The 125,998-nt window shown below is 52.3% G+C and overlaps 7 protein-coding genes across 25 annotated transcripts; 6 read left to right on the forward strand and 1 right to left on the reverse strand.

Moving 5' to 3' along the window:
• Nucleotides 1-2,631: 2,631 nt before the first annotated feature.
• RHEBL1 (RHEB like 1) lies at nt 2,632-6,074 on the forward strand. Of its 2 annotated transcripts, none has more exons than XM_019419228.2 (8): nt 2,632-2,889; nt 3,536-3,607; nt 3,957-4,024; nt 4,300-4,382; nt 4,472-4,528; nt 4,721-4,768; nt 5,328-5,409; nt 5,570-6,074. In XM_019419228.2, the coding sequence occupies exons 1-8, from the start codon at nt 2,838-2,840 to the stop codon at nt 5,657-5,659; spliced, it is 552 nt and encodes a 183-aa protein (XP_019274773.1). In that variant the 5' UTR covers nt 2,632-2,837; the 3' UTR covers nt 5,660-6,074. The 2 variants fall into 2 exon arrangements, with proteins under 2 accessions (XP_019274773.1, XP_019274774.1); XM_019419229.2 differs by lacking the exon at nt 2,632-2,889 and adding an exon at nt 2,948-3,083 and having other exon boundaries at nt 3,455-3,607.
• A 3,044-nt stretch (nt 6,075-9,118) lies between these two features.
• Nucleotides 9,119-49,482, forward strand: KMT2D (lysine methyltransferase 2D). 11 transcript variants are annotated; one of them, XM_053895573.1, is made up of 56 exons: nt 9,119-10,314; nt 14,806-14,891; nt 15,382-15,508; nt 15,683-15,906; nt 16,032-16,141; nt 16,313-16,475; nt 16,777-16,942; nt 17,042-17,156; nt 17,296-17,453; nt 17,663-17,808; nt 17,947-19,593; nt 19,683-20,791; nt 21,271-21,384; nt 21,735-21,845; nt 22,483-22,587; nt 23,350-23,531; nt 23,710-23,874; nt 23,967-24,076; nt 24,180-24,227; nt 24,875-25,096; nt 25,329-25,448; nt 25,534-25,647; nt 25,868-25,998; nt 26,082-26,229; nt 26,430-26,495; nt 26,673-26,783; nt 26,989-27,126; nt 27,232-27,316; nt 27,550-27,791; nt 27,890-27,963; nt 28,170-28,220; nt 28,344-30,155; nt 30,260-30,442; nt 30,523-30,659; nt 30,875-32,772; nt 34,390-34,513; nt 34,661-34,745; nt 34,836-34,917; nt 35,023-35,255; nt 35,356-38,238; nt 38,373-38,513; nt 38,637-38,804; nt 38,961-39,120; nt 39,754-39,829; nt 40,006-40,181; nt 40,279-40,409; nt 41,078-41,210; nt 41,286-41,413; nt 41,564-42,704; nt 43,556-43,692; nt 43,785-43,915; nt 44,378-44,425; nt 45,580-45,865; nt 46,106-46,179; nt 46,304-46,412; nt 46,571-49,482. In XM_053895573.1, the coding sequence occupies exons 2-56, from the start codon at nt 14,843-14,845 to the stop codon at nt 46,661-46,663; spliced, it is 16,920 nt and encodes a 5,639-aa protein (XP_053751548.1). In that variant the 5' UTR covers nt 9,119-10,314; nt 14,806-14,842; the 3' UTR covers nt 46,664-49,482. The 11 variants fall into 11 exon arrangements, with proteins under 11 accessions (XP_053751548.1, XP_053751558.1, XP_053751553.1 ...); XM_053895583.1 differs by having other exon boundaries at nt 28,437-30,155; XM_053895578.1 differs by having other exon boundaries at nt 27,571-27,791.
• A 143-nt stretch (nt 49,483-49,625) lies between these two features.
• Nucleotides 49,626-62,486, forward strand: PRKAG1 (protein kinase AMP-activated non-catalytic subunit gamma 1). Of its 4 annotated transcripts, none has more exons than XM_019419224.2 (12): nt 49,626-49,747; nt 53,653-53,701; nt 59,356-59,508; nt 59,709-59,790; nt 59,889-59,947; nt 60,108-60,153; nt 60,256-60,310; nt 60,620-60,746; nt 60,852-61,017; nt 61,172-61,209; nt 61,477-61,623; nt 61,763-62,486. In XM_019419224.2, exons 1-12 carry the CDS (start codon nt 49,650-49,652, stop codon nt 61,865-61,867), a joined length of 1,125 nt encoding a protein of 374 aa, XP_019274769.1. In that variant the 5' UTR covers nt 49,626-49,649; the 3' UTR covers nt 61,868-62,486. The 4 variants fall into 4 exon arrangements, 3 of the variants coding, with proteins under 3 accessions (XP_019274769.1, XP_019274771.1, XP_019274770.1); XM_019419225.1 differs by having other exon boundaries at nt 49,637-49,747; nt 59,399-59,508; XM_019419226.2 differs by lacking the exon at nt 59,356-59,508 and having other exon boundaries at nt 49,627-49,747.
• A 2,924-nt stretch (nt 62,487-65,410) lies between these two features.
• On the forward strand, nt 65,411-69,612 carry DDN (dendrin). Its single transcript, XM_019419223.2, has 2 exons — nt 65,411-65,644; nt 66,056-69,612. The coding sequence occupies exons 1-2, from the start codon at nt 65,436-65,438 to the stop codon at nt 67,965-67,967; spliced, it is 2,121 nt and encodes a 706-aa protein (XP_019274768.2). The 5' UTR covers nt 65,411-65,435; the 3' UTR covers nt 67,968-69,612.
• A 9,798-nt stretch (nt 69,613-79,410) lies between these two features.
• On the reverse strand, nt 79,411-83,732 carry WNT1 (Wnt family member 1). 2 transcript variants are annotated; one of them, XR_002072420.2, is made up of 5 exons: nt 83,264-83,732; nt 82,284-82,537; nt 81,356-81,621; nt 80,127-80,872; nt 79,411-79,985 (listed from the first exon to the last, which is right to left on the reverse strand). XR_002072420.2 is itself a non-coding variant. In XM_019419222.2 (4 exons), exons 1-4 carry the CDS (start codon nt 83,365-83,367, stop codon nt 80,384-80,386), a joined length of 1,113 nt encoding a protein of 370 aa, XP_019274767.1. In that variant the 5' UTR covers nt 83,368-83,732; the 3' UTR covers nt 79,411-80,383. The 2 variants fall into 2 exon arrangements, 1 of the variants encoding a protein (XP_019274767.1); XM_019419222.2 differs by having other exon boundaries at nt 79,411-80,872.
• A 4,690-nt stretch (nt 83,733-88,422) lies between these two features.
• On the forward strand, nt 88,423-97,137 carry WNT10B (Wnt family member 10B). 2 transcript variants are annotated; one of them, XM_019419220.2, is made up of 6 exons: nt 88,423-91,258; nt 91,593-91,732; nt 92,630-92,749; nt 92,880-93,142; nt 94,901-95,274; nt 95,930-97,137. In XM_019419220.2, exons 3-6 carry the CDS (start codon nt 92,676-92,678, stop codon nt 96,386-96,388), a joined length of 1,170 nt encoding a protein of 389 aa, XP_019274765.1. In that variant the 5' UTR covers nt 88,423-91,258; nt 91,593-91,732; nt 92,630-92,675; the 3' UTR covers nt 96,389-97,137. The 2 variants fall into 2 exon arrangements, with proteins under 2 accessions (XP_019274765.1, XP_019274764.1); XM_019419219.2 differs by lacking the exon at nt 88,423-91,258 and having other exon boundaries at nt 91,409-91,732.
• A 4,173-nt stretch (nt 97,138-101,310) lies between these two features.
• ARF3 (ADP ribosylation factor 3) lies at nt 101,311-120,089 on the forward strand. Of its 3 annotated transcripts, XM_053895924.1 has the most exons (6): nt 101,311-101,522; nt 102,724-102,766; nt 115,045-115,285; nt 116,096-116,206; nt 116,448-116,572; nt 117,128-120,089. In XM_053895924.1, the coding sequence occupies exons 3-6, from the start codon at nt 115,138-115,140 to the stop codon at nt 117,287-117,289; spliced, it is 546 nt and encodes a 181-aa protein (XP_053751899.1). In that variant the 5' UTR covers nt 101,311-101,522; nt 102,724-102,766; nt 115,045-115,137; the 3' UTR covers nt 117,290-120,089. The 3 variants fall into 3 exon arrangements, with proteins under 3 accessions (XP_053751899.1, XP_019274763.1, XP_019274762.1); XM_019419218.2 differs by lacking the exon at nt 102,724-102,766; XM_019419217.2 differs by lacking the exons at nt 101,311-101,522; nt 102,724-102,766 and adding an exon at nt 110,676-110,765.
• The last annotated feature ends 5,909 nt before the right edge of the window (nt 120,090-125,998 follow it).

The raw sequence follows: 125,998 nt of genomic DNA on the forward strand, positions 1-125,998 counted from the left end.
ATTTATCTTTATGCCCATATTGTGCAACACTTTGTGAGAGTGTCTGGTACAAAGTAGGAGATGAATCAATTTTTGTAAGTTTATTTATTTTTGAGAGAGAGAGAGAGAGATACAGAGCTCTAGCAGGGGAGGGGCAGAGAGAAAGGGAGACACAGAATCCCAAGCAGGCTCCAGGCCCCTAGCTGTCAGCACAGAGCCCAATGCAGGCTCAAACCCATGAACCTTGAGATCATGACCTGAGCCGAAGTCGGGAGCTTAACTGAATGAGCCACCGGGGCGCATCAGAGATGAATAAATTTTTGTTGACTTTCACTGAATCCAGATCTTTGTTCTACCCTGCAGTGCTTAAGACCCAATTTGGAATCTCCACCAACCTCACTCAGGCCAAATAATCCAACATAAAGTTGCTGGTCTGCAAGGAACTCCCGTTACCCAGCTGAAAAGGTATTTGGGTCCCTTTCTGAGGCCAGATTAACTAGCTCTTTGAAACAACTTTTGTAGATCTGAACTCTTTAAAGCATTAGATAGTTCCACAGTTATACAAAGCCAGTCCTCCAGTACAATTTGGCTGCTAAATACCAATTCGTCAGGACTTTCCAGAAGAAATAACTTCTGTGTGCTATCTATATGGCTCAGTCTCAGTTTGCACATCTGTAAGATAAGGGTGATAACAGCTACCCATCATTCAAGTCTCAGGTACAAATGTCTTTGAAATCTTCAGGATTTCTAGGATATCATATAAAAGGAGTACCACACCCCATTACTGTCTAGTCCATTAATATCTTGGGCTCCCCCCACCGCTACAGATCTTATTTTTTTATTTTAGCTTATTTATGGTTTCCTCTTAGATTGTTGGTTTTCCCCCAAAAGAATACTTGCTCCTTATGAGCAAAGACCTTGTGTGTGTTGTTTGCTGCTGTATGCCCAGCACCTAGATAGGACATGATGATTGTTTGATAAATATGGTTGATAAATGGATAAGTAATACCAATGACCGACTTTAGGGCTGTTGTGGATATTAAATGAGATAACAAAGAAATGCATCTGGCACAAAGTAGAACTCTCTATAAATCTAGCCATTTTCTTTCTTTCCCTCTCCCTCACCTCCTATGGCTAGCCCTTTAGCAAGTCAGGTTGACCTCAGCCTCAAAATGTAGTGTGAATTCTCTACTTCATTCACCTCTACCACTCTAGTCAAGCCACCTTCACCTCTCACCTGGACTACAAGTAACAGTCTCCTAGCTGATCTCCCTGCTTCCCCTTCTGCTTCTGTCCCCCTCATTCTTCACAACCAGAGGTATACTTTTTTTTTTTAAACCAAGGAAATATTTTAGAAACACTATTCAGATCATGGCGTGCCCCAGCTTAAACATGATCAACTGCCTTCTGGGTGCTTAGAATTAGACCAAACTTCTTCTTTTCAAAAAAATTTTTAATGTTTATTTACTTTTGAGAGAGAGAGAGAGAGAGCAGAGGAGGGACAGAGAGAGAGGGAGACACAGAATCTGAAGCAGGTTCCAGGTTCCAAGCTGTCAGCAGAGAGCCTGACACGAGGCTTGAACCCACAAACGGCGAGATCATGATCTGAGCAAAAGTGGGGGCCTAACCAATTGAGCCATCCAGGCGCCCTTAGACTAAATTTCTTTACATAGCCTGGCCCCTGCCATTCTCTTGGATTTTGTCTGTTTTGGGCTGACTCACTTTCTCTCTCTCTCTCTCTCCCCTCTTCTTCTCCTGGAATTTAACAAATTTATTTTCATCGTAACACCTGTAGCACTGATGGATTCTTCTGTCAGAATTTTGTTCTAGCTAGCTCTTTATTGTCTTTCAGATCTCAGTTTAAATGGGGCTTCGTTTGAGAGGAAGTTTTACTATCTAATGTGGTCATTTCTTATTATGCTGCCTTTTATAGCACTTAATACTATCTAATATTTCCTTGTTTATATGTTTGTTTCTTCCACTAGGTTTTAAGCTTTATGCGCACAAAGACCTTGTCTGTCATGTTCACTGCTCTATCCCCAAAGCTAGAACAATGTCTGAAACATACAGTAAGTGCTGGATAAATATTTGAATAAATGAATGTGATGATTATGTTGATAACAACAAAACTTCAGATGACCTAGCCACAAATTCAATAACTTTTTCAAGAATAAGAGTTGCATTTCCGAAGATACTGATAGACTATGGAAATTGACAATAAAAGATCTGAGGCTTAAGTCTGGGGGGAAGAAGAGATAATGTATTGGAACTTGGGCCTTTTTTTTCCCTATCCAAGGATCTCAGAGACCTTGCAAAACGGAGGCCTAGAATCTTTTGACCAGAAATTCCAGCCAAGCCATAACGGGTATCTTCCATCCACGATTCCTGATTCTTCTTGATTCTTCGCAGCCAATTGTGTCGGGTTGCAAATGCGCAAACACCTCTAGGACCCCGGCTTCCTTTCTGTTTCTTTATGAATGAACCGGCTTTAGTCTGCGCAGGCGCAGCTCCTGGTTCTCCGGCTCCACGTGAGGCCCACCCTTCCCTCCTGCTGGCGGCCCCGCCCTTATCCTTTCCAATGAACCAATGGCGAGAGGCCTGGGGGGCGGAGCCCGGAGCGGCGCGGCACTGTAGATCCCCCGGCGCCCGGCTCCCTCGCGTTAGTCTTGCTGTGTTGTGATCACGTGGCCAGCTCCGGGCGCGGCGCTTGTTTTGGTTTTCCTCTAGCTTGCCCCTGGCAGCTTCAGGGTGAGCGACTTTCCTGTGCCGGTTGCTGCGCCTACCTTACACTCTGATCTCCCTTTCTTAGGGCTCTTTCAGCCCGCAGTTCTGCAAGCCCCTTGGGGCCGGCTACTGCCATGCCGTTAGTTCGCTACAGGAAGGTGGTCATTCTCGGGTACCGCTCTGTAGGTGAGTCTCCGCCTTGGGGAGAGCACCGACGCACCGCGGCTTTGTGGCCAGAGGAGGCGCGCTGTCGCGGGAACGCGACCCAGACAGGAATGGTGGCATCGATAGAACGGGGTTGTAGGGCGAGGATTGAAAGGATGGAGGAGGAAAGGCTGGGGTGGTGATAGTGTGTGGAGGGTTGCAGGAAGCAGGAGAACGTAAGGGTTAATGTGGGCTTGGTTGCCAGAACACCAGACTGGTCCCCAGTGTTACCCTGGGGACGGGGGGGGTGGGGGAGGGTGGGGGGGTGGGAGGGGGGGAGGATGGGGTCAGGATTTGATGGATGGGGGCGCGGTCTGTGTGGGGCAAGTCGCAGGTGTCCGGGCGCGAGGCGACTTGATCCTAGGGGAATCCCGGATCTTTCCAGGGGTGGGGTGGGGAAAGTCTGCAGGAAAGGCTTCCTGCGGCGCTACTGAATGCATCCGGTGGCCAGGGTGCAGAGACCCAAGGCGAAGAGGGTGAGGGTAGGCTAAGGAAAAACATTGCATGGCACCCACAGGCTAGGGTGCTAATTTGGGGTCCTCTTTAGCCCTGGGCCACAGCCCCCGAAAGGGCAGAGGATGTAAATGTGGATGGATGATTTGGATACAACTACCACTGCTTCCCACAGGGAAGACATCTTTGGCACATCAGTTTGTGGAAGGCGAGTTCCTGGAAGGCTACGATCCTACAGTGGAGAATAGTGAGTAGATGTCTCCCCTAGGGGTGGGGCAGGGAGGTCTTTGTTGCCCCATCCAATTCCGTAATTAGGGAGTTTCCTGGTGCCAAGGGGCTGATTTGATTAGACCTTAAATCTAATCTTTTCTCTAGTAATCCTGTTCTATGAGTGGAGCTAGAGAGTGGATTTTGCAAGATACTGCGTCCAGGATGGTGTAGATGTAGACAATGAGAACCTTAACATTGTCCCTCTAGCTGCCTGGAGAGCTCCCTAGACCCGGTCCATCTATATCACCCCTAGGGTTAAGAATGTATGGGGGCACACATTGCTAGCCCTACAAGCACCTCACAGTCAAGTTTTCTTTTCTTTTCAGCTTACAGCAAGATAGTGACTCTTGGCAAAGATGAGTTTCACCTACACCTGGTGGACACAGCAGGGCAGGTACCAGTTTGGGGTAGGGTATCTAAACATGGCAGTTCAGTTGTGGGAGATGAAGTCTGGTTGCCTCTGTGGCTCATCTGTAAAGTAGTATTAAAAGAAAAGCATTTTAGCAGAGGGTAGTGTGCAGTGCACAATGGAGCTACTCTGTAAATTCTTGTTGAATAGAAATGACTGGAATATTGAGTGCCCTAGGGAGGGTCCCCAGGATGCAACCCACAAACCTTTGCCAGCTGAGTGTTATGTATCTAGGTACTGATGTTTCTGTTTCTTGTCAGGATGAGTACAGCATTCTGCCCTATTCATTCATCATTGGGGTCCATGGTTATGTGCTTGTGTATTCTGTCACCTCTCTGCATAGGTAAGTGACCACGGTTATGAGTGGGGAACTTGGGAGGATCTGAGGGCTGTCTCAGAATAAGTTTATAGCTCCATTTCTTGTGTTTAAAGCTTCCAAGTCATTGAGAGTCTGTACCAAAAGCTACATGAAGGTCACGGGAAAACTCGGTGAGTGGCTCTGGGAGATAGAGATATAGTATGGACTTAAGGGGATGGAAGAGAGCAGGGGGTCCAAGTTAGGGAGGAGGCCAGGACAGATCCTGTCTCATCTGATGGGGAGTTGTCCAGCCTTGATGTGAAGGAGGTTGGGGTCCATGCAGAGTACGAGGGGATCCTATAGTAACTGGTATTTCTTCACAGGCTGCCAGTGGTGCTAGTGGGGAACAAGGCAGATCTCTCTCCAGACAGGTACGAAGATCTCTATACCTCAAGGCAGAGGAAAGTGAGATAGACTAGGAATCAGTCAAGGCTCTAGTCCTGGTTCTGCCACTGACCTTAACAGTCATTTCACCTCTTTTTTTTCTAACTTGAAGGTTAACACAGGATAACCCTTCTTTGTTTTTTAAATTTTAAAAATGTTTATTTATTTTTGCAAGGGGCGGGGGGAAAGGAGGAGCAGAGAGAGCAGATGACACAGAATCCGAAGCAAGCTCCAGGCTCTGAGCTACCAACACGGGGCTTGAACTCATGAACTATGAGATCATGACCTGAGCTGAAGTCGTATGCTCAACCGACTGAGCCACCCAGGTGCCCCTACAAGATAACCCTTCTATTGCAAAAGCTGTAATTTCATATTTCAAGCCTCCATCCTAGGCTTCTTTGTTTTCCTTGATTTTCTCCTTCCTCAAGCCTCCTCCCAAACCTTGGAAGTGGGATGGGTAAGAGGAAGTCTAGATTCTATAAAGATTTTGCAGAGAACATGGGGACATTGCTGTCCTCCTTCTTCACATCACAAATCTGTTTCTAGGGAAGTCCAGGCAGTTGAAGGGAAGAAGCTGGCAGAGTCCTGGGGTGCGACATTTATGGAGTCATCTGCTCGAGAGAATCAGGTGCTTGGCCTGAATATTAGGAAGGTGGTCGGGTAGCAGTGTTTTTCTTATGGCACTTCTTGGATATGGGGATGGTGGGGGAGTGGGGTATACACCTCAGAGCTGGGTCATATTGGTGGCAGTAACTAACTTTGTTGCTCTGATTCTCTGTCCCTTGCAGCTGACTCGAGGCATCTTCACCAAAGTCATCCAGGAAATTGCCCGGGTAGAGAATTCCTATGGGCAAGAGCGCCGCTGCCGTCTCATGTGAGCCCTCAGGCATTGGGTAGCTGCCTTGATTCTGCCCCTGGCACTTGCCAGGCTCCAGCGGGTGTAGGCCCTTAGGACTTCACGGGTATGGTTGCCAGCTGTGTTCCCAGTCCTCTGGTCACACAGTGTGGTACCCTCATGTTTGCACACTTTTCCCAGGCTCCAGTGGCCTGGTTGTCAATGTTTACAACGGGGCAAGGATGTCTCATGGGCACTGGCCTCTCGTCTTCTGTTTTTGCTAAATGAGTTGTTACAACCTGCAGGGTTGGGATATGAGTCCTAAGCATTCTTTATTCAGGACCCAGTCTTCTGTGCAGGTTTTGGGTGTTGGCTGTGTGAAGGGAGCTGGGGACTCCTGAAGTGGAGCTGACTCCCTAGGGTAACAATGTATATATGCAAATAAACTGAGAAATCTTTTCGTCTTGGCTTCTCTGTATGTGGGGAGAGCTCACAGCCAGTATCTCCTTTTCCAAGGAATGATGACTATGGCCTTTGGTGGGGAATAAGGGCTAACTCTTCCCTCCTATCTCATTGCTATTCCTTACTCCTCACTCATTCAGGAGGACCATTACCCTAAGACTTATTGCCTATTTTTTCCCACCTTCTTTTCTCCTAGGTTCTCCTGTACAGGTACCAGTTGGCTGCCACTCCCATCCAAGTTTATAGGCTCTCAAGATCCCCTTAACTACAGAAACACCACCCTCTAGTGGCCAGCTGCCACATGCTGACCTAGCTTCCCTCCTGGGGGAAGCTGGCACTCAGCATTTGATGGCACTCAGAGAGAGGATAGGGTTTGGGGAGGAAGGAAACCCCTCATCCTAGTGATGTAATAATTAAGAAGGAGGGTAGAGGCAGGGACGGAGTAAAGTGTTGGTGAAGATTTTGGCCTTCCAGAAGAGTCGAGTGAAGTAAGAAATAACGCTCCTGGTGTATATCAATCCTTCCATTCCCCATGTCCCCAGAGCCTTTCATTAAGTGGATGTTCTCTGGTCTTTTCATTACCTTTGGTGACCTTTTCACACCCTTCACACCTTTGGAATCATGTCACTTTTTTTAGGTGTCAAAAGGTATTGCTTTCTACTCTTTCTTATTGACCGGCCATCTCAGTAGGAGGATGGACATTTTAGCTAGGAAGGATCAGTCTTATCTGCCTCTAGTTTTCCTGCTCACCCCCCATCCCCACCAGACCTAGGGTCTAACTGGCATAATACTTCTGCCAAGGATTTACAAAGGTTACTGGAATAGTACCATTAACAGGGAGAACACAGACTACTCTTGCCAACTGAGGGACTCTGAGGTACCCTGTCAATGCACTTAGTTGGGAACGATGGGCAAAATCTTAGCTGTGACCTTGCTAGTGCTTGAGTCTAGGCTAGTTGGGCTTACAGCTGGGGTGACTGTTTGTCATACTGGTTTTTAAAAGTTCTGCCAGCTGCTTTTGCATCTCTAATCCAGAATCTAAAATATAAAGGCTGCTGGAAGGAGCATTCTCCAAAGGACAAGCTCAGTGGTTAAGGATTCTCTTTAGGGTGGTCACCACTCTCTTTCCTTATATTAAAATTAGGTCCTTTTATATACCTGACCTGGAATATTCAATATAGGTTATCTATTGCCCTGTTGCCATTGCCATGAGGTCTGGGGTAGACTTATAAATGTTCGAAGTTTTCTAAAAGTGTATCAAGCAATCTTAAAGTCCTGACAAAAATAATGAATAGTAGTCAATAGCTAGGTTAGAATACTTTTCCACTTAGCCGTGTGACCTTGCACAGTCACTTAACCTCTCTGAGCCTCAATTTCTCATTTATGAAGTGTAGTTAAATCTGCATAGAGTTGAGGTGAGTTAAGTTGTGGTGATATTTCAAATGCTTAGAACAGTTTCTCTTACATAATAAATTCTTGAGAAAGGTGGCTCTTGTGTTATTGGAGGTCTTTTTGGTGAAGGTCAGCCTCTCTGGCTCTGGATGTAGAGAGTAGGGAGGGACCTTTCATTTTCCAACTTCTGTCTCTTGGTTAATTTATTCACTATAGCTGGGACAAGTGTGGAGTTGCTGCTGGCTTTTTTTTTTTTTTTTTCTGAAATAGACCCGAATGGTCAGTGCAGGGTACAAGGTACCAGTGTGTGGCTAACACAGGGCATGCCTAGTTCTAATCCTTCCTATGAACCTGGCTAGTAGAGATTTAAAGGTTTTCTGCTCTGTTAATATGGAAGCCACAAGTCACATATGGCTATTTAAGTTTAATTTAGTATTAAAGTTAAACATAAAGTTCCTCAGTTGCACCACCTACATTTCAAAGTGCTCAATAGCTACATGTGGCTGAGTCGAATTAGTGTAGCTGTAACGCATTTCCATCACTGCAGAAAGTTCTATTGGATGGCATTATAAATAAACCCTTTTCCACAAAACCAGCCCTGCACCTGATTTACCTCTTTCTTCGCATCCTCCTTAAAAATAGTTGTGTTTTTTTTTTTTTATTATCTAGATATATACAATCCTAGGAAAAACATGGCCATTGGCTTGAATCATGGATGTCACTAGATGTAATTCGTTGGGAAATTTTACCTATTTTATTTAGCCTCAATCTCATCATCATAGAAACATAATTCTACGTAGCTCATAAGGAGGGTGAGGAATAACTAAGAATATATAAAGTATCTAGCACATAGTTAGTGTGTCTCTTTCTGTTCATCCCGTGGTTACAGCTAATGCAGAAAAGCCTTTCCAATCCTTTCTCACCCAGACTTACGGGGGTGTGTGGGGGAATGCCTGCAAGTAGTGTTTTGGGATCTTGTCTAGAGTAACAGCACTCCGGCCAGGTAGCAGAAAGGCTCCAAGGTACATCCCCTCTGTTTCCTAAAAAAGGGGACACAGGCCCTGAGGGTCCGGGGAGAAAGACTAGGGGTGGGGGTGGGAGCACCCGGGGAAAGGAAGGAAACTCCACATTTGTTTTGATGGGGGAGGTGTGTGTGGTGATTGTGGTAGCACTGAGTCTTCTTTGCTCACGGAGGGGTTTGAGAGCCACAAGGAACGACTAGGCACTCGTACCGCTTTCCTTAGGGCCCCCGAACGTGGCAAGAACCCACCCTTTGCAGCGCCAGGCGCCGTGCCTCACTTTCTCCATTTGCGGACTCCAGTTCCCAGGATGCAGAGCAGCGGCCAATCTCCTGGCTCTTCTTCCATCCCCCTCCCGGGAAAGATTGCCCCTGGCCAAGGCAAGGGGGCTGGTGGAGCTTCTGGGACTGAAAACTGCAAGGGAACGGAACTAGAAAGTGGCCGCAGTCCTAGTTTCACGAGCCGGTCAGTGAAGGAGGCAGGTCCAGGGCCGGGGCGCAGAGGAGGGGGGCTTCATTCCCACGTGTCTGCACAGCGGCCGGCCCGGCGCAGTCGGGGTTAACCCGAGGCGGAGGGATCCCACAGCGTGTGCGTAGAACTGCAGAGTCACAGCCTTTCCTCCGAGAGGGCCGTATCCCTCCGCCGCTCCGCTCCAACACAAAATAGGGCCGCGTCTTCTCCTTTCTCCGCTTCTCGAGTGGGGTTCCCCAGGCAAAAGAGCCCCCCGGATCTTGCGCCGGAGGCTTCCTGAATCTCTACGACCGCTGCCGAGATCTCGGGCCAGGAAATAGCCCCTTCGCAGGAACCACCCTACCGGCCGAACAGGAGGCGGAGGGGGGGGAGGCGGAGCGGCGCCGCGCTGCACTACTTTCCTCTCCGGTTGCAAATGGCTGCCTCGTTCCCCACTTTCCGCTCAGTTTCCTGACCCCCCGGTGCCGGGAGCCGGGGTTGGGCCATGCACCTCTAGGCCCCCCGCGATCACAGCCAGCCGGGGGTCGAGGGGGTGCCGCCGATCAGAGCCGGCCAGGCCGGGGGCGGGGCAGCTCCCGAGGCCAGAGGGGAAGGGAGGCGAGCGCAGGGCCTGGAGCGGCCGGAGGGGAGCGGGCAGAGGGCTCGCACCGCCCGCCCCTTCCTCTTCCTCGCCCACCTACCCTCCTCCCTTCCCCGGGGGGGAGCAGAAGGTGGGGGGCTCGAAGCCTCAGAGGGTGAGCGCTCGGGGTCGAGGAGCCCGGCGCTGGGTGTGTGTCAGGTTCAGCCCCGCGGCCCCGCCGGCTCCGCGTCGCCGTAGCTTGCGCGGCCCCGGGGCGCCGGCCCGGGCGGGGAGAGGGGCTCGGCGCTCCAGCGAGGGTCTCACGTTCCATCCGGGCCCGGCGCGGGGCGGCGCGGCATTCCTTCCGGGCTGCTGGGGAGGCGCCTCGACGTTCCATCTGGAGAGCCTCGACGTTCCGCCCGAGCCCGGCGCGGGCGGCCGGGGCGCTGGCCCGGCCCTAGGACTGAGAGGCCGCCCGGCGACGCGGATGCGGAGCCTGCTCGCCCAAGATCAAAGCCACCGGTGCTCTCTTTGTGTCCGCTCGGGATTCGCCGCCCTGGGGCTGTCCATGGAAACCTAAACTGCTGGAACCCGAGGCAGAGAACCCTTCTTTGGCTTCTTGCGTTTTTTTGGGGGAGGAGGGTGGCCACTCCGACCTGGATTTACCGTTCTTGGCCCCCCTAAGCCCCCCCGTGCGGGGGGCGGCTGTGATCGCTCTGGCGGTTGGAGGTCGGGGAGCGGCCCGGGCTCTGGCCATGTTCTCGGATGAGGATTTCTGGATCGCCCTGTGAAGAGGTGAGTGAAGTCTGCCCGGCCAGGGCCCAGAAAGGGTTGGACTGGGGGCATAGCCAGATGGACTATCTTGGCCGGAGCTGGCCTTTAGGTTGGAGAAAGGGGTGCCAGAGCTGAGGAGGGTTCCTTTGGCAGTGTCTGTCAAGGCAACCTGAGCCAGTCGCCGGGGCAGAACCGAGGCCTGGTGTCTTGGGGTGTGCCTCTTTAAAGACTGGGGGTTCAGGGAACCACGGGAGTTTGGGAACCTGGCCAGATCGCCTTTCTGCCTGTTTATTTTTGTGTTGGGGGGAGCTCTGCTAAACTAGGACCCAGGCCCTGATGCCAGCACCAATCCCAGTTGGCTGCTTCTCCCTCAGGGTTCCTTGTGGGCCTTGGGAACAGAACAACTTTGGGAGGGAGGATAGAGTGCCACTGCCAGGTCAGACTTACTGCCAGGTTGGACTTTAAGGTTGTTCTTGCCCATCCGGGCACCCAGAGCAGTCTCTGGGAGACTCCAGGAACCCTAGATATTTCACCAGGCCTTATTTCACTGTGCAAAGGGAGAGTGTGTGGAAATTAACTAGTGTGATGAAGGGGGTGGCTGGGGCAAGGAGGAGGCGGGGCTGGGGGCAGCTCTGGCCTTGCTGTTCAACTTTAAACTGCCCCTGCCTGACAAAGTGACCCCAGCAAGGCCTAGTGCTGTCTTAGCCTGCTTTGCCTCCCCTCCTCTGGGGATGGACATAATCTCTAGGGGATTATAGAGTAGGCCGTTGAGATTTGCTCCCTGCGAATGTGGGCTGCAAAAAAATGGCTTTTGTCTCCCGCTTTCTCTGGGCCTAGTGTGGAGAGCTGGTTGCCCATAAGTCCTGGCCAATCCCATAGGCCCCTCCCCAGACCTCTCCAAACCCTTTTCAATTAGGGAATGTTAACTGGTCCTCACATCCTGTCCTAAGCCTACAGAATAGGGTGGCCTGTCCCTCTTTGGAGGAGAAATGACCTGATCAAGAGCTGTTTCAGCCAAAGCTTGTGTTTCCAACCCTGGCAGGAGGTGTTGGGGAGAAGGGGTGTGTATGTGAGTGCATGAAGGTGCAGCATGAGCCTCATGCCTCTGAGCCCTGGGCTGGGACAGCCCCTCTCACAGCTGTCATGCTGCCCAGCAGGGATTTGGCTGGTGTGTTTTGCTCCCTCACTCCACCCTCTCCAACATACATAGGTTAGATCTCTTCCAGTCTGATCTTGGAGAAAATAGGGGTTTTGCCCTTGAAAGATTTCTGGGTGGTAACCCTGAGGTGAGAGGTGCTACAGGGGTGGTAGAGTGAGGCTAGCTGTCACCCATGCTCTCTGCCACTGCTGCCTCTGAAGGGTCCCTCCTGTTGTCTGTCCCCAAAGAGCTTCCTTAGGAGGGACCTCTCCTTGTTAGCTGTGGCTGACCCCAGGATGACCCAGAGACCGTCCGGAGGGTCGACGGGCCCAGTGTTGCCATTTGGATTCTTCCTGGAGGGCTGGCCCAAAATGGGGGTGGGGAGAGGTGTGGTTTGATTCTCAGGCTGGGAACCAGGAAGTCCTGAGTCCTACAGAAGAGCTGTTCACTCAAGGGCCTACTTCAGCCTTTCACCTCTCCAAGCTTCCATTTCCCCTTTGGCTGGGAAAATAGAGTTAACACTATTGGTCTGGGATGGTGTCAGGGAGGAGAGTGGGTTGAGATGAATCCCTGTCTTCTTCTTTGCTGTTTTGCGCCTCTTAGGCCTGGGGCTAAGGGAAGCCAGCACAATTTTACCTCCTAGATCTGTACTTCTTTGGGATCTCTCGTTCCCCAGAGGAAGCCTGGCTAGGTATTAACCCAATTTAGATCCAGGGAAAAACCCTTGGTGTATATGTATGTGTGTGTGTGATTTCTGGCTGTGAATGATGGGATGGGGGAACCTGTGGTCTTTATTTGTTTAGCTGTGTTCAGGGGCCTGGCAACTGGGACTTGGCATTGGGGCACAGGTGCTAGATTGCAGGGGGAGAGAAATGGAGCCCCAGCTTCTTGGAGGTGCCCCTAGATTGTTTTTGGCACAGCTTGGAGGATACTCTACCGTGTGCTACTTGGTCTATCTTCCATGTCCCCATGAATGAGGCTGTGGCTTTGGAAGATGTTGATACTCTGTCTTCCAAGGCTGACGAAGGTGGTTTCTGTATCTCCCCAAGCAGTGCCAGCCTTACCAGCTTGAGAGGGCTGCGCTCGGGGGAGGGCAGAGGAATTTGTCCCTCTGGCCTTGTGTGAAGCAGTCCTCCTCCCACCCGCTGTATTATCACTGTTGCTTTTTATTTCTTACTGTTTGTGACTCCTTTGGCCTCAACTTTTGAGAGCAGACCTGGTAGAGGATCTTTGCGGGTATGTAGTGGTAAGGAACACATTTAGGAAACTTTGAAGTCTTTGGGTGTGGTCGGGCCTTGAACGACTGCTTGGGAAGAGGGGGCTGGCTGGTACCCTGACCTCCAACCCCTACTTCCCAACAGTGGCTTCTAAGAGCCCCTTGAAGTTCCAGACCAGCTTTTCTGTGGGCCGGCCAGATGACCACCCGACTTTCCTTTCAGGTGTGGTTGTGTGGCAGGTTTGGGAAAGAGATGACCAGGGAATGGAGGTAACAGGTATCAGGTGATACTTCACTTTCCCAATCTGGTAGATTCTGAGAGTATGAAGGGAAAAAAGTAAAACAAAATTTCTTTTCCGGTGATATGTCACAGAAGGTGCATTGCTAGTCTCTGAAAATGGACTGTGAGCTCAGGGGAAGAGAACTGATATTGTGGTTCTTAGGTAATTGATTCATCAGTCCTAGGCACTTTTGAGGGTTCCCCCATCTAATTTGCCCCAGTCACACAATCCCAGTGGCTGACCACTGGGGTAGTTGATTTGGGAAGAGAGGCTTATCCTTACTAAGGTTGGTGTGGTCCCTCTGGTTAAATAAGAGTGGAAAAGGTGGGAGAGAGAAATTTCTCAAACTTTTATTTAGAGTTCTGTTTTAGGGATTCCCTCCTCCCATGCCCCCAGCTTCCTTAAGAACATACTTTCTTTTCTCTGCTTAAGCCCCTATCCCTCCCATTTAGAGCTGCTGGCACCTATCTCTTTCTCCCTTTTTCTTTTTTTAATTTTTTTTAATGTTTATTTATTTTTGAGAGAGAGAGAGAGTGTGTGAGTGAGAGTGTGGGGGAGGGGCAGAGAGAGCCAGGGACACAGAATCCAAAGCAGGCTCCAGGCCCCGAGCTGTCAGCACAGAGCCTAACACAGGGCTCAAACCCACAAACCATGAGATCATGACCTGAGCTGAAGTTGGACGCTTAACCGACTGAGCCATCCAGGCGCCCCTCTCCCTTTTTCTATAAGATGACTTTCTTCTTCCTCACCTCTACAACTTTGCTTTTCTCTTTTCTGTACTCTGCTTAGTTCTCTCTGAGGTTTAGGAAAATATGTTCAACGGGTGGGTCTCAACCTTCTTAGGTGTAACTTTAGATTGTTTCATTTGGCTCTGGTATAGTCAGGCGTATCTTAGAAGAGGGGACCGTTACCCCCCCACCCCCATAGTGTGTGTGGAAACCCTGCTTTACCAAAGAGGAAGGAAGCTACTCTGCTATGCTGTGTCCTCCCGGGTTTAGAACTCCTCTAAGTGGCAGTGTGCTTCCTGAGACTACAACTCCCAGCATGCCTAGCTTCAAGCCTAGCTACACATGCTCAGTAACTCTTAAGGCCCACTTCTGTTAACTACTAGGGACCTCTGAGGAGGAAGGGCAGTTAGTGTTGCTAAGGGCAACGACCTGAGGCCTTCAGGCTGGGTGAGATCCTGAGCTCAGTCACAGCAGGGGAGGGGAGATGGGAGGGGGCCTGAGCTGGATTTGGATGGGCTGTGGGTAGAAATTGGGGAGTTTCTTCTTTTGTGTTTGGGATCTCCTGTTTGAAACTGGTGGAAGTGGAGGAGATCCATCCATAGCTAGGCTTTAGTCCTAGTAATGTATTCTATACCCTGTAAGACCCCAGACTCTGTCTCTGGGAGAGGGATTTTGACTGGATTCAGACTTCTTGGGTTATGGCTACCCCTGGGTTGGCACTGATGTACCTCTGGGATGGTAGCTGACTTGAGATCTGAAGGAAAAGGCCAGGGAATAGGGCACAGCAGAAACCAAGAACTCAGACATGAAGCAAAGGGCAGTACTAGATACAGCTTGGATGCGCTTCTAGTTGGATGCTCCTGCCCTGGGAACTCTGACACAGGAGGTAGGAAGCAGGAAAAGGGAGAGGACCTCCTGAGAATCCAGAGCGGGAGAATAGGGTATGTGTTTATCTGGGGAGGAAGTAGGCAGTGGGTAAGGGTTAGGGAGAAAGTTTTTCCTTGTCATTAGAACAGGAGTTTGTAGGTATGGCTTTGCCCTGCTTTCTGTAAAGTAGTTACCAATAGCTGCCTTCCTCCTAGGATGCTAGGGAAAGTGTTTAGTGGGGAGACTTACTAGACATGTAGATCTTTCTTTCTGCTCTGACAGGTCTCCCCGAGAGGGCCCTGCCCAGTCGGAGAGAGGGATGGACAGCCAGAAGCCGCCTGGTGAGGATAAAGATTCAGAACCGGCAGGTGAGTAGGGCAAATTCTGGGTTTGCTGGCAGCTTTCTACCCTTCCCAGGCAACCTTAGATTTCTGGCGCTGGCACAAAGACAGGAGGTAAGTCTGTCTAATAGGTAATTGAAGGACTTTGTTCTTTGGAGCAAAAGTCAAATTGCCATCACTGTAATTCACCAAGGGTTTTGGTTAATCTCATGGGTCTGATCAGTGGGCTAGTATTTTTACTTATTTATTTATTTTTTTAATTTAAGTTAGTTAACATACATTGTAGTATCGGTTCCAGGAGTAGAAATTAGCGATTCATTATTTACATATGACACCCAGTGCTCATCCCAACAACCGCCCTCTTTAATGCCCATCACCCATTTAGCCCATCCCTGTCCCCCCAGCTCTCCTCCATCAACCCCTAGTTTGTTCTGTGCATTTAAGAGTCTCTTATGGTTTGCCTAGACTAGTACTATATAGAAGATGATGGCTGATGCTTGCTTCTCTGTTCATTCAGCTGATGGACCTGCAGCCTCTGAGGAGTCAGGCACCACTGAGCCAGACCTTCCCAACCCACATGTGGGGGAGGTCTCTGTGCCCAGTTCTGGAGGTCCTAGGCTTCAGGAGCCTCCCCAGGACTGCAGGTAACTTGGGGAAATGAGGATGTAAAGCCACACAAAGATTTGATTTGAGAGTCTAGACTTTCAAGGAGGAAGATTTAGGAAGATGAGTGTTTGGGAATCATAGGCATGCCAAATCATGTTAGGGGTGCCTTTGGGCAGCGGTCCGGCATGGTACTAACGCTTGTGTGTCCACAGTGGGGGTCCGGTGCGGCGTTGTGCTCTCTGTAACTGCGGGGAGCCCAGTCTACATGGGCAGCGGGAGCTACGGCGCTTTGAGTTGCCATTTGACTGGCCCCAGTGCCCAGTGGCGTCCCCTGGGGGGAATCCAGGGCCCAACGAGGCAGCGCTGCCCTGTGAGGACCTGTCACAGATTGGTTTCCCTGAGGGCCTGACACCTGCCCACCTAGGAGAACCTGGCGGTAAGTGAGGACAGGTGGGGTAGCTGACTTGGGCAGGAAAAGGGGGTAGGGACTGGGTGGTCCTGAGCCAGTCATTACCTTTCTGCTAACTCTTTCCTTTCTGTTTATCCTTTTCCATTATAAAGGGTCCTGCTGGGCTCACCATTGGTGTGCTGCGTGGTCGGCAGGCGTATGGGGGCAGGAGGGCCCAGAACTATGTGGTGTGGACAAGGCCATCTTCTCAGGGATCTCACAGGTGGGGCTGGGGCCAAGGGATTGCATAGGCACAGGGTAGAGCGAGCAGGGCTGGTGGGCTTCTGAGAGGCTAGAATGAGAAGGGCAGTGGTTAGACAGAGGCAGAGCCAGTGCCTGCCCTATTGCTTTGGGGAGAGCGGCTGGCACTGACACTTTGTCTTCACCCTGGCAGCGCTGTTCCCACTGCACCAGGCGCGGTGCCTCCATCCCTTGCCGCTCACCCGGATGTCCACGGCTTTACCACTTCCCCTGTGCGACTGCCAGCGGTTCCTTCTTATCCATGAAAACACTGCAGCTGCTATGCCCGGAGCACAGTGAGGGGGCTGCACATCTGGGTAAGAAGTCCTGCCCTCTGGACACAGGGCAAATAAGGGGCCAAGTGTGCCTGGGGTTTTTGTGTGAACTTATGCCCCACTAAAATAGATGTGAACTTTGTGAGCACAGGGACTTTTCCTTGTTTACCACGGTGTCTGCAGCGCCTAGAAGAGTGTCTCCCGTATATTGGGCAAATACCCAGTAACTATTTGTTGTTTGTTCGTTCTGTGTCTGTGGAATGCCTGTTACGTAGAGAGCACTGTGCTGAGTCCTGCAAGGAATCCATAGCTGACCCATCTTCTTTGTCTCTTCCCACGCTAGAGGAGGCTCGTTGTGCAGTATGTGAGGGACCAGGGGAATTGTGTGACCTGTTCTTCTGTACCAGCTGTGGGCATCACTATCACGGGGCCTGCCTGGACACTGCTCTGACTGCCCGCAAACGTGCTGGCTGGCAGTGCCCTGAATGCAAAGTGTGCCAAGCCTGCAGGTAAGAATAGGAGGGCAAGAGAGAAGCCTTAGGTGAAGCACAGGTTAGGGTTGAAAATGAGGGCAGGAAGGATCTGTTATGTGCCCTATGTGCCTGCAGGAAACCTGGGAATGACTCTAAGATGTTGGTCTGTGAGACGTGTGACAAAGGATACCACACCTTCTGCCTAAAACCACCAATGGAGGAACTGCCTGCTCACTCTTGGAAGTGCAAGGTGATTATCCCTCTGATTCTGCCTTACTCTCCCTAATTCTACCACCTATCACATCTCATTTCCCCATTGTGATGAGTCCTGTGCTCTCCTCCAGTCTGCTCTCTGACCAGTGCCTGTTTTGCCTGCTTACTTCCTCTAGGCATGCCGGGTATGCCGGGCCTGTGGGGCAGGCTCAGCAGAGCTGAATCCCAACTCTGAGTGGTTTGAGAATTACTCGCTCTGTCACCGCTGTCACAAAGCCCAAGGAGGACAGCCTGTCAGTTCTGTGGCTGAGCAGCATCCCCCTGTCTGTAGCAGGTAAGTAACATGGACTGAAGGAGATTGGGAAGTTACGCAGTTTGGAGGTATTGAGACTGGCAGGGGCCGTGTTAAAGCAAGTCGACTTTAAGAGGGGAGCCCCAAGGTGGGCGGTACGATCCGTAGCATTCGTGCCTCACCTCAGCACGCTGTCTAGGAGCTGATAGCTGATGAGAGCCCTGGTGCCTGCTCCCCTGTACCCTCTGCAGGTTCTCACCCCCAGAGCCTGGTGATACCCCCACTGATGAGCCCGAAGCTCTGTACGTTGCATGCCAAGGGCAGCCAAAGGGTGGGCACGTGACCTCTATGCAACCCAAGGAACCGGGGCCCCTGCAATGTGAAGCCAAACCACTAGGTGAGTAGGGTTTGAGGGTTCCTGAAAATAATTCCTGTCTGTTCTGTGACAAGGGACAGTTTCTGCTTTGCCTTAAACCCTGTACTTTTGATGGAGTAGAGCTGGGCTAGGTGGGAGCATAGTGTGTTATGTCTGCAGGGAGAGCAGGGGCCCAACTTGAGCCCCAGTTGGAGGCCCCCCTAAATGAGGAGATGCCACTGCTGCCCCCACCTGAGGAGTCGCCCCTGTCCCCACCACCTGAGGAATCGCCCACATCCCCGCCGCCTGAGGCATCGCGCCTGTCCCCACCACCTGAGGAATCACCCCTCTCTCCACCGCCTGAGGAGTCTCCTCTGTCTCCTCCACCTGAGTCATCACCCTTTTCTCCACTGGAGGAGTCACCGTTCTCTCCACCAGAGGAGTCCCCCCCATCTCCCCCACTCGAGACACCCCTGTCTCCACCGCCTGAAGCATCACCCCTGTCCCCACCATTTGAAGAGTCTCCCCTGTCCCCCCCACCTGAGGAGTTGCCTACTTCCCCACCTCCTGAAGCATCTCGCCTGTCTCCACCACCTGAGGAGTCACCTATGTCCCCTCCACCTGAAGAATCACCCATGTCTCCACCACCTGAGGCATCTCGTCTGTTCCCACCATTTGAAGAATCACCCCTATCCCCTCCACCAGAGGAGTCTCCTCTCTCCCCACCACCAGAGGCATCACGTCTGTCCCCACCACCTGAGGACTCGCCCATGTCCCCACCACCTGAAGACTCGCCTATGTCCCCCCCGCCTGAGGTATCATGCCTGTCCCCCCTGCCTGAGGTGTCACGCCTGTCCCCACCGCCTGAGGAATCTCCCCTGTCCCCACCACCCGAGGAGTCTCCCACGTCTCCTCCACCTGAGGCTTCACGCCTATTCCCACCGCCTGAGGACTCACCCGCTTCCCCACCACCCGAAGACTCACCTGCTTCTCCGCCCCCGGAGGAGCTGCTCATGACCCTACCGCTAGAGGAGTCATCCTTGTTGCCACTGCCTGAGGAGCCACGACTCTGCCCCCGACCTGAGGAGCTGTGCCTGTCCCCTCGGCCTGAGGAGCCGCGCCTGTCCCCTCGGCCTGAGGAGCTGCGCCTGTCCCCTCGGCCTGAGGAGCCCTGTCTGTCCCCCCGGCCTGAGGAGCCGCGCCTGTCCCCCGCACTTGAGGAACCGCGCCTGTCCCCTGCGCCTGAGAAGCTGCATTTATCCCCTCCGCTTGAGGAGCCACATCTGTCCCCCCGGCCTGAGAAGCCATGCCTGTCCCCTGCCCCTGAGGAGCTGTGTCTGTCTTCCCGGCCTGAGGAGCCCTGTCTGTCCCCCCGGCCTGAGGAGCCACGCCTGTCCCCCCGGCCTGAGGAGCCACGCCTGTCCCCCCAGCCTGAGGAGCCATGCCTGTCCCCCCTGCCTGAGGAGCCGCAGCTGTCCCCCGTGCCTGAGGAGCTACGCCTGTCCCCCGGGCCTGAGGAGCCGCGCCTGTCCCCCCAGCCTGAGGAGCCGCCCCTGTCCCCCCGGCCTGAGGAGTTGCGCTTGTCCCCCCAGCCTGAGGAACCGCGCCTGTCCCCTCGACCTGAAGAGCCCCCTGAGGAGCCAGGCCTATGCCCTGCACCTGAGGAATTGCCCTTGTTCCTCCCACCTGGGGAGCCACCTTTATCCCCCTTGCTTGGAGAGCCGGCCCTGTCTGAGCCTGGGGAACCACCTCTGTCCCCTCTACCTGAGGAGTTGCCGTTGTCCCCATCCGGGGAGCCATCCTTGTCACCTCAGCTGATGCCACCAGGTAAGGGGATGTTAGTCCCCCTTTGTCTGGGACAGTCTTAATTCTTTATGGTGCATCTAATCTAAGAGCCTCCCTTTTTCTATTTCCAGATCCTCTTCCTCCTCCACTCTCACCTATTATTACAGCTGTGGCCCCGCCGGCCCTGTCTCCTTTGGGGGAGTTAGAATACCCCTTTGGTGCCAAAGGGGACAGTGATCCTGAGTCGCCATTGGCTGCCCCCATCCTAGAGACACCCATCAGCCCTCCACCAGAAGCTAACTGCACTGACCCTGAGCCTGTACCTCCTATGATCCTTCCCCCATCTCCAGGCTCCCCAATGGGACCAGCTTCTCCCATCCTGATGGAACCCCTTCCCCCTCAGTGTTCTCCACTCCTGCAGCATTCCCTGCCTCCCCAAAACTCCCCTCCTTCCCAGTGCTCTCCTCCTGCTCTGCCACTGTCCATTCCCTCCCCACTGAGTCCCATGGAGAAGGCAGTGGAGGTCTCAGATGAGGCTGAGCCACATGAGATGGAGACTGAGAAAGTCCCAGAACCTGAGTGCCCAGCCTTGGAACCCAGCCCTACTAGTCCTCTCCCCTCCCCCATGGGTAACCTTTCCTGCCCTGCACCTAGTCCTGCCCCAGCTCTGGATGACTTCTCCGGTCTGGGGGAAGATACAGCCCCTCTGGATGGGACTGACACTCCTGGTTCACAGCCAGAGGCTGGACAGACCCCTGGCAGTTTGGCTAGTGAACTTAAGGGTTCCCCTGTGCTCCTGGACCCCGAGGAGCTGGCCCCTGTGACCCCTATGGAGGTCTATGGCCCAGAATGCAAGCAGGCAGGGCAGAGTTCACCCTGTGAAGAGCAAGAGGAGCCACGTGCACCAGTGGCCCCTACCCCACCCACTCTCATCAAATCCGACATCGTTAATGAGATCTCCAATCTGAGCCAGGGTGATGCCAGTGCCAGTTTTCCTGGCTCCGAGCCCCTGCTAGGCTCTCCCGACCCCGAAGGGGGCGGCTCCTTGTCCATGGAGCTGGGGGTATCTACAGACGTTAGTCCAGCCCGAGATGAGGGCTCCCTGCGACTCTGTACTGACTCGCTGCCAGAGACTGACGACTCGCTACTGTGTGATGCTGGGACAGCTATTGGCGGAGGCAAAGCTGAGGGGGACAAGGGGAGGCGGCGTAGCTCCCCAGCTCGTTCCCGCATCAAACAGGTGAGAGGCCATCCAGCCACTGGTTGTGGTCAATGTGATGTCAGTGTCAGATGTGTGATCCTATGCCACGGATAGCTTTCTACCTGGTTTACTGAATCCTAGACTCTTCAGGGATCCTTTGTTGATCTTCTTTGTTAAGGGAAATACTGATACATAGAGAGGGAAGTGAAGTGCCCGGGTTCGTAGTTACCCAGTAGGAGAATGAGGACTAGAAAGTCAGGTCTCTCTAGCCAGTGTTTTTCTCATTGTGCCGTGTTGGTCACTTTCTCCTTGGGATGGGGGCATGGTTTGAGCTGGAGCTATCTACCTGTCACGGAGAGCTTGGCTTTTCCCCTGCCCTGAGTAGGACTCCTGGGCCTTATCACCTGTCATGCTCTGTCCGTTCATCCTTCCCTTCCCCCCTGAGCCTGTAGACCCAGTACACTACAGGATTACAAACTCCTTACTTGCTGTTGTAATCGTCCTCTTCCCTCACTTAGGGTCGCAGCAGTAGTTTCCCAGGAAGACGCCGGCCACGTGGAGGAGCACATGGAGGACGCGGGAGAGGACGGGCCCGGCTAAAATCAACTACTTCTTCCATTGAGACTCTGGTAGTAAGGAGAGGCTTCCCATTTCCCAAACATGCTTCAGCTGGCCCTTTCAAGATTAAACACCCTTTAAATCCTGCCAGTCCCCTGCACGCCCACCTACCTGCTTGCTAGCCTAGGGCCTGTCCAGCTATGTCTGTGCTTCTGTCCACCTGGCCCCCAGGCTTCTCTGAAATCTCTGCTGTTGGGCTGAGGCCAAGTTTGGGAGCTGGGGTGTTCTTCTGCTTCTTAGTCCTGGCTCCTGGCCTTCATCTTAGCCAGGGGTTCACGCCTCCTTCCCCCCAGCACCAAAGAGGAAAGCGGCTTAGTGGGGGCAGATTTAGCTGCCTCACTTGCCACAACTCTCTGCCTGTAAGGTTGCTGATATCGATAGCTCTCCCAGCAAAGAGGAAGAAGACGACGATGACGACACCATGCAAAATACTGTGGTTCTCTTCTCCAACACAGACAAGTTTGTCCTAATGCAGGTACTGTACTTGCCTGTGGTATAGTTCCATCCTCAGCACTGAGACCTGGCAGACCCGATGTTGGCTGGGCATATTTTGGTGGGAGGGTAAATGGGGAAGACCAAACTGAGGACCTGCTTCTGGGGATACCCAGCTAATGTGAAAACACAGTGAATCAGGATCATGTTGTTTGTTTGTTTGTCCATCCATCAAATTTCTCTTTAGTGTCTCCTCTGGGCTGGGCAGTGAGCTAGGAGCAAGGGGTATAGCCGTAAAAAAGGCAAAAATGATCTCTGCCCTATTGAAGCTTATAGCCTGGGGAATTTAATGTATGTTCCCACCTGAATCATCTCAAAGCTGATAGAATTTTGTCAGATATGTTACTCTCTCATCCTGACTAGTCTTTATCCTTCTTACCTTCCTTTCACTTCTCCTTCCTTTTACCCATGTCAGGATGTACCAATTCAGATTCCCTGGTCAGATGAGCAAGGCATGATAGGAAGGAACAGGCCCGTGATAGCTAAGTGTCCTGACAATGGGGGGTGGGTTTTTGGTTCCTTGACTCCCCCCTTTCAGATTAGTGTTGTAGTTGGTTGCTGGGACTGAATGGGATTGAAGAGGCCAGGTTGGACATTCGGGTTTCTCTGTGTTTCTCTAGGACATGTGCGTGGTATGTGGCAGCTTTGGACGGGGAGCAGAGGGCCACCTCCTTGCCTGTTCCCAGTGTTCTCAGTGCTATCACCCTTATTGTGTCAACAGCAAGGTGAGTTCAAGGCCCAAGAGGCCTGGACTGGGAAATGGGGTCAGTTATTTCTTACATTAGGCCCCCATTCTAGTCACACTATTTAAAAAATTTTAATTTGAGTATAATTGATATTGTTTGCTTAAAATGGCCATTGGTCATGGAAGTTACTTGTCAGTCACTAGTGGTTACAAACTCATCTTGGGGCAAAGTACTTTGGAAATCATGGTGGTCTTTATTAAGTTTCTTTGTCGTAGATCATGATTGGTATAATTTAATCCATCGTCTGAGTTGTGAAAACTTTACATGGTCTGGAGATAAAATATAAAACCAAAATCATAAGCACAAGTCTGCAAAGAGAAAGCAGTGTTTTTGACCCAAGTGTGGTCACTTGTTTTGGGGTTTTCATTAATGCTGATTTAGAACTCACTGCTGACATTCACTAATTTGTAGCGATAGCAGATTCTAAACGTTCAAGAAATGTTGGGGGAGGTACAACCTAATTCTACCCACAGTCTTTTGGGGACTTGGCTAGCAAAAGATTGTAATGAGGTAGTGGCTGGGTGAGGCCATTCTCTGATCAGCAGAGATCCCTGGGACCCTAAGTTTAGAGTCACTACTTTTGGGGATGGAGGTGCTCTGCGTAGCCTTCCTGTGTTCAGATGGAGGTCTGGCCTGAGCACTGAGGTCCTCCAGCCCTACCCACGTAAGTCCCACCCTCCCCTAAGAAGTCTTCCCTCTCCTGTACGTCACACCCTGAAGAATTGCCATCTTCTGCCCCAGATCACCAAGGTGATGCTGCTAAAGGGCTGGCGTTGTGTGGAGTGCATCGTGTGTGAGGTGTGCGGCCAGGCCTCGGACCCCTCACGCCTCCTGCTCTGTGATGACTGTGACATTAGCTACCACACATACTGCCTGGACCCGCCACTGCTCACCGTGCCCAAGGGTGGCTGGAAGTGCAAATGGTAGGGAGACCTGGGATCTTGAGCGGCCTGGGCAGGAGATGTTGGAGGGATGTGATGTTGCTGACGTGACAGAGGCTGGGTTTAGAAGGCTGGGCTGGGTGCTTGCTTCTCAATGAAGACGTCTCTGGATACCTTGGGGAGGCTAGGTACTGAGGGTCTGTCTTTCTGCCCCCACCAGGTGTGTGTCTTGTATGCAGTGTGGGGCTGCCTCCCCTGGCTTCCACTGTGAATGGCAGAATAGTTACACACACTGCGGGCCCTGCGCTAGCCTGGTGACCTGCCCTATCTGTCATGCCCCATATGTGGAAGAGGACCTCCTAATCCAGTGCCGCCACTGTGAACGGTGAGGGTGTCCTCCCCTTATATGGGTCTCCTCTTCCCTGTTCTTAGCCTTGCACTGTCTGGGTTTATTTCTTCCTGTTTCCCTTCTTCCAGGTGGATGCATGCTGGCTGCGAGAGCCTCTTCACAGAGGATGACGTGGAACAGGCGGCCGACGAGGGCTTTGACTGTGTCTCCTGCCAGCCTTATGTGGTAAAGCCTGCTGGTGAGTACCAGGTGCTGGGGAGAGGGGAGCAGGGGTCAGGGCAGGGCTGTCTTACTTTGGGACAGGGCCTCAAGCTGCCTTGGTTTGCCCATCTCTTCCATAGCGCCTGTTGCTCCTCCAGAGTTGGTGCCTATGAAGGTGAAAGAGCCAGGTGAGTCACAGAAATCCCGAATGCCAAGTCTGGAAGAGACCTTAGACGCTGTCTAGTCCAGCTCCAACCCAACTTCATCTCCTCATTTTCAAAGGAGGAAACTAAGATCCTCAGAGGTTGAGTGGCCTGCTCAAGGTCACCCCCAGTAGGTTAGTGATAAAGTTATAACGAGAACCAAGGCCTCCATTTTCCCAGGCAGAGTTCATTCCACTAGGCAATGTGGCCTTTGCAGAATCTCATCTCCAGAGAGCACAGAACAAAGATTTTTCTTCTCAGTGAAGGGGGCCTCAGTGAAGGGGCCTCTCCTCCTCCATCATGATGTGGGCACTGTACGCTGGCATTGGCAAGTAGGGGCCTTCTTAGGCCTGGGTAGCTAGAGAATTCTTTGAGTGAACTAGTGTGAGTCCTGAGCAAAGTCAGGCTTCTGTAGTAGTGGTCTCTGTGAACCCCTCTGGGTCACTGATGGAGAACTCAGGCCTCAGCTAGCACCTACTCGTGGCCTGTCCCCTCCAGCCCTCCCTCCCCAGCGTTCACCTCGGTCCATCTTTTGCTGCTTTTGTCCCAGCTGGGGACTTAGGCTGAAACTTGGAGTTCTGGTTTCTCTGGGGCCTCCATCCAGGGGCTACGTGCTCTTCTCCTTTGTGCAGAGCCTCAATACTTTCGCTTTGAGGGTGTGTGGCTGACAGAAACTGGCATGGCCGTGCTGCGTAACCTGACCATGTCACCCCTGCACAAGCGGCGCCAGCGGCGAGGACGGCTTGGCCTCCCAGGGGAGGCAGGGCTAGAGGGTTCTGAGCCCTCAGATGCCCTTGGCCCTGATGACAAGAAGGATGGGGACCTGGATGCTGACGAGCTGCTCAAGGGTGAAGGTCAGGCTGGGGAATCTCAGGGAGTGCCCAAGTAGTGGGAGCACTCCCGTGAGAGTGGGGCGTTGGGTGGGGCAGCAGTGCCACTCCCAGTCCCCCTCAAACCACGGTTGGGCTTGTCCAGATGGCTCTGTGGCAAAGCACTGGGCTCTCTGTTCTCGGATAGCAGGATGACGAGCTTAAAAGGGCGCGTGCTTCTGATCTTCCTCCCTCTCTCGCTTGTCTCCGTACACAGGTGGCGTGGAGCACATGGAATGCGAAATGAAACTGGAGGGGCCTATCAGTCCTGATGTAGAGCCTGGCAGAGAGGAGACCGAGGAAAGCAAGAAACGCAAACGCAAACCCTATCGGCCTGGTGAGGCCCTGGAATGGGGAGGTGGGTGGTGAGGGACAGTTCACCAGGTCCCTGGCAGCTTCTGTCTCACTCTCCCTCTCCCTAGGCATTGGTGGTTTCATGGTGCGACAGCGGAAATCCCACACACGTGTGAAAAAGGGGCCTGCTGCACAGGCGGAGGTGTTGAGTGGGGATGGGCAGCCCGACGAGGGTGAGACGGGTGAGGGCTCCAGTGGGGCCTGGGAGAAGGTGGGGATTCCAGGACCTATGGGGCACTGCCAGGGAGGCCTGGGAGGTGAGGGCTCACTCATAGGGCCATGAGGGTGGTGGGCCCAGTTGGTGCTGGGGAGAGAGTGGGCAGAAAGTATCCCTTGAGTGAGTTGGGAGCAGCACGCCCAGTGTCCCCTGAGAGGGGCTGACCCCTCCCCTTCTGTCCCCAGTGATGCCTGCAGACCTACCTGCAGAGGGCCCCGTGGACCAGAGCTTAGCTGATGGGGATGAGAAGAAGAAGCAGCAGCGGCGTGGGCGCAAGAAGAGCAAACTGGAAGACATGTTTCCTGCTTATCTGCAGGTGGGTCTTTGGCTCTCTGCAGGGTGACGGTGCGTCTGCCCTGCGGAGCATGAAGAGGCCTATTTCTCTTACTCCTCCTGCAGGAAGCCTTCTTTGGGAAGGAGCTGCTGGACCTGAGCCGGAAGGCCCTTTTTGCCGTTGGGGTGGGCCGGCCCAGTTTTGGACTAGGAGCCCCAAAAGCCAAGGGGGATAGTGGCTCAGATAGGAAGGAGCTCCCCACGTCACAGAAAGGTCAGTTATGTGGGGGTGAGGTGGTCTGAAAGGATCCAACTTCCCCTCTGTGCTTAGAGGCTGGTGAAGGGATTTGGTGGGGGACAGGCTGGCCTCCCACAATTGAGGGTGGGCCAAGGCCCTGGCCTGTGGAGCTGGGGGCCCATTCTGGGCATCAAGTGTAGGGCATCTCTGACTAGAGTGGGGACTGTTGCTCATAGGAGATGATGCTCCAGATGTTGCAGATGAAGAATCCCGTGGCCTGGAGGGCAAAGCAGATACACCAGGTGAGGGCTGCTGAGAGGACTGTGTCTTCTCTTAGTTTTGCTTCTGTCAACATGTTTTGCCCCTGAGCACCATCTGGTTGGCGGCTGGAAACTGTTTCGTGCCCTCTGGGGTCCAGGGTGGCTAGTGTGGTGCCTCTGCACTGTCCTTGGTTGACGGGTTTCTCTTGGCAATTGCAGGACCTGAGGATGGAGGCATAAAGGCATCCCCAGTGCCCAGTGACCCCGAGAAGCCTGGCACTCCGGGTGAAGGGATGCTTAGCTCTGACTTAGATAGGATTCCCACTGAAGGTGAGGCTGTGGCCCACCCTTGTCGTGTGTAAGGGTCCTCTGTGGGAGAAGGAGAAGGTCCTACCTGTGGGACTGCCATCTGTACAGCTAGCTTCTTTGGTGGGGAGTCCTGGGCACCTTCCCTGGCCATGGCCATTTGTGGCCCTGCAGTGTCCCGTCAAATCCCCAGTCTTCCTTAGCGGCATCCTTCATCAATCCCCCACAGAACTGCCCAAGATGGAATCTAAAGACCTGCAGCAGCTCTTCAAGGATGTTCTGGGTTCTGAACGAGAGCAGCACCTGGGTTGTGGAACCCCTGGCTCGGACGGCAGCCGTACACCGCTGCAGAGGCCCTTTCTTCAAGGTGATACGGATGGCAGTGGCATCAAGCCTGGGTGTCCAGATTTGACCAAGCTCACCCCCAGAATGGGCCTCTTGCTCTCGTTCTCTGATCCTGTGCCTCTTGTAGGTGGACTCCCTTTGGGCAATCTCCCCTCCAGCAGCCCAATGGACTCCTACCCGGGCCTCTGCCAGTCCCCATTCCTGGATTCTAGGTTGGTATCTATGCTTAACCTCTGTGGACAGTCCCTGCTGTCCCTTCCACTGGGGCCACGCCAAGGGAGGGGACCTTGGACTCCGGGGTGCTGCTGTAGAAACACTTGTCTCTGCTCCTTTGTTAGTGGCCCTCCTTATGGGGGCAGGGCAGTGGCCTGGGAACTCTAGGCAGTTTGTCTGGGGTGGGGCTTGGCTTCCTTGCCCTCCGTGACTCTCTGCCCCTGCGCCCCAGGGAGCGCGGGGGCTTCTTTAGCCCGGAACCCGGTGAGCCAGACAGCCCCTGGACAGGCTCAGGGGGCACCACGCCCTCCACCCCCACCACCCCCACCACGGAGGGAGAGGGCGACGGGCTCTCCTATAACCAGCGGAGCCTTCAGCGTTGGGAGAAGGATGAGGAGTTGGGCCAGCTCTCTACCATCTCACCTGTGCTCTATGCCAACATTAACTTTCCCAATCTCAAGCAAGATTACCCAGGTACCCATGGAACGGAGGCAAGGGAAACAACCTGGGAATGTGGTGGGCACAGGGGTCACCTGCCAAGTTTCCTCTAACAAAATACCTCTGCTCTCCAGACTGGTCTAGCCGTTGCAAACAAATCATGAAACTCTGGAGAAAAGTTCCAGCTACTGACAAAGCCCCCTACCTGGTGAGCCGGAAGAGAGCCTAGGTCAGGGTGGGAACTGGGGCTCGAGGGTGTTTTTGGGAAATTCACCTCAGTTCTTTCCATTACCCACTCCCAAAGCAACTGGGCCAGAAGGGATCAGCTTCTGGGTAGGGAGTGAGTGACGTGAGGGATGGGGGCTGGGCATGAAACTGAGCCCTAGGCCTAAGGCTGTGTCCTGTATCCCTCAGCAAAAGGCCAAAGATAACCGGGCAGCTCACCGCATCAACAAGGTGCAAAAGGTGAGTGGGGGCCAGGCTGGTTCGCGCCATCCAGATCCTATAGCTGGGGGCCTCTCGAGGGTGTGGGGGACATAGGGCTTGCCACAGCAGCCTGACTGCTCTGTGCCTGGTCTCCCCCTATAGCAGGCTGAGAGCCAGATCAACAAGCAGACCAAGGTGGGCGACATGGCCCGTAAGACTGACCGACCGGCCCTACATCTTCGCATTCCCCCCCAGCCAGGGGCACTGGGCAGTCCGCCCCCCGCTGCTGCCCCCACCATTTTCATTGGCAGCCCCACTACCCCCGCCGGCTTGTCTACCTCTGCGGACGGGTTCCTGAAGCCGCCGGCGGGCACAGTGCCCGGCCCCGACTCGCCCGGTGAGCTCTTCCTCAAGCTCCCACCCCAGGTGCCCGCCCAAGTGCCTTCGCAGGACCCCTTTGGACTGGCCCCCGCCTACGCTCTGGAGCCCCGCTTCCCTACAGCACCACCTACTTATCCTCCCTATCCTAGTCCAACTGGGGCCCCTGCGCAGCCCCTGACGCTGGGCGCCTCATCCCGTCCTGGGACTGGCCAGCCAGGGGAATTCCACACTACCCCACCCGGCACCCCCCGGCACCAGCCCTCCACACCCGATCCCTTTCTCAAACCCCGCTGCCCCTCACTGGACAACCTGGCTGTGCCTGAGAGCCCAGGGATAGGGGGAGGCAAGGCTGCCGAGCCCCTGCTGTCACCCCCGCCTTTTGGGGAGTCTCGGAAGGCCCTAGAGGTGAAGAAGGAAGAGCTTGGGGCATCCTCTCCTAGCTATGGGCCCCCAAACCTAGGCTTTGTTGACTCACCTTCCTCAGGCCCCCACCTGGGCAACCTGGAGTTAAAGGCACCTGATGTCTTTAAAGCCCCCCTGACCCCTCGGGCATCTCAGGTAGAGCCCCAGAGCCCGGGCTTGGGCCTAAGGCCCCAGGAGCCACCCCCTGCCCAGGCTTTGGCCCCTTCTTCTCCCAGCCACTCGGACATCTTTCGCCCTGGCCCCTATCCTGACCCCTATGCCCAGCCCCCGTTGACCCCTCGGCCCCAACCCCCACCCCCTGAAAGCTGCTGTGCCCTGCCTCCTCGCTCATTGCCCTCAGACCCTTTCTCCCGAGTACCTGCCAGTCCCCAGTCCCAGTCCAGCTCGCAGTCCCCATTAACACCCCGTCCTTTGTCTGCCGAGGCTTTTTGTCCATCCCCTGTTACCCCTCGCTTCCAGTCCCCTGACCCTTATTCCCGTCCACCCTCACGTCCTCAGTCCCGTGACCCATTTGCCCCCTTGCATAAGCCACCCCGACCCCAGCTCCCTGAAGTTGCCTTCAAGGCTGGGCCTCTAGCCCACACTCCACTGGGGGCTGGGGGCTTCCCAGCAGCCCTGCCCTCGGGACCAGCAGGTGAGCTCCATGCTAAGGTCCCAAGTGGGCAGCCCCCCAATTTTGCCCGGTCCCCTGGGACGGGTGCATTTGTGGGCACCCCCTCTCCCATGCGTTTCACTTTCCCTCAGGCGGTAGGGGAGCCTTCCCTAAAGCCCCCTGTCCCTCAGCCTGGTCTCCCTCCACCCCATGGGATCAACAGCCATTTTGGGCCTGGCCCTACTTTGGGCAAGCCTCAAAGCACAAACTACGCAGTAGCCACAGGGAACTTCCACCCATCAGGCAGCCCCCTGGGATCCAGCAGTGGGTCCACAGGAGAGGGCTTTGGGCTGTCCCCGCTACGCCCCCCATCAGTCCTACCACCACCTGCACCGGATGGATCCCTCCCCTACCTGTCGCATGGAGCCTCGCAGCGGGCAGGCATCACCTCTCCAGTCGATAAGCGAGAAGACCCAGGGGCTGGATTGGGTAGCTCTTTGGCGGCACCTGAACTTCCAGGTACCCAGGACCCAGGCATGTCCAGCCTCAGCCAGACAGAACTGGAGAAGCAGCGGCAGGTGAGTGGACATCCTGGAGTGAACCCCCATATCTTTGCTTTTCTTGTGCCAGCTCTGTGATTGGAGTAGAATGGACTTACCCCACTTCTCTGTTCTCTGCACAGCGCCAGCGACTACGGGAGCTCCTGATTCGGCAGCAGATCCAGCGCAACACCCTGCGGCAAGAGAAGGAAACAGCTGCGGCAGCTGCAGGAGCAGTGGGGCCCCCGGGCAGCTGGGGTGCCGAGCCCAGCAGCCCTGCCTTTGAGCAGCTGAATCGAGGCCAGACTCCCTTTGCTGGGACCCAGGTAGATAGAGTGGTGGCAAGGGGTGGCGGGTCCAGGATACTGAAGGTAACCCCTCCTTCATCCACCTCCATCTCTCCCAGGACAAGAGTAGCCTTGTGGGGCTGCCCCCAAGCAAATTGGGTGGCCCCATCATGGGGCCAGGGGCTTTCCCCAGCGATGACCGACTCTCCCGGCCACCTCCACCAGCCACCCCTTCTTCTATGGATGTGAGCAGCCGGTAAGCTCCAAAGCAAAGGGTAAAGCAAGGGAGGAGATCTCACCACTGTTGTGTGTTGCCCCAGGTTTTCCTGTGTCTGACCCTTGTCTAGTATCACTTACTCTTCTTCCTCATTCCCTCTTACTGTGTCAACTCCATCCTTCCTTAATGCCCTAAGCCCATGTTCTAGCACTTGATCCTGATTTCATCTTACTGACTACCGCATATTCTTCCAGGCAACTGGTGGGAGGCTCCCAAGCCTTCTATCAGCGAGCACCCTATCCTGGGTCCCTGCCCTTACAGCAGCAGCAGCAGCAGCAACAACTGTGGCAGCAGCAGCAGCAACAACAGCAGGCAACAGCAACCTCCATGCGCCTTGCCATGTCTACTCGCTTTCCATCAACTCCTGGGCCTGAACTTGGCCGCCAAACCCTAGCTTCCCCCTTGGCAGGAATTCCCGCCCGCCTCCCTGGCCCTGGAGAGCCAGTGCCTGGTCCAGCTGGTCCTGCCCAGTTCATTGAGTTGCGGCACAATGTACAGAAAGGACTAGGACCTGGGGGGGCTCCGTTTCCTGGGCAGGGCCCCCCTCAGAGACCCCGTTTTTACCCAGTAAGTGAGGACTCCCACCGAATGGCTCCTGAAGGGCTTCGAGGCCTGGCAGTATCAGGCCTTCCCCCACAGAAACCCGCAGCACCTCCGGCCCCTGAATTGAACAGTAGTCTCCATCCAGTGCCCCACACCAAAGGTCCCTCCCTGCCCACTGGCTTGGAGCTGGTCAGCCGGCCCACCTCAAGCACTGAGCTTGGCCGCCCTCCTCCTCTGGCCCTGGAAGCTGGGAAGTTACCCTGTGAGGATCCTGAGCTGGATGATGACTTTGATGCCCACAAGGCCCTAGAGGATGATGAGGAGCTTGCTCACCTGGGCCTGGGTGTGGATGTGGCCAAGGGAGATGATGAGCTGGGCACCTTGGAAAACCTGGAGACCAATGACCCTCACCTGGATGACCTGCTCAATGGGGATGAGTTTGATCTGCTGGCCTATACTGACCCTGAGCTGGATACTGGGGACAAGAAGGACATCTTCAATGAGCACCTGAGGCTGGTAGAGTCGGCCAATGAAAAGGCTGAGCGGGAGGCCCTGCTGCGGGGGGTGGAGCCAGGACCCATGGGCCCTGATGAGCGCCCTCTGCCTGCTGCTGATGTCTCTGAGGCCCGTCTGGCATCGGTGCTCCCTGAGGTGAAGCCCAAGGTAGAGGAAGGTGGGCGCCACCCTTCCCCTTGCCAGTTCGCCATTACCACCCCCAAGGTAGAGCCAGCACCTGCCACCACTTCCCTAGGTCTGGGGCTGAAACCAGGACAGAGTGTGATGGGCACCCGGGACACCCGGATGGGCACAGGACCCTTTTCCGGCAGTGGGCACACAACTGAGAAGGGCCCCTTTGGGGCCACAGGAGGACCACCAGCTCACCTGCTGACACCCAGCCCGCTGAGTGGCCCAGGAGGGTCCTCCCTGCTGGAAAAGTTTGAGCTGGAGAGTGGGGCCCTGACCTTGCCCGGTGGACATGCAGCATCAGGGGATGAGCTGGACAAGATGGAGAGCTCGCTGGTAGCCAGTGAGTTACCCTTGCTCATCGAAGACCTGTTGGAGCATGAGAAGAAGGAGCTGCAGAAGAAGCAGCAGCTTTCAGCACAGCTGCAGCCTGCCCAGCAACAGCAGCAACAACAACAGCAGCAGCAGCAGCAGCAGCAGCATTCCCTGCTGGCCACACCAGGCCCTGCCCAGGCCATGTCTTTGACACATGAAGGCTCTTCTCCCAGTTTGGCTGGGCCCCAACAGCAGCTTGCCCTAGGACTTGGGGGTTCCCGACAGCCAGGCTTGGCCCAACCACTGATGCCCACCCAGCCACCAGCACATGCCCTCCAGCAGCGCCTGGCCCCATCCATGGCCATGGTGTCCAGTCAAGGACATATGCTAAGTGGGCAGCACGGGGGGCAGGCAGGCTTGGTGCCCCAGCAGAGCCCACAGCCAGTGCTGGCACAGAAGCCCATGGGTACCATGCCACCTTCCATGTGTATGAAACCTCAGCAGCTGGCCATGCAGCAGCAGCTGGCTAACAGCTTCTTCCCTGATACAGGTAACTTGAGCCAGGGGCACTGGCTTAGTTACTCAGGGGTGATCACTGCTACCACCAAATGGACACTGGAGCTAGAGACCTAAGATAATCCCCAGCTGAGGGAGGTGGGACACAAAGAGCATGGGCTAAACACCATACTAGCAGTGCAGGCAGAAGCATTGTAGCTTTTGCCAACAGAGGAATGGTGCCTGGCATAGAGCAGGCAGTTAGATACTTGAACAAATGGAATGAATGCATGAAGCCTGGTTGGCAAGGGCTTTGTAGCTGTGCGAGACCAGAAGATCGGGAGCTGGAGAGAAGTAGTGCAGGAAACAGCAGTCCAGGCGGGCACAGGCCCTTGAGTGGGAAATGTTGTGGGGGGAAGCAGGTGAGTGCGTTTGGAGACCATATTGAGGTGGCTAGGCCAGAGTGGACTCCATGTGGAGGAAGGTAAGTGGGTACTACCCTAATTTTGGAGACGTGAGAAGGGGGGCCAGATTGAGGAAGATCTCAAATTCAATACTGTTTATTGGGATAACATTTGTTAAGCCGTGTGCCAAGGACTTTACCATCGTCGTCTAATTGAATCACAACAAACTCATTAAATAGGTACTGCCAGGGTCTTCAGTTAGGGAAGTAGGCATGGAGGGCGAGTAACTTGCCAAGATCATACGGCTAACAGCTAGAGTTTGAATCCTGCTCCTCTGGTCCTCTTGACTATTTTGTGGCCTTAAAATAGGAGGAAAGGGAGTTTGGGTAGTCCTTTAAAAAATTTTTTTTTTTAATTCTCTTTATTTTTGAGAGGCAGAGAGAGACAGAGCACGTGTGGGGGAGGGGCAGAGAGAGAGGGAGGGAGACACAGAATCCAAAGCAGGCTCCAGGCTCTGAGCTGTCAACACAGAGCCCGATGTGGGGCCTAAGCTCACGAACCGTGAGATCATAACCCGAGCCGAAGTCGGACGCTCAACTGACTGAGCCACCCAGGCACCCCAGGTTAGTCCTTTAAAAAGTGGAGAGTGAAGTTGTGAGAGCAGTGGAGAAATATAAAATGTGCAGGATTTTAGGAAGATGTAAGTTTTGGGTGGTTGCTTATTTCTCCTTTTTAACCCAGCATCCTGAATAGGCAAGAAATGGGCTGTAGGTGATGCATGTGGTGCCCAGAGCAGCACTGGCATCTCGGACTTTGGCACAGTGCCCACATCTAGGGTTCTTGGGCTGCACTAGTTGCCCTAAGAGTACTTCTGTTGAAGAATGCTTTCTAGGTCATAAGGTGTACTCACAGTCTTTGTTACATTTGATCCTCATGGTAGTTCTGTGAGGTCAGCAGAGTAGGGAATCACAAGATCTGTCAAATAGAGGAGGAAACTAAGGCTCAGAGAAGTCAAATGACGTTGATACATTAGCTCAGCAAATGTTTACTGAGTACCCTTTGGCACTGTGTGAGTAAAAACAGGGCCACTATCTTGTGAATAATAAAGCTGAGTCAGCCAGGCTCCCTGGCTCCTAGTCTTTCTAACACTTTCTTGCCATGCCATTGTTCTACTTGGTTTGGTGGAGGTCAAGGTGTTGGAAGGAACGGCAGATGCAGAGTGGAGTATTGAATCCAATGTCCAGCTGACTTGGCTCTCCCCTCTCCAGATCTGGACAAATTTGCAGCAGAAGATATCATTGATCCCATTGCAAAGGCCAAGATGGTGGCTTTGAAAGGCATCAAGAAAGTGATGGCTCAGGGCAGCATTGGAGTGGCACCTGGTATGAACAGGTAAGACGTGGGAGGTGGGGGTGGTTGGCTCTTTCCTTTCCCAGTCTTTTCCCTTTCCTTCCTGGTCCCCTTCCCTACTTGTCCCACCTCTTTGCCTTTCAACTTTCCCCATCACCTGTGCATCCCCTTTGCTTTGGTGGACTCCAGGCAGCAAGTATCTCTGCTAGCCCAGAGGCTCTCAGGGGGGCCCGGCAGTGATCTGCAGAACCACGTGGCAGCTGGGAGTGGCCAGGTAAGTGATCAGTTGGGAGTAGGCACTTGTGTCCTATACAATCAGGCCACCCTTTTTAGGGCCTAGTATGGAACAATGACCCTTTAGCAGTCTCTCTCATCACAGGAGCGGAGTGCTGGTGACCCTTCCCAGCCTCGTCCCAATCCACCCACCTTTGCCCAGGGAGTGATCAGTGAGTAGGGGGATGGGGAGGAGTGTGCAAGGGAGTGGGGTGTGTGGAAGAAGAGGGATTGGGATCACCCTTTTGCAGATCCTGACACCCTGTTTCCTTTCCCAGATGAGGCTGACCAGCGGCAGTATGAGGAATGGCTGTTTCATACCCAGCAGCTCCTACAGATGCAGCTGAAGGTGCTAGAGGAGCAGATCGGTGTGCATCGCAAGTCCCGGAAGGCTCTGTGTGCCAAACAGCGCACTGCCAAGAAGGCTGGCCGTGAGTTCCCAGAAGCTGATGCTGAGAAGCTCAAGCTGGTTACAGAGCAGCAGAGCAAGATCCAGAAACAGCTGGATCAGGTAGGGAAAGCAGACTTCAGGCTAGAAACCAGGAGCCCGGGGAACAGGGATGGCTCCGGTGGGCAGGCCCCAGGCTCACCTCCCAACCCTCCTGTGTTAGGTCCGGAAGCAGCAGAAGGAGCACACCAACCTCATGGCAGAATATCGGAATAAGCAGCAGCAACAGCAGCAACAGCAGCAACAGCAACACTCAGCTGTGCTGGCCCTCAGCCCTTCCCAGAGTCCCCGGCTACTCACCAAGCTCCCCGGTCAGCTGATCCCTGGCCATGGGCTGCAGCCACCACAGGGGCCTCCGGGTGGGCAAGCTGCAGGTCTTCGCCTGCCCCCAGGGGGCATGGCTCTCCCTGGACAGCCTGGTGGCCCTTTCCTCAACACCTCCCTGGCCCAGCAGCAGCAACAGCAACATTCTGGTGGGACTGGGGCCTTGGCTGGCCCCTCAGGGGGCTTTTTCCCTGGCAACCTTGCTCTTAGAGGCCTAGGACCTGATTCGAGACTTTTACAGGAGAGGCAGCTACAGCTCCAGCAGCAACGCATGCAACTAGCCCAGAAATTGCAGCAGCAGCAGCAGCAACAGCAGCAGCACCTCCTAGGACAGGTGGCAATCCAGCAGCAACAGCAGCAGAGCTTGGGGGTACAGGCAAACCAGGCTCTGGGTCCCAAGCCCCCGGGGCTTCTGCCTCCCAGTAGCCATCAAGGCCTCTTGGTCCAGCAGCTGTCCCCGCAACCACCCCAGGGGCCCCAGGGCATGCTGGGCCCTGCCCAGGTGGCAGTGTTACAGCAGCAGCAGCAGCAGCACCCTGGAGCTTTGGGGCCCCAGGGTCCTCACAGACAGGTACTTCTTACCCAGTCCCGGGTGCTGAGTTCCCCCCAGCTGGCACAGCAGGGTCAGGGCCTTATGGGACACCGGCTGGTCACAGCCCAGCAGCAGCAGCAGCAGCAACAGCACCAACAGCAGGGATCCATGGCAGGCCTTTCCCATCTTCAGCAGGGCCTGATGCCACACAGCGGGCAGCCCAAACTGAGTGCTCAGCCCATGGCTTCCTTACAGCAGCAGCAGCTTCAGCAGCAGCAGCTACAGCAGCAACAACAGCAGCAGCAGCAGCTACAGCAGCAACAACAGCAGCAGCAACAGCAGCTACAGCAGCAGCAGCAGCAGCTACAACAGCAGCAGCTGCAGCAGCAGCAACAACTACAACAACAGCAACTACAGCAGCAGCAGCTACAGCAGCAGCAGCAACAGCAACAACAATTGCAGCAGCAGCAGCAGCAGCAGCAGCAGCAGCAGCAGCAGCAGCAACAGCAACAGCAGCAGATGGGCCTCTTGAACCAGAGTCGAACTTTATTGTCTCCCCAGCAGCAGCAGCAGCAGCAGCAGCAGCAGCAGCAGCAGCAGCAACAGCAGCAGCAGCAGCAACAGCAGCAGCAGCAGGTGACCCTTGGCCCTGGCATACCAGCCAAGCCTGTGCAACACTTTTCTAACCCCGGAACCCTGGGCCCAACTGTCCTCTTGACGGGCAAGGAACAAAGCATTGTAGAGACAGCTCTTCCTCCAGAGGCCACTGAGGGGCCCTCCACACATCAGGGAGGGCCGTTAGCAATAGGGACTATACCTGAGTCAGTGGCGACCGAACCTGGGGAGGTAAAGCCTTCGCTCTCCGGGGACTCACAGCTCCTGCTTGTCCAGCCCCAGGCCCAGCCTCAGCCCAACCCTGTGCAGCTGCAGCCACCTCTGAGGGTCCCAGGGCAACAGCAGCAGCAAGTTAACTTGCTCCACACAGGAGGTGTGGGAAGCCATGGGCAAGCAGGCAGCGGATCATCTTCTGAGGCCTCATCTATGCCCCACCTGCTGGCCCAATCCTCTGTTCCTTTAGGGGAGCAGCCTGGGACCATGACCCAGAACCTTCTGGGTTCCCAACAGCCCCTTGGACTAGAGCGGCCAGTGCAGAATAATGCAGGGCCACAGCCTGCCAAATCAGGACCTGTCCCCCAGGCTGGGCAGGGCCTGCCCGGGGCTGGCGTCATGCCTACGGTGGGTCAGCTTCGAGCACAGCTCCAAGGAGTCCTGGCCAAAAACCCCCAGCTGCGGCACTTGAGTCCACAGCAGCAGCAGCAGCTACAGGCGCTCCTCATGCAGCGGCAGCTGCAGCAGAGTCAGTCAGTGCGCCATGCCCCACCCTACCAGGAGCCTGGGGCCCAGCCCTCTCCCCTCCAGGGCCTCCTAGGCCGCCAGCCTCAACTTGGGGGCTTCCCTGGATCCCAGACTGGCCCCCTCCAGGAGCTAGGGGCAGGGCTTCGACCTCAGGGCCCACCCCGGCTCCCCACCCCACAAGGAGCCTTATCCACAGGACCAGTCGTTGGCCCTGTCCATCCCACACCTCCACCATCCAGCCCCCAAGAGCCAAAGAGACCTTCCTCACAGCCCCCAGGAGCCAGCCCCCTGGTCCCATCCCAGCTCCCCTCTGAGGCCCAGCTCGCCCCCACCCAGCCAGGGACTCCAAAACCCCAGGGCCCATCCTTGGAGCTGCCTCCTGGGAGGGTCTCACCTGCTGCTGCCCAGCTTGCAGATACCTTCTTTGGCAAGGGGCTGGGACCTTGGGACCCCCCAGACAACCTAGTGGAAGCCCAGAAGCCAGAGCAGAGCATTCATCTGGAGCAGGTGAATGGGCAGGCAGTGCCTGAGCCACCCCATCTCAGCATCAAGCAGGAGCCTCGGGAAGAGCCATGTGCCCTGGGAGCCCAGGCGGTGAAGAGGGAGGCCAACGGGGAGCCAATAGGGGCACCAGGTACCAGCAACCACCTCCTGCTGGCAGGCCCCCGCTCAGAGGCCGGGCATCTGCTCTTGCAGAAGCTTCTACGGGCAAAGAATGTGCAACTCAGCACTGGGCGGGGGCCCGAGGGGCTGCGAGCTGAGATCAACGGGCACATTGACAGCAAGCTGGCTGGGCTGGAGCAGAAACTACAGGGTACCCCCAGCAACAAGGAGGTGAGTACTTTAGATGGATTGGAGCAGATAGAATTGGGGCTGCAACCTAGGGCAGCGTGAGCATGTCTGGTTCAAACAGGAGGCGAGGGCTCTGAGGAAGACAGCAGCCTTCACTGTGGGTTTATCTGGCTTAGGATACAGCAGCAAGGAAGCCTTTGACACCAAAGCCCAAGCGGGTACAGAAGGCAAGCGACAGGTTGGTGAGCTCCCGAAAGAAGCTGCGGAAGGAGGACGGGGTCAGGGCCAGCGAGGCCTTGCTGAAACAGCTGAAACAGGTGACCCCCAGGAGCCAGCCCCATGGTCCCATCCCAGGATAGGGGGCACTCTGGCCCCCAGCTGTGCAGTGGCAGAGATGTACACACTGTGGGTTTCCAACCTTGTCATCTTGCCCCTCTTAGGAGCTGTCCCTGCTGCCCCTAACGGAGCCTACCATCACCGCCAATTTTAGCCTCTTTGCTCCCTTCGGCAGTGGCTGCCCGGTCAATGGGCAATGCCAGCTGAGGGGGGCCTTTGGAAGTGGGGCGCTGTCCACGGGCCCTGACTACTATTCCCAGCTGCTTACCAAGGTCAGAAAAACGGCAATACCTCTTGGGGATGACGAGGTTCTTGGGGAGGTGGAGGTGGGAATGGAAGATGAGGAAATTGCTGATGTCGTGTGGGGCCAGGAGATTACATCAGTCTCCCTATGCCATCTTGCACACAACACCCCACCCCACCCCCAGAATAACCTGAGTAACCCGCCGACACCACCCTCGTCGCTGCCCCCCACCCCACCCCCATCGGTGCAGCAGAAGATGGTGAATGGCGTCACTCCATCTGAAGAGCTGGGGGAGCACCCCAAGGATGCTGCCTCTGCCCGGGATACTGAAGGGACACTGAGGGGTAAGTCAGGAGCAGAGTGGGCCTCTCCTTCTCTGGTAGGATTTAGTGCCGGGGGTCCAAGTTGGTTAGTGTCCCCTCTCATACAGTTTGAGAGGAATGGTTGCATGTTGCCCCGTGCGCACATATGACAGGATACCTGAGGTTAGGAAGGGCCTCTTCAGGGCTGATGAGTTGGAAGCAGGGAGTCCAGAGAACAGGCAACAGAGGAGGTAGATGGCAGGGAAAGAGGTAATGAGGCTTTTGTTGGTGAGGAACAATCCTGCTTGAGTGGTTATAGAACTACAGTGAAATCTGGATTTGAATTCAGGTTCCTGTATTAATTTAGTTGTGTCAGCACAGCTAAGTAACACGGTTGATTTGTGTGGGCCCCAATTTCCTCACTATAAAGAGGTGTGATATTATTCCTCTGCTGGAGTTGTTAAAAGATGATAAACAAAGCCCAGGGCCTGACATAGAGGAAAGGCTCAATAAATACAGCTCATCTGCCCCAGATTTGTAGGTCGGTGGGTAGGTAGACAGCAGTTCGTAATAGCTAAGCTAGATCTTGTACTAGTTAGGCCTGAAATATGGGGGAGAAAGCCGTGTCAGCTCTGGTCACCAGCCTGACTTTTCTTCTCCCTTTCTACTCTTCAGATACTTCAGAGGTGAAGAGTCTAGACCTGCTGGCTGCCTTGCCTACACCCCCTCACAATCAGACTGAGGATGTCAGGTGGGGGCAGCCAGAAATGGGGATGAGGAATGGGAATATGGGACCGGGGCAGGTTGTTTCATCTTTCCTTTGGCCAATGGCAGATTTCAAATCCGGCTATGACATCGACTAATTTCTAGATTTGGGAGGGGGAGTCTGCAGGGCAGTACCAGCAAATGCCTACTTTTGGCCCACAGGATGGAGAGTGATGAGGACAGCGATTCTCCTGACAGCATTGTGCCGGCTTCGTCCCCCGAGAGCATCCTGGGGGAGGAGGCCCCTCGTTTCCCTCAGCTCGGCTCAGGCCGGTGGGAGCAGGATGACCGGGCTCTCTCCCCTGTCATCCCCATCATTCCTCGGGCCAGTATCCCAGGTAGAGGCTGCTCTGGGCGTGGGCCAGGCAGGGCTGGGTTGTCCGAGCTGGGGGGAGAGAGGCAGCTAGAGCTTACACAGGTCCCTCTCTCATTCAGTCTTCCCAGATACCAAACCTTATGGGGCCCTGGACCTGGAGGCCCCTGGAAAGCTGCCTGCCACAACTTGGGAAAAGGGCAAAGGAAGTGAGGTGTCAGTCATGCTGACGGTCTCTGCTGCTGCAGCCAAGGTGTGTCCTGGGGGTACCTTGGAGACCAAGGGGATCCTGGTCAGAAGGCAGTCCATGGAGCTTGTGTGGATAAGTTCAGTCACTCAGAACTATGTACTAGGACCTGCTGTGTGTGAGTGCCTGGGCCGGAGGCTTCAGGATTAGGGTAAATAAAGCATGAGAGGTCCCTGCCCTCAGGGGGGCTCCCTGTCCAGTGGTAGACCCAAGTCAACAAACGAGGAGAGTTGCACATGACGCGACAAATGCTGTAAGACAGCATGTCTTCAGTCACATTTGGTAGAACTCTTGTTATTTTATTGTTAATGTTGGCGGGGTTTTGTGGTCAAAGAAAATTGGAAATCCAGGTTGAAACCACAAAACAAGTTTCTTTACTACAAGGTTCCTCAGATCCTTTAATTTGCTAATGTGTATCGTGAGTCTCCAGGTCGTGGATATAGCTTGTGTCATTCCTAAACTCTGTTGGCACTGGTCCCTTTTGGTGGAGCGCCCATTCATGTCCGTAGCAGTCTTGGAAAGGTGCTCTGAAGGAAGCGTGTGAGAAGGGCAGGACTGACTGGCTGCTTGGGGAGTGGGCTTCTGGGTGTTGAAGGGTGTCCCCGTCAAACCGGTGGCAGGGCTCACTCCGCACTGCCGACACAGCCCTCCCATCCCCTTCCCTGCCCTGGTAGAACCTGAATGGTGTGATGGTGGCGGTGGCAGAGCTGCTGAGCATGAAGATCCCCAACTCCTATGAGGTGCTGTTCCCAGAGAGCCCTGCCCGGGCAGGCATTGAGCCTAAGAAGGGGGAAGCCGAGGGCCCTGGTGAGTGTGGCAGGAAAACTTGGGACCTGCGGGGAATGCTTCTGGCGGGAGGTTCTGACCCCTTCCTTCCTGCAGGAGGGAAAGAAAAGGGTCTGGGAGGCAAGAGCCCAGAAGCTGGCCCTGATTGGCTGAAACAGTTTGATGCAGTGTTGCCTGGCTATACCCTCAAGAGCCAGCTAGACATCTTGAGCCTCCTGAAACAGGTGGGTCTGGAGGAGAAAGGGAGGTGGGTGTCTGGCTAGGGCAAAGAAGGCAGAGGGCTTTGGGGAGAGTGCCATCCGGTTGAGAGGAGGGAGGGGGCTAGTTAAGTGAGGCGCTGGCACTAATGCTACCGGGCACGTGCCCTCCCATAGGAGAGCCCCGCCCCAGAGCCACCCACCCAACACAGCTACACCTACAACGTCTCCAACCTGGACGTGCGACAGCTCTCAGCCCCGCCTCCTGAGGAACCCTCCCCGCCCCCATCCCCCTTGGCACCCTCTCCTGCCAGCCCCCCTGCTGAACCCCTGGCTGAACTCCCGGCTGAACCCTCAGCTGAGCCACCTGTCCCCTCGCCTCTGCCACTGGCCTCATCCCCTGAATCAGCCCGACCCAAGCCCCGAGCCCGGCCCCCTGAAGAAGGTGAAGATTCCCGGCCCCCTCGCCTCAAGAAGTGGAAGGGGGTGCGTTGGAAGCGGCTGCGGCTACTGCTGACCATTCAGAAGGCTGGTGGACGGCAGGAGGACGAGCGGGAAGTGGCAGAGTTTATGGAACAGCTCGGCACAGCCCTGCGACCCGACAAGGTGCCTCGCGACATGCGGCGCTGCTGCTTCTGTCACGAGGAGGGTGATGGGGCCACTGATGGACCTGCCCGCCTGCTGAACCTGGACCTGGACCTGTGGGTACACCTCAACTGCGCTCTGTGGTCCACGGAGGTATATGAGACCCAGGGCGGGGCACTGATGAACGTGGAGGTTGCCCTGCACCGAGGACTGCTCACCAAGTGCTCCCTGTGCCAGCGCACCGGTGCCACCAGCAGCTGCAATCGAATGCGTTGTCCCAACGTCTACCATTTTGCCTGTGCCATCCGCGCCAAGTGCATGTTCTTCAAGGACAAGACCATGCTGTGTCCAATGCATAAGATCAAGGGACCCTGTGAGCAGGAGCTGAGCTCTTTTGCTGTCTTCCGGCGGGTCTACATTGAGCGGGATGAGGTGAAGCAAATCGCCAGCATCATCCAGCGGGGAGAGCGGCTGCACATGTTCCGTGTAGGGGGCCTTGTGTTCCATGCCATTGGACAGCTGCTCCCTCACCAAATGGCCGACTTCCACAGTGCCACTGCCCTTTATCCTGTGGGCTATGAGGCCACACGCATCTACTGGAGCCTCCGCACCAACAACCGCCGCTGCTGCTACCGCTGCTCCATCGGCGAGAACAACGGAAGGCCCGAGTTCATAATCAAAGTCATCGAGCAGGGCCTGGAGGACCTGGTCTTCACCGACGCCTCCCCCCAGGGTGAGCACTGGGCCCTTGAAATGGTAATACGGAAATGGGAGAGATCCTCAGGGTCTTTGTGAGTGACCTTCCTCCCCTGACCTCGGGCAGGTAGAGGTCTTCTAGAGATCCCCAGAGAAAGTGTTTTAGCCTCTCTTGGTCACCTTAATTGCTCTTGTAATTGAAGATGTTTTGCTAGTCTACTTCGTGTATTCTAGGTTCTTTTCCTACCCGCAGTGGAACTAAAGAATATTCTGATTCTGAGACCGCATCATCTAGCTCACCCACCCTGTTCTTAACCACGTGTTCCTTATGGTTGCTTCGGCCTGGTCAAAATTCTGTTGATCTTAGTTTTAGCGTTAATGGTAAAAATAAGTGAGCATGTACCATGTGGCGCAAACTAATGTAAGTGACTGATACAGGTGATTTTGTTTATGCCAACCCTATGATGTAAGTACTTCCATTTTGCCTAGTTTATACATAAAGAAACAGAGCCTTAGAGAAATTTGAGTATTTGGCTTAAGGGCCTAAAGCCTGTGCTGGAACTTGAACCCAAGTCTTCCCAAGTCCAGAGCATGCCTATTGTTCTGGCTCTCGGTTAGTCAGTGTTCCCTGTGCTGGGGCTTCTGGGCCTTGGGTCCATGTTTGTGTGTCATAGGGCTCTGTGATGCCCCTCCAGGGTAGGAAGCCTTCTGGCTTGTTGAGGGAGAGTGGGACTGGGAGGCCAGTGGAGGGTCCTGAAGAACCACACAGCCTCGTGACAGGGAGGTGTGCAGGCCGCAGGAAATGACCATAGCTCCAGATGGAGGTTAGGGCTGAGGTCAGTGAGCAGAAATCGCCTCTGAGGGCTGCTCTCTTTCTTTACCTCTTAGCTGTGTGGAATCGCATCATTGAGCCTGTGGCTGCCATGAGAAAAGAGGCCGACATGCTGCGGCTCTTCCCTGAGTACCTGAAAGGCGAGGAGCTCTTTGGGCTGACGGTGCACGCCGTGCTGCGCATAGCTGAATCAGTAAGGAGGGGCTGGGGGCCAGGTGGGCACCGGGGACTCTGGTCCTGCCCCCAAAATGCTCAGGCTAAGGCAAGCACGGCCTGTGCCCACAGCTGCCTGGAGTGGAGAGCTGTCAAAACTATTTATTCCGCTATGGACGCCACCCCCTGATGGAGCTGCCACTCATGATCAATCCCACTGGTTGTGCCCGATCGGAGCCTAAAATCCTCACACACTACAAACGGTGAGCTTGTGTGTGGGGGGGCCGTGGGATGTGGGAGTGGGTGGTTGGTAGGAACCCTCCGGCCAATTAGGAGGGTTTGGGGGTTCACTCTAGGCCTCCTGATTAGAGGGTATGCAGGTATTACTTAGGGTATCCCTTTCCTCTTCCTCCACCCTGCTCAGGTATCCTAGGTTGGCCTGGGGTCTGGGATAGTCTTATCTTGGGCACCCCGGGAATGGCTATTGGGGAGGTTCTGGGTAGACGGTGGTGAAATTTTATGACATGTGTAAGGGGGCCAGTCACCTCCTTCCTCTTATTTTGCTTCTAGGGGGCCTGTGATTCTCCCAAACCTGAGACACCCTATAAGTGCTAGGGTCACCTTCCCTTCCCCAGGCTGAGTTGGTGTCAAAAATAATTAGAAATATAATGGAAAAATACTAAAACCTTACGTTTGTATAGCACTTTATACTTTTTTTTTCAAAGCGTTTTCACATCCATTATCTCATTTGATCCTCACAACAACCTTATGAGGTAGGTAGGGCAGGTGGTATGACCCCCATTTTACAGCTGAGAAAACTGAGGCCCAGAAAAGTTAAGTGACTAGACAAAGGTCACGCAGCTGGGACCAGAACCTTACCTCTTGACTTGCGGTTCACTGCTCTTTCTGTGTGCCACGGTAGCCTGACTTTGGTCCCTGGGTAGAGGGGAGGCAGAATTCACGTAACAGGGTTTTCTTGGAGGCCTTTTGTTGCTCCTTGGGCTGTTGTAGAGCATCAGGCTCTACTACCCCAGTCATCCCTAGTCCTCGATGCAACAGTGGTTTTCAAACTTTGTGTGTTTCAGAAAGTCCTGGAACACATAAACCGAGTAAGCCGAACTTGGCCCTCTTCGTGCATAACTCCCCCTTCCCCAAATTGGATTCATCCAGAAGCATTCTCTTTTCATCTAGGTTGTGTATTGGAATTCCAATGACATTTTGTTAAAGAAAAAAGAAAAACAGATTGCTGCTAAATAGAAAAGAATCAAAAACGTTTGAAAACCACTGCTCTGGGATGGGCAAGATTTTGGCTGGTGCCCTAGGGTGGTGAAGAGGCATCCTGCCAGGCAGCAGTCATTCCCCTGCACTGAGCCATCTGCACAGAGCCCAACCTTATGTCAGAGAAGGGGACAGTCTGAAGAAAGGAAAGGATACCACTTTTTGGCTGTGAATTCAGAGCCACTTTTAATTCAAATCCAGCCCGATGTGGTAGACACGGCCCCCATTTTCAGGGCTTCCAGTATGTTCAGGAGGTAGAACTCGGATGTTTGAGCAAATCATGAGCTTAAATTCCAGGCCTCAGCTGCTTGGGGAAGACCTCCCAGAGGAGCATGGCCTTGTGTAATGTTTGGCAAGAGGGGGGTTTAAGGTGGGGAGATGGGAGAGCGGGCTCAGTGTAGGGGAATTGGTGCCCCCCTCTCCCTCCACACCCCACCCCCCATCCTGGGCTCTCTGTCCCACTCAGGGTGTCGGAAGGGTTCCCATAACTAGTGGCTACCTCACCAAAGCCAAGACCCACATGCCTCCGCTCCATTCCCAAGACGGCACATGCCCCTAACTGGCATCTTGTGCATCCCGGGGAGGAGGCGGGTGGTGTGTGTTTGGTCTGAGGGAGAGCTGTCTTGTCATGGCCTGTGTCACCTCCCAGGCCTCACACCCTGAACAGCACCAGCATGTCCAAGGCGTATCAGAGCACCTTCACAGGCGAGACCAACACCCCATACAGCAAGCAGTTTGTGCACTCCAAGTCATCACAGTACCGGCGTCTGCGCACTGAGTGGAAGAACAATGTGTATCTGGCTCGCTCCCGTATCCAGGGCCTGGGGCTCTATGCCGCCAAGGACCTAGAAAAGCACACGATGGTCATTGAGTATATTGGCACCATCATTCGCAACGAGGTGGCCAACCGGCGGGAGAAAATCTACGAGGAGCAGGTATGGACTGGCAGAGGGGCCATCTTGGTATATGGTCTGCACTCAGCGGAGGAGCAAGGGGCAGAATCGGGGTCAGGGGAGCAGGTGGAGAGCCGCGGGAGGAGGAGGTAAGTGATGGGAGAAAAGCAGAGTAAGAAATGAAGATAAGCCCACTGCCCGCGTCTGCTACCTGATCTCACCACCAGCACCGCTACCATTCTCTGATAACTCTCCTCACTTGTACAACTTCTTCCTTTCCAGAATCGAGGCATCTACATGTTCCGAATAAACAACGAACATGTGATTGATGCTACGTTGACCGGAGGTCCTGCCAGGTGAGAGAGGAATGAGGAAGGAGGGATTTAGGGGTCCCTGGGTGACACTCAGGGTGGGCCAACAAGGAACCAAAGCCATCCCAACTCAGTTGCCTGGCATCCCCGACTCTGGCCCGCTGCTTAGGTACATTAACCATTCCTGTGCCCCTAACTGTGTGGCGGAAGTTGTGACGTTTGACAAGGAGGATAAAATCATCATCATCTCCAGCCGGCGAATCCCCAAAGGAGAGGAGGTGAGAGGAAGTGTCGTGTGTGAGTGACAAAGCAGCTCCCTCTTCTCTGCCATTCCCCAGAGCCAAGCTCCAAGGCCACTGCCCTCAGATCAGATCTCTGCCCTCCCCTACTCCCTCTGGGGGGGCTGGAATTGATTTCTACCCTCTTCTCTTTCCAGCTGACCTATGACTATCAGTTTGACTTTGAGGACGATCAGCACAAGATCCCCTGCCACTGTGGAGCCTGGAATTGTCGAAAATGGATGAACTAAGAAGCTTAGAGGCTACCAGGCAGGGGAGTCCCCCCACCCCCAACCTCTTCCCTGAAAGGGATGAGGGGGAAGAGAGGTAGCAGCCAGAGCCAGGACCCAGGGCTGGGGCTGCCGGCTGACCGGAGCCCCTGGAGCAGGAGGCTGGGGCAGAGGGCCCTAGGCCAAGCCCACCCTGGGCACCAGGGGCAACCCTCTTCCCCGCCACCGGCCCCCAGGCTGGCATCTCTGCCCCCAGCTCCAGGAGGGGCCAGACAGAAGCAGCCATTGGGCATCTCAGGTTTGAGGGGGATATGGGCCGGGAACTACCCAGAAGCAACTGGGAGGCAGCAGGGAGGGGGGAGGAGGATGTGTGGCCGGGCCTCACAGCCCTGCTGCTCCCACCGACCTCTCCGGCCCAACTCAAGGCTGCAAAGAGACTTGACTAAGCTTGACAATCCCAAAGGCCGGGTCCCACACCTGGCCCTGCCTGCCGGGTCCTGCCCCCACCCTCACTCCCATCCCCTTCCCTCTCAATCTGTCTCTGTCTCCCTCTTCTCCTCTGTGTTTCTGTCTCTCTATGGGTTGTGTTTCCTTGTTTTCCACTCTGACAAATGCAACATGAACGGGAAAGAGGCGCCCAGCTGCCCAGGAGGGCGAGCCAGGCAAGCCGGGCAAGGAGACCCCGCACCCACACCTACCTCATTTAAGTGTTGGATTTTTTGCTGTTTTGAAATGTGAGACCCTCTCCAAGCCCCCTACTGCCCCGATCCTCTCTTCCACCTCACTGCCCTCTTCTGAGTGGGTGGAAGGGGGGTAGGAAGAGGAAGAAAAACAACAACAAAAAATCCATCTTTGTTTTTAATTATGGGCATGGGATGGTGGTTGAGGCTAATGATGATGAAGATTGGGGATAACTGGCCCCGAGTTGCTCTAGGACTTCCTTCTCCATCTAGACATGGGGGCAGGAGGGGGTGCTAAACCTAGGACCAGGATATCTCCCTCCTGTTTTCCCAACCCCATCATGAGCCCATTTGCCCTCCAGCCCCTGGATGGGGTGGGTGGGTGGTAGGGTGAGGGCTATCCCTGAGTGGCATGCCCATACCCAGTGAGGCAGGGTGTGGCCCGGAGCTCCCACTTTCCCTCAGTCACCAAACTGCTGCTGGTCTGGTGGGAAGGGGTGGTGATGTGGGGGTGGGGAGCTTAGTGTCAGCGCGGGGAGGGTGGGGGGTATTTATCTATTTATACATGGGATTGTACATAGTCTTGTGGGGAATGGGGGAGCCGGCTGGAGGTGAGAACCCTCCCCTCTCCCCCCACCCCCGGGGAGAGCAAATGTAAAACTACTAATTTTTGTGCTTTATATATTCTATATAAATATATCTATTTTCTTTTTACAAAACCAGTTTATAAATGGTAGGGGGGCGTGGGGCGGACACATGGAGCTCCCCTTGTGGGGGGGCCCCCTCCATAACCCAACCTACCGCCCTTTTCCTCACCCCCTCCTTCCCACCCCCTGGCTGTGACTGCTGTAAGGTGGGGGTATAGAGGCTGGGCAATTCTCACCCCCTTTGTATAGTTGGACTATGTTATAACGCACAAAAGAGAGCTGGCCCCAGGGGGAGCCAGAGGGTGATGGGTTCCCTGCCTCCCTTTCCTTCCCCTTTCTGCCCAAGCTTGTGCTGCAGTTGAACCTCTTCCTGGGGGGTAGGGGTAGGTTGGGGGTGGGTGAGGCCCCAGACCCGTCTCTAGTAGGGAGCGCGTGGGGATGAAGATGAAGCTTATATGCAGTTCTCTCCTAGGGGCTGTGGGCAAAGGACATTTTGTAATTAATATTTTCAAAAATCAAATGTCTGGAGTGTAGGGGTGGGCTTGGTGGCGGTGGATGGGCAGGCCTGCTGGAGGGGGAGCACGGTCGCTGTTGTGATTTTAGGTTTGTTTTGTTTTGTTTTTGAATTTGGGGGGTTGCGGATTGATGGGGGTAGGGAGAATTTTTTTTTTTAAGCTGCTTCCTCAACTGTTTCAAGCTGCAAATGTTTAAGAGAATAACATCCCCCCACCCCCACAGAAACCACTGTAATTAAATCAGACAGTGGGGAGACTGGGCTGCTGCCCCCAAAGCCATTGGATATTCCTTTTCCAAGAGCAAAAGGTCTAGGCTACAGGGAGGGGGAGATTGACTCCTGTGAGTCAGGCTCTGGTTGGGGCTTGGGCCCTGGGATTGGGAAAAGGGGATGGGGCAGACTTTGTAAGCATATGCTAGGTATCCGATAGTCCTGTAGAATTTAGTGAAGAAACCTTATACAGTTTTTAATTTTTATATAAACTAACTCAGACCCAAGCTACAAGGTTGGAATTTTGGTTGTTGGTTTTTTGTTTTTTTTTTTTTTTAAAGTATCCCGCCTGTATAATTGCATCTGAATTCCCTTCCCGCCCGCCCCCCCCCCCCACCCCCGTGTTTGTATTTTGGGTTGGTTTACACTTGCACATATTCAATTTTCAGTTTTTCCCTTTTACAGTCTTCTCCCCTCACCTCCAGGACCCTCCCCCTTTTTAAAAAATAAATCGCTGACAAGTGTGAATCCCGTGAAGACTTTATTTTGTGTTGTGTGTATCCTGTACAGCAAGGTTGGTCCTTCGTAACAACGGATGAAATGATTCCCTTTTTTAAAGCGCCCTCTCTCCCTCCACCCCCAGCGCCCTGTCCTTGGCATGTTTTGTATCAGCGATCATTCTGAACTGTACATAATTTATGTTGCAAGAGGCAAAGGGCAAGTTTTGGATTTTGCTTCTTCCAAGTTTGTTTTTAAACGACAAATAAAAAAAGAACATTTTAAATACAAGCGGCTCGGTCCAGTCACCCTCGCCGTCGGCGGATCCGTGAGGTCCGAGAGGACCCGGGGGAGGGCGGTTACTCAGGCCAGGCCACGCCGGAAGAGTGAACTCCCCGCCTTCCGCCCTTGGCTTGCGTCTGTCTGACGTAGGCGGAAGTGGTGTAGCGGTACCGGACATGGGGCGGGACCTGTCCGCCCTCCACCCCTCCCGCCCGGCTCCCAGAGAGCTTCCTAAAGCGAGCGAGCCCAGTCTGCGCCTCTTGAAATGGAGACGGTGAGGAGCACGGGAGGGCGGCGGGGGGCGCTGTGGAGCCTGAGACCCCCCGTTAGGGGACAGGGAGGCCTGGGCAGGGACCGGCGCTGCTGCCCAGTAAACGAGAAGCCGGTGCCTGTCCTATCCCATGACTCTGCCCCTCCGCTCCTTCGCTGGGCGCATCTCCTAGAACTGGGCCGCGCGGTGCATACTTTCCGTCCGCGGTGGTCTCAGCCCAAGCTGGCAGTGTTTGCTCTCCGCTAGGAACCCGCGCACACCCTAGCGATTTGGGGCCGCCTCTTCTCATAGCACCTCAAACCTTCAGAGGTTTGCCAGAGAGCAGGGTTGTGACCCGGCTTTCCTGGGTGAGGCGGGGGAGGGGGGGCTTCCAAGGGACTGCCACTTGCAGGTAGCACCTGGCCCTCAGTTGTCTGAGTGTGAGCCTTGCCGCAAAGACCTCTGCTTCGAGGTGTCCAGCGAACTCACACTGCCTTAGTAAGACTGAAAAGTGGGCTTTCTCTGAAGGAGGGAATCTTTTTAGTGTTAGAGGCCGCCCTGTCCCCGGACAAGTTTAGGTTATGCCCTGCTCTGCGACTGTAAGCAGGCGGCATGGATCATTCTTGGCTAGCAGGCATTGCCCAATTGTGGCAGGCCCCTGTCATCCTCCCAGAGATGCTGCAGGTAGCCCGCTGCATGTTTGGACCCACCCTCACTCTCCGGAGCCGCCTTCTAGCATCTGGAACCATGTATTCTCTGTCAAGCAGAGTAACCCTTCATGTCTTCGTTTTTATCATGTTACTGGCAGGTTCATCTTTCTCTGGGTCAGTCCCATGCCCATAGTAATTCCTTTACCACACCCTTTCTCTGCCTGCAGAGAGGTCATGGCCCTCGAGTTATAAATGAGAAAACAGACGGAAGTGTGGTAAAGTTGATTTGCAGTTGGTCACCCAGGCAAGGGAATTAGCTCTTACAGATTAAGAGGATTTTGCACAAGAATAAAGAGTTTGGGGCGCCTGGCTGGCTCAGGCAGCAGAGCATGCAACTCTTGATCTCAGGGCTGTGAGTTCTAGCCCCAGGTTGGGCAGTAGAGTTTACTTAAAAAAAAATAATAATAATAAAATAAATAAATAAATAAATAAAATAAAAGGTCTGATTCCATTAAATTGAAAACAACATATCAATTTTTATTTTACTTACTCATAAATGTGTTATAGTTTACAAAACATTTTTATATAGATTTTCTAATTTGGCCCTCACATTTTATGTCCTGATTAGGTTCTTGGGATAGAAATTGTTTTAAAAAGAAAAGAAAACCCTTGCTTTGAAAATCCTCAGCCTGCCTAGAGTGGGGGTGAGGGCAAGCCAATGACAGTTGTTACTGAATGTAGACTGTAATAAATGCTATCATCAACATGCAAACAAAGGACTGTGGAAGCATGGGGAGGGAGAAATTATTGTAAACCTAAGAGAGGGCTTTGCAGGTTGAGAGAACAGTGTGAGCACGGGCATAGAAATCGGGGTATGTAAAGATTAATTGGGGGTGAGCCAGTGGCATGATGTTGCTGGAGGTTTGGATTTTGCTTGCACTGGGAGAAAAAATTGGAAAAGTAGGCCGAGGTCAGGTTGAAGGTATTGCATGCCACACTACGTTTGAACTTTGTTTTGTAATAAGGGGAGCCATGAAGATCTATAAGCAAGGCAGTAAGTGTGCTTTAGGAATGTTCTCAACAGCTTCTGCAAATGGATGGAGCTACTTCAGAAAGTATTGAGCTCCTGGTTGCTGGAGATAAGAGTCCCTTACAAACCTGAGATGCTTAGTGAGAGAACTTGGAGACAGCATGAAAGATGAAAAGGAGATAGATTTAGGGCAGGGAGACCAATTGAGAGAATGCTGCAGAAGTGAGAGGTAAAAGCTATAGTTAAAACTGTAAAAGTGGAAAGGATAGAAAGGGACTTGAGGCATTTCTTACATATCAGCTTAGCTGATAGATGTTAAGGACAAGTTTAGGTCATGCCCTGCCCTGCGATCCTAAGCAGACATGTTGGCGTGGCCCATTCTAGGAGGAATCAAAACTACAATTCTAGGCACCTACGAGAGCAATGCAAAAAACAAAGATGGGAACCACAGTAAGAATAACAGGGTGGAAGGACAGATACTGTTTTGTATTGAAGCATTTGAGGAGTCTGTGTGACATCTGTGGTTGTCCAGCAGACAATTAGAAATGTGGATCAGGAGTTCAGAAGAAACTGTGAGTCCATGTGTCAGATCTAGCCTGCATCTGTATAATAATATTTTGTATTCATGTATTACAGTGGTACTTTCTCAGGTCTCCTGTGTTATTAAAAGCAGAGAAGAGTGGACATAATTATCCTCCTCTGTGGATAAATAGGCAGAAAGATAAAGTCATATTCAGTTGTGGTTGACTGTTGTGTAGGTTTCTGTATCTCTAGCTGTACATCTGTTTTCTCCCTCTGTAACTTAATCATAGGTCTCTCTGTTCATATCGGTGTGCATCATTATCGTTATTAATTTGAGAGTTAAAAAACAAAGCAATTGAGATTTATATGCAAAACCCCATGCTAGATGTTATGGGTGATACAGAGAAATACAAAATAGTTCTAGGCTTCCAGGAATTTAAAACCTGTTTGGATAGATAATGAACCAACAAAACAAAACACTGTAGCACAGTGCAGTATGTAAGTATTATATAATGGGTACAATAATTTCTACAGAAGCAACTGTTTCTGTGTCTTTGTATAGATCTTTGTGAGACTGTGTTATACTATGTGTGTATCTTTACTGCTGAACAGCCCTCTCTCCCACTTATAAGTGATGAGGCTGTTGTTCCGATAGCCTTGCCAAAATGCCAGGCCAAGCTGATAGTCGTATGCAGCCCAGAGAGAAGAGAAGGAGATTATTCCCCTCCCCCTCTGCCCCCACCCTGGCCCATTAGGGGAGGGACGTTTAGGGCTGTCCTGCCAACTTGACCCTGTTTACCAGCCAACTTACCAGGCTCAAGCCGAGGCTTTTAATTTCATGTTACTACAGCAGCTATATAGGTGAAGTATGACTTTAAGTTAGTTTGGGTATATTACCCAGAACAAATGGAGCCAAACTTGTTCATTCCAGTAGATTGAAATTATCATGACCCCTCCTGCGTTCCTAGATAACAATGAAATTTCCAAATGTTCCCACTTGAGGGAGCACAGACATGGTTCTGAAGGTTTCTCTGTATTCAAAGACTGTCAGGGGCAAAGAAACTTAAAAAACCAGCATCCTCTGGGCTGTAGCAGCCTTTGACTCACAAGGGTGTTGAGGAGTCAGGTCTTCAGTTTCAGAGCATTGACAGTCCTCATCTACCCCTCAGTCATTTAAGCTTTACCTCTCTGTGACAGTCAACTGCCGGGATCCTCCCCAGATGTGGTCCTCTCTTAGGGTAAAGGGGTATGTCTGTGATTCTAGTGTCTACATTTAGGCTTAGTATTGAGGGGAAAGCAGTATTGTCTCTCTGGCTTCCGTGTTTTTATAAAGTACATCTGTGAGAACCTTGTGGGACTGGCCTTAAGCACAGATTTTCTAGTCTTGGCCTTTAAGATCTAATATTTCATTAGGCAGTGTAGTATATAAGGACATAGGCTTTGGAACCACACAGATATGTGTTCAAATTCCTGTTCTACCTCTGACCAGCCACGTGACCTTGGGTAGGCTGCTTAATATTTCTTGAACCTCACTTTCCTAATGTGTGAAAATAAGGCTAATAGGAGTATTTACCTCAGGGTGGTTCTGATGATTAAATGAGATAATATTTCTAGAGGGCCTTATGGTGCTTTAAATGAAGTCATTAGTTCACCAGCCCTTCCCAATGTTAGGCTAAAATGGATGGAATCAAGGATAGGCTGAATCTTTGTTTCTTTTGTCTCTCCAGGTTGCTTCTTCAGATTGCTCCCCAGCTCTGGAAAATGAGCATTCTCAAGGTAAGTTTACTAAAGAAAGGAGACCGGCTATGAAAGCAATAGCTGAACCATACCTTGTCTTCAGCAATGTTTTCAAATCTTCTCAGGATGCCCCCTGGGAAAAATCAAAACTGGGCCAGATAATGTGCCAAACCATACAAATCAGGAATAGTAATTTGGCAGGAGCACCCAGGAGTAAATCTTGGGCAGGGTGGGGATGACTAAGATTTTCAATTATCAAACCACTTAAAGGAAATTTTTGAGGAAAAACTTCCATAGGCAACTCTGGGCTGCCTAACCATGAATCAAGGTCCCTAGTACTTTTGAATTAGCCCAGAAACAATGCCACTAGGCTTTTATCATCCAGTGAGCTCACTAAAGCCACTGAGTGTACACAAGAAATTATAGAAAGGCCTTGAAAGCCCTTAAAACTAATCTAGAAATCGAGACACTAAACCATAAAATCCAGGGCACAGGAGAAGGCAATTCCAGCACCTTCCCGAATAACTGGTGAGAAGGAAATGGTTAACCGTAGACCATCTAGAAAGAAGCAGAACTTATAGGCACCCCCCTTAAAGGATTTTGCCCAGGAACACTCCTGGGGCTTCCCAGGACATATTTATGGTATCAGGAGTACATACTTTCTCAGAGAATTGAAATACGGGGTGAGGTCTTAGGACAGATTATTAAGGGTCTCGTGAGTTCTCCACAAGACTTTTTAAATGTTCTGTTTTCATTTTGTTGGTATCCAGAAAAGTTAATATGGTCATATTTGAATTATCTGGATGATATTCTTCATAACTGAGACTGCCACATGATAGCAGTGCCTATTTTATGTATCCGAGTACATTTGCAGTAGCACCAAGGCAAGGGTCAAAAACTCAAACTGTCTGCATGAACCAGGCAGTGCTGGAGGCTGCATATTCCTGACAACCTGTAGATCTCGTCACATGTAAAAGGAGGCAGCAACAATCCAGGTCTTGTCAGTTTTGTCACTGTTTAGGAATTCAAGCCTGGTTTGGTCAGATCTGATTTTGAAAGAAATTGAGAATTTGGATCTTTATGTTAAGCTCCAGATTTTTAAAATTGGGGAACTGATTTAAATTACTTTTAAACTACTGAGACAGCCAAATCAAATATGCTTGTAATTCTGTAGCCTAAAATGATATTATTTAACTATCAATGAAGTATGCCTTAAACTGACATCAAAAGACATGTTCTTGGGAACTCCTTTCGCCCATCCGCCTCAGGCAAGGCAGGGGAGTCCCAGGATGCGGGACACTTGGAATACTGGAGTCCCACAGGGGCCAGCAGCACAGGCTACAGTTTTCCCCTACACGACCTTGAAAAAAAAGACATGTTCTTGGGAGTCTGTGAGTTGTCAAATTTGAAAAACAACAGTGGGCTTCCAGTTACAGATGATGGATTGAATACACACATCTACTCTTGTTCTTCTACAAAGAGCGACTAAAACCACCATAAAAATTTTTTTTTCAAAAGGTACAAACCCGGCAGAATAGGGAGAATAAAAGAAGAGACAATAGTAATTGGGAGCTGGAAAACAGAGACAAGAGTGGTAAATGATTTAGCAGACCCGAGAAAACTGAATTATAAACTAGCAATGGGGAAAGGCAAGACGCATTGAAGATCTAAGAAGCAGGCAGAATCTGAGACTCCCTGCTCCACTGAGTGCAGCTAGGAAGCTGCCCCTCCCAACTTTGGCAAAGACTGAAGGTCTGGAGAGGGGCTCAGGCCTAGTTGAGGGCTGAAGTACTATAGCAAATGCAGGAGCACGAAGTGAACTACTCTGGATGCTGAAATTCCAGTCCTTTTTCCAATCCAGTTTCCAGAATGCTGACAGAAAAGACTTCATACTCCCAAGCGTGGAACTGAATAAATAATCCTTCTCTCCAGAATCCCCTTGAAGAGAAAGCCCTAAAAATACGGACTGTTCCCCATCTAAACAGCTCACAGTTAACAAGACTCACGTGTACACTTGAGCTTCCAATCAGCTTTAAAGACTGCACTCTTAGAATATGGTTTGAATGCTCCTTTAAACCAAGGATTACCAGACATCTAAAGAAAGCCTCTAACATTAAAAAAGAAAAGAGATCCAAACTGCATCCCCCTCAAAAGAAACAAATAGGAGGGGCGCCTGGGAGGCTCATTCGGTTAAGCATCTGACTTCGGCCCAGGTCATGATCTCACGGTTCAGTTCGTGGATTTGTGCCCCGGATCGGGCTCTGTGCTGACAGCTCAGAGCCTGGAGCCTGTTTTGGCTTCTGTGTCTCCCTCTCTCTCTCTCTCTCTTTGCCCCTCCCCTGCTAGCACTCTGTCTGTCTCTCTCTCTCAACAATAAACAAACATTAAAAAAAAAAAAACAAAAAACTGTTTAAAAGAAAAATGATCCAAACTGCCCCTGCAAAAGAAATAAATAGGAGGGGCACCTGGGTGGCTCAGTTGCTTAAGCACCCAACTTTGGCTCAGGTCATGATCTCGCAGTCTGTGAGTTTGAGCCCCGTGTCTGGCTCTGTGCTAACAGCTCAGCTGTGTCTCCCTCTTTCACTGTCTCTCCCCCACTCATGCCATTTCTCTCTCTCTCTCTCTCTCTCTCTCTCTCTCTCTCTCTCTCTCTCTCTCCCTCTCTCAAAAATAAATAAACATTAAAAAAAATTTTTTTAAAGAAACAGGAAAAACAACAGAAGGAAAAATTCAATGCATAGAGAAGAAAACTTTAGAAATTAACATTAATTTCAGATAAAGAACATTTCCACTATGCAACAAGTACAGGAAACCATTTTTTAAAGGAAGTTTCAGAAAACAAAGAGGGGCTCTAGGATATTAAAAGTATAATAGCGAAAGTTCAAAACTAAGTAGAAGGTTTGGGAAATTAGGTTGAGGCAGTTTCCCAAAAAGTAGAATTAAATATCAGAGAAGTGGGGTGTCTGGCTGGCTCAGTCCAGACAGCATGTGATTCGTGATCTCGAGGTTGTGAGTTTGAGTCCCATGTTGGGTGTAGAGATTACTTAAAAATAAAATCTTAAACAAAAACCCACAAAAATCAAAGAAGTGGGGGAAAAAAAAAACACACCCAAAACAAAGAAGCATAAAATAGGAGAGAAGATATTTTAACAACAGCAACAATTCACCAAACAAAAAACCAAAACAAATAAAAACAACCTTAAAGGGTCAGTCAAGGAACTCTTATAATCTACATAATAGCAGTTACATGGGGTGCCTGGGTGGCTCAGTGAGTGGAGCATCCCACTTCGGCTCAGTTCATGATCTCACATTCATGAGTTCCAGCCCCGCATCCAGCTCTCTGCTGTCATCACAAAGCCCGCTTTGGATCCTCTGTCCCTCCCTTGCTTGCGGGCCCACACTCTTTCTCTCTCAAAAATAAACAAACATTTTAAAATAAATAAATAATAGGAATTACAGAAAGAGAAAAAGGACATTACAGAGGGAAGGACACGATCAAGGAAATAATTCAAGAACATTTCCTGGAACTGAAGGACATTAGTTTTCATACTGAAAAGACTCATTGAGTATTCAGCACAGTGGATGAAACTGACCCACCTAAAGCAGAATCATCATGAGATTTCAAAACACTGGAAACAAAGAGAAGATCCTGAGTCTTCAGAGGGGAAAAAAACAAGTTACATAAAAAGAATCAATTGCCTTAGACTCTCAACACACCAGAAGCTAGACAGCAATGGGGCAGTGCCTTCAGCATGCTGCAGGAAAATAAATTCAAACCTAGAATTCTATATCTAGCCAAATTATACATCAAAGATGAAGGTAAAATAAAGAAAATAAAGATATCTGCAGGCTGCAAGGTCTCAAAAAATTTACCTCCTATGCACCCTTTCTCGGGAAGCTACAGGAAGATGTGCACTCCCAAAACAAGGGAGTAATTAAAAAAAAAAAAAAGATGAAATCATAGGATACAGGACACAGGAGTGCCAATACAGGAGAGACGTGAAAGGGGGCCCCTGGATGGTGATGAAAGAAGATCTCAGGATGACAGCTGTGCACAGCAGCAAACCAGCCCAGATTTGGGCAGGTCAGAATAGACTGGGCTCTGGATAGACTTCTTTGGGTTGTTTAAATTGATAGACTAGTGCTTCTGAACCTCTTGAAAAGGAGATTTAAACAATTGGTGAAGAGTTTGGGGTTGAATTAGTTATAAATACTTCAATTAGTTATTAAAAACAAAAAGACGACAATTACTAACTCCAGGGAAAACAAGGTTGCAAAAGAAAAAAAATAAATGAAGGGGTGCCTGGCTGGCTTGGTCAGTGGAGCATACGACTCTTGATTTCAGGATTGTGAGTTCAAGCCCCACATTGGGTGTAGAAATTACTTTAAACAAATAAAATCTTTAGAAAAAAGGGGGAAAAGAAAAAAAAAAGTCAAGAGTTTACAATTGGGCTTAGCTCTGAATAATAATATTTAGTCAAAATTATTTAAATACTAATGTAACCAACATTATAGTTTAACTTCTGGAAGAATGGGGAGATGGGAGGTTCATGTTTGTGTTGGGGTCTTAGTATGAAGGAGAACTAAAAATTCTCATATTCCTTGGATGATAATAGATAATGCCCAAAAGTGGAAAAATCAGAAAAGAGCAATATAAGCTTGTTACTTCATACACATAGAAATAAGTGCCAAAATAATCAGCTAAAAGAGGTCTCATCTCTGGGGAGGGCTAGTACAGGGCAGTAGGTGCCAGGGACTAGTTTTTCTCAACAAAATTTGTAGAACTATTTGATTCTTTAAACTGTGTATCTATATGACTGGTTAAAAATTAAAAACAAACAACTGGCATAGGATTTAAGATCATGAACTTTGGCATCAGGTAGGTCTGTGTTTAAGTCTTTCTTGTCACTTACTAATGGTGTGACCTTGAACAGTTTATTTAACTGCTTCCTACCTGTTTTCTCATCTGAAAAATGAGGACAGTATTTGCTTTCCAGATTTACTGTAAATCTGTGAGGATTAAATGATGTCATATTTTTAAAGTACACATAGCATAGTACATAGCACATTCAGGTTATTATTTTGTGGGTTGCTTCTCCAGTTTAAAGCAAGCAATTAAAATCCGAGGAATAGACAAGTAAACACATCCAGGGTCTCCGATTGGCCTAGAGTAGGTGAGATGATTTCTGATTCACAGGGTCATCCCAAGATGGACTCTCGGGGTGTTTTGGGCCAGGTTAATTGAGCACTGGGCTCCAACTGAATGTTGATCTAAAATGGCCCAACTTGGACCAGGACTTTCTCATCTGTAGGTCTTAGAAGAATTTTAAGAAGCTTACTTGAATTTTAAGAAGCTTAATTACATCTTCACTGAGAAAAGAGAACAAGTGAAAATGCGCTTAAACATATGAAAGGGAAAATTTGAATTAAAGATGAGAAAAAAACTTTTAGACTAAACAGGTTAATGATAGATATTATAGACTTTCTGTTTTAGTCAGCCATCTTTTGCATAAGGAGCCAATAAATATAGCCCTACCTGGAGTCGGGGGTTGAATGAAATGGTTTCTAACAGGTTTATCCAGGTTTTGTGGGAATAGGAACAAAATAGATAGACAAGGGGGCCTTATAAAAAAAATCATCCTCTAAATATTTGAACAACTACACTTTTATTTTCTGCCTCTTTTGATTGTGAGTTGATGCATGGAAGGAAGCTTCTAACTATCCCACCCTATGCAGAGACCCCAGAATCCAACAATAGTGTGTATACTTCCTTCATGAAGTCTCATCGCTGCTATGACCTGATTCCCACAAGCTCCAAATTGGTTGTATTTGATACTTCCCTGCAGGTGGGTGAAATCCTCTTCTCCCATCCCCCTTCCTAGGAGCCTCTGGTTCAAAAACTTTCATCCTGTCTCATCCCAAGGGTAATATCCCTGTCCTTATATGGGTTTAGTCTCATGTTTTCCCCAGCATACCCAACCCCTTTCTTTTGAAGTCCTGCACCCTGTGAATTTTCCTTTGTGATTATTACTCTTTTTGACTACAGGTGAAGAAAGCTTTCTTTGCTTTGGTGACTAATGGTGTACGGGCTGCCCCTTTGTGGGATAGTAAGAAGCAAAGTTTTGTGGGTAAGCAAAAGTTTCTGGAACACAGTATTATTGGCATCTTGTGCTGGGCAGGGAGAGAAGCTTTGAACAGTGCTGAGGGATCTTGTCTTGGCTTCTAGGCATGCTGACCATCACCGATTTCATCAATATCCTGCATCGCTACTATAAATCAGCCTTGGTAAGGAACCTTAGCGCAATGACCAAAACCACTTTCCCTACCCAGAGTCCCCCATTCTCAGTTCCTTTCTCCCAAGGAAACTCCCAAGGGAGTTCCTAACTCCCAAGGGGTTAATGCAGCAGAGAGATCAAGTCTCAAGTTCTGTTGCTTCTGCTTCCAGGTACAGATCTATGAGCTGGAAGAACACAAGATAGAAACTTGGAGAGGTATGTAGAGAATTGGGGGTTGTAAAAAGAAAATGGGATGGAGAGTTTAGTGGGAAGTGGTTTTCCATACTGGTATTTTGTGAACCTCCCTTTTCCCTTCAGAGGTGTACCTACAGGACTCCTTCAAACCACTTGTCTGCATTTCTCCTAATGCCAGGTGAGTTCCAGCTACCCATTTGTCCAGAAAGGGAAGAGCCTTGCCACCAGCATAGCTAAAGCTTTAGATACCCAGAGATCTAGAGGCAGAAGAGAGAAAAGATGCTCCTCACAAACACACATACACAAATGCACGCACGCACACACACACACACACACACACACTCACACACTCTTTAGGTCTGGTTTGAACACTGCTCTCCTCTCCCAGTCACCAGTTTTCCCTCTTTGTAAATATGTTCTTAAAAGCTGTTTACCCACCTTGGGCTCAGCACTGTGGGATTTATCATTATTCCCCACCTTCCCACAGCTTGTTTGATGCTGTCTCTTCATTAATTCGAAACAAGATCCACAGGCTGCCAGTTATTGACCCAGAATCAGGCAACACCTTGTACATCCTTACCCACAAGCGTATCCTCAAGTTCCTCAAACTGTTTGTAAGTGTCCTCAGCCTGGTTTTTACTCCTTATATACAAGGTTGGAGGGGTATCCAGGGGTGGTTTGGGGAGCCTTCAAGATCAAGCTGATGGTTCTCTCCTCAGATCACTGAGTTCCCCAAGCCAGAGTTCATGTCTAAGTCTCTGGAAGAGCTACAGATTGGCACCTATGCTAACATTGCTATGGTCCGCACCACCACCCCTGTCTACGTGGCTCTGGGCATCTTTGTACAACACCGAGTTTCAGCACTGCCAGTAGTAGATGAGAAAGGTGAGAGATTTCACAGAAGAAGAGGGAGGGCTCCAGGGAAGCCAGGGTGGTTCTGGGAAAATCTGTCTGTCAGCTCAGCCCGGAGGGTGATGCTATAGGCAGGGGGAGCCTTGGATGCCAGATCCTCCTTGCTGAGCTGCCTCTGTCCCCCTAGGGCGTGTGGTGGACATCTACTCCAAGTTTGATGTTATCGTGAGTGATTGTGGAGGGGCTGGGAGGTAGGGAAAGGGGTGGGGTATTGAATGTGGAGAGGGAGTAGAAGAGAGTCTCTTCTGGGACCTAAGGGTTTTAGAAGCTTCCAAACTTTTGAATCCTATTTGAAAAGGAATTGAATGAGTTGGGTGTGGCTTGTGGGCATGGCTGACAACTACCCTAAATCCCTCTGGTGTAGGTGGGTGGGGTCAGGGGTTGGGGGCTGGCTCCCTTGCTTCCTGCAAGCACCTTCCTCTCTCTCCCCAGAATCTGGCAGCAGAAAAGACCTACAACAACTTAGATGTGTCTGTGACGAAAGCCCTCCAACATCGATCACATTACTTTGAGGGTGTCCTCAAGTGTTACCTGCATGAGACTCTGGAGACCATCATCAACAGGCTGGTGGAAGCAGAGGTAGGGAGGCCAGTGACCCAGAAGGAGCTGGGGGAAGCAGCTTTGAGTGTGGGGTTTGTCAAGGAGAGTCGGGGTTGAAGGGCTCATCCTAACTGAGGCCGTCACTAAAATCCCTTTTCTCCTGTGTTGCTTCACGCAGGTTCACCGACTTGTAGTGGTAGATGAGAATGATGTGGTCAAGGGGATTGTATCACTGTCTGACATCCTGCAGGCCCTGGTGCTCACAGGAGGAGAGAAGCCCTGAGCTGGGGAACGGGTCAGGCAGCACCAGGGGACATACCCCACTCACTGCCTGCCCACAGTTCTAGGAACCACAGATGAAACCTTAAGAGAATTGTAACTCTGTTCTCTGCTTGGGAGCCCCCTACCTGGGACTCCCTGGGAGCTGGGGAAGGTGTGGGGGGAGGAAGGAGAATGGATTTTTAGCTGTCCTTATCCTCACACATACAGCCTAGCCCATCTTAGCCCCTGCCTTCTTCGACATATCCCCCTTACTGGGTGAATGATGGGCTGTGTGCCCCTCAAGCAAATTCTGATCTCTAAGAGATCCCCAGACCTCACCCAGCCTTTGCCTCTACCTTTGCCCCTGACTCCACCCTGAGATAATAGCACAACAAACCCCTTCTAAAGGTATTTTTATTTATCCTGTTAAATGCTGTATGGAGGAGGCTGAGTCCATTCAGTGACATTTCTTCCCATAATGGCAGTGGGGAGGATTGTGGGGAGGAGGGCCTTTGGGTTCCTGTGCTGTGTGCATATGAAGGGAGGTGGGGGTTAGGAAGAGGAGGAGGGCAGAGTGATTAGCTGAGGTTATTGCTTTTCATGGCAAACGTAATTAAAATGACAGGAACCTCTTCATGGTATTGCAGTGTTTTTGATTCTTGTAGTTGATAGACACTATGCTCAAACATCCTACTTCATATGGCTTCTTTAACTCATTATTGACAACAACAGAATAATGGCACATGTATACACACACACACACACACACACACATAGACACACACACAGATAATTGTGTCAGGCACCATTCTCTGTTCCTTACATATATTAATTCATTTAATCCTCAGAACAATGGTAGGCATGATTCCAGTTTTACAGATTGTTCAAAAAAACTGAGGCACAGAAGACTAAGAACCAGCTCAAGGCCACACATCTAATAAAATGTAGAGCTAGGATTTGAACCCAACAGTCTGGCCCCAGAGCTCCTGCTCTTTACTACTGTGCTAGACTTACTACCTTTCCGAGCCTATTCCCGGAAATCCTTGTTACCTCACTTTCCCCTCTGCCTGAACCATAGCTGGACCCCAGGAAAATCTCATAATAGTATTTTGTCTCCAGAGAGTAGAGAGACTGAGGTCTCCTTTAGGCAGTCATCAACTTTTCTCAGGGAAGGTTGTACTCTGTGTTTGAATTTTGCTGAGCTGGCACTGTCTTTGAACCCACAAAATGCCTTGCCATTCCGCCAACGTGCGAATGAGCTGGAGGGTGAGGGTTGTGGGGAGCAGGCTCTTTACCTGTGCTGAAACCGTGTGGGCCAAAATAGTCAACACCAAATACCATAAGGACTGCTAGACTGTTGGGCATGAGCCAGATTTTGGGTGCCATCTCACCACTGACTTGGAGGTTTGATACCGTTTCCTGCTCAAGACCAGAAGCAATCTTGGAGTAATTCCTTGCCCTATGCACACTGTACCTAAGACCTCTGATGAACCCTGACATACCATATTGGTTCCTCCAAAGTAGGTTTCCTGATGGCACATGTGCAAGAGTTTCAAGGCATCTGTCAGGGCCCCCATCTTGGCTCTGGAGAAAGTCCCTGCTTTTGCATTCTCTTCTTCACAGCTTACAGCACATTCCCAGACTTGGGGGAGGGAGGCTTCCAAGTTATTAGAATTAGGGTATGTTTATGTGGGGGGGTGGTGAGTGCATGATGGAAAGGACAGATGTCTCCTTATGTCACATTCCATCATGGAGAGTTTGTCTAGGGAGGAGGCAAGGGCTTTAAAAAGCCTTAGGACTCGTGGGACCTAGGTGAAAGGAAGCACTGTGGAGCAAAGAGCCACCAGTATGCAGAGCTGGTAGGTGTGTGAAGGGTCTGGGGAGGGGGGAGGGGCCTCCAATGGTTGGAATAGGGGCTGTTTGGGTTATTTTAAAGGTCCATACTGGGGAGCAGGGGGCCTGGGTTTGATTGTTCTGGTTCTCAGTGAGTCCATCTCTGCCCCACAACACCCTTCTGGCTCCATCTTCGTAAAAGGAAGGGTCTGCACCCAAAGGGCTGCATGATCTTTTGCCTCTCCCATTCTCCCCTAAAACCCAACCAATCAGTCTCAGAATCTGAGAATGGAATAGAAGGAAAGATAAGGGACAAAATTGAGGAGCCTCATAGCTTATTCTTACTTAGTCCTCTTAGAAGAGGCAAATTATCCCTTCTTCCTCAGCAACCATTGCCATACACACTCTTCTCCCACCTCCCTGCACCCGTCTCCTCCACTGGAGCTGCTGCCATGGTTGCCAGGCATGGTTGCTAAGTCTCTGCATGGAAGGGTTGGCGTGGGCTGTGCTGCCACTAACATTACCATGGTGAATCAGGGGACACCTGGTATAGGCTTGGGGGGAGGGATCATGTAGATGTAAGCAACACCTTCTGCCCCTGGGACAGAATGATCCTAAAAGGTGACCATCTTAAGCACCACTTCAGGCGGGGGGGGGGGGGGGGGGGGGGGGGGGGGGGAGTGAGCCAGGGATTGTGGCAGTGGTGAGGGGGAGCTCTACCCGGGGAAGTGGGGGCCACTTTTATCATTTCAGTTGCTAGGGGGTTGGTTTTGCCAAGAGAGCACAGTATTCCTCCTCCATCCCTTCTGAAAGGGTGCAAATGCATAACCACCGTGGTCTGTCCTCCATAAGGCTCAGCAGAGCTGTGTGGGCACAGAACAGTATGACCCCCAAGTCCTGGCTCCTGGATTGGGGGAGAGAGCCTGCTGCGGGGAGAGGGCTCCATAGGTCCCCAAGGACAAACATGTGGAACAGGAGTGTGGGACAGTTAGGATGGCCAAGACAGACTCCTGTGTGCAGCTGTACAAGCAGCCTTGGGCTGCAACACTGAGAGGGTAAGGAGTTAAGGGTGTGGAGGTTACCCTTTCTGGGCTTGGGGGAGGCAGCTCTCCCCCAGAGTCACATAAAAGCTGTGTGAAAACCACCGCCTCCTCCCTCCACCGCATGGAAGCTGGTTACTCATCTCTCTGCACCCGAACAGCCACTGCCGCTAAAAATAGACCCCCTGCACCCCAACCCCATGGAAACCAGCGGAGAGTGGCAGGCAAAGACCTTGACTTCCATTCCCATCACCTCCCTGTCCGGGAAACTGAAAACCGAGGCAGGAAGTCAGAGGCAGAACCCTGGTGGTCAGGCATCCCGACAAGAAGAAGAGGGAAGGATTAAAACGACAGGAAGCTTGAAGAAATGGGGGTGGGGGAGGGGCACCGTCAGCTTGGCAAGAATTAGAAGTCCCCTGCCCACTCACGCAGGTCCCATCAGGCTTGGGGGACATGAGCAATGGGAAGGGGCGCCCAATCCCGGGCCCCAGGGGGCGGCCGTGCACATGGGGGAGGTAACAGCGCTGTGCCGTCCGCGCCGCGCCGTGTCACATGCGCGCGCGCACACACACACAGACAGGCACACACGTGTGCCCGGGTATATATAGTCCCCAGTCTCTGGCCCCGTTCGCTCTGCAGTGGGCGCCGGCTCCTCGGGCTGGGAGGGGGCTCTCGGGGCGGGTGGGAGGGTGGGGGGCCGGGGTGGGGTGGGGCAGGATGCTGGATGGCCAGCTATTCTCCGAGGGGCCCGACAGCCCCCGGGAGCCCCAGGATGAGGAGTCTGGCAGCTGCCTCTGGGTGCAGAAATCCAAGCTGCTGGTGATCGAAGTGAAGACAATTTCCTGTCATTATAGTCGCCGCGCCCCTCCTCGACAGCCCATGGACTTCCAAGCCAGCCACTGGGCCCGTGGGCCCCAGAGCCGCACGTGAGTGAAGGAGGGGTGACGGGAAGAGAGTGGTGGGGCGGGGAGTGGGGTCCGGACCTCCCCGCAGGCACCAGCCAGTGCTGCTGGTCCCCCTTCTCTTTCCCACACCTCCCCCCACCCCATCCCGAGGGCTGGGGCCTGACTCGTCCCGCATTGTTTTGGGGGGCAGGAGTGGGTGTGAGGAAGGGCAAGAGGTGAGATGGGGCAGACGCTGTTAAAGTGTGCATGGAGAGATGGTGAGGAGTCCGGCTTCGACTTCAGCCCTAACGTATACGCACGTGCACACGCACACACACTCACACACACCCCTCCACACACCTGCCCCAAATGGTCTCCAGTGCTCCCAGCTCCCTGGATTTCGGCCCCCTTCCCCCACAAACTGCTCACCTGGGTTCCTGCTCATTGTCCCAGGTGTGGGCCGCGCTCGGGATCCCCTGAACCGCCGCCCCGCCGTCCCTGGGCCTCCAGGGTGCTGCAGGAGGCGACCAACTGGCGGGCGGGGCCCCCGGCCGAGGCCCGAGCCCGGGAGCAAGAGAAAAGGAAAGCGGCATCGCAAGAGCGGGAGGCCAAGGAGACCGAGCGAAAAAGGCGCAAGGCTGGTGGGGCCCGAAGGAGCCCCCTCGGTCGGCCCCGCCCGGAACCTCGGAACGCCCCTCGGGTGGCCCAGCCTGTAGGGCCCTCAGCTCCTTCACGACCCGAGCGCCTGGGGCTGGCGGGGCGACCGCCCCGTCCATCCGCGCAGCCTCAGAGCGACCCAGGGGCGGCGTGGGCGGGGCCCTGGGGAGGTAGGCGGTCAGGGCCCCCCAGCTACGAGGCACACCTGCTGCTAAGGGGCGCAGCCGGGACGGCCCTGCGACGACGCTGGGACCGCCCGCCACCCTACGTGGCTCCACCTTCTTACGAAGGCCCCCACAGGACCTTGGGGTCTAAGCGAGGCCCCGAGCCCTCCCAGGCGCCCGCCTCAGCAGCCTGTGCTCCGACTCCGGCCAGGACAGAGGGAGGGTTCACAAAGAAGAGGCTGGATCCTCGGATCTATCGGGACGTCCTCGGGGCTTGGGGTCTCCGACAGGGACGGGGTCTCCTGGGGGGATCCCCAGGCTGTGGAACAGCCAGGCCAAGGCTGGAGTCCGGCAAAGGGGCCGTGGAGAAAAGCCTGGGGCTGGCTAGTGCCGGCCCGAATAGTGGTAGTGACAGCCATCCCCAAGCCAAAGCTGCTGGGAGCCCAAGCTCGGAGACAGCTCCTGCGGGGTTGGCCGCTGCGACTCCCAGCCCACCGCGTCCCGCTCCCAGGTCCAGGCCCCGTCTCAAGGTCCCCGGGGAAGGGAAAGAAAGTAGGGAACAGAGCTGGCTCCCCAAATGCTGGATTCCCTCCCTTAAAAGGCAGCCACCGCGACATAGCCAGACCCTCCCCAGACCCTGGGCTCCAGGAGGCACTGGATGGAGAGAGTCCCTGGGTCATAGAGAGGGGGCAGGACCTGAGACCTTGGAGGGTTGGAAAGGGGCCCGCCGCGCCCACACCCTGCCCCGCAGCTCCCGCGGCCCTGCTCGGGGAGAAGGCGTCTTTGTCATTGACGCCACGTGCGTGGTGATACGCTCCCAGTACGTTCCAACCCCTCGAACCCAGCATGTACAGCTTCTGCCCAATGGGGTGCCGCGCGTCGGGGGGGATGCCCCTAACCAACCGAAGCCTAACAAGGAAGAGGTCGAGGGAGTCGCGGCCTTTCCCTCCCCATGCCAAAAACTGCTGTTGAGCAGTCGCTTTTCACACCAGCTCGGTGGGGGGCGAGGGTTCGAAGCTGAGGGCGGGAAGCCCCCGGACTCCTCCTTGGAGGAGCGCGCCTCCCGCATCTTGGGGCTCCCGGTTGGCGAAGTAAACCTGCAGGACGCCCCCACACAGCCAGGTAGCCCAGAGCGCTCAGTCTTAGGCCCACCGGCTTCGGGAGGCGCGGGCAGTGCCGAGGGCTCGGAGGAAGTGGCGGCTGTCCCGCGGCGCGCGGGCCGGGGCTGGGCGCGGACCCCAGGGCCCTACGCCGGGGCCCTGCGGGAAGCCGTGTCCCGCATCCGGCGTCACACTGCCCCGGACTCGGACTCAGACGAAGCTGCGGAGCTCAGCGTCCACAGCGGCTCTTCTGATGGAAGCGACACCGAAGCCTCGGGCGCCTCCTGGCGAAATGAGCGGCCCCGGCCCGGGGAAGGCGGGAAGACGGCAGAGCTGAGCGACAGTATCCGAGAGATTCTAGATGTCATCAACCGAACCGAGGAGGCCTTCTTCGGAGAAAGGGACACTAAGGGGATGCCACAGGGAAATAGGGAGCAGGAGTGAGAGGCCCTTTCTTGTATTTGTGTTCCCCAACCTTTCCATCTTTGGGCCCACTGGTCCTCTTTCTTCCTCACAGACTTCCTTGTACCCCTTACCCATAGCCGTTCCCACACTTGAAATAGCAGCCGCCCGATTGAAAGGAAAGGGAGCATGTGGCAATTCATGGTTTCTTTTTTTTCTTTTCTTTGTCCTTTCCTTTCTTACTTTCCTTTCCCTTCCTTTCCTTTCCGGGAGAGGCGAGGATGAGCAGTTGACTTTAATCCCTGCTCCATTCAGGGCACTGGGGTAAAATCTTCACCAAGGGCAGATGAACTAGTTGTGGAGCTGAGCAGAGAGACCTAGCCAGGACCAGGAGGGAGGGCAGGGATGGTATAGTCATAGGAGGGCAACTTAGGGTGGAGTCTCTGGGCTGGAGGGAGAAAGTGATGGAAGAGGCTTCTGAGTGCGGTGACCAGGTGACATAGAGGCCTTTGGCAGAAGAGGAAGGGACCCAGAAGCAGCCAGCAAAACAGGAAGAGGGCTTACTTTGGTGTCACAAGGCCCCAAACGAGGTTCCAATCCCAACTCTGACACTGACTGCTGGGTGACCTAAGGCAAGTCACTTCCCTTCTCCAGGCCTACTAATATGTAAAATGAGGGAGTCCTAACATCATCTCTGATGTTTTGGATCCTTGGGGGAGGATTTGTATCTTACCCTCTCCTCCACCGGCTGAGAAAGAGAATTAGGAATAAATGTACAGAGTCTGAGTGTCCCTGGGTGGCTTCATTTTCACCTGCACTCGTTCACAACTCAAGAGATTGTCCAAGGTTTGCAGAAGATCTGAGTGAGTGGCTGAGGGCTTCTATCCCAGTATCTTAGGTTTAGGTGAGGGCTCCCCAAAGCAGAGCAGGAGTGTGGCCTTGTCGCTGTCCCTGGCCTGCAGTGGTCTGAGCTGGGGAGGGAAGGCAGCCAGTGAATCAGCTTGGGACCTCTTTAGGCCTTCCCCTTTTCCTCCTCTCCAGTGTTCCTTAGTGATGCTATGAATTGTTACCACAATTTCACACCCGGGTGGTATCACTCATCTGAAAGAACCCTGAAAATTTCTTGCATCTCTGCCTCTTCCAGAAACCTTGGCCAGGGAAGGAAGAGGGAGGCTGGTCCCCAAAAGCCTGTAGGTGTGGGGTGTGATACTCGCTGTAGCCACTATGGGGCGCGCGCAGGTCGCGGATTTCCCCAGTAGCTAATTCCCGAGTCCCCCGCCCCGTACCCAGGCACTGCTAGTTAACCAGTTGATTCCCAGTTACTGCGCGCCGGTCCCCCGCCTTCCAGCCGTGTGAGGTCGGGGGCAGTCCTCTGGCCTTCTAGACTTCTGGAGCGCGCGGAGCCCCTCTTTGTACTCACCCACGCCAAGTGGCTTGGGACCCAGACACTGAAGTCTTTTTTCTCTACCATCTTGGAGAGCTCTGTCTCTATTTACTAGCCATGCGAATTTGGCCAAATCACTTCACCTCCCTGAGCCTCAGTTTCCTCATCTGTCAAATGGGGGTTTATAAACACCTACCTCGCAGGGTTGTTGTGAGGATTTTATGCGATAATGTATGTAAAGCGCCTTGCACAGTGCCTGGCACACAGTAGGCGCTCAATAAATCTAAGCTTCCCTTTGTCCAATCTTGGCATGTTCTTCCTTTCACCGACCTACTCCCTCCCTCCGTTGTCCTTCCCCCAGGGTTCCAGTTTCTTCCCACTTGGTGGGGGGCTGGGGGGACTCCTTTCTTTGATGGAAACTCCCGGCTCAACCCTGTCTCCCCTAGCCCGGACTCTTCCTTCCTTGCCCCCCACCCCACCCCCGCTGGCTCTTCCCACTGCCCCGGCGCACTCCCCCCACCCCCCATTCCGGGCAAGGGCTGAGTCAGCCTGGGTAAATTTAGCCGCCGACTCGGCGGGGCGCGGGGGCTTCGCCCAGACTCAGTCGCAGAGTCCTGGCCCGCCCGCCTCTGCCCCCATCCCTGCCGAGTCCACCAGCTCGAACTCTGCGTTCAGAGCCCCAGCCCCATTCTCAAACCACTTCTGATTTGGGTCTCCCGTTATCTCCATGTCACTCCCTACCCTCACCAGACAGACTAGGCAGGGCAGTTTGGGAGGTCGCGCTGGACCACAGCCTGTGGCAAGCTGACTTTGGTTCAGTGAAGGGGGGAGTGTCTCCTTGGGCTTCTGAACCTGAAGGGAGAGCATTGATCGGAATCACCCTGGAGAGCTCATCCCAGAACCTGCCCGAGACCCATAAAGTCAGGTTTCAAGTTAGCTCTTGCTGGGGAGGAGGTAAAGGAAGTGAGGTTCACCTCACTTTGGGCAGAGATCAGTTTCCTAAGGTCAGTCTACCTTCTACCTACAAGTCAATTCTAACTATTGAGCACTTACTGAGCACCTGAGAGGAACCGGGCGCTGGCTGGGTTGGGCTCCAGGAAAGGGAGGAGTAAGTAAGGCCTGCCTTACTGCCTTCACAATGGGGTGAAGATGAAAACACACAAATAACGATAGTAGTGAGCAGGGAGTGGTAAGTACTACAAGGAGTCAAACCAGGGAGATTGTATGGATTTTACGAGCTCAGGAAAGGCTCCCCGAAGGAGGAGACATCTGAAATAGCATCTGGGGAAAGGGGTTCCAAGCAGAGCAAAAATGGGAGCACGGATATGGGGAAACAGTATGTGTAGGAAATTACCAAATGGTCTGCTTAGACTGGAGTGGAGGGAACATTCGGAGCACTTGCGGAAGATAAAGGCAGGAGTGGAAACTGAGGGCACGCTGGGGTGAGGCTGGCCCACTAGGGAGAATGGGCCTTGGGCCTCTGGGCTTGAGAAGAGAATGGCCTTCAGGCCAGGAGGAAGACCGAGGAAGGCCAGGGCAGTGGTGAGAGCATCTGCCTGGAGTTTGCTACAGCCCAGGGGCTCCAGGCTCTTGGGCTAGTAGAAGAGGTGAGCCGTGCAGGATAGTGGGAGGTAGACTCCGCCATGCTGCGAAAGCCTCTTCGGGGCTGAACACCCAGGAGGCCAGGCTCTCAGAGCTCACCCACACTACTACCGTTACCAGAGAAATGGTGTAGTGTAGTGTTTAGCGCATGGACTCGGGGGCCTGGCAGCATGGCTTTAGATCTTGCCCCTACCTCACACCAGCTGTGTGACCTTGGGCAATTACTCAACCTCCCTGCGTCTTGGGGTCCTCAGTTATAAGATGGGGTTATTAATAGTGCCTTTCTCATAGGCCTGCGGGGAGGATTAAACGATTCAATATGTAAAAGCACTTAGAACCATGCCCGGCACATAGGAAGTAATACCTAAGCGTTAAGCTCTGATTATGATTTATCTCTAGAGCTATTTCATTAGTATTTGGGGGTTTAGGAACAGGAGGATGGGGAAGTAGAGATAGGGCAAGAGGTGGGACAGGCAGCAGAGGCCAGGTCAAGAGGAGCGGGGAGGTCTGGGATGGAGAAAGTCCCTTGAATGGGTGAATGGTGTACATGGAACCTCTGGGTAGTTAGAGCCGTGATGCAACCCACACCCCTTCCCCAGGACTTCCTCCATCTTTGCCTAAGGGTGGAGTCAGCGCCAGCTGCTAAAGATCTGGGGAGAAAGGGATAGAGAGGAGGAGAGGAGTGACTGCAGGTCTGGGGGCCAGCCCTTGGTGAGCCATATCTCAGACTGGCCCTGCGTGGCACTGTGGGTGGGAGGCTGGAGGCTCCCTGCTGCGAAAATGACTTCTAAATCTGGCTGCGTCTGCCAGCTGGTCAGCCTTGAGACGGAGGCCACAACCACCCCCAACCTTGGGACAGCCTCACAGGTCAGGTGTAGGGACAGCAGACGCAGGAGGGCGTGGTCAGGTTGGGGCAGCAGGACACTACCCTCCCAACAGCCAGGTTCTTCCCGGGAAGCCCTTTTCTGTTGTCCCAAACGGGGCCCAGTTAATATGGCCTTAAAGGCCCAGCGGGCCCCTTCCCCTTTCAGACTCTCGCGGGAGCCCTGGAACTTCCCTAGATCAGTCACAAATGGATAACAAAGAACCAGGCCGTAATTATGGGACTTTAGAGGATTCAGGGTCAGGAGTGTGCGTCTGGGGTATGAGGAAGAGAGAACCAGGAGAGTTCTGGCTGGACCTGAGTCTATAGGGAGTGTGCAAAGTGTGCCTGTGGGGAAAGGTGAGCATTCACTCATTCATTTGTTCACTCATTCATTAAACATGTGTGCCAGGCCCTAGGGACACACAAGAGACTCAGACCTGGTTCCTGTTTAAAGGGAGCTTCCGGTCTAGGGTGAGATCTCTATCTCTGTGTGAGATAGGGCGAGGGATGTGGGAGAGGAAACCCACAAAGGCATTACAGTGTAGACTGTATACATAATATATGTTAATGAAGGCCTTCTTGAGGATCCAGGCAAGCATGAAGGAAGGAGAAGGTCCCTGACTATGACTTCTGGGAGTGGGAATATACCTAAGGACTCTGAGAGATGGGTTACTGAGAGTGAATTTGTTAGTGAAGGCAGACTCAGTCTGCCTACTGTCCTCTCCCCTGCATGTCTTGGCATGGGGTGGGGCTTCCTCCCTTGGAGCCCCGGATACTACATAGCTTTTTATGGGTACTTTTTTTTAAATTAATTTATTTATTTTGAGAGAGAGAGAACAAGAAGGGGAGGGGCAGAGGGAAGGAAAGACAGAATCCCAAGCAGGCTCTGCACCATCAGTGCAGAGCCCGATGCGGGGCTCGAACCCACAAACCATGAGATCATGAACTAAGCCAGGGTCAGGAGTCGGAGGCTTAACTGACTGTGCCACCCAGGTGCCCCTTTATGACTCCTTTTATTTTATTATTACTTTTAAAATGTTTGTTCATTTTTGACAGAAAGAGCACGAGCAGGGGAGGGGCGGAGAGAGAGGGGAACAGAGGAGCCGAGGCGAGCTCGAGCTCGAGCTCCATGCTGACAGCAGTGAGCCTGATATGACTCGAACTCACCAAACGTCAGATTGCGACCTGAGCCGAAATCAGACGCTTAACTGACTGAGCCACCCAGGTGCCCCTTTTTGTGTCCTTTTAAAGAATAGCTGCTTCCTGCATCCATCTATCCATCATGCATGCATGTATCCATCTATACATCTCACCTGTCCATTTATCCAGCCAGCTGCCAATCCCTCTGTCATCCATTCACCCATTTATCCATCTGTTCGTTCATCCATTCACTCATCCATTCATCCATCCATCTCTTCTCTTAATGAGGACATATGATATGCCTAGCTCAGTGCTACAAGGAATGCCAAGCACAGAGCCCACAGTCCTCGGGAAGGTGGAAGCCTAGTAGGAGGACAGGAAACACGCAGATAACCATCCATGGGACAGCCAGTACCTGCTGTTCATGAAAGCCCTACCCAGAAGCTGCTTCAGGAGGCAAGGCCACTTTGCCAAGGGGTATGAGAAGGGCTGAAGGTAGGGAGGGACACCTGAGATGGGTTTCAACAGGGGGAGATGGGGAAGAGGTGCTTTCCAGGGCATGAGCAAAGGTAGAGAGGTGGGAAAGCCCAAAGCTTTCACGGGGAACAGAGTCAGTGGGGAATTCAGAGGAGCAAGGACCTTGGAATGATGTGTGTGAGCCAAATCATGAAGTGTCTCTGGAAAGCAAGGATAAAACGTTTGAGCTTTAGCGAGAGGGATTGAGGAAGAGGGGAGGGGCAGAGAGGTTTTGAGCTGCGAATGTCCCTCCTCAACACCTATAGCATTGTTTTCTCTGCTGCTTGATCACGGCCTTCGTTGGTCTTGTTATGTTGTGGAATCTCCTGCTGGACCATAAGCTACTTAAGGGTAGTGCCTTTGACTTAGCTCTGTATCCACTACAAGCTGGGCCTGGAGCAGGCTCCCAGCAAATGCTGTCAGCGGGTAGGAAGAAATGATAAAACTGTGTAACAGGAACACTGGCACAGCAATTCAGGGTCAGATAAATGGGAGGAGAGGGGGCTGCTGCCTGGTGTCCTTCCAGCCCCCACTCCAGCATAGGGATAAACCCCCGCTTTCTTTGCTGGTCTCTCCAGGAGCTCTTCCAAGAGGCACCACAAGGTGGCGCTGTTCTGACTGTAGTTCTGTGTTCAGCCGAGGTCCTTAAAATGTTTGCAGTTGGAGGAGTGCCCATCCAAGAACTGTCCCTGGATGGTCTAGACATTTCCTTCCAGCAAGTGCTGAGACAGAATGAAAAGGCTAAGTGCAGCTATGGAAAAGCAGAGCCAACAGACCCCCAACCCCACTGCAAGTACCAGCCTCATGTATCCATTCATTCATGTGACAGTACCTACTATGTGTCAGGTACAATGTTAGGCTCTTGGAAAAACAGCAGTGAACGATCATAGTCCCTGCCTTCAAGAGCTTGACATCTAGTCTTAACCAAAAACCAAATCTTTTTTTTTTTTTTGCTATCGTTCTCTTTCTTTTACACACACACACACACACACACACACACACACACACACGCACACACACACACACACTTGCCAAGCCAATCCCCTTGACCTGGGAAGCCATCTCCATGAGAAGTCTACTCTTTGGCACTGTTCATCCCTCCAAATCCGAGTTTCTCCCTATGGTTGCTGCATGGCCACATGAGTGTGACCCTTAGATGCTGCCTCCTTGGATAACTCCTCTTGCCCTCTCAGAGCTCCCTGACCAGCCCTTTCCTAGTCTTTCTCCCAACCTCCCCCATCACATCCACAGCCACACTGTCAGCTTTAGAAGCTCTAGGGACCTCCTGAGAGTACGTCTGCTATGGATTAGGGCCTCCTAATATTCTAGACCTCTGGAGGTTATAGGAACATGACCACTCATGTGGATCCACAGAAGGACCCTATGAGATCCTGTGTCACCAGCCCAGAGGTAAGGAGCTGGAGTGTCCAGAAAACCAAAGAGCTCAGAAACATGCCCCTCTGTGGCCTGGGGGCTCTGCCAGCCAAACCTGTCCCTAGACAGGCTGCCTTCTTTTTCTCATCTACTTTGGCAGGGTGGTAGGGGGGGGCAGGCCTCTCCCTAGCTGTGACTCCATGGTGGTGGCTGTGGGAGACACTGGTTGAGAGGTGAAGCATTGTGGGACATTGTCCACTTTCCCAACATGCTCCAGGGCCCAACTTAGCCCTTGGCGGGTTTGGGAGAAGAGAGGAGGGAGGGTTGGTGCTGAGAGTGGGAGCCAGGCCCATCGAGGTCCCGGGAGTGAATGCCGCATTGTTGGCCAGGCCAGAGTCACAGATAATTACCTCAATTAGTGACAATGGGAGAGTAATAAATACAGGCTTAGTGTCTCCTACCCCACCAGGGCTCCGAAGATTAATCCAGGCTGACGGGCGGGCCCTGAAAGGCGTGATGGACAATTCATTAAACTCCCCAAATGCCGCACAACCTGGGCGTGAAGGCTGAGTTAGCCCCCTGGGGGCTGCGCCTTTGTCCTGATTGTGTGTCTCCGCCGCAGCAGAGCCGGGCAGCCCCCAGAGAGCGGGGAGGTGAGTGGGGCTCCCCCAGCCGGGCCAGGCGGCGGGAGGATTAGGCCTTGGTCCGGCCCTGGTTGCCCTGGCACACCAGCCCGGCCGGGCTGGAATGTCCGTGGGGGGGAGCAGGCCGAGCGGAGGGGCGGGGCCGACAAGGTGGGGTAAGGGGGGCACACAAAACCGGGGGCAGGAGGAGTTAATTAGACGCCAGCCGAGGAGGGCGAGGGGCCACAATAGGGCCGAGGGGCCGCCAGGGACGGCCCCTTCACTTCCGAGGATTAATAGGGAGGAGGGAGAGGGGAGGGGTTCGGCCCTGGGGGAGGAGAACTGGAAGCTTCCCAGGGTGGCACTGCCCCCTTTTGCCCAGCTTGGCACCTACTTGGCAAGTGACTGGGAGGCAGGAGGCTCTGGCAGCCTGGGCAGGTGGCCCCCAGCATCCCACAAAGTGGCTCTTTCTCCTGGCATGGCGCCTGCATTGGGAGATGATTGAGCAGGAGGAGAAAAAGGACCCTTCATTTATCTGGGGAGTAATGGAAGCAGGAATGTTTAGGGGCCCTGCTCTCAACACCCTCCACCTCCACCAACCTACTCTGAGGCAGAACCAGGAAGGAGCCTGAAGCTTTACCCTTTCTGATGAGGCTGCCGGGTTAAAGCCAAGAAGTCCGTAGAGGGACTAGTGCTGGTGTGAACACACGGGAGCCGGGCCACTGTGTGTGCGTGCACATACACGTGCAGACACTTGTGCTCACAGGTATTTTGATGCCCGGGCCTGGTGCTCAGCAGGCTGTCAGTCAACGCCTGTTGAATGAATGAATGAACTCTGGTTTTGCTGAGGGTAAATGAGTGTGAGAAAGAGGAATGATGCCGGGCTGCACCGTGACACAGGGTGGCCTTGGGCCCTTTCCTTCTGAGGTCCTCAGTGTGGCCCGGGAAGGATGGAACCCCACCTCTGAGCAGACGAGCAAATGCCCAGGAAAAATGAAGTGGTGGGGGTTCCTTCCCTTTGAAAAGGGCAAAAAAAAAAAAAAAAGTGCAGTAGCCTCTTGGAAGCCCCACTTCCTCCTGTGCCCCAGGAACAGCCCTGGCTCCTCCCTAGGAGCCACCCCACCCTATCCCCTCCCAGGGAATGACAAGGGAGCGAGTTGGCGGCAGTTCCCTGGGCATATTTATAACCTGCTGCTCGCTCACCAGCGTCTGCTTTTAGCCCAGACGGGGGAGGGGGCAGGGGGGTGGTCTGTCTCATGCTGGGCGCCCCGGCTGGGTGTGGAAAGAGTGAGTAAGGGTGAGTGGTGGGCAGCTCTGTATGGATATTCCTGCTCACACCACAGCCAAACAGCTTATTTTCTCCTCATTTTGTTATTTTTCTCCCTCTAGCCTGGAGAGGAGGACTGAGCCAGCCTGAGGTGGGGAGGGGGGGTGCTAGACCCTGGGGTATTTGCAGCCCCACTGACAGGGTTTTTCCAGGGTGCGTGTGGCAGGGTGTGTGTGGTGCCGGCTTGCTGACCCCCTGGGGACTGCGCTGGCCTGCCGTCTCACTCCTCTCAGCTTTTCCGCTCCCCCCCCCCCAGGGTATTTCAGGACTAGTGCCTCCCTCACCCGCTGAGGCCAACCATGTGTCCGGGGTCCCTGGCAGCCTCAGATCCCCCTGGGTGTGTGGCACCTGGCACCTGAAGATCAGAAGTGGGTGGAAGGGTAGCCTGGGTGGATAGGGCAGAGCTGGGGCATCAGGCCCATTCCTGACAACACTTGCCTATGGTGATACCTTTCCAGGCACAGCCCTTCGTGAGAATGGCACAGGTGATCATAACATGAAAAAGAATTAGCTTCTATGTAATGCTTTGCAGAGATCCCACACCCCTTTTGCTTGCCCCTCGCCCCCCCCCCACACACATACACACCTTTTTTCTTGGTGCATGGCCCCTTGAGGGCCCAGCCTCATTCTGCACTTCCTTACCCACTTTGAAGTCCCCGCCCCTGGAAGCGAGGGCTCCCATGCAGAGGACTGATTCTGGGAGTCTTTCATCAAACCTCATGGGTGTGCAGAGGGCTTTACACTTCGCTGAGCCTTCACTGCACTCCCTTCTTCGTCTGACAATACCAGTCAATGTGTTTGATTCCCTCGCACCCTATAAACTTCTTCAAGTAGGCACGAGGGCTCACGCATCCCTGTATCCCCAGCCTTTGGCACACGCCTGGCACAGAAGAGGCGTCAGCAAGTGTTCAAGTGACCAGAGTTTTCACGTACATGACCCTCATCTGAACCTCACCACCTTCTTGAAGGAGAGGACTAACCACTGGCAACCATCCCTGTTCAATCGACAAGGTAACTGAGGCTGAGAAAACAACAGATTTGTTGAAAGTCTAATTAGGGCCAGAACAGGATTCGTTGCTTCCCTTTACCCTTCTTCAGCCCTTGTGTGTCAGTTCAGCTCAGAGGCCCCAGCTTCTAGGCCTGAAAGCTGATACCCATTCCAGCTCTTGGAGTTAGGAATCAGGTGAGAATGCTTGGGGACAGCTGCCAACCCTTCAGCTCCCCAAACGCTGCCTCTCCCCAACTCTGGGCATCATCCAGTAGGGGCCCAAGCCCCCTCTCCTGCCTCTGGCATCCCATTCACTTCTTGCTTTGGGAGCTGGGGGATCTAATAATTCATTGGATTATAGACTGGACATTCTCTGCAGGGGGTTCTTTACTGGAAACCCAAGGCTTATGAGAGGTGCCTTCTACCCCGGATCAATAAGGTTTCTACTCCTCCCCCTCTGCTGCCCATGAGAGCTAAGCTGGTGCTGGCTTGGCAGATGGAGAAAAAGGGAAAGGGATGTCATTGCAGGGTTGAGCAGCTCCTGGCTCCACTCCCCTACCCCCACACATACCCCAAAGGCCAACAGGGGTCAGAGTTCACACATCCAGGGAGAGGTGGGAGGCAGCTACCACAGCAAAAGAATCCTAGGGAGAGGGGGAAATTCTCCAGCCATCTGGGATCAGTTGCTGCCCTTGGGGGGTGGGGTGCTTCATAGCTCCCCTGCCCTTTAGGTCCTCCCCTGGGGGGAAGTCTTAGGATTAGGGACAAGCGTTAGAGCTTAGGAAGGGGTTAGTGTTGTCTGAAGTTAGGGTTAAGGCTAAGGTTAGACCTAGATCTAGGGACGGGCAGAGGATTAGGGTTAGAGATAGGTTCAGGGCGTGGGCAGGATTAGTACTCCTGCCGACTCTGGTGAATGTGCACATGGAGGTATGAGCGTTATTAGTAACAGTGCTCTTTCAGGCTCTTTATGGGAATGACTAACTTAATGGTGTGGTTATGGACCACACTTGGGTTTCCTTCTGGTCACATTGGTTTAAGCCCTAGCCTCTAGTTGGATTCTAGCCCTTCAGCTCCCTCCTTCTCCCCCACTGTCGTCTCTGAGCTTTTGGGTCCAGTGCTAGAACCCATCACCTGTCACCTGGATCCTCCTGAGCCCCAGGTTGGGAGCTGGGGTCCTAATAAGGACGTGATAAGGTCCTAATAAACCGTGACCACAGCTGAAGCCAATAGGCTTCAGGGGCCGAAAGCTCTACAGCAGCACCCTTTCTGCTTGGCTTTCTCTTCTTTGGTTTCTTTTCAGAACAGGGTCATGGCTTCACTCAGGTGTAGCTATTTTCACAATTCCAGAAAGGAAAGGCAGGCTTAGAGTTTGTTTGCCTGTTTGTTTAATCCCCGTTCATCAAGGGAAGAAACTGAGGCAGTTATGGACTTGCCCAGTATCACACAGCCGGTTGGTGTTCAAATAGGAAGAAGAATCTTGCAGGGTGTCCTGGCTCCTGGCCAGGTTCTTCTGACGACCTAGCTCCCCAGGGGCCTCATTAAGGTCATGCAAGGGTTAGAATCTCAGGGTCTTCTTGCAGGGCGGGGAAACCAGTCCCCCGACAATGTAGCCTATTTAAGAGAGACAAGCAATGGTGTGTTCTGGGTTCAAGGAGAAGCCACCAAGTCACTGATAAAAATAGAAATTTTATTCTGCGGAGGAAGATACTACATCGGTGGGGGTGGGGAGCCACTAATAGCTACAATGGAAGGAAATGCTGATTCCGGTAGGCAACGGCATCTTTGAGAAATTGGGGAGAGGAAGAGAGGGATCAGAAGAGGCTGGAGAGCAGAAGGAGAGGAGAAGGGAGAGGGATTGGGGTGGGGTGGAAGTGGTCTCTGCAAGCCAGGCCGGAACCCAGCACAATAAATAGTTTTATTTACAACAACCAAACTCGTGGCTTTGTATCCACGATTCAGTGCAAATTATTTACACACTGATGAGGAGGCAGGACAGGAAGGGGTAGGAGGTGGGTGAGGGAGGCATGGCTCACAGCTGTTCAATGGCTCCATGACAGAGGCTGGGAGAATGGGGGTATTTCTGCTGGGTCCCCCAACCTCCTTTTCCACATCACCACAGCTGCCCTTTCACCCTAGAACCTCCCGGTTCCGTTGTAGGTGGGGAGGAGAAAGGCCCTGCTGTCCAGGTGTGTGTTCAGCGTCTGCACCCTTGGCAGGAGAATGGGAAGGGCGTGAGAAGATCTGGAGAAAAAACGGAGGATAAAGGGGAGGGAGAGAGGCGGGGGGGGGGGGGGGGGGGGGGAGTCACTGGCGCGGTGGAGGAAGCAGAGCCACATGGTCAGAAGCTGACTCCCACGGGGAAGGGAACAATCCTTCTCTCACCTCCTGGCCAAGCAGGGGGCAGTGCAACAAGGGGTCTCCCGGGAGAGGGAGGGAGGTAGGTCCGGGGCAGGTCCATCAGGATGGCAAGAGGGTTCATGCCGGCCCAGGCAAGTGGTTTCAGGAGTCCCCCGGTAGGAGGAGGTGGGAGAAATGATCGCATACGCATGAATCGCGGGGGTTGTGGCTGGAGGGACTGGGTGGGCACGTATCCGGGTGGGCTAGAGGGGAACGCTCCTGGGGCGAGTCCGCGAAGCGTCTCACAGACACTCGTGCAGTACGCGCGTGTGCGTGCAGTTGCGGCAGCTGACGTGGCAGCACCAGTGGAAGGTGCAGTTGCAGCGCTCGGTGACGCGCTGTGTGCGCGTACGGTGGCCCCGGCCACAGCAGAGCAGCTCGCAGCCGTCCAGCGCGGGCGAGGAGCTGTTGCAGGCGCGCCCGGCCGTGCCCGCCGTTCCCAGGCGTCCGCTGTACGTGCAGAAATTGGGCGATTTCTCGAAGTAGACGAGGTCGTGGGGGGAGGGCGGCTTGTGCGCCGGGTCCTCGGGCTCCAGGCGCAGCAGTTCCGCCCTCGAGGCGCGGTTGCTGCCGCGGTTGCCATAGAGGACGCGCGAGGCGCCATCGAATCGGTCGCGCAGCACGTCGCCCACGGCGCGCAGCGTGGGCAGCCGCATCCAGCACGTGCGCACCGTGCACGAGCCCGACATCCCGTGGCACTTGCACTCCTGGCGCATCTCAGAGAACACAGTCTGGGGGGAAGGAGGAAGAAAGGGTGTCCCGGGGCACTGTCAGGGCCAGAGCCACCACCGTCCCAGATACCGCCCCCTCCCGGACCCTGCCAGGACCTCAGCAAAGGCCCAGGCTTAGCCCTCGTGCCGAGATTTGAACCCCAGGCCCAACTGCTCCACGCGGGATAGTGGTCTCGGCCTCCAAGCCTCGTTTTTTGAATCTGTACAACGGAGGGCTGCAGGCAATACATTCCACGGGTTCCATGACTTCTAATGTCTTCAGTTCTACCTGCCCTCAGCCACTATCTCTTCCATTCTCTGCCTTCCTTCCACATCTCCTGCATCCTCTGCATCCTCGGGACGTCCTCTCCTGATTCCCTACTCTGACGCCTGGCCTTATCACCGATCGTCACTCCCCAAGTTCGAGGTTAGCCCCTGCTCAGGGACTCGGAGATCCCTGCCACGCCACTCCGCTTCCGTGCGGAGCCCCTCAAGCCCGCTCACCGTGCGGCCAGCCTCGTTGTTGTGAAGGTTCATGAGGAAGCGCAGGTCCCGCCCCTTCTCCCCGGAGTCCACAAACTCCCTGCCGAAGAGGCGGCCGAAGTCGATGTTGTCGCTGCAGCCCCCCCAGTGCCAATCGGGGCCCCCAGGGCCGCGCCGCCGATAGTCGCACGTGCAAGACTCGATGGAGCCCTCTGAGCAGGAGCGCGCCACCGAATGGGTAACCCCGGCGGAGGTGATAGCGAAAATAAACGCCGTTTCCCGACAGCCTGTGAGAGAAGGGAGCGGGGATCAGCGAGGGGGTACGCGGGGTGCTGCCAGCCTCCTTGGTGGAGGGCTTGGGACCTTTGACTCCGCCCTTAGAGTCCCGAGAGCCGGCGGCCGGCTGGGTTGGGAAGCTGATCTCCTAGAGAAAGCACGTGCGTGGGCACGCAACCCTGTCCACGCTTGTAATCACGCGTTCCTGAGTCTCAGGGCGCATTTGGCTCCTCAGTGGGAGTGGGGCAGGTCCAGAGGGAAAAACTGAAAAGAGGGGAGGGGAAGAACTCTGCACTTGCCAAGACCTCTCCGCGCCCCAAACTTTCGGCCCCTGTCGGCGATGCAAGCCTTGCTGGGCTGGAGGCAAGACACACTCGCGGAGATCAGCTTCCCAGGCGCCTTTGAGAGGGGCCGGGGAGACGGTGGCGAGCCGGCGTCCACGACTCAGAACTCGCTTTTGCTGGGGCAGTGGCGCAGAAAAGTTAAGCTTCGCGCCGGAGGTGCACGGCTTGCAAACGCCTGGTAGAGCTGGCGCTGGGCACGAAGCTCTTGACGGGTTGATCCTGGAACCCTGCAGGCGCCTGGGACATCTTCCCTGCACTCGCCCGCCCCTGCCCTGCGGGTGACCCTGCGTTCCCCTGGTCCCGGAAGTGTCGCTTTCCTGGGTACCCACCTCGGTTGACGATCTTGCCGAAGAGGTGGGGCCCCGTAGCCGTGGGGCAGTTCCAGCGGCGGTTGCGGAACTGCCACTTGCACTCTCGCACAGCGCTCTGCAGCCCCCCGCTCACGCTGTGCAGGATCCCCGGGTTCTGGCGGATCAGCCTCCTCTGTTTGCGGCTCAGCAGCTGAAGACTGGGCTCGAGCACCAGTTGTAGACTCTTGGAGTCGGTCAGCAGGTTCGTGGAGGAGGCTACGTTCACGATGCCCCTGGTGAGATGCGTGGTAGGAGCTCAGGCTCTGGTAGGGGACCTGCTCCCTAAGCAAAAAGATCGTGTCTACCCTGTCCTCTTCCTGGGACTATTTGCTTGAGAGAGCAGCAGGAGATCAATAATGAGGTAAAGACTCCGAGCTCCCTGGCTAACTGGTTTGAAAGGAATGGGCGTCCAGAGTGTTGTGCAGGGCCGCTCAGGACCCTGGGCCTGGGGACTGGACAGGGGAGGCATGGGAAACCTGAAGACTAGATGTCCACCTTGACTCTGAGAGACTGCTTCCCCGGGAGCCTGGGCAAGGAAATCCTGGCCTGGAGTCCATGCCCACCCAAGGGGTGAAATGCTCAGGAGTCCCACCCTCCTCTCGCCTCCTTTCTGAGCGCTGGCCTGGCCCTTCGCTTCCGAGGCAGGGAAACCCGTGGTGTGGCTACCCCCGCGAGGCTGGGTTTGGGGCTCAAGGGAAAAGGGCGGTGCCAGATGGGAGTGGGCTCCCTGCCTGGAGGGAGTATCGTGGGCCGCCGCGGGCGGACCGTTCACCCCACCTCCTCAGAACTAGAGTCTCTGGGGCAGCTCCGCTCCAGAGCGCCCCTCGGTGTCTCAGAGGGAAGTCAGTGCGGTGGAGCGAGCCTGTCTGCGGACGGATCCCAGAGCGTGGGAGCTGGCTGGGGCTGGCCCCTGGCTCTGCGCCCCGGGACAAGTGGCGACCCCGCACCAGCTCACTTACCACCATCGGCCACTGCTGTTGGCGGCCAGGGCTGCGGGCAGAGCGGCCAGCGCCAGCCACAGCGTAGCAGAAACCCAGCCGGGCAGCAGCGCCCAGTGCCCCATGGCCTGCCCGGCCTCGCCTGCTCTGTGCTGAAGTTGGGGCGGCTTTGGCTGCTGCCCGCGACGGTGGGACGGGTCGCGGCGGTGGCGGCGGTGGCGAGAATTCGCAGTCTGGCTCTAACAGCCCTGGGGGCGGGCGGCGGGCAGCATGGCTCGCGGTCCCAGCTGGTGGGCTGAGGCAGCCACGGCGGGCGGCACCGCCTCTTATAGTTGCGGCGCTGGCTGAAGTGACGATAGGAGGCTGCCCGCCGGGCCGCACCGTGGCACCAGGGCGCACCGGTCAGGGGCGCAGACAATGGGCAGCGAGCGGGGCCGTGGCTCCCGCCCGTCTGAGGCGAGAGCTGACGGGCTGGCCGTCGGGGCTCACCCCCGCCCCCTGCCCGGTGGCTCCCGCCTCCGGGCCTGCACTGGCCGCCGACCCCTCCCCTTGGGACGCCCTCCCACGCGCGCCCGCCTCACTCCTCTTCGCGTCCGGAGCCCGTCGGGGACCAGCGTCCGCCAGGGGGCGCGGCGACAATGTGCTAAGGGGAGAGTCTGCCGGGAGCCCAGCCGCTTCGCCACCACCGGCTGTGGGGCTGTCCCCTCGACGTCACCCTGGGCCCGTCTGGCGTCCTCTCTCTCCCCACTCCTGAGTAGAGGAAGGAAAGCTGTGATTCTGGGCAGCGACTCCGGGGAGACGCCTCCTGCTTTGGAACCCCCGACGGCTGGACAGGGAAGGATAAGGGGGAGACTGGGAGTGGGGTCGTGGTCAGGGAAATCCTGAGGGTGGGTTTGTGGGGTAAGTTCACCAGAGAGAAAACCGGGGACCGCGGCAGTTTGTGTTTGTGGGCTGGTAGGAGTGCACAAGTGACTATGGGGTGTGTGTGTGTGTGTGTGTGTGTGTGTGTGTGTGTCTAAGTGAGACAATGCAAGGGTGAATGCATATGAGAATATGTGAGTGTGTTCTGAGGGTGCACACTCGTGTGTGTCCTCATGGAGAGAAACTCCATGTTTTGAGGAGGGACGTTAGGGAACTTTCCAAAGAATCTTGGCATGTAGCTCAGGTCAGAAGGGATCAGTCGAGTCATCTTGTCACAGCCACCACCTGGGGCAGTGCATCATCTATGTGTCGGGAAGGAGGTGGCGGCCACTGTCAGGAAAGACCCAAAGACTGACTGAGGGATGGAGTGTCTGGAACTGTTTGTGGAGGTGGGTGGATGGGTGGATGAGTGTGCGTGCGTGGGGAGATTAACTATGCATATATGTGTCACTCTCGCCGTGTATACCTTGTGTCACCCTATGGTGTGTCACTCTGTGGCATGTATCAACATGTGCATGTCACCGGGGGAGGGGACTGAGCCTGCAACCAAGGCGGCATCAAGGTGGACAAAGCCTGGAGTAGCTGAGTCTCTGTGGATTAGGCTCAGGAAGGGCAGTGGAGTGGGTGTCAGGTGTGCGTGTGGGTGGGGAGGGCTGGGAAGAGAAGAGTTGCTGGCTGAGCTGAACCCAGAATAGGGAACTTGTGCCTCCACGTGTCTGCTTCTTTTTGGATTTTTCTGCCAAGTTTCTCTCTTCTTGCAAAATTCTGGCTCTTTCCACTCTCACCACATTTGAGATATCCCGAATGCTTGCAAGCATCTCCTCCACTGTAGGCTTTTCTCTTTTTTCCCAGGGACCCCAATTCAGCTTCAAGGCTACCTTGGCCTCCTATTGAAGAGGAAGTGGCTGCTGTCCCCTGTACTGGGGCATAGGGAGCACCACCAGCTTTGTCATCATGCCCTACCACCACACACAAATGGCCCCTGCAAGGAGGGAGGACCTCCTCCCTTATGTCTCTCTTCTCTCTCACTTTACAGAGGGGAAAAAAAAATAGATTAAGAAGTTGTCCAAGGTCTACACAGCTAATGAATGAATAAATGGGGCACGTGTCTGGCCGAGTCGCTGGTGCATGTGACTCTTGATCTTGGGGTTGTAAGTTTGAGCCCTACAGTGGGTGTAGAGATTACTTAAAAACAAAATCTTAGGGGCACCTGTCTGGCTCAGTGGGAAGAGCATGAGACTCTTGATCTCAGGGTCCTGAGTTCAAGCCCCACTTTGGGCATGGAACCAACGTAAAATAAATAAATAAATAAATAAATAAATAAATAAATAAATAGTAAGCTTCAAAATTAGAATCTTAAAAAAAATGAACAAGTTGGTAGACCCAAATTAAAACTCAGATCTGGGGTGCCTGCGGGCCTCAGTTGGTTACGTGTCTGATTTCTTGATTTCAGCTCAGGTCATGATCTCATAGTTCGTGAGTTCGAGCCCTGAGTCAGGCTCTGTGCTGAACAGCTCAGAACCTGCCTGAGATTCTCTCTCTCCCTGTCTCCCTGCCCCTCCCCTGTGTTCTCTCTCTCTCTCTCTCTCAAAAATAAATAAACTTTAAAAAACTCTTTTTGACTCAAAGCCAATGCTCTTTCCACCTAATCAGCTTTTGTGAGTGTGTAGCAATACAATAAGCTATGGACCCCATCTCAAAATTGACAGATAATTAAAAATGATTTTTAGGATCTTTCTGTCTCCCTTTTGAATCCTCTCTTTTTCACCTCCCCTGCTTTTAGGGTGCTTTCTAACTGAGTATGTACCCGGGTCTGATCCTGAAGAGTTCTAAGCCTCAGAAATGATCAGATATCCCATTAAAGGCAGGGAAATCACTCTAAGGAGTCCATGTCTGATAAGTTTAATTAATCTTCTTGGGGCATCTCCATTTTATTTTTTATTTAAAAAATTTTTTTAACGTTTATTTATACTGAGAGACAGAGAGACACAGAGTGTGAGCAGGGGAGGGGTAGAGAGAGGGGGAGACACAGAATCTGAAGTAGGCTCCAGGGTCTGAGCTGTCAGCACAGAGCCCGATGAGGGGCTCGAACTCACAAACTGTGAAATCATGACAGGAGCGGAAGTCGGATGCTTAACCTACTGAGCCACCCAGGTGCCCCAAGGGCACCTCCATTTTAAATGAGATGCTTATTAACCAAGATGAAGCCTGATGGAGGTTTTTTAAAATTTGTTATTTTAGTGTTTATTTATTTATTTTTTAAATCATGTTTATTTATTCTTGAGAGAGACAGAGCAGAGGAAGGGCAGAGAGAGAGAGAGGGAGACACAGAATCCAAAGCAGGGTCCAGGCTCTGAGCTGTGAGCACAGAGCCCGACAAGGGGCTTGAACCCACAAGCCGTGAGATCATGACCTGAGCTGAAGTCAGACGCCCAACTGACTGAGCCACCCAGGAGCCCTAGTGTTTATTTATTTTTGAGAGAGAGAGAGGGGCATAGTGCAAGTGGGGGGAGGGGCAGAAAGAGAAGGAGACACAGAATCTGAAGCAGGGTCCAGGCTCTGAGCTGTCAGCACAGAGCCCGATGTGGGGCTCGAACTCATGAACTGAGAGATCATGACCTGAGAAGTCGGCCACTTAACTGACTGAACCACCCAGGTGCCCCCTGATGGAGGTTACTTTTGAGGGCAATATCCTTCCCAGGCCTATTGCCCAGTCCAGTGCACCTGACCCTCCCAAGGATTTGACCCTGAGAGACAAGATGTTCTGGGTCCAGCATCCTCCCCAGATCCAAAATCCAGTAGTCTCTACGGAGGGCACCCAGCACAGAAGGCTCAAGTAAATAGACAAAGTACCATGGGCAGCTTGTCCTTCATCCCTTAGGAGTTTATTCCCACTGGGGCCTGGGCCATGTGCTTTGGCCTGTGGATTGATTAAACCCCATGGAAGCTGGAGATGCACTGGAAGACAGGAAGCCCTTTCTGTGGCTCCTGGTGACAAGCAGAGGTGGGAAGAAAGAAAAGACGAGCTGGTATCCTTTGTTCTACCATTCCACCCACCAGGAGTAGTGACGAAAAGTGGGCTCTAAGGGCTCTAAGTCTGAGTCATGCTATGAATGACCTGGCCCAAATTTCTATTTAGATCAAATCATTACTCTATCAATTGTCCTGTTTCTTTCTTGTTTCTTCAATTTACCTCTATGCTGGATCATACCCATCAGCAGGCAAAATGCTGTAATATCTCCCCTCTAAAAACTCTAAAGCTTCATTCGACGCCACATTACCTCCTGAGATTGCTCCATTTCTCAGCCCTCTTTTACTGCAAAAGGGCTGCTTTACTCAAAAGGGCTGCTTTAATCACTAGCGCCAATTTCTTTTCTTTATTCCCTCTTTCCACCCCGATCGCCTCTTTGAATCTGCTACACCTCCTGATCAAAATCATCCATGACCTGTTGGCTCTCATCCTAACCGACTTTTAAGGAACAGCAGACAGAGTTGAACACTTTCTCCTTCTTGGAATACTTCCTCACTTGGTTTCTAGAACACCATTCCTACCTCCCTAGCTGCTCACCTTCTCAGTCTTCTATCTGGTTGCACCCTGTATACCCAATTTCTAAGCTTCAGAGTGTACACCAATTCAATTTGGAGTTTCTTTCCAGTCTACACTCATTCTCTTGGTGATCTATTCAGTCTCATGCTCCCTAATTTATATCTCTGGCCCTTAACCCTGAACTGGACTTGCACACCTAACACTTGAATTAGCATATCAAGATGTACATGTTCAAAACTGAACTCCTGGGGCACCTGGGTGGCTCAGTTGGTTAAACATCCGACTTCAGCTCAGGTCATGATCTTGCGGCTCACAGCTCAGAGCTTGGAGCCTGCTTCAGATTCTGTCTCCGCCTCTCTCTGCTCCTCCTCTGCTCATGCTCTCTCTCTAGAAAATAGATAAACATTAAAAAAAAAACAACAGAAAACACTGAACTCCTGATTCTTCCCCATCCTAACCAGGTCTTTCTTCAGTGGTCCCATCTCAGTAAATGGCCACTCCATCTTGCTCCCCGCCCCCCCCCCCCCCCAGTCTCTTATCCACAGAGCAGCCAGAGGCATTCTTTCCAAAACAGAAGTCAGATCATTTCATTCCTCTGCTGGGAATTTTCCAATGCTCCCCAATCTCACTCAAAGAAAAAGGCAAAATCTTTACAGTGGCCTCCACAGCCCTATATGGTCCATCTTGCTCCTTCCTTGTCCTCTCACTTCATTGCGCACCAGTTATCTCCCCTGTGGCTTCCTCCCTTTGGCGGCACTGGCCTAGTTGCTAATTCCTTGAACATCCCAAATGAGTTCCTGTCTCCAGATCTTTGCACCTGCTTTTCTGACTTCTGGAATGCCCGTCCTCAGATATCTCCGTGGGTTCCCTCACTTCCTTTCCCATCCCCCTATATAAAGCGGAATCCCACCACCTATCTCCTTTACCTTGCTCTGTTTTTCTATCACTTTTGACCACAGATAACTTTAAAGGCTTGAAGTAGAAAACCAGTAGCAAAGCACCTCCTTGGAGCAGGAACAGGGGAGAGAGATACTGGAGGGAAAAGGGGCTTTATTTTGGGGGTGTGGGGAGGAAGCAGGGAACTAGGGCTGAGAGTTCACGGACAGAAGAGCCTACCTTCCTTTGAAGCACCAGCAGGCGGCACTGCCTCCTTGGGCCGGGAAGGCATCAGCCTCTGGTAGAGAAGGGGGCAAAGTTCTTTCTAGGGTAATCCCACAGATTTGTTGGGGCCAACTGCTCAGCTGTTGGGGTTTTCCCTGAGAGTCCGACGCAGTCGGACTGTGGACCCTTTGGTGCCTCCGGGCGGTGGCCTGTGGTGCTACAACAGAAGGCGTGACAGGCGGAGGGTGGGCAGCACAGCTGAGCTCACCGCTGAGGGCGCATCCATCCCTCCTGGGCCTATAATTTGGGTTCCCCGGGCCTGGCCGCCCCTATCAGCGGCTCAGCAATAGATGAGTCACCCGGGACCCCGGGCCAAGGCAAACATGAGGGGGGGAGGAGGAGGAGGTTCCCGAGGCTTTGCTCTGCATTAGCCACTGCCTCGGTTGCTCGATCCCCCAATCTCCCGGGGGCCCCCACTCTTCTCTTTGACCCCCGCCCTCCAGGGCTCCAGTGTTCTTCCCAGATTGTTCTTGCTACACCCACCCTCCATCCTCATGATGGGAAGGCAGCCCTCCAGTCTTCTCATCGAAGGGAAGGAGGACCAGTTTGCTCCCATTCCCTCCCCAGAGTAATGACAGCCCCTCACTTTCCCCCTCCTGTCATGGCCCCAACCCCTGTCAAGGTCTCTCTGGTTCCCGCCCCTCCCCTTTCCTGGAGCTGGCTGCGTGCTTGGGGTATTAGGCAATGGGTGTGTACCCGCAGCCCTCTCCAGACCCCGCCTGCTCCACCACCCTCCAGCCGCCTGCGGGTCAGTGCTCAGGCCAGCCGGTCGGGCCAAGGGCACTGAGGGCCAGTTCAGGCCACCCAGTCTGCCTGCCTGTGGCCTTCTGTCCCAGAGCTGAGCTTCTGCATGGAGAGGGAACAGGAGTATGGACCCCTGGACAGACCAGCCTGGGGAGCCCTGGAGTCACTGAGAAGTTGAAGTCTATGGTAGTAGTTCTGACCCTGGCCATTCCTTGGCACCTGACTACACTACAGCCTGACAAGGGTAGAATCAGAAGAAAAAATCAGAAAAAACGTCCAAGAGGTCTCCACAAGAGAAGAGGAGCATAGGAAACCTTGTCCCCTTCCTCCAGGGACCTGAGTGGAGTCCCAGGCTAACACGCAGGCGGAAGGACAAGGACGTTGGCGAGGATCGCTGAATCCAGGTGTAAGGATGAAAGCTACTGAGATTGCAGATTCTGGTGGCCTCAAAAGCCACACATGGTTTGGGTCTTGGCCTCTAAACAGGAAGAAGAGGCAGGGGCTATAGGGCTACTTCTCCTGCTTCCCTGCCCCCAGAGGTGCAAAAGCAAAGAAAAGCAACCCTCTTCTGGTCAGAGCTGGCCAGTGTCAGGAACCAGGGCACTTTTACCTCCCCAGCCTACTCAAGACCTGGTACATAAAGGTGGTCAATAAAAAATACATGGGCAGATGAAAGTCACTGACCTCTCTCAGACCGCTCTGCCCCCTAGACAACAGTGCCCCCTGCAGCACAGGGCAGGCTCTGCAGCAGCACAGGCTGGAGGCTGGCTGCCCAGACGAGCTGCATGGCCACCACCAAGGAAGAGATGACTGTGGCTGTGGGTTTCAGCCCCGTGGCTCTGCTTCCCCAGGGGGCCTGTCTCTGAGTCAACGTGCCAGCCTCGGGCGCGCGGGGCCAGTCGTGCCTTGGGCTGCGGTCTGGCAGGGGCGGGGGGCGGCTGGGAAGCCTGGGGCCCCTCTCTGGCAAAAATAGCCCGCAGTGGTTAGAGCTGGGAGGGTGAGTCAGGCAGGAGCGCAGTGGCGCCTAACCCCTTCACTGCCACTGGAGCTCCCTAAGGTGGTTTGTCCTGGTCTGTGCACCCCAAGATGGGACTCTTTCCCTGGCTGTCCTCAGGCTGGGCTCTGTTTGAGATCCCAAGGCCCTCCTCATTCCATGTGAAGCACGTCTGAAAGCATGGAGCGACGATATGGGCCACTCCAAGTACAGACTGGGGGATCCTGGGAAGGGCAGGAGAACTCCGCAGGCAAGGATGCCTGGAAGCCAAGGGAAGCAGAGGAGAAGGCTGAAGATCTTTGGGGCTACCCGAGCCTCTGCTAGGACCAAACTCTGAGGCCAAGGCTGACCCCTCCCAAGGGGCAGGCTCAGAGCTCAGAGGTGGGTGGAAGCCAAGCCACCCAGAAGGGAGCTTTTCCTGCCGGCTCTGAGTGCCTTGTGGTGCGCTCTGGCTCAAGGCTCTGCACAGCAGTGTCCAGGGAGAGAAGTTGATTCTCAGCTCCAGCTTCATCGTGTCAAAGGCACTCTCCAGCCATCCCGCTCTCCTTGGGGAAACTGAGGCAAAGAGAAATGACCACTTGGGACCAGGCTCCTATCTCCCTAGTCTGGGTCCCTGCACCCTCCTTGCAGACTTGGCTACCCAGAGCAGGTGAGAGGCACTTTGGTCACCACCCCCTTCAGTGGGGCCAAGCGTGAACCCAGGCGTCGGGGGAGAGGGTGTGTGTGTAGGCTGGGAGGAGGGGGAGCGGCTGCGCTCCCTGGGTCAAGGCGGGGGGTGCGAGGAGTGGGGTGGGGATGCCCGGGGCTCGGGGAGGGGCCGCAACTCTGTCAGCCGCAGCAGAGCCGCCTGTGAGCTCGGCACGAGTAGAGTAGAGCCAGAGCCCCCAGTTCTTCGCTAGACCGCTCGCTAGCTTTCTCGATCACTCCCTCCCTTCCTCCCTCCCTTCCTCCCGGCGGCTGCGGCGGCGGCGCTGGGGAAGCAGCGAAGAGGAGTGGCCCTACCCTGGAAGAATGCGGCTCTGCCGAGGGGGCAGAACCCGAGGCAGTCTCCCCACGGTTTGAGAAGCCCGAGCCCAGGCGACCCAACCCTGCCGGTGGCGACCCCGCACCAGAGCAGCTGGAGGTAATCGGAGCCGGGAAAGCAGGGAGGGCAGGGACGAGCACACGCGGCCGAGACAGGCACACGGGCAGTCAGACAGACAGACACGCATCCGCCCACAGGGGCACGGAGACACCGAGAGAGCCAGGGATATTGCCAGAGATGAAGACAGCAAATAAAGGGATACCCCCAGATCTGAAGGGCAATGAATGCGAGAGCAAAGGGTTGGGGACCGAGGCTGGGACCTGAGGGGACCAGACAGACGGGCGTCTGGAAGGAGGGGAACACTAGTTAGGAAAGGTAACACAGAGGAGGAAGAGGACTCAGCCTGAGCTACGGTCCTTTACAGGTGGGAACCAGGTCCCCTCCCTGTCTGGCGCACCTGGAGCCTCCCCTCTCTCCCAACTGCAGAAGAAGGGGGTAGAGAGGGGTTGGGAGCCCATTCCTCCACCTTTCTCACGGAGAGTGCCTGCCCTCGACGGCATCTGGAGGTGACCCTCCCCCACATCCTGCGATCTGTTGGTGGAGAACCGCCTCCCAATTCTGCCCCCTAACCCTAAAAGCAAGACTGTATCGGCGAGGGAAGCCAGTCCTGGGGCCCTTAAAGAGGGAGCCCCGGGGGGCAAGATGGTGGAGTGGTGTTTGTGAGTCGGTGTGTCTGAGTCTGCACGTGAGTGTGTCTGTGTGCCAGGCATTGTGTCTGGCTGGGTCCAGCTCCAGGGGCGCTTGCATAAGCCCGAGCTGCGAGGCCCCTAAGTCTTCCTGCAGGGTGCGGGGGACTGGGAATCAAGGGATGATTCTTACTGTTTTGTTTGGGGAGGAATGTGGAGGGTCACTGGGGTGGCACTGGTGAGTTAGGAATCCTTGGTTGCTCGGGGGAGCCCACCTTATTCCCAGCGCCCAAGTCTCTCTGTCCCGCAGGCCGTGATCGATCTGCCCACCGGGGCCTTCGGGCCCGGGGTTCGACATGCCGGAGGAGCCCCGGCCGCGCCCTCCGCCCTCGGGCTTCGCGGGTCTCCTGTTTCTGGCGTTGTGCAGTCGGTGAGCAATTCCCCCCTGTCACCCAGCCCTCGAGAGAGCCGTAGGCTGCAAGCACCGACCCGGGACGGGAGGAGTCGGAGGGGGCGCGCGGCCTGGACCACAGACCCCGAAACGCCTTCTGCTTTCCCAGGGCCCTCAGCAATGAGATTCTGGGCCTGAAGCTGCCCGGCGAGCCGCCGCTGACCGCCAACACCGTATGCTTGACGCTGTCGGGCCTGAGCAAACGGCAGCTAGGCCTGTGCCTGCGCAGCCCCGACGTGACGGCATCCGCGCTTCAGGGCCTGCATATCGCGGTCCACGAGTGTCAGCACCAGCTGCGCGACCAGCGCTGGAACTGCTCGGCGCTGGAGGGCGGCGGCCGCCTGCCGCACCACAGCGCCATCCTCAAGCGCGGTGAGCCGGGCCGGGCGGGTCTGCGCCTCTGGGGCTGGGGGCGGGGGGGGGGGGGGGGGGGGGGGGCAGGCCGAGGCGAGCGGAGGCGGGAAGGGACCGGTTCACGACTCGGGGAGGGGCCTCTCTGGGAATTCCCCCCCGGGAGCCACGGAGCTGGGCCTGGCCACCCGTCTGGGCCCCTGCTCCTGACTTCCACCTGCGTGCTGCCGGCAAGGCAGCTGGGTCGCTGCTCTCCTACCCTAGGGCCCCCCTTTCCTGCCTCCACCAGGCTCAGTCTGGGTTGCACCTGTGAGGAAGAGATGCCCCCAGCCCTGGAAGCTTCAAACGTCCCCCCCATTCCCTCCCTCAACTTGCTCCCCTCTCCCTCTCCGCTGGGACAAGCCCAGGCTGGTGTCCCCAGAGCCTCAGCGGGGGTGGGGTGACGCCCCCAACCGTTTAAGGGTTAAACCTACTCCCCTAATTGCTGGGGTTCCCAGGAGCAGAGGCTGGGAACAAAGACCCTGATGACTTTGAAGCCGGGGAGCAGCCCCCTCCTCTGTGCTGTGGGGGCCCCAGGTGGCTCTCACCTGAGCAGGTGAGGAACGGCTGGAGGGGCGAAGAACAGGTCACTGCTGGTCTGGTCTGGGAGGTATGGTCTGGAAGGCATCGTTGCCTCTTGCCAGGCCATGCCCGAGTTTCCTCCCTGGAGGAGTAAAGATCCATTCTGCGCTCAGCTCCAGGGTGGGGGCAGTACTTCAGGGACTACGGGGTTAATAGGCAGCTGCCATCTGCGGGGGAATTCCCAAGACGTGTGCAAACAGCTTCACCCCTGGAGGGTGGAGGTTGGGGGGGGGGGTCGGGAGGCTGGGCCAGAAGCCCTGCATCCTGGGGTGGGAGAGGCCCGGCCCCTAAAGAGGTGCTGTCTCTCATCCTCTCAGGGCTCAAGGAAGCCCCTACCACAAAGGAAGTGAGAGACCCCTCCTTCCCTACAGGGCCTGGTGTAGGCTTTGATACCCAAATGGGAAGCATGGGAAAGGGTTGTCATCTTGAGCCTCTGTGACCCCCAAAACATAACAAAGAAGCCAATATTTTAATAGGGCCGTAGGGAAAATCACCCTCACTCTCTCCCCCTCCCAGCATTTTATAGAGTAATAGCAGGTTAGGATAAACATAAAGGGCAGTCTCAAAGGGCAAATATAAAACTAGAAACTGGAAAGGGGAAGGACAGCTCCACAGTCCCCGTGCTTTGGGGGTATTGGGGTGGTGGAGATGCCCCCAGCCCTGGAAGCTTCAAACGTTGGTTAAAAGACGCTTTAGGAAAAAAAAGACACCCCCCCCAAAGGTCTCGGCTTCCACCCCACCACCCAAGCTCCCTGGGGACTTTCTAAGGCTTTCAGATGTAGAACTCGGTGAACGAATCTTCAAAGACCTCAGGGACTCCCTCTCAGTCACCTGCCAACCCTTGGGGTCTTGCCCTCAAGCTAGTTCTTTCATCCACACCCGCAGATCCCAGAGTAACCAGGATGGGCCTCAGAGATCACTTCAGTCCACCCCCACTCCCCCACCCCTGCCCTTAATAGATGAGGAAACTGAGGCTCTGTGCTTCTGTTCCCTTTCTTCTCGGTGACTTTCTCCCCAGTTATTCAGCTGGTAAATGGCAAAGTCAGGATCCAGTTAGGAATTCCTGGAATTGAAGGGTGGCTGCTTATTTCCTTCCACCTCCCCCCTCTCAGCTGCCTGTCAACCTTATCCCCCCCGTCACACCCTTTTTATCCCCAGGTTTCCGGGAGAGTGCTTTTTCCTTCTCCATGCTGGCTGCAGGGGTCATGCACGCGGTAGCCACGGCCTGCAGCCTGGGCAAGCTGGTGAGCTGCGGCTGCGGCTGGAAGGGCAGTGGTGAGCAGGATCGGCTGAGGGCCAAACTACTGCAGCTGCAGGCACTGTCCCGGGGCAAGAGTTTCCCCCACTCCCTGCCCAGTCCTGGCCCTGGCTCAGGCCCCAGCCCTGGCCCCCAGGACACATGGGAATGGGGTGGCTGTAACCATGACATGGACTTTGGAGAGAAGTTCTCTCGGGATTTCTTGGATTCCAGGGAAGCTCCCCGGGACATCCAGGCAAGAATGCGAATCCACAACAACAGGGTGGGGCGACAGGTATGTGTGTGCAACTTGTCCTGGGTCTCCTTAGCTTTCGAGGCCTGGCTAGAGTCTGAGAGGCACAGCAGAATGAGAGGAGGAGATGCGGTGGGTGATTGCCACTCACCATCTGGATGACCTCAAGTTACTTAACCTCAGTTTTGCATCTGTAAAAAGACTCTAATGATATCTATCTTACGTTGTCATTAAGAGGGAGCTAGCAAATGGAGCACTCGGCAGAGTGCTTAGTTCTCGGTAGGTGCTCATTACACGATAGATAGCTATTATTACAGCTGCCTCCCTACAGAATTCAGGGGTTCTTTGGGTCAGACTCCTCATTTTGGTGCTCACTCTGGAAAGAGCACTGGACTGGGAGTCCGGACAACTGGAGTTGAGTTCTGTTACCACCTAGTTCCCTAAGCTGAGTCTCTGTCACCAGCTAGTGATTAAAGATGGGCAAATCACTCTGCTCTGGGTTCAGTCCTCCAGCCAGAAGATGAGGGAGTTGGGCTATTAGCCAGCGGTTCAGTGCCCTTTCTCTTCTGATATTCCATGGTCATTCTCGCCTATATTTATCCTTCCCTGTGCTCTCTGTTCCCTCCCCTCTCCTGTGCCTCTGTGCTCTGCCCATCTGCTGCCGTCCCCTTCACCTCGCCTCCCTCTGCCGCTCTAGGTGGTGACTGAAAACCTGAAGCGGAAATGCAAGTGCCATGGCACGTCAGGCAGTTGCCAGTTCAAGACCTGCTGGAGGGCGGCCCCAGAGTTCCGGGCAGTGGGGGCGGCGTTGAGGGAGCGGCTGGGTCGGGCCATCTTCATCGATACCCACAACCGCAACTCCGGAGCCTTCCAGCCCCGCCTGCGTCCCCGTCGCCTCTCAGGAGAGCTGGTCTACTTTGAGAAGTCGCCTGACTTCTGTGAGCGAGACCCTGCCGTGGGCTCCCCGGGCACTCGGGGCCGGGCCTGCAATAAGACCAGCCGCCTGCTGGATGGCTGTGGCAGCCTGTGCTGTGGCCGTGGGCACAACCTGCTCCGGCAGACACGAGTCGAGCGCTGTCATTGCCGCTTCCACTGGTGCTGCTACGTGCTGTGTGATGAGTGCAAGGTCACAGAGTGGGTCAACGTGTGTAAGTGAGGGCCAGCCTCGCCACAGCACTGGGGAAGGGGAGGGGCACCTTTTCAGCCTTTTGCTCTGATTTCTGTCCAGGGTCAGTCCTGGCTCCTAGAAGCTCCAAGTATCTACCTGGAAGCAGCTTGGGGGTGGTGGGGGTCAGGTAGAGTCTGTGATGTGCAGCCTTCTCCCCCACAGTAGGAGGGCCTTGGAGGGAAAGCTGTCACCCCTCTTCTGCTCCTTAAACACCAGAAATGAGCTAAGATGAAATGCACTGTATTGCCTCCCTCTCCCCCACCCTGGGGTCCCTTTAGCTCTGGTTCCTCTTCCTTCTGGCTGGGGAGTCCCTGTAGTTTGACCACTCTTTCCCTTTGAGGGATAGCCCCAGGCACTGTGTGGAGCTGTAAGACCTGTATCCAGGGAGACCACTCATTCCTACCTGCCATTCCCAAACTCTTCTACAGTGATCTGGGCCCACTCTTGTGGGGTAATGGGAGATGGTGGTAGAGAGGTTTTTCTTGGGGAAGAGACAGAGTGCCGGAGGGGGACCTCTCCCCTGAGTCCTCAGAGGGTTGTTTGTCTAGGTCCTTAGGGAAACTATCCCTCCCCCCCGCCTTCAGATGTTAAAGGGAAACCTCCAAAGGAAGAATTTTACCTAAGACTCTCTGAGCCTTTTATTCTTTCTTTAGCAGGAGGGATGGGGATGGATAATTTATTGTACTGAGACTTGTTCTTGGTTTCTGTTTGTAACTAAAATAAATTAAGCTACTGGACCAGTGGATGCAGGTGGTGATATTTCTGCCCACACTTGGGATCCCAGTCCATGGCTTCTTTTCCAGGTGAATTCTACCCTCATATACTCAATGACATTACTTATGCATATCCTGCCTGGCTCCACAAAGGATTTGAAATGGTCCTCAGTGATTTATTTCTTTATTATTTTTAAAGTTTTCTTTCTTTCTCTCTGAGAGAGACAGAGACAGAGAGAGAGAGAGAGAGAGAGAGAGAGAGAGAGAGAGAGAGAATGAGCAGGGGACGGGCTGAGAGAATCCCAAATAGGCTCTGCTGTCTGCATGGAGCCTGACGTGAGACTTGAACTCACAAACCAAGAGATAATGACCTGGGCCAAAATCAAGTCGGATTCTTAGCCAGCTGAGCCACCCAGATGCCCCTGATCCTCAATGATTTAGTTGGGAACTTTCAGTGTGGAAAACCAGGGGGGTACTTCTAGGGGTGAGGGGCTAGAGATCCAAACACAGGCCCTATTTACTTTTTATGTGCCTCAACTCCAGATTTCACCTTGGTCCTTGCCCTAGAACAAGGGTTGGAATTTTTTCTTCCTGCAAAGGGCTTGATAGTGAATATACAGTTAACCCTTGAACAACATAGGGGGGTTAGAGGAGCCTCCCTCCCCATGCAGTCAAAAACCTGTGTATAACTTTTGACTTGCCTAAAACTTAGTTACTAACAGCCTACTGTTGACCGGAAGCCTTACCAATAACATAAACAGACGATTAACACATATTTTGTGTGCTACTTGTTTTATATGCTCTATTCTTACAATAAAATAAGATAGAGGAAAGAAAATGTTATTAAGAAAATTATAAGGAAGAGAAAAAACTCATTCAGAGTACTATATGGTATTTACTGAAAAAAATCTGTGTATTAAGTGGACCCACACAGTTCAAACCCGTGTTGTTCAAGGGTCAACTGTAGTAGGCTTGTGGGCTTTGTCGCAACTACTCAACTCTACCATAATTACTCAACTCTGCTGTTGTAAATCACAAGTAGCCATAGACTGTACATAAACGAATGGGCGTGGCTGTATCCAAGAAGGCTTAATTCACAAAAACGGACTGTAGATGAGGTTAGGTTCTTTGGCTGAACTTTGTTTACCCCTGCCCCACACCACATGGTCACCTCTTTTCTGGAAATTTCAAGTACTGAAGGTATCTCAGCGTTAAACCAGGAGACAAAAGAGCAGGTGCTTTTCTTTATGGCTCCAAGTCAGAGAACCTGGGAGGTAGATATAAGACTAATGGGAAACATATAAAGGAGATTCCAATGCTCAAAAAGGGAGTGTTTTGCTCTGGAAATGAGCAAAACCAGCATGCTTTCCTACTGAATTATTTGCATGTGTATTTTGTCCTTCCTTATTCAGAGCTCTTCTGCATTTAATCTTAGTAAAGTAGTTCCTTTATCTTTTAGAAGAGAACCATAACTAGAGAAAACAGATTTTTAAAGCTTTTTACAATCTTTCTATTCCTAGCTCAGTGTCTTTGAAAACAAACCGTTATCATTCAATTCAGAAAAGGGATAGACCTCATACATTTAGGACTAAATGTTTATGGGGTTACAAGCTGCTGATTCTAACAGGTCATCTCGTTGGCCAGGGAATGTTCTCTCCATTCCTCTAGGCAATAGATATATCTGCTACCCAAATTACCCTCAAAAAACAGGTGATTTTGCTACTGGGATAGCAAGGACATTTTGAGGAATGTTGGGTTAGGGCAGTACTCTATGGCAGAATTTTATGTCCTTGAATTTCCACTTGAGAACTCTGGGCTTGGAAATTTGATGGAAGCAGTAAGATGTCTTATCCCACTTCAGTCACTGACTGAGCCTGGTGTGTACGGGGGAGTGGGGAAGAGGGGGTGTATCTAGAATAGGATATGAGAGAGAATAATGATAAGGAACATCCAGAATGGGAATTTCTCACACTTAGGAAGGGGGAGGAGAATCTCCAATGGTATTACAGAAAGAATATTTCATCTTTTTCCTGTTTCCTTCCTCTGTATTCCCTTTGGCTCCCTCTCTTTCTAGCTTTCTCTTTCGTCAGACACACTCTGTGGCAAACTTAAGCCCCAAACCACAACCTTGAGAAATTCCAACTGGATTTTGTCAGCAAGGCCAACACCCCCACCCCCCCACCCCCTGCTCCCGGCACACGCGCTGGGCTCAGACCCAGGTCTGGGGTCAGTGACGAGAGTGGGAGTGTGCAACCCACAGAGTGGGTGGCTACAATTTCAGCTTTTACTTAACTCCACTTGCAGTCAGAGGGAGGGAGAAGGACTGATGAACTGTAAGTCAGGCCTCTTGGCCTCCTTCAGCTCTGGATGAACTCTTCTCCCGTAGCCTTTCATGTGGTTGGGAAGCTGGGGAGTGGCAGTTGCTGGCTAGTTGCCAGCTAGGCAGCACCCCTTCTGTCTCTGCTCCTGTTTGCTCCACGGGAAGCACCCAGTGATGCTGCAGCAGACTCCAGACTCCAGACAGGTGAAGGCTGGGAGATTCTCCAGTCCCATTCATCAGTTCTGACTCAAATGCCATGGTACTTGCTGCTAACCATATTAGACTGTCAGTATTTCCATCCTCGGTCACACCTGGAACCCAACCTGGAGAGGATCTGAAGTCTTGGGCAGGGACACTGAATTTGTACCTCCTGTCAGAGTCTCACAAGGCATGTTGGTGTCGTTGGGGCACTAGTGAAGGGGAGGGGGGTGCAGAGTATTATTTTTAGTGGTCAGTGTGGGGCATAACTTGGTGGGGGGAAAATTTTAGGAAAAGAAATGGAAAGAAGAGTCATGGGGAGGTATCACAGGGCCTAATCTAAGAGCATGCAAGAAAACTGAAGGAGTCTTCTGCCATTCACAACACAGAGCTTAGCAGGGCAAAGGCCCTTAATAGCAACAGCCCAGGACAGATACAACTCTCTTTGTTATGAACGTGCTCCTTGTTATCCAGCTCATCCCTCACCATCTTAAATTAGGGCCACCTCGGCTTCACGTGCTAGGGTCATGCTATTCTCCACGTTAAAATAAGAGAGAAAACAGACTGGGGTAAGAGGAAGAGTAGGGAATGTACACACCAGGAATAGATGGGGACAAGTGTGGCTATCTACCAACCTAGCTCTTCTTGGAAAGCGACAGGAAACAAGGCAAAAAAAAAAAAAAAAAAAAAAGAAAAGAAAAGAAAAGAAAGAAAGAAAAAAATCCAGAAAAGCAACAATTTTGGCTCAAGCCTTAGGGAACAGCTATGTGTTCCCTTATACTGCTATAAATGAGGGGAGAGGACACTTAAAGAACCTTCTTTTGTTCTTAGCATTACTAGTGCTCTTCTTCTCGCACAGCAGATACTGTTCCAAGGCAGCTTTGCGTGTCTAGATCAGGTGCAGAAATGAGTGTAAAGGAAGTGGAGGTGGGCACGAGTGGAGAAACATGGGTGCAAAGTCTCTCACTTTCCTTGGGATACTAAAATTCATAGTCATCTAGTCACACATCCTCAAACCACGCCTCTGAATATTAGGCTTCCACGGGTTGTCTTTCACTTTCCAACCTCCTAACTGGTCCAGAGTCCAATTGTTTCCTTCGGTCTCTTAAATTCATCACTCTCTCTCCTCTTCGCCATGGGAAAGGATCTCCTGATTCAGACCCCTGAGTAACCTAGTCTTAGGTGTAGTGAGTAGCAACACTGATGCAGCGAGGGCTCTCAGGGAGTTGCAGCTAACCAGGGTTAAGAAATAAAAGATGTGGTCTGGGGGAACTCTGGAGCAGCGGAATTGAAAAAAAAAAAAAAAAGGTGTGGAAAAGATGTTGTCTAGAAGAGTAAGGTGAGCCATAGCAAGGACTCTTCAATCATACCCTGCTCCTGGCTTTGCCTCTCTGCCCAAACGCTCTCCAGTGTGGCCAGCACGCCGCTCCAGTCATTAAATTCCAGGAATGGCACTGGAGCTTGGGATTCTCACCTCAGTCCCCACTGCTTCATCCCCACTTCCCGGCTCCCGCCTCCGCCACCCTCAGCCTGCAGCCCCCACATCGGCCCCCGCCCAGGTTCAGCTCCAGCACCCGGTTGCCTCTGCTGCAGCCGCTGCCATGGTGATGGATCTCGCGAGAACTGCCGCACGCTACCGCGCAGTTCTCGCGCGATCGGGGAGGTGGGAAGTATCCCGGTCTGGGGGTGGGGGTGCGCCGCACAGCTCCCGTCGCCGTCGCGGCTTCCGGTGCTAGGTGGAGGAAAGGAAGGAGGGAGCCAGGGAGCGGGGCCAGGGGAGCAGTGGTGCCGAAATCGGCTTGGGGGAGTCGGAGGGAGCGGAACCAGTGCCGAGCGGAACCTGCGGGGGCGGAGGCGGCGGCCGCAGCGGCGGAGCTGGGAGCAGGAACAGGTGAGGGGCTGGGGAAGGAAGGCGGGTCTCCGTAGAGGAGAGGCTCGGGGTGGGGGCTGAGGAGATAGACCCCCTCCCCCCGCCCCAGGCATTGCCGGGCAAGGAGCGGTGTGGTCTTTCCCACCGGAGAGCTCGGAGAGGGGGCGCCGGGCCAGTCTCTCGCCTGCCCCCGCATTTGAAGGACGCGGAGCTGGGGTGGGGGTGGGGGGTGCACACGAATTTGTGCCTCTGCCTCGCACGCGGGGGCGACCCGGGCTGCAGTTAGGTTCTCCTCGCCTGCAGGAGGTGGGCTTACGAGGGGTCGGGGTTGAGGTGGAGGAAAACAGTCCGTAAAGAGGTGGTGCGGGGGCGGTGATGACTGTTTTGTATCCTTTTTCTGTTAAAAGGGCTAGGGAATGCCTCTTTTTCCTATCTTCTCTCCCGCTCCACCTTAGCACTAGGAGACCAGAGCCGTGCTGCGGTGACACCCTCTACTCCCATCATGGGGCAGGGGTGCGTAGGGGGTTTAGGGATTAGGTGACAAGGCAAGCTACTGGGGCACCCCGGGGGCACTATTCTGCTAAAGGTTGCGCTTTTGGGTCTTGGGAACCACACGTTGGGAAGAGGGCAGCAGGTGGGGAGCGGGAGGAGAAAAGGCAGGAGAAGGGGGAGGGGGCATCTGATCTTGCTTGGAGAGGAGAGGTGGTGCCTTCCTCCCCCAGGCAAAGCGGGGGCGGTCTCACAGGAGGAGGGAGCAGCTTGTCGCTGGCTCTGAGTTTGTGTCTTCCAATCCGCTTTCTTTCTTTAGGAAGTACCAGGATTCCCGGAACAGAAAATGGAGCCATTGCTTACACCAATGTTTGAGGGAAGGAGGGGGAGGTGGAGTTCCCTGTTAAACCTAGCCACTTGAATAGCAAAGTGGTAGCTCCTGTCTTGGGGGAGTTCCCTTCTTTTTGGGTTGTATTACTGCCGGTCTCATTCTGGCCAGGCCCGGAGGAGTGTGGTATGTGGTCAGGAGTGAGAAGAAATAGTGAGGTCATCCGGTTGAGGGAGAAGCGTAACTCAAAACCTGTCTCTGCTGCTGTTGGATTGGGTCACCCCTGGTCTATGGCATGAAAGTTTTATTGGTAGGAGATCTGCTGCAGGAGTCTGATTGCGTGGGTCAGTGCAACAGGACAGAATCTAGTCTCTGCCTACTTTTCTCCCCTTGTTCCTTAATCAGGTGGTGACCAGCTTTGCTGCCATTTTGTCTTGAGCTTCTTGGGGTAAGTGTCTCCACTTGGCATGACTGGAAGGGAGCAGTGAATTGGTTATTGCCCATTAGACCTGAGTTTGAATAACGTGTCTCTAAAAGCTCATTTTAAGAAAGAAGCTGATCCACAGAGGTCACTTTTTCACAGAATGAATCAATGACCTTGGATTTAGCTGGGAAGGGCCCCCATGTATCACATATTTACGTGCCTCCTGCTTCCCAGCATAGAATTATTACCTTGCACCGTCAACATTTTTGTGTGTCTTGTTTTTCCAAAGAGAAGAAACATTTCAGTTGCAGGGATTGGATCTCATGTTGTGTCACCCACGATGCCCATGCAAACAGTAGACACTCATGATGTATATGGGATGTGAATGGATAGAACTCAACAAGCTTTCTGATTACAGTTTAAGGAAAGAGAAAGAGATGACTTGACTCTCAGGGAGAGTGCCTGGGGAAAGCTGAGTGAGGGTACAAAAGCCCTTAGCCATTGTAATTAAGTCTGAGTCTCTCCACCTTCCTCAGAGGCACAAAACAGGCCTGGATACTGGAAACTAAGACCCAAAAAGAAAAATATTACTAGAACACTAAGTCATTATTTATCTGAAATCTCAGATCCCCTGCTTCTCTATGTGGGCTAAAGGGGTCTCCGTTAAATGTTAAGTCAAAATTGGAATTCTGGAGATTATGGAGGAGGGAGCCAGTATCTGTGGTGTGGTGCCTGGCACAGAAGTGGTGCCAGTGAATGGTAGCTGCTATTATTAAACTGAATGCAAGTATAAAGGAGGGAGGACAGCAGGCTGGAAAGAGTGGAAGTGAAGTCTTAAGTGCACAGAGGGTCATATTGTGCGTGTTCATCTCTGCTACTCTCTTTTCCACTGAGTCAAGAGGAAATGGACTCAGGATAGTGGGTGGGATTTGTTGCTTAAAAGGAGGAACTTCTTTAAAACCAGTTTTGTTAAAGCCGAGTAAATAATAGGGAAATTGTGGAATCTGCTTCTCTGTACACCTTTAGAAATGGCTGCCAAGCAGCCGGAGACTCAAAGCATCTCACTGTGTTTGGTTCTCCTCACCATTTTTTTTTTTTTTTTTTTTTTTTTTTTTTTTTTCCCTCCTCACCATTTTTGTTGCAGGTCAATTTAGAGGCAAAATGGTGTGGTAATTGAGAGTGTGGTCCTTGGAATTAGACAAAATTGGGTTCAAATCCTGCCTCTGCTAATTACTAGTTGTATATAATTTCGGTGAAATTACTTGTCCTTTCTTATTCCTCATTTTCCTCATCAGTGAAGAGCATGACAGTGATAGTACCTTCATAATATAGGCATGAGAATTAAATGAGATAACTGAGTGTAAAGCACTCAGTTTCATGCAAAGCATGGTAAGTTTCAAATAAATATTAGTTGCTACGAATTATCATCATCATAATAGTAATAATAATATGAGCACTCAGGACTGCCTTAGAGAAGGTTGACACAAGAACGACTTGCCGCCTGTGTAGAGGGATGATTGTTACCATGACTTTCTTTGCTGGTTGTAGGCTTATGAGCAATAAAATCTTTTTTCAGCATCAGCCTTACACAGGCAGCTCCTGCTGCCCGAGTGGGAGGTGAAGCTGGAGCAAGGCAGGGGCCTGAACCATCAACTTGGATGCAGGGTGAGGATGTGGAGGCTCAAGAATAGTGTTCATGTTAGAAAAGTCAGCATGGGGTGCCTGGATGGCTCAGTCAGTTAAGAGTCTGACTCAGGTCATGATCTCAAAGTTCGTGAGATCGAGCCCCACATCAGGCTTTGCACTGTTATTACGGAGCCTGCTTGGGATTCTCTCTCTCCCTCTCTTTCTGTCCTCCCCCGCTTGAGTGTTCTCTTCTCTCTCAAAATAAATAAACATTAAAAAAAAAACATGATTGAAGTAATGGTCGACTCTGATAAAACAGCACTCTCGTTGACCTAGGTCAGTGATTTAGATTTCAGGGTCCCTTTATTTTAGGGCTCAGTATTTCAGCATCCTCCATTTCCTGGGCCACTTTTTTCTTTAAAAAATTTTTTTAATGTTTATTTATTTTTGAGAGACAGTGTGAGCGGGAGAGGGACAGAGAGAGAGAGGGAGACACAGAATTCGAAGCAGACTCCAGGCTCCAAGCTGTCAGCACAGAGCCCAACATGGGGCTTGAACCTGCGAACCAGGAGATCATGACCTAAGTGGAAGTCAGACACTCAACCTACTGAGCCACCCAGGCACCCCTGGGCCATTCGTTTCAGGGTCTCCTTTAAATGTCTACTTCTGAGTACGTTTCAGAATGTACTGTATTGAGGTCCAGAGTTGTGATATCTATGTAATTCTATTTGCTATACATTTTCAACATCTGTTGCAGTTATAGGTAGAGTGCTAGTAAAGCTTTTTGATAGTGAAAAAACATGGGGAACATTTAGAAGGAGTTCCACAAATGTTTGAAGGTTTGTATTATAGCCTAGGTAGGAACTGACTGAGGTAGGGATTCTGTGAACATGTAAGAACTTTGCATTGGACTTCTCAAAGGACCAGAAGGGACATGGCTCAGGATTTCAGGGATCTACCATTATCACCATATTCCTGAAGAAAGGTGAGATGATGGGGTGTAGCATATCTCATCATACCTTTTAGCTCTTCCGTTACTGATGAGAGCCTCGTATGATGCTTCCTTTGTGAGTATCAAGTGTGGATGTTTAAAAAAGTTTTTAATGTTTATTTTTTAGAGAGCAAGAGAGACAGAGTATGAGTGGGGGAGGGGCAGAGAAAGAGGGAGACACAGTCCAAAGCAGGCTCCAGACTCCAAGCTGTCAGCACAGAGTCTGATGCGGGGCTCGAGCTCATAAATTATGAGATCATGACCTGAGCCAAAGTTAGATGCTTAACCAACTGAGCCACCCAGGTGCCCCAAGCATGGATGTTTAAACTTAAATAATTTAAATGTGAAATGAAACATAATTTAGGCTGCAGGAGAACGTTTGCTCTCCGTTGCGATGGTTTTTTTTTTTTTTCAATTTTTTTTTTCATGTTTATTTATTTTTGAGAGAGAGAGAGAGAGACAGAGCACAAACAGGGGAGGGGCAAAGAGAGAGGGAGACAGAATCCGAACCAGGCTCCAGGCTCCAGGCTCCAAACTGTCAGAACAGAGCCCGACATTGGGCCTGAACTCATTAACCTGTGAGATCATGACCTGAGCTGAAGCTGGACCCTTAACCAACTGAGCCACTCAGGTGCCCCTTCATTGCGATGGTTTTTGACCCTTTCCTCTTTTTTTGTTAAAAGCAATAGAACGTTACCTTGTATAAAATCTTACTTGAAGTCTAATACATTTAATGGATGAAAATGAAGCTGCTCTAGGGGCGCCTGGGTGGCTCAGTCGGTTGGGCTGCCGACTTCGGCTCAGGTCATGATCTCATGGTCCTTGAATTCGAGCCCCACATCAGGCTCTGTGCTGACAGCTCAGAGCCTGGAGCCTGCTTCGGATTCTGTGTCTCCCTCTCTCTCTGCCCCTCCCCTGCTTACTCTCTCTCTTTCTCTCTCCCTCTCTCTCTCAAAAATAAGAAACATTAAGAATTTTTTTTTTTTTTTAATGGAGCTGCTCTGGTGGTGGTGTAGAGTCATGGAGCATAATTAGAGTCTCTCATGTGGTTCCCCCCACCCCCACCCAGAAGCCTGTGAATCCCACCCAAGGAACCTTAGGGTTCTGAAAATGTAGCAACTACTTCTCGAGTTTGTCAGATACAGGAAGAGGATCAGGGATCACCTATAGAATAGTCTTCCTCAACCTCAGAAATGTTTCACCACCATCGTTAGAACCAGACTCCTCAAAAGCAAGCATGTTAGTCACTAGCCACAGATTAATCATGGTGTTGGGGACATGAAACATGAATAAGGCATGGTCCCTGTTAGCAAGGGGCTCATGGTTTGGTAAAATATTTCCCCAATCTTTTCTCATCATGGCATACATAGAAAATGGTAATAGTGAGACATGGTGCTTACAAGCTGAGGTGACTGGCCCTTGAATTCTAGCCATCTTAATCTCTGCCTAGCCATCCAGTCTGAAGGGATGTATGGCAGACCTGTTATGCATTAAAGGCACATTATTTCCAGCTCTGGAAAGCAAAATAGGCAAATGTAAATAAAACATACTGTGGTACGTCCTAGAGTAGACATGTATTTGTGGTGCTAAAGGATCAGATGGCTCTTACTCCCCAAGCTAGTTGTTCCCTGTTTTCTGAATCCTTAGACTGCTCTGTAATGATGGGCCTTGTCAAACCATGGCTTCCTGTTTCATCTGTTCACAACAGCTCCGTTTTGACTTGTGAAGTGGGACCAAATTGGGGCAAAGGTTTATTAGGGCTTTAGGCTGACTACTCATGGAATTTCAGTGATGCTATAATTAAGAAAGCATAGTGTTCTGAATAGCTAAGACATTGTATAGATGTAGGCATTGGAACAGCCATGGAGTATCAGGCGATGGAACAGTTGTAAGCTGGTCAGATTCGAAGAATAGGGCAAGCTGATAGCTTTGGTTAGAGGGCAGTGCCACAGAATGTTCCAAAGAAACAAATGAGTCTGGTTTTTATCTGGTCACTGTTTTATGTGGCTAAGTCATGTATTCTGAAACAGACCTGTTTCTCTGTTCTGACTTGCTGAGGTTTGTGCATGGGAAGAGCCAGGCCCTTCCCAGGTGTTTGGGTCTTTCTAATCAGACGGGGCAATTTAGGATCTTTACTTGATAATGTGGCCTTCTTTGAGGTTCTATATTGGAGTCATCTTCTCAGACTAGAAGGGAAACTGGCATAATGATTCCGCCTGAGCCTAAACAACTGTTAAGTGGAACCTAATTTTAGTTAGGTATGTTTTAATTTGTAACAATATCATCAATTGTCTAATAGCTAAGTTCAATAGGTATCTTTCAGGCCTTATCTTAATTTGACACTTCTAAAGCCTTTGACCCTCCTTCCTTTTTTTAAAATGTTTTTTACTGTCTTGACTTTCTTTGGGCCCCTCTGGTACCTTCTTACTCTCTTTCCTGGCTTCTGTTTTTGCCCAGTGCTTTAAATGTTGACATGCCCCAGGTTTTTGCCTTTGGCCTTTTTTTCCTGTCCCACTGTACACACTCTCCCTAGATATACAGTTAGAGTAGCATCAGTTGCAAAAGACAGAACACACACGTGTGGCTTAAACAGTAAGTGAATTTATTAAGCGTATATCTTGAAGTCTAGGTGAAATAAACCAGACACAAAGGAATAAAAGTGTATGATTCTATGTGTATGAAGCATCTAGAACAGTCAAATCCATAGACAGATGTAGAATGGTGGTTGCCAGGAGCTGGAGGTAGGGGAAGTGGCAGTTATTATTTAAGTTACAGAGCTTAAATTTGGGAATATGAAAATGTTCTGAAGATAGATGGTGGTGCACAACAGTGTGAATGTATTTAATGCCATTGAACTGTGCACTTAATGGTCAAAATGGTAAATTGTGTTATGTGTATTGCTCTATACACACACGAAGAAATGTAGGGTTACAACACTTTTCTTTTTAATCTACCAGCTTGGCAGGGTCATTAAGAATGCAGATTTTCTTCATTTTTCTGCTCTGACAGCCTAGAGTTCTTATGTCTGTGCCTTCGTGTTCTCAGCATCTCATCCTTCTATGTCAACATCTATAGGCTAGATTGGGGCGCCCGGGTGGCTCAGTCAGTTAAGCATCCAACTTCGGCTGAGGTCATGATCTCACAGTTGGTGAGTTCGAGCCCTGCGTCGGGCTCTGTGCTGACAGCTCAGAGCCTGGAGCCTAAAGGCTGGAGAAGAGAATGTTGCCATATGTTTTTTGTTTTTTTTTTTAAATAAAGTCTATTTATTTATTTTGAGGGAGGGAGGAAGGGGGGGAGAGAGAGAGAGAGAGAGAGAGGGAGACAGAGACAAACACAAGCCAGGGAGGGAGATAGAGAATCCCAGGCAGGCTCCAACCACCAGCGCAGAGCCTGATGTGGGGCTTGACTTCACAAACTGTGAGATCATGATTTGAGCTGAAATCGAGAATTGGACGCTTAACTGACTGAGCCACATAGGTGCCCCAAGCATATGTCTTTTTTTTTTAAGATTGAGGAAAACTTTCCTGGATGCTCCCAGCAGACATTCCCCATGTCTTATTGGCTAGAATTAGCATATAACCATTTGTGACTCAGTCACTGGCAGGGGAAATGAAATGCCTATATCCCTTAGGCTGATCACTTTTCCTACCCTAGAGTTGGGGAAAGGTATCTTTATACCCCCAACCCCAACATCTGAACAAATTAGGTCTTCTGTTAGAAGAAAGAAGAGGAAGAATAACTGTTTGGGTAGATAGCCAGTAACTCCTGTCATCCTGGATCTTAGTTTCTCTTACAGCTTCAGTTACCATCTCTGCAGATGATTCTCAAATACCCAGCCTAACTTTTCTCCTGAAAATCAACTTAGCACCTCAAAATCAAACTTTATTCTAAAAACACCTTCAATCTCAGATCTGTTTCTCTTGTATTTCTTGTCTGAAGAAGTCTCACCAGATCACCCAGTCATTTAACAATCAGTCATTAAATCCTGTGGATTCTACGATTTTGATGTTTCAAATCTGTCCTCTCCTTTTTATTGCCACCTCTGGTTCAGAAGTTTTGATTTGTCAGCGGTATTACCGTACCTCCCACATGGTCTTTCTGTCTCAAGTCTTTTCTCTTTATTTTTTAACGTTTTTTAAATTTATTATTGAAAGACAGAGCATGAGCATGGGAGGGGCAGAGAGAGGAGGAGACACAGAATCCAAAGCAGGCTCCAGGCTCTGAGCTGTCAGCACAGAGCCCAACGCGAGGCTCGAACTCACAAACTGCGAGATCATGAGCTGAGTCGAAGTCGGATGCTTAACTGACTGAGCCACCCAGACGCCCCAAGTCTTTTCTCTTTTTAATTTATACCCTAAACTATTGCCAGAATGGTCTTTTTTTTTTTTTTGGAAAGTAAGCTTTATGTCTAACATGGGGCTCGAACTCCTGACCCTGAGATCAAGAGTTGCATCCTCTGCTGACTGAGCCAGGCACACCCAGAATGGTCTTTCTAAAGCATATACCTGATCATGTTATTCAATATGGCCTTTAAGGCCCTTCATGATCTAGCCCCTGCTTACCTCCAGAGTCATCACTTTCTTCTACCCACTATGTGATATCCAAATAATCTGCCTCTCAGATGCACCTGGCTTTGTCTAGTAAAAAGTGCTGTCTCTAACTCAAGTCTTTACGTCTTTGACGTGCTGTTCCCTCTCCCTCTTTATTGTTTAATTACTTCCTATTCTTCCTTTAGGAGTCAGCTCAGGTGTGACCTGAGAATCAGAGAATCGCCCTTTACCCCTGTTTTGATTAGCTGCTCCAGCTTTCTGTCCCCATAATACTATGTGCTTATCTCATTCTTACCCTCATGCTGTTTTGTAATCCTGGGTTTGCTAGTTTTCCTTTCCCATGACAGTTTCATGAAGGCAGAAGCTGTCTTCCTCTCTGTATCCCTAGTTCCATATACTCAATAAATGCTTAATGAATGGATGGAAGCTGACATCTGAAGCTATTTCTTGGCTTTGGGAAATCTCTGAGTCCAGTAGAAGTCATTGAGATACTAATCTAGGAGTTCTTGTGTGCTTGTGATTATAGTGCTCTTGAGACAAAAACTTGGAAAGCTTATAGAGGTCACAAGCCAGCTGTGCTAAGGAAGCTAAATACAGGCGGACCCTGCTTTTGTTTCCTTAAATTTTATTGGTCTGCTCCATTGGCTTTGCTAAAAATAGCATCTCTATTAGTGATATCTCAATGTGAAAACCGTCTGGGAGCAAAGCTGCTTTTAGTGCACCCTGCTTGGCAGCAGACTTTGGTTTTCCTTTCCTCGGACCCACCATGTAGCCTGAAGAGGAGGAGGTGGTGCCAGATCAGAAGTCCCCTCGGAGGTGTCTTACGACGCAAGCCTGAGTCAGCCACAGGAGTCAGGTGAGGGGAGTGTGTGCGGCAGACCGAGCTGTGACTCTCAGTATCACTTGGAGAGTGAGGCAAGAATGTTCCTGCAACACACACAAGCCAAGATGGCTGAGCAGTTTCAGCAACAGCCTGCCTCTCCTGGGGGGGTGGAAGGATGGGCTTGGGGGCCGTAAGTAGCCCTCAGTGAGGACATCCTCAAATGAGGCTTAAATCAGGCAGTATGCTTGATTGAACTCCTGCAGTGTCCCAGACAGATTGTCCTGGAACACGTTTTTTTAGAGCTCTTCTTGTCGTTTGTACCACTGATAACAAAGTTTGTGATTGTAAAATAGAATGTTGAGATAATTTTTAATACTAGAGATATTACTGTATTCCATTTTTTATCCTAAGCCACTCACCTTTAGTTTTAACTGCTGATTCCTGGTTTCTAACAGCCCATGGAACCCTGGCATTTTGCCCTGTGAACACAGGAGTGCCATCTGTGGTAAAAGAGAGTAACTATAGGCTGCAGAGTACCTAGGGAAACAACCCAGGGTTTATGGTTTGTTTTTTGTTTTTTTCTTTTTTGCCATTCTGCCTCCCAGAGCTTTTTCTAGGAATGCATTATGGTGAAAGTGAGAATCAGCTGTATAGACCAAGATTTGTGTTCGAGGCACAAAGCTGAAAGTTGCCACCATCCTCATGGTAGGGGCATCAAGCTGTCTGGTAATAGGGACAGATCAAGAAAACCAATACCCACTTTGGAATGCTCATCTGAGTCAAGCTCTTGATTATATTAAAGAGGAGCCATAATTTCCACTAATGTCAAGGCCCTGGGCTTCCCCCCAGAGGACATGTGGTAACTCCTTGGGCATTTCATCAGTTATCCATCTGCCACATTGTGTATTAAGCGGCAAGAGAAAATTCCACCAATTTTAGTCTTCTAGTCTTTTTGGGGTGTTTCCAAACCAGTCTTTGGGTCAGGTATTGTGGAGAATGGCCAAGAATTGACAGGATATCTAAGAAACCATCGGTGCATTACACAAAGATACCAAGTGCTGCTAGGGCAGAGGAAATGATATAAGAACAACCTCAGATGAGGCTTAAATTGGCCCATGTGCTTGATTGAACTCATATAGTGGAATTGGCACTGGGAGTGGGACGGATCCAAAATAAAAGGCATAGTCCCTGCCCGTGGAGAATACAGTTAAGCTGGAGAGATGGTAAATATACAGACTTATAAAGAGGAAAAAACTCCACAAGTTAGTAAGTGCCACTTGAGTGGTTCAGATGATTCAGGGACATACCAGGAAATAGAAATAAGTGTAACACTGGGATTAGCTTTTGAACCAAGACATTAGCATGCTAGCTTAGCAAAGAAGCAAACCAAAGTACAAGGTTTGCATGTTTGGGGGCAAGGGGTATTTTTCAGTCACTGCTGTACTCACAGTTGATAATCATTTACTCAGCAATAATTTCATTCACGAAGGACAGCAAGATAAATGTGTGGCATAAATTTATTTATTTATTTATTTATTTTTTTATTATTTTTTTTTAATTTTTTTTTTTTTCAACATTTTTTATTTATTTTTGGGACAGAGAGAGACAGAGCATGAACGGGGGAGGGGCAGAGAGAGAGGGAGACACAGAATCGGAAACAGGCTCCAGGCTCCGAGCCATCAGCCCAGAGCCTGACGCGGGGCTCGAACTCACAGACCGCGAGATCGTGACCTGGTTGAAGTCGGACGCTTAACCGACTGCGCCACCCAGGCGCCCCAATGTGTGGCATAAATTTAATACAGAATCTGGGCCGAAGCCTATTACCAAAGTCTTAAAGGAAAGTATCATCTGGAGCTGGAGAAAAGGACACCTGAGCAGGAGACAAGATATAAAACTAGGAAGACTTGGGGAAGATTTAAATTTCTGTAGGTGATGGTGGCAGGACGGGAAATCTGACTACTACAGATTGCTGGGGTTGATGGAATCTAATCTTATTAGTTGGGCAGATGTCCCCTCCTGCCTCAGGGATCCTCTGGGATCTGTCTGCCTGGGTGGGTTGAGGCAGGATGGGCAGGGACGATGGCTAGTGGGCGACTTGGCTGAAGTTGAGCCCTAAGGTTGAGCCAGGTCCTCTCTCTGGGGTGTGAGCCCTTTGGGTCAGGGGCAGGGCTCATCTGAGGAACCTACCAGGAGCACCACGCCTGGCTCATTAGTGGATGTCTGAGAAGGCCTTTGAAGATGAAACACTCCGTAAGCACTCATTGTTTCTGTTTTTTGGACAAACTAGTACTTTGGTCTCCAGGGGCTGTTGATCTGGCTCCTTTGTGCTAGTCTGGAATTTGCTGCAAACTGAGGAGAGTAGGAAACAAACAGAACTTAAATAGTTTTTGAGAAAACAGCTAAACTCCCACTAAACCCCCCATGCTTTAGCTTGTAAATAGGATTCCTACCCATCCACCTTTCACATTCTTGGGTTTGGGTGCACTCTGTCTTGACCTGTTCCTTCGCCTGCTGGGTTTGGGGTGTGTGTGTGTGTGTGCCTCTGGTTCCCAGACTCTATAGAGAATGCCAGCAGCTGGCATATGGTGATTGCTGAATAAGCTGCCTGCTGACGCATGTCTCCTGCAGGCACAGAGAACTGGCTGGCATGGGCGATTCTGAACCCCTGTTTCATTGTTGTTTCAAAGATGCATTTCTGTGGCTGTCCTGTTGCATAGAGAAGGGAGGGAAGAAGAGAAAATGAGTGACTCTGATTTTGTCTTTGGGGGCAATAGGTAGTAGGGTGGGAGGATGGGCATTTTGTACCTTCATAGTGGTTCTTACTGCTGTCGTCTTCACTTTTTTAGCAGGTATTTGTTAAGTTCCTAGTATGTACCAAGCATAAGCTTCCAATCTGAGTGAGCTGCTAGTAAGGCCAGTTATAGACCTTACTATTTTAGTTTATTTGTTCCACTGCTATGTGCCAGGCACTAGTCAAGGTACTGGGAACACAGCAGTGAACAAAATAAAGAGCCGACATTGTAGAAGGAGAAAAACACAACAGCAAGAAACAAATGTGTGATGTGTCTGATGCTGAGAAATGCTATGAAGAACAGTGAAGTGGGATAAATGGGGTAGAGAGTGATGTGTGTATGTTTTGGTGGTTGTAGAAGGCCTCTTTGATAAGGTGATACTCAAATGGATGCCCGAAGGAAGTGAGGGAGTACTCTGGGAAGGTTATCTGGGAGAGCGGCACTCAGGGCAGAATGAAGAGCAAGTACAAAAGCTTTGAGACAAGAAGGTGTTGGGGAATTGAAGTGGAGTGAGCCAAAGGGAGAGCAGTAGAGGATCTAACAACAGAAGCAGGGGAATGCAGATCATGCAGGACCTTGTAAGCCACGGTATGGCTTTGGGTTTTACTGAAAAGGAGATACGAAGCCAAGAGAGGGTTGAACCGAGAAGCAGCATGACCTGATTTTGGTTTTAAAAGCAGTCTGGCTATGTGGAGAATAGACTGAAGGGGGTGGGGGGAAGAGGCAGGGAATGAGGTGACTGCCTCATTGCAGGTGAGAATGTAGAAAAGCTGTCCTTGGATGGGCCACAGTGAGCCTAGGAATGAGGGGGAGCCTAGGAATGGCTGAGGAATGAGGGGGAGCCTCTCCCCACCCCATCTCCCAGCTTGGCGTACTGTTGTATGAACGGGAACAACTTGAGCAGCTGGCACTTCACAAAGTGGAAAGGATCAGCCTCTTTTAGGGAGTGTTATTTTCTTATTTCTTCCTCATTGATTTTGGTGTGCGGAAGGAAGGTGGAATTATAGAAGTAGAGAAAGGGAAGAAGTGGAGTCCCTTGATTTGAGCAGAGAGCCTGGACCTTGGGAACCTGGCAAGCCCAAACCTTGTCAGGAGTCACAAAGAGCCACTCCTCATTCCACTCCCTCCTCTCCCAGCCTTTCCGGGAGTCTCAGGGTAAGGCTGAAGGAGGGAGGGGCATTCATGGTCTCATAAGACCTTATATGGTATAGAGTGTCAGAACTCAAGGGACTCTAGAAGTCATCTAGTTCAACCCCCTCCATTTAGAGGGGCAGATATGGATGGGTGAAATAACTCGTCCAAAGTCACATGGGTATATTACTAGCAGAGCAGGGGTCCTGAGTGTTCACTGCTTTGTCTCTGCTCCCAGAGACTCAGGATGTGTCTGAGTAGGACTTGATCTTCCTAGTCCTCTCAGGCTCTCGGTTTGGCATGAACTCCAGCCGTGACTTTGGCAAATCCCGTTTGCACGAAATCCTGACTAGCAGATGGTGGTGATGAGTTTATGTTTCTTTGCCTAGGATCAAGTTCTCCATACCAGGGGCCAGGCCAAAACCAGACTGCCACTGCCCCCACTTGAGCCCGCCTGTCCTCAGAAAGTGGTTGCTGTGATCATGGGTAATATCTTTGGAAACCTTCTCAAGAGCCTGATTGGGAAGAAGGAGATGCGTATCCTGATGGTGGGCCTGGATGCTGCAGGAAAGACCACCATCCTGTATAAGCTGAAACTGGGGGAGATCGTCACTACCATCCCCACCATCGGTAAGGGTGCAGCTTAGATGTAGGCTTTCATGCCAACAGCTGAGCCAGGCAGGGGGCCTATTCCTAGATCCCCCACCTGGCCACCAGGCAAGTCCATGCAACTTGGGGGGATTCAGGGAAGGATGGTTATTTAGCTTACTAGCAGGTGCTGGGGCTGCCGTTTGCCCACCTACCCTGGTCCTCTCTGATGCGGGAACTTCCGAAGCCTGGCACTGAACAGTCGCCCTGAGGCACTGAGCTGGTTTATTCTTTGTGTTGTTTGGAAAGCGGGTGAAAGGCTTTGATGTTCCTGCCAGGGGCCAGGAGTTGGTTCAGTTTAGATCCTCAGTGGCCCTGATCCTGGTTAAGACCTGCCTGTGGGAGGGAGAGAATTTGCCTTATTGATGGGGCTCCAGATCATCATTGTCCATTGGTTCTGCATTTGGGGCTCCAGGACTATAGCTCACTTTTTCTTCACCGTGTTTCCCAGGCCCTACTTCTTAGCTGTGGCAGACTCTGGTGGCTGAGGTACAGGAATGGGGCTGAGTCATTTCTTTGCAGGAGGGAGAGGCAAAGACTGAGAGAATGAGTGGAGAAGGTTAGCTCATGTTACCCAGGCGATTGTGAACCTCCTGACTGGCCCTTCTCATTCTCTTCCTCTTTTTCTCTTTTTGGCCTTTAGGCTACTAGGTCAGGGAATACCAGGCCTGAGGAAGCCTTAGTTTCCTTTGCTAGGATCATAGCCAGGCTGGGGGAAACAGAAATGAACCCACCTGGGTATTGTTCGCAGGCCTGGTGTTTGAGGCCAAGTGGCCATTGTTTTTTCCAAAGGGTTCAACGTGGAGACAGTGGAGTACAAGAATATCAGCTTCACAGTTTGGGATGTGGGTGGCCAGGACAAGATTCGGCCTCTCTGGAGACACTACTTCCAGAACACCCAAGGTATGGAATATGAATTGCCCAGGTTGGCACGGGTTGGTTGGGTATGAGCAGAAGGAATGACCTTCATTTTTGGTTATGGGCAGCCAGTTCTTGCCCGGCTGCAACTCCTAGGGGTGGGAACAAAGGAGGAAAGGGAGCAAATATTTGGAGGGCATGTGGAGGGTGTTGTCTTTTGGTGGTGTGTGTGCGGGGAGGGGGAGTTCATCTGCTGTCTTGTGCAGCCCATGCTCTGCCTCCCTAGGGTTGATATTTGTGGTCGACAGCAATGATCGGGAGCGAGTAAATGAGGCCCGGGAGGAACTGATGAGGATGCTGGCAGAGGATGAACTCCGGGATGCAGTGCTCCTTGTCTTTGCAAATAAACAGGTGAGACTTCTCCCCACCCCTGGATTTGAGAGATGACAACCTGGCTGTAGAAATCATGAGCCTTGGGGCTTATTGTAGGGGAAGCCCTGTGTTCTCAATTTTGGAAGTGTGGGAAATACGATTAGCTGGCTTCTTTACGTTCCTCTTCTTGTCCCCCACCCAGCTTTAATTAGCAACATTTCTGTCCTCAGAGATTTGGTGTGGTAGATACATCACCTCAAATCCCTCCTTCATCTTCCCTGATGTCTACTTTAGTGGAACTGCCCTCACTCCTGCAGTCAGACAGACATGATTCTTTGCCCAGTCTGAATCACCTCTCCACTTCCCTACCAACCCCATATTTGGTTTGCAGCTCCCCAGTGGAATGACCTTTAGTGCCTTGAATCTATGGCTCTAGGATGACTAAATCCAAAGCTGCTCCTTAGGACCTTGTTCTGGCTCCTACAATGGAGGAGGAGGAGAGGGTGCTGGTACACATCTCTTTGGTAGATGGGTGCTCTAGAAGCCTTTGAAAGATCCTGAGGCTCCTTTTTGTGTGTCTTCCTCGCGCTCCAGGATTTGCCTAATGCTATGAACGCTGCCGAGATCACAGACAAGTTGGGCCTGCATTCCCTGCGTCACCGCAACTGGTACATTCAGGCCACCTGTGCCACCAGCGGGGACGGGCTGTACGAAGGCCTGGACTGGCTGGCCAATCAGCTCAAAAACAAGAAGTGAGAGCCAGGCAGCCCTATTCGACCACCCCACCCACCCCTGACACACCTACTGTCTCCCTACCCCAGTCCTGCCCCTTCCTTCCCGTTGCCAGTGTGGCCAGGGCCCTGGGTATCATGTCCGCATGCCCAACAAGAGCCTTGCCTCCCCTGCCTCCCCTCCTCTTCCCTGTCCATGACCAGTCCCCAGTTGTTGTCCTGATGATGAATCATTCCAATTTATCGGATTTAAAACAAAAACAAGGTTGTTATGGTTTCATGGGGTGGCCCCCCTCATCCTTGGGTTTGGGAGGTGGGGTGGGGTATTCTCTTCGTTCGCTTCGTTTGGCTCTGGTTGCTGTGCTCTTGGCATCTGAGTCCCTTCCCTTTCCCCACAGGTCCTTCTCCTATTCCCCGTCTTCCTTTCCTTTGCCACCCTCTCCCCGTTCTACATGGAAATTGCACGGGCCTCTCTGTGTGTGCGTGCATGTGTGCGCGTGTATATACATGTATAGAGAGATATATATGCAGGGGCCGGGGGAAGGGTGGAGGGGTGGAGTGCAGCTCGAGGCTGGGAGCCAGGACACTGCCCGCTCTAGCCTATCATCTGCCTCTCCCATGTTGATGAGATAAAGGGAAGAAGGTAGAGGGAAGGCTGTCCCACTTGCACTGGTTCCTCTCTTCTCTGCAGGTGGGTTTTTCTGGATGATAGGATGGATGGTGGATTTTCCACCATCATCTTCCCGTGTACCTCTCTCTCCTGCTTAGGGCAGGGGGGTGGTGTTTATCTCTAGATGACTGTTCCCAAGGAGATACCATTCTGCCCTGCCTTGTTAGTGGGGAGAAGAGAGGAGCCCACTCACTCTTACCAGCCCAGTGTTCAACTGGTCCTCCTCCTCATCCTTAGATCTGTTCCTCAGGAGCTTGTGGGGAAGATAGGGAGAGCAAGACCATGGGGGTGTGTTTGGGACCAAGGGCACTGGGGGGGTGGGCCTCAGGTTTTTCATCTTCATACTTTTGTGTTGTTACGAGGTGAGGCATGGATCAGTCCTGTTCCTGCCTTCCCATGTGCCCCCCCCCCCCCTTCCTTATCTTCTGATCTTGGGGATTGGGTGGTTCATCTATCCTTTGTCAGAAGTTTCCTCACTTTAGGAGTCCTGCTGGCCTGACCAGGGCTGGCTGGGTGGTTTAATGGGAAGCAAGGGAGTGGGGGTGACATAGCAGACCTCAGTTTCAATTCCCCTTCTCTCTACTTCACTCTTTTTTTAGTCCAGGATGTGCTGAAGGCTGAAAATTTTCTATTCTGTTTCTAGACCCTCAGGCTATCCTGCTGTCCCTCCTGACTCCCATCCCAACAGTTTTTCCCTGCCCGTTTCACCCACTTCCCATAAATCAATTTGAGGGTTGGAGTGGAGGAAACAGAACTCTGAAGTAGTTGTTGGTGCTGGTGGGATGCAGTGGTCTTCAGAGTCCTCCCACCATAATTAGGTAGTTGTTCAGAAGCTGCTGCTGCTACTGCGTCTCTCTGTGTACAGGGGGCGCTTGTCCCTGACGTCCTGGCCTGGGTCCTGACTTTGCGGTTTCTGTGAAGCCGTGGCTTTTCTGTGGGCTCCTGTGTGTGCTGGCTGCGCCCTGAGCTCCTGAACAGCCACCCATAATCTTTCTGCTAAGGTCAGGGCCCAGGCCCCCTGACAAGCATGGCTGAGGGACCCCTTCCCAGAAGGAGTGTCCCAAGCCCCACCCCATGGGGCCAGGCTTCCTGCCACCTTTGTCTACAACAGGCAGATCAGTATCCCCACCCTGACCCAGGTTGAACTGTGAAAGAGAGGTTCCAGGGGTGTCTCCCTCAGTGCCAGTTCCTTAGTGATGTACTATTTACCCAAGATGCAGTGGGTGTGGTGTGTGCAGGTCTCTTGATCTCTAGGCCTGTGTGTGTGTGTGTGTGTGTGTGTGTGTGTGTGTGTGTGTGTGTGTTTGGTGGCGGGGTGAGGGGAGAGGGGTGCTGGAGCTTCTATTTCATTTTAATGTATATTCACTCCCATGAACCCCATGGATGCTTCCCTCCACCCCTTTTCTTTGCTTCTGCCTCAGTTTCCTCATGTTTTTGCTCCTGCTCCTGTTTCCTCTCCCTTCCTGAACTCTTTCCTTGGCCTTCTCAACTCATTCACTGCTGTTGCCTGCTGTCGTCTCCCCTTTCCTTGTTTCATTCCTACTTAGGATTCCCCACTCTTGATCTTTGCGGTAGGTGAGAATTTTGCCTCTTCTCCTGCCTCCCAGTCTGACTCTCCCTAGTTAGATGTCAGTCCCAAATAGGTTTTTCTCATTTTAGGCCCACTCCTACCTTGCTTTGGGGAGCTCCAGAGACCAGCGGGCCTGAGCGTTAGGAAGCAGCCTTGGAGGTTGCCTTGGTGCTGCTCAAGGATGTATCCAGCAGGGGGCAGTAAGTGATCTTGGTAGTGTCCCTGGCTGCCAGGCCCTTGGCAGGGGTGGTCTCTTCAACATTCCCATTCACCTAAAAGCTCTTTTTGGATTGGGTTTTTCATTCCATTTTTGCTTGCTCCCTTCCACACTCTTCTCTGGGAGATTTAATTTTATGCTTTCCTTTGTTACAGCCTCTTCCCCCCTGGAGAATCCCCCCACCCCCCCAAAGTTTGTTTTGTGGTGTTATGGTGGTAACTGCAGTTCTGAACTGGTTTTTCTCTTCTTTTTTCCTCCTCTGGAATGTAGACTGTATATGTTTAATAACTCACCTTCTCTCTCCTTGCTCAAAATGTGGGATACGCGATGACTGTGACCCTGGTTGGAAATTAAACTTGTTTTATGCAGCTTTGGAGCAGACCTTCATCCTTGATGTGCAGCAGCCATGGGACAGTAGTTTAATGGTGAGGGTATTTCTGTCTTTGGTCCCTCTCTGTAGACTGCTCCTTCTCTCAGCAAAGGGGTAAAGGGCACACTTGACAGGGATGGGGCTGGGGGAGAGTGAGATTATTGAGGAACTTAGGCTTATCTCTACACTGCTTACTACTTCCCATCATACTCCAGAGAGGAGCGTAAATGAATTGGGCACCAGAGTGTGAGGTCTTTGTGACTTTGCTCCTTAGTTGTAACGGGTTTTATCCTGTACCTTGCTTTATTTATCACTGCTGGTAGACACTAGAGACTTGAGTGGCTAGAGGACCCTGAACTCAGAGTGACCCAGACTGCCTCCACTCTCAGATCTCCTGAGCCCTGTGCATCAGGTGCTTATAGTTGGAACAGGGTCCCCTCATCCATAGACTGGAGTCCTCTCACTCGTCTAATTTTGGATTTTGGCAGTGAGTAAGCATGAAGGGTAAAGGCCTGGATAGTGTAATGAACTTGATCCTCTTTACAACTGTGGCCCTGTATCACCACTGCCTCAGGCATGTGGTTCCCCATTGTCAGGATGCCAAACCTCATCCAGAGATTCCACAAATGTCTTGAGGGAAAGGACAAGCCTCCGCCCTCCCAATCCACTCCTGTCACTACTCTTCCTCTCCTGCTAATACTGTCTGGCTCCAGGCAAAGAAAGAGATAGTGCTCCCCTTTCTTTAGGGGGTGAGATCTGGGTGAGCTAGGCAGGCCATCCCCACTCTTGCCACTTTAAGTGTTGTGGGAAAGGGACAGGTTTTAGGCATATAGTAAGTTTGAGAGCCCCGAGTGCCGGTGTGAAGTAAATCATTTGTATTCAGTTACCTCCCTGGTCCTCAAAAGCTCTGCCTGGTGACCAATGTTACTGATAAGAGCACATTTATAAGTATGTTCCTTCTAGAACAACCCCTCATAAGATCGTGATAATAGAGAGGACTTTAGCTGGATGGCAGGCCAGTGGGTGTCTTTTGACTCCTGAAGAGGACGACCTGATCTGTTTTGTCCCTCAGTACTCTATTTAAGATTCCAGAAGGGAGGTGCGGGGGAACCCTCTTGTGTCAGTTGCTTAAACCTTCCAGCTTCTTTCAAGAGGGGTTGGGGGGAAGAGGGAGAGACTTAACCTGGAAAGTAAGTGTTTGGCATCCAGCTCTTAGGACAGATAGCAACCTTATCTGCCCAGAACTTGAGTAGCTCTTCAGTCATGGCTTGGCAGACTTGGGCCCAGGGTCTACCTCAGAATGATCTGGGTAACGGAGCTTCCAACATGAGCTTGGAGAAAGTGGAAGGCTTTGGATTGGTCAGGCTGGCGTGGACAGAACTGTCCTCCTCGTTACAGGGTTTGGGGTCAGCGGCAGGGAAAATGAGTGTGGGTATGTGTGAGTTTCTCAGACTAGAGGTATAAGGTCTGAAGGCTCTGGGGATTCGCTGCTATCACTTCCAGTTCAAGTGCCTAGATTGGTCAGAGCAGAACATTGACAGGTATTTACTTAGTACTTGTGAGGGTTCCAGACCTGTGCTAAGAAGGAAGTCAAACCACTGGATAGACCTGGGAATCCATTTTTGGGATGCTTTGAAATCCTTTGGGATATCCATAGTGCAGTACATTGGGGTAGTGAGAGTTGGGGAATAACTGGGGGATACCCCTTTGCTACTGCTTGGTGCACAGAGTGGTGTCTTTGGGCAGGCAGTCATAGTACTAAGAATGCTTCCAGTTCTGAAGGGTGTGGAATTAGGAGGGTCAAAGTCCATCTCTCTACTTTCTAACCTGGTACCTGGAGGGATAGAGTTTCCTGCTGGTCGCTGAGGAAAGATAGGATCCAGTGGCCTTCCTTCCTCTACAGGTTTTTCATTCTAATTGGGTTTCCTGGCCCTGATTGCTGGGGTTGGGTAAGAAATGACCCTGAATTCCTGAGCAAAGGGAAGAGGAGGTTAAGTCTGAGGAAATCCAAACCTTATGAAAGGGAGCAAGGCCACTGAAGGCAGTGGCTGGAGGTCTGGAAGTGACGAACTTGTGTCAGGACTGATGACCATCATGGCTTGAAGGTGAGTGTCTGCTTATGTGTGTCACTTTGGCCATCAGCTACAGAAGAGAGGATCTGGGCTCTAGTTTAGGAACAAATCTGGTTTCCGAACTGAACATCGTGGAGTAGAGAGGATGACACTCAAGCCAGAACTTTGGCTCTCTAGGCCCAGAGCCAACCAGTGCTACCTATGCACGCTTCCTCCCACCACCCTTACTCCTAACCAGGCACGTTGAAAGCTGTCTCTGAAGAGGTCTGGACAGTTAGTCTGGGCCTGGCAGGAGGTTTGAGAATGAACTTGTCCACCTGGCACCCTGCCCCCACCATGCCCCCCCAACATCCACCCCTTCGTCACACACATTGTTGAGAGTCCTCCTAGAACAGAATTGAGTACAAGACCTTTTCAGGGTTGGAGGACTTAGCTTGGGGCTCTGAACCACAGGGATTTAGATGTTAGCTTCTTTCTGCATTCTTAATGTAGAAAGAGAGGTGCTTTCTTGGCTTTAGGTGATAAGAGATGGAGAATCTCAGTTTTTGCCTATGCCTTAGGGAAAACATACTGATGGGATGAAAAGCCATGGGGGGAGTGGGGAGCAGTACTGCTTCAGTTTTGGATGAGCGAGTGCATAACCATACCTAAAAAGAAAACATTTTATCATCCAGGGTATGCATACTCTTGAAAATACGGCATTAGCTTTTGAATCCAGATTTACATATGCTGACTCACAGGCTTTTTATTTATTAACAGTCTTAAAAAAAAACATATTAAAAATATTTAAAAAGCAGTGCCCTGCTTACTATCTGGCACATAACAGGCATTCAGCTTTGATGAGTGAATAAACATAACTGTCCATAACCAAACTGGGCCGCCTGGTGGGCCCCGCATGAGTTCAGGGGGTTGTGGTAGAGTTTCTAGTACTCACTGACAGAGACCCTTTGAAGGGTGGAGGCCTTTCCGGGACTGGCCCTCTGATTTCAAAGTTGTGCCTCCAGTCAGGGTTGTGCCAGCTCCTCTACCTTTCCCAGAACCATCTCACCTTTCTCGGTTCTCCTAACTTCACCCAAGGAGAGAGCTTCTTCCTCTCTGTTCCCTTCTGGGTCCAGGTGGGCTTGTGCTGCCCTCTGTGGGTGATCTTGTTGCCTTAGTTTTGCCCTAGTCTCACTCCTGCCCCCCACCCCCACTCCATCCTCATTTCCCCTTTCCATTCAGAGTCCTGGACCTGGACCGGGCAGCAGCCCTCCATTTTCATGAAACCATTCCAGTCAGCCCATGCGGCAGTGCAGTGTGGGCTCTCACCGCTTTGCTCCAAAACCTTCAGTGGATTCCCACTGCCTTAGTCTGACATTGAATCTCTCCACAACCAGCTCTTGCTTTCCTCCCCAGCTACCTCTTTCTACTCTTCTGCTTGAATCCATTACTTTAGCCAAACTGGTATACTCATTTTTCCCAAATATCCGGCCTATGCCTTTATCCCCTTTCTCACTTGTTTAAAAATACCACTTTTCTTTAAGATCTACAAAGCTGCCCATGACCTCTCTAATCCCAAGGATTCCTTTTTCCACCCTTGCTGGCTCCTTTAGTTCTATTAGCATAATTCATTCAACATCTCTCACACCTTCCCTTATATTGTTATATATCCTGTTCATTCATTTAATATTTAATTTGGAAATTTATTTTTGTAACCAAAGTAATCTTCATTGCAAAACATCCAAACAATACATAAATGTACAGAGCAACATGTGAAACCTGTTTGCCTCTGTTTTTCTCAATGTAACCACCCTCAGCTATTTGGTGTGCCTCCTTCTGGTAGTTTCTTTTCTAAATATATGTAGCTCCACACATTCGGGGAAGGGCTAAAACATAAATGGACTCATATCACATTTATTATTTTTGCTTATTTTATTATTTTTAATGTTTTATTCATTTTTGAGAGAGAGCATGAGCAGGGGAGGGGCAGAGAGAGAGGGAGACACAGAATCCCAAGCAGGCTCCAGGCTCTGAGCTGTCAGCACAAAGCCCAACGCGAGGCTCGAACTCACGGACTGTGAGATCCTGACCTGAGCTGAAGTCAGACACTTAACCGACTGAGCCACCCTCTTGCTTTTTTTAACATAAGGGTATATACATTTGTCTTGAAGTTTTTCCAAATTAGCATAGATATTTTTAATTGTATTAAAAGTATTGCATAGCATAATATTTACTCAAAATAAAACACATTTGTCTAGAATCTGCTATATGGGGGGTACTGTACAGCTAGTACCTGGGGGACTCCAGACATGATCACAACCTTGTCCTTGCCATCAGTGAGACGGCTCTTGAGAGAAAGGGAGAAGTGAGGCACACATAAATAATTGCGACACAACAGAAAATAACATCCCTGAGTGTATGCTGGAAGTTCAGAAATAAGTAACTTCTAGCTAAGGGAATCAGGACTTTACAGAGGAAGTGATATTTGAACTTGGTTTGGAGGAAGCTTGACAGGTGAAGGAAGAGCATGAGCCAGGGCACAGAGATGGAAACACATGATGAAGGTTGATCTGATGCCAGACCACAGTCCATGAGCAGGAAGGGGATTTGGTTCAATTCATAGGTGTTTAATGAGCATCTATGTGTCAAACCCCATACGAGGCGAGGCAATAGAACACAGAAATGAGAAAGATGAGGTTGCAGTCTTTAAAAGGCTTTTAGTTTAGTGGAATAAAAGCCAAGTTTGGAAGGGCAGATTAGGACCAGATAGTGAAAGCTTTCAACTGGCATGTCATGGAGTCTGAATTTGATTCATGGGGCAATGTGAGGCTGTAGGCTCCGTGACAAGCTGAGCAGACCGCAGCAGTGCACAGAATGGGCTAAAGTAGGGCTGGGGATGGGCTGGGGATGAGGGGCTTAGGATGTTCTTCCTTTCTTTTTTTTAAAAACAAGACAAATTTCACTTCTACCTCAATTGAAAGGTATCTGGTGGTAGGCAGTCCAGGTGTGGTAGCTTTACAGTTATCAGGGCTGAGACTTCTTTTTGCTTCACCAGCCTAACACATAGCTTCCTCCTCATGGTCACCTCATGCTCTAATGTGGCTGCTAGAGTGTAATTCATCTCAGCTACATTCCAGACCGCAGAAAAAAGGAAGGGGGAAGGAGCCGGGGCGTTTTGGGGGGGGGGGGGGGGGAGGAAGAGGAACACACAATGACACACTTCTTAGCTAATTCCCACTAAGGGCCTTGCTGGAAGTCCAGGATAATATTTCCAACACTTCTGTTATGACTTACTGGCCAGAACTTAGTCACATGGCCTTATCCAGCTTTAAGGAAGACTTGGAAATGTAGTTTTGTGGATTTTTTTTTTCATTTGAGGTATAATCTGCATGCAGTGCAAGGCACAAATCTTCTATAGTTTGAGAAGTTCTGACAAATGTACACACCATATAACCCACATCCCTATCAAGATATAGAGCTTTCCATCATCCCTAGAAATTCCTTCCTGAGGGGGGTCTTTTCTTAAAAAAAAAATGTTTTTGATGTTTATTTATTTTAAAAGAGCGAGCATGAGCAGGGGAGGGGTAGAGTGAGAGAGAGGTAAAGAGAAAGAATCCCAAGCGGGTTCTGTTATGCCAGTGCAAAGCCTGACGCGGGGCTCGAACTCATGAACTGTGAGATCATGACCTGAGCCAAAATCAAGAGTTGGGTGCTTAATGGACTGAGACACCCAGGCACCCCTGAGGGAGGCTTTTTCTTTTTAAACAACCCCAAAGAGAGAGAGAGAGCTAAGGAGAGCTTAAATAGGGTAGTAGCCTTGGGAATGGAAAGAAGGCATGGAGAGGCAGTAGAAGGA

Source organism: Panthera pardus, unplaced genomic scaffold, assembly GCF_024362965.1.
Source record: "Panthera pardus isolate Hobbes unplaced genomic scaffold, ASM2436296v1 HiC_scaffold_6, whole genome shotgun sequence".
NCBI classification, from domain to species: domain Eukaryota; kingdom Metazoa; phylum Chordata; class Mammalia; order Carnivora; family Felidae; genus Panthera; species Panthera pardus.

What these genes read in the sequence shown, in the direction of transcription:
- KMT2D (XM_053895573.1), top strand. Translation starts at nt 14,843, where the DNA reads ATGGACAGCCAGAAGCCGCCTGGTGAGGATAAAGATTCAGAACCGGCA. An exon ending in GTGGCACCTGGTATGAACAG is followed by an intron (nt 34,514 to 34,660) that starts GTAAGACGTGGG and finishes GGTGGACTCCAG; the next exon opens with GCAGCAAGTATCTCTGCTAG. An exon ending in AGAAAATCTACGAGGAGCAG is followed by an intron (nt 45,866 to 46,105) that starts GTATGGACTGGC and finishes CTTCCTTTCCAG; the next exon opens with AATCGAGGCATCTACATGTT.
- RHEBL1 (XM_019419228.2), top strand. Translation starts at nt 2,838, where the DNA reads ATGCCGTTAGTTCGCTACAGGAAGGTGGTCATTCTCGGGTACCGCTCT. An exon ending in TCTCGGGTACCGCTCTGTAG is followed by an intron (nt 2,890 to 3,535) that starts GTGAGTCTCCGC and finishes TGCTTCCCACAG; the next exon opens with GGAAGACATCTTTGGCACAT. An exon ending in TGGTGGACACAGCAGGGCAG is followed by an intron (nt 4,025 to 4,299) that starts GTACCAGTTTGG and finishes GTTTCTTGTCAG; the next exon opens with GATGAGTACAGCATTCTGCC.
- WNT1 (XM_019419222.2), bottom strand. Translation starts at nt 83,367, where the DNA reads ATGGGGCACTGGGCGCTGCTGCCCGGCTGGGTTTCTGCTACGCTGTGG. An exon ending in CGGCAAGATCGTCAACCGAG is followed by an intron (nt 81,622 to 82,283) that starts GTGGGTACCCAG and finishes CTTCTCTCACAG; the next exon opens with GCTGTCGGGAAACGGCGTTT. An exon ending in ACAACGAGGCTGGCCGCACG is followed by an intron (nt 80,873 to 81,355) that starts GTGAGCGGGCTT and finishes CCTTCCCCCCAG; the next exon opens with ACTGTGTTCTCTGAGATGCG.
- DDN (XM_019419223.2), top strand. Translation starts at nt 65,436, where the DNA reads ATGCTGGATGGCCAGCTATTCTCCGAGGGGCCCGACAGCCCCCGGGAG. An exon ending in CGTGGGCCCCAGAGCCGCAC is followed by an intron (nt 65,645 to 66,055) that starts GTGAGTGAAGGA and finishes TCATTGTCCCAG; the next exon opens with GTGTGGGCCGCGCTCGGGAT.
- ARF3 (XM_053895924.1), top strand. Translation starts at nt 115,138, where the DNA reads ATGGGTAATATCTTTGGAAACCTTCTCAAGAGCCTGATTGGGAAGAAG. An exon ending in CACTACCATCCCCACCATCG is followed by an intron (nt 115,286 to 116,095) that starts GTAAGGGTGCAG and finishes TTTTTTCCAAAG; the next exon opens with GGTTCAACGTGGAGACAGTG. An exon ending in TTGTCTTTGCAAATAAACAG is followed by an intron (nt 116,573 to 117,127) that starts GTGAGACTTCTC and finishes CTCGCGCTCCAG; the next exon opens with GATTTGCCTAATGCTATGAA.
- PRKAG1 (XM_019419224.2), top strand. Translation starts at nt 49,650, where the DNA reads ATGGGGCGGGACCTGTCCGCCCTCCACCCCTCCCGCCCGGCTCCCAGA. An exon ending in GCTACTATAAATCAGCCTTG is followed by an intron (nt 59,948 to 60,107) that starts GTAAGGAACCTT and finishes TTCTGCTTCCAG; the next exon opens with GTACAGATCTATGAGCTGGA. An exon ending in GCCAGTAGTAGATGAGAAAG is followed by an intron (nt 61,018 to 61,171) that starts GTGAGAGATTTC and finishes CTGTCCCCCTAG; the next exon opens with GGCGTGTGGTGGACATCTAC.
- WNT10B (XM_019419220.2), top strand. Translation starts at nt 92,676, where the DNA reads ATGCCGGAGGAGCCCCGGCCGCGCCCTCCGCCCTCGGGCTTCGCGGGT. An exon ending in TTTCTGGCGTTGTGCAGTCG is followed by an intron (nt 92,750 to 92,879) that starts GTGAGCAATTCC and finishes CTGCTTTCCCAG; the next exon opens with GGCCCTCAGCAATGAGATTC. An exon ending in CAGCGCCATCCTCAAGCGCG is followed by an intron (nt 93,143 to 94,900) that starts GTGAGCCGGGCC and finishes TTTTATCCCCAG; the next exon opens with GTTTCCGGGAGAGTGCTTTT.